The sequence below is a fragment of the Glycine max genome, chromosome 19 (assembly GCF_000004515.6).
Source record: "Glycine max cultivar Williams 82 chromosome 19, Glycine_max_v4.0, whole genome shotgun sequence".
Taxonomy (NCBI): domain Eukaryota; kingdom Viridiplantae; phylum Streptophyta; class Magnoliopsida; order Fabales; family Fabaceae; genus Glycine; species Glycine max.
The window spans coordinates 38,796,187-38,938,734 of NC_038255.2; the positions used below are offsets into that span (position 1 = coordinate 38,796,187).

Below are 142,548 nucleotides of genomic sequence, written 5' to 3' on the forward strand. Positions count from 1 at the left end.
TAAATATGATTATTTATTGTTATAACATATCATGATTAATAAGTTTTATATTTAAATATTTTAAATGAAAATGGTTTCAATATAATTTATTCTGTTTTAATTAGTTTTACTATAAAAATTTTATAATAAATTTTTAAAAATAATATAAAATTATTTATAATAGTTGGTTTATGATTAAATTAAAGCTTAATTGTATTTATGGTCTCCTTTTTTTTATTTTACAAATTTAGTCTCCTAACTTTATCTCATAATCTTTTAGACCTGTAAAACTACCAAAGTCACTAAGCCATTTAATTTTTGGGGTAAATAATATTTTATACATAACTTGACTTCTGTATGAGTTTTTTTTAAGAGACTTCTCTATGAGTTAGTTAGATTTTTTTTTCTCTCAAGCACCACAACTATGTGATTTTTTATTTGCTATTAAATTTTTATTATTTTAATTTTAAAAATAGAAAATAACAAATATTTTAATATTAAAATAAAATACATTATACTTAATGTGATAAAAAAGAATAAAGAGATAAGAAGAAAATCGATGGAAAAAGAGATGAAAGAAAAAATGAGTAAATGTTTATATTTGTTGTGTAAAATAATAATAAAATTTAAGATGATAATTTTATTTATCAGAAATCTTTATTTTAATTATACACATTTATAAATTATACAAAATTATATGTAAATTAATAAAATTTTATGTAAATTATAAAATACATGTAAATTTATCATATGTAAGTTGTAAACTAATGAAAATAAGTAAATTGTACTAATTAACCATTCATGGGTTTCTAACCGTGATCTTATCTTGCTTGTGTAGTCCCTCTTGTAAAATAGCATATTTTTAATATGTTTTATGCATTATTATTTGATAGATAAAATGTTTTGCAACCAAAAAAACTTCATGTAACCAAAAAGATAGATAAAGTGTTTGTAAAATTTATTAAATAAGGTGTAAAATACATTAAATATAAATTGATGCTCACATTATCTAATGGAATTTATAGTACATTATTCAATAATAAAGAATATATGTTAAAAAAGATATATCAAAGAGTTTTGCTTCAATTAAGATGGGTCTAATTAACTGCCGCGTTATTTTTCTTGTACTTTCTTTTAGTATGGTCTTGTTTCAAAAAGTTTAAAATATAACCGTTTGGAAAAAAAAAGTACAGGGCTTTTTTATACGATTTTTTTGAGGCTAGGGCTTTTTTTATATATATACTAAAGGACACGCATTATTGATACAAAGTTTTCTTATAAAGTTGATTTTTCCATATATTTGGAAAATTTATATTATCTGATGCATATGATAAAATGTATAGTGCTAGGAAATTGACAAAGAATAATTTTAAGCCATCTAAGCCAATTAATTGGATAAAGCTAATTGACACCAATCGTAGGACGAAAAGTCGAAAAGCATTCACTCGTTGCCTCCTATATATCCGGCTGTCTTACATCTACATCTACTCTATTCAGGGTAGTGACAAGCAAAGTTTCACACACTTATAATAATATTTAGTTGGAGGTAAAATATACTTTTGTTGACTCAAAATATTAGTTTTTATTTTATTTTATAAAATTTCATATGCTTTTAGTTTTTATTTTTTAATATAAGAAATTAAAATCACGTCACATTGAATATCAGAATTACTAAACGTCTTACTTATTGATTGATTAATGTCAGCGAGTTATTGTAAATTTTTTTTGTTTAAGTTGAATTCTTATGAATAAAAAATATATATAGAGACTAAAAATATATATAAAAATTATAATCAGCATTTTGAAATATTTAAAAAGATTATAAATATATTTTGTATTTTATTTAATATTAATTTTTTAAATTTTTTTAAATTTTGAAATAAGAAAAATAGTGATACTAAATATGATATCGTTATTATAGTGAATATATAATATAAAATGTTTGAATTTTTTTTCACATTTCAATATTTAATAATTGATATTTTTTTCATTTTATTAAAATATTTTTTGTTTTTTTTAAGTTATTAAAATATTTCTAGTTGATTGTCATAAATTAATCCATTTCTTAAAATCATAGAAAAATTAAAAAATAAATTTATAATAATTTATGCATCTTGCTCAATTAACTAGACTCTCGTTCATCTTTACAAATTAAAATGATCATCCATTATAATTATTAAAATAACGTTTTATAATTTTAACAATGATTTGATGCTCATAATATTCAAAATTCACCTATAGAAATGCTATTCAGCTACAGTATAATTTTTTCAGATTCCAAACAAAAAGCAACTATACTAAACTTCTCCATGTATTGGTGTGATGATCTACTCATTGTCAAGATCTCACCTGAATTTTCAACTGCTTGAATTCCAATCATTAAAAATAAAATTTACAAAATAAATTATAAAATAAAATATAAGTTAAATATTTTACACCGTTATATGAATCTGCATCACCGTGTGCAGTTCTTTTTGAACTGAAGGTGATTCTATTCCTTACTTGATTGCATCTTTATGAGTGCATGCAGACTCTATGTTGAAGCATAGCTGGTTCGAATTTCTTATAAGTATCCTCACACAGTATTTTGAAACTTGGACTCCACTACTCAATGCTTGCGTAACTAGTAAGTAGGATATTCTGAAATGTAAGCAAAATGTAAAATGTAAAAAAAAAAATATATTCTTGAGTATATAAGAAAATATTAAAAAAATATGATTTTATATCAAAATAAAATAGAATAATCTTAGTGTTTAATTTTTTAAATTTAAGATTATAATTTTTTTTACAAATATTTATCATGTCTAATGTTAATTGAACAGATTTGGACATTTAATAAATAAATTAAAAAATTAAAAATACTTTGATAAATAAATTCAAAATGTATTTTGAATAAATAATTAATTAAAGAGAGAAAAATAACTTAATTTTATATTAAATTTTAAAAGACATGTTCTAAAAAAATGAAACGCGACTGCATAGAAATGTGACTACACAAAGAAATTATTTTATTTTTAAAATAAAGATATATAATTATTAAACTTGCACGTATATCTTTCCTATAAATAAAACAGTATTCGTTAGAAGAAGAAGAAGAAAAAAAAAAGACTCAAACAGTGGAATGATATTTTGAAGAGACGATTTTATTTTATATTTTAATTTTTTTTCCTATAAATAAAATTGATGAGATGTGAAACTAAAAAATTCTGGCCAAATGTAAACATAAAAAAGCATGAAAAGTTATGGGGTAGACCGTATGAAAAAGAATGCTTCTTTAATGGTAGCAAACGGGATTATGTGGCTTTGGTATCCGTCTCATATGTCCCTACACCCTTAACCCTATCCTATCTTTGTTCACATTATGCAGATTTTTTTATGCTTTAATGCTTTGGCATCTCCACAGAACGCCATTTTGCTATCAATTTGATTTTCGTTAACTCGGATTATGATAATTTTATGAGTTAATGCTATTACTTTTTTTTCTTCCATAGTGAAGTCAATAATAATAATCATAATAATAATAGCAGCCATTGGTACAATGTCTAATTTATAAAGATACTCCACTTATCAATATATTTTGCAAAAATAAATAATAATAATAATAATAATAATAATAATAAGGCTTTACTAATATATATTCTCACTTATTTTTTTAAAAGAAGTACAATCTCAACTCTCACATTATAATTATGATTATTTGTTTAGAAGAAGTATGCTATCTTATAATTGTGATTTTCTTAAATATATTTAAGGCATAGTTTATTAACATTTTTAAAAAAAAGTAGGACTTCTATTTGTTCTCAAATATAACCAAAAAAAACTTATTCACCCTAATTAAAAAAAGTTAGTTAAGAAACAATGTTAAATTGTACAAATTTTAATTAAAAAGTTATTTTTTTTCAACTTATCATTCAATGGACCTGGTATCAAGAATAAAAAAAAGTTATTACAACTAATACCTCAATTAAATTAAATGTATTTTAGAAATAATAACATTAAATAAAAAAAATTAATTGATTTTTTTTATATTTTTGCACCAAGAAAATATTGTTTTTTTTCCTTATATTTTAGATCAGAGAAAGTATATGTTAACAAATTTTGACATATGCTAATATAAATCTATTGACAGCTTAGAATTACTACTTAAAGTAAACTTATAACTTTGAATTTTTTTTAAATACATCCAAAGTGTAACTTGCTAATATACTTCTTTTTATAAATAAGTGAGTGTAAGTTAATAAATCTCATAATAAGAATATAATTTATTGTATAATTTTAATGTTTAGTTACTTGATTTTTTTTTGTCTAAACCATTTATATTCTTAACTAAAGACAATCTTACTTAAGTTGAATAAGGTCATATGTAGGATAAATTTTTTTTCCAAGTATTTAATGTAGTTATATGCTTAGAACTTAAAACATAATAGTTAAGTCAGAAAAACTCTGGATGTGCATCTAAGTGTTTAATGGTCAAATAAATGAAAGTGTCTAACATATTTTTTTAAATATGTTCTTTATTGTTTGATAAAATAAAGATAATTTCAGTAAATAACATAAGAGTCACTCATTAATTATTGTGTTTTATTTACTCTCCATTTGTTAAGATTTCGTGTATTCCACTCAATAATAAATAAGGTTAACCATATTCTTAATCCACTAAACATTGAAAAATTTATTTTTAGTTTGTCTATTTTAAATCGTTGATTTTTAGTCTTATCTCATAAAATGTGTCATCATTAAACCTAGTTTCCAACTCAATCAAGTGAAGTTAACAATAAATTTATAATAAAAAAAATCTACAATAACTATTTTTTTATTAAAAAAAGACCCAATTAGTTATGCTATAAAAATCCATTAAAGTAAATTTTGACAAATGACCCGTACAAACTAATATTTGATTTACTTTTTCAAATTTTATATAATGATGTTTAGACTTGTAAGTCAGACGTAGATCAGAACCTAACCAACAATGATAAAAAGAACAAAATTGAGATGAGAGAAACAAAAAGAATATAAAAATAATAATAATAAAAAAGAATAGTTATTGGTATGTTTCAAAATTAAAGTTGTCAATTCCTTAGATAGTGTTCATAAACTTATCCCATAGATAAATGTTAATAATAAGTAGCATTTAATTCCTCAAACCAATTATAGCTAATATAAAAAAGAGAATAATAAAGTCATTTAATTGTAAATGCAAATATTTTGATATTTTATATTTTAAACCATCATTTTCATTTTCTTTTAATGTGTAAACAAATTCTTGTATGTGTAAGCTCACTTGACAGTAAATAACGGGACTGATATTTTTAAGCATGTTACGTGGAGGAAGTAGCTGAATCGTTCTCAATTAGAAGAATTTTCTTTAGCGTCTTTTATCAACATAGATAGATAGCTAGACAACTTACCAACTATTTGCTTGAAATTTGTTTCCCCTGACTTGGGTTGAGATATTTTGTATGAATGGGGTTAGTTGGGTGATATATTTACTTTAAATTGGGTTTATTTGTCAATATCCTCTTAGTATTAAAAAATTGATATTAAACCAAATATTATATCATGTCATAACTGCTAACTTTACAAGAACATGCATGTAAAACATAGAAACCTTGGATGTAATGGTCTGCATGTGTATATACACATATCAATGTTTCACTTGAGGAATAATGAAATATATGGATAAATGACATCATGTTTAAGGGTAAGTTAATAGCACTCACACAAGAGCAAGTCCACTTTACATAATAATGATAAGAGACTTAAATCTGGATATCAAACCTAGAGGATCGGTTGCGTTTTCAAATAATCAATTTGTTATGAATTAGACAATTTAAGTTTTATCAAATAGAGAAATGTTTGTGATCAATTATCTTTTAACGAAAAAAAGAATTAAAGCACAAGAATTGGTGAAAAAATAATTATTACAAAAAGTCAAGGATTGTGAATTCGCACATTCCTTATTTTTGTCAATTCTAATTCTAATAAATCCCTAATTATTATCAATTATTAGTATTTTCCTAATTCAATTATTAGCCTTTAATCTTAGTCTTATAATGCTCCTTGACCTAAATCAATATGCAATTGATCGTAGAAATATTAATTTAGGTCAAGGGATTGAGTTCTTAAACCAAATGGATGATTACTTAATTAATCTATTGAGAGTTCACACAATCAATTTGACCATACAAGTTACATGAAAACAATTACTTCTCAAATCAATCGATTACAAGCAGATTATCACTAACAATAAATTAATTAATATTTAGAGTGATCACTTCTAAATTTGCACTTAAGAACATAAAATAAATCTAATGATTAAATAACATCAAGAACTTTATGATTTAGAGTGATCAGTTCTAAAACTGCACTTAAGAACATAGAAGAAATCTAATGACTAAATAACATCAAGAATTTTATTAGAATCAGAAATAAAGGATTCAATGGTATGCCTACATCACAGTTCTAGACTAATAGGGATTAGTCGCTCATGATCATGACAAAACTAGAAATTCTAAGAGAAAACATATAAATGACAAAAGAGCATGTACACAAATCGATCCTATTATGATCTCCAACTCTCCTTAGTAGCCAAAAGATATATACCTGCAATGCTCTCCTCCCTTCAAAATTGAATAAAAAGATGAATATCAAATTGAAGTTTTCCTTCAAAACCGTTATTTATAAAGCCTAACTTGAGTGATTGCCAACATAGATGGACCACAACCATGGTCAAAAGTTTGTTGAAATCTGACGCTTAGATTATCATATGTGTGAGAAACAATTTATGAGAGGTTATCATAGGTTGATTGAATTTTGAAATATATATTTTTAGTCAAAAACTAAAGCCAATTGAATTATTTTGAAGGCATAAGATTGTGGCCCAAAGGATAATAACCTAAATCTTTGGATGCATTAATATATCTACCCTTACCCTCACTCAAACACAATAATATACTCATTCTTTCTCCATAACTAATAAACCAAGCTCTTTGCCACTCTCCAACACACTTCTTACTTCATTCTTTCTCCCAAACTCTGAATCTCCATAACTCAACCTTATTTCTTGATCTATGAAGTAGTTGTTCAACTCTGAAGAGGTCGTCTTGATCTCCACATAATTGATGGCATCTTAGTCATGTCATCCATACAACCTCACTCAATTTCTTATTGTTCATCAAAGCTCTCTGCCATTCAGGCATTGAATTTGTTTTGACTACTGTCCAAAAAGCCTCCTTCATACACAATCTATGCTCGAGGTTCTCATCCAAGGCTTGTAAAGTAGGCAACAAGCCTTGAACATGAAGAATACGTCCATATTATTATGTATATAGTATTGTCATAGTTAAAAACTTAAAGCAATAAAATGAAGTTACTTTTTGCTAATATAGGATGAATGTCCACTTCATCTTCTTTATATTGTTCAAGCAATGAATAAAAAATTTAACAAACCAAGCCTTTTTTCAACTTCAACAATGAAAATTCTAAGAATTCATGGGCTTGGTTTGCTACGTTCTTGGTTAAATAATTATTATTATTAGATTTAATTATCCATTTAGTTCATATATTTTTTAAACTTATCCCTTTTAGTTTCATAGTTAATAAGTGGATTTGGACTAAAATGAGATTTGGATCATGAGAAGAATTGAAAAACAAGAATGTAAATTAAAACTAGCAAATAATAAAAGATTAAGGGAAATTCAAAATAGAAAAAACTTTCAAGACTGAGTTTCAGATATGACACTCAATCAATTAATTCCAATACCTATGCGTTTTTACTTGTTATGGTCGAAGGTAAATTAACCAAAGTACCTTTTGTTCCCTTTAGAGAATCAAAGGGGTATTTAATCAAATTGGCCCCTACTTTTGTGGTGACTATATTCAATTAGATTCATTAAGTTTTTTGTCAATTCAATTGTTCCTCAAAGGTTTCAACCTACTTTCATGATTTAGACCTAAGTTTCTTCCTATGAATTGGGTGGTTGGGTTAACCTTTTAATACTACCCCAAATCCCTAAGGTTATGTAAAATGTTTGTCGCAACCAGGACCGCAGTGGGATGGCAAGTATTTAGTTTTAAAATAGAAGAATCACACCATAGTTTAGTAGGAGAAAAATTACGAAAAATCCTTTTTGAAAATAAATTAATTTTTAAAACCAGATTTTTGAGTTTTGGAGCCAATTAGCGTAGGAAAAATGTTAGGAAAGAAAAAAGGTTTTTAACAGGAAAAAATATTATTATTATTATTTTTTGGAAAAGAGAGTTAATATTTTATTACTTCAATTTTTTTTTATATTTATTAGATTTAGGACTTTTGAATTGTGATAGCTCATACTCCTAAAATATTATTAAAGCCGATAACAAGGAGAATAAATCAAGGAACATCGAAAGAATATAACATTCTTTACACCGTAATTACACAATGAAATAAATTACCAAATGGAAGGTTGTCTTTTATCAATAATTCAATGCACAAATACAAGTTGGATCCTTTTTGAGTCAGGAAGATTACAACAAGTTCTTCTCCTCACAATTCCCTTTTCCCTTTGATCTCTTCTTCAGTTAGCACTTCCCATTTTCGTTTGTAGTCAGTGGCCTATGAGGCAGAGCATATGACTCTACATGGCTTGTGAATACACCATGGAAAACATAAGACTGCTGCAAATTAGAAATTTCTTAAGTGAAACTTTCTCTTTTTCTTTCCTTTTTTTTTATAAAATAGTGAGTAATTCGGATAAAATTGGGTGTTGATAATGTTGACCATATTATTTTCCATAGTAGAAAAGAAATCAAATGAGGAGAAAGTTTCACGCAAAGGCAATACGAAATTAATTCATTAAGACATCCATAGGGTTACGCACAATCCTAGAACAAGGGAAAACTACTCAACATAAACATGAATAGATCCCAAAGAAAAACAGAGGTTCAAACAAGTAAAGAATCGTTGAAAAAGGGGAGCAACCATGATTCTATATCATCACAAGTTAAGAAGTTCTTACTAAAAGGAAAATGTACAGGTCTAGTCTAATAAGGGTTCAAACCCAAATGCAAAACAGAACCAAAATATGCAAAACAAAAACTATGGCCGTGTTCATACCCTTGTGATCATGGTTTTTCCCAGAAAACTAATGAAATTTAAATTCTGATATGGGTCGTGATCTTGATCACATTTCCATGATCTTCTTGTAAAGTATAATTAAACCTCCATATTTTAACTATTTTAACCTACACGATTTACATGGATGATACAGTGTTATATACATCCGTCGAGACTGTGATGAAGAATGACAAGTGTTGTCCCATTCCCAAGTGAAGCAGTGTCGGTAAATAATCTCTTACATTCTTATGTAATGTAATCAATCAATCAAAGCAATAACTTAAATTCCTTTCTCTGTTAAAAGACTAGAAAGCTTATCAACAGCCAATTTATATACAAAATTCCAACATGGCTATCCAGCTGGGGTATACATATATATGAGGTGTCTTATCTATATAATTTAACGAATTCGTATAAAAGAATCCATTGTTTGACTCAACAAAATGTGTAGGCTAGCGTGGTGAAGTAAATAAATTTGTATATGATGGTCAAATTTTTTAGTCCGATTGACCAATAGAACAAAACAAAGAGAGAAACCGAAACAAACACGGCATTAAAATATTACACTTTTGGAAAGCACTTATAGGAAACCTAGCCCTGATGACTCTCCCATGTGGCCATGTCCCACCCCCTCTCCATTGGAGCCACGTTTAAGATCTACTTGTCTTACTCTCTGTTTGGACGTTACCAACCTCGTCAACTTCATTAAGTCGTGACATAGATAGAAAACGATGTGTTTTCGCATCCTTCATATATCATCAATTTCATTCTAGCTAGCTGTTTTAACGCGCTTGGCTTGACCTGTTGATGCATGATGTCTTATTCTTAGCACAATAATTTGGAGAAGGTTGATTAATTGATTTCTTATTTGGATTTGGAAATATGCAACGGGACAAGAGAGGGGTTGGTTAATTTCTTAATTGGGTTGAATCAATAATACGATCTAATATTTTTGCTTAACTACGCATCCTTATGTTTGATTGAAACAAATTAAATGTCCACCAGGATTTTGGTTGATTCAGAAGGGGTGAAAGTAATTGAATTGAAATCTTAATTTAATCATTTCTAAGCATAATAATATACATTCTCTTAAAAGAAAGCATAATAATATAGATAAACAATAACTTAAGGAATGGTAGAGTGCCGTAGGTTTTATCTTCAATTCCTTAGTGTAGACTTTTGGCGATAGACAGATTTACCATGTGTTTATTACACGCACGCATTTATGTACATCAATTTTGTTTTCTTGTTTATAAAAGAAACATAAAGGCTTATCGTACAATACATGCTTCTCGCATACATTACATTAGATCGGTATTAAAAGTACAACATCTTTGGCAACATGTTCATAAACTTAGGCATAAGAATCTTATTAATTAAACGTATTAGATTCTGTCAAAAGTACTTATTTTTTCTATGACAATAATAAAACAACCAATTTCCTCATTATTATTATTATTATTTTAATTTAGGCGATGTGTAAGCAATTTCCTCACTCGGAATTTTATGTCCTTATTTGTTAATCTTGAAATCAGAAGTCTTTTTTCTTCTTCAATTAGATGCTTTTTGTAGTGTTCATCCAGTAGAGCTCTACAGAAACTAGTTCAGATAACAATCTTCAGGGTAGGGCCTAACGAATGTGTACAAAAGTTGACTAACTGCTTATATCAAAACTTTCAAAATATATGTAACCAAGGAAAATGATCAAAATATATACAATATTAAATTAGTCATTCAAAATTTAAAAATATTCTTTTAGACTTTATAATATAAAATAATTATCACTTAATTGAAGACCACATCATGTTTTAAAGGACATTAAATTAATAATTTTATTCATGTTTATTTTAAATATTAAATTAATTACCAAATATGTAAAGGACCAATTTAATGTCATGCATATCTTTAAATAATTAATTGAATCATTCTCTCGAAAATTTACTTCTATGATAAATAAATGCTTTTTAAATATTTAATTTCTTTCTTTCACACGCTTTCATAAATTATATATTTGTAGAATTGATTTATGACTGTCATTGTTGAATAAATAGAAATTTCCCTAATGTCAAACACTTTAGAGAGTCAAAGGCATCCCAGCATAACGCCTTGACAATGACACAGCTAGCTCGCAATGTCGCAGAAACTCTACTGACAATAATTATTTTCTGGATGAGTTGATCATCCACCAAAAAATTTAAGAACTTATCTCTTTATCTTTTGTATTATTTATTATTTTTATTGGTTGACAGAAACCAAGTTTTTTTGCCACAACTGGGTATACTTCAGTTTCTCGATAAATATCAAAGATCCATATTGACTAGACACAATATCTGTACCCTAGCTGGTCCAACTTCAAAATGTAACCCAGGTTTGATAGACCAATCTATTCAAAATTATGATATATAACAAATTTAGAAAGGGGTATAATTTAACGGTAGATCGACAAAATTTTCTAATTCCCCCACTTTTGTGTGGTGTTTGTGGTTGGTCCGGGTGAAGAAGAGTCAAAAAAAGTGACAAGATGAAAGGATACAAGTTATTAGAAAAGCTTTCTATTGTTTTGGATAAAAGCCAATTGGGTGAAGATAAAAAGCTTGATGTGAATGATGTCATGTAGTATGCGTTCGAGTGAAGGAAGGGATATGTAACCAAATAAATACAAATAAAGCACAAAAAGCACAACAAAAGGATAGCTAGTATCTTTCATCCTCAAAACCTGGTTTCTTTTCCAGCAAGATATATATATTTTTTAAATGGAATCTTCTTGTCCTCACTTTTTGGGTACAGAATTGAGTAAATCAAACGGGAACAGGATAAATTAGCTAGATAGGTTTTCACCTTTTTGGAACAAAATTAGCCAGACAAGTTAAAATATGGCATAAGTGAACAAGTGTAGTTTTTGAAAGATAAATTGATGTAGAATATATTTTAAGGAAGTAATTTATAAGATTATGCTATAGAAGTTGAGAAATGAAAAGGGTAGTAGGGTTTTTTGTTTTTTTTTTTATATAATGATGACAACGAGGATGAAATCTAAAATTTCATACATATTGATCCAACCTTATCACTAGGTGAATCCTAATAAGTTGGTGTAATAATTTAACTCACGTAACAAAAAAAACACATGATTTAAGGGGAGGGGGAAGGGTGTCAAAACATAGAACGAGTTAGTATCCTCAATGTATTTTGACTTATAACAAATAAAGTACTAAGTTTTTATAAAGATAAAAGAAATCACGATGATAAGAGAAAAGACACTAGATGTCTTTGTACATCTTATTAGACAATGTAAACATGCTTTTAATATTTTATATTGATCTCATCTTTGCTTCTATAGTTTATGGGCATATCATAATCTTGAACAACAGACTTGTAATTTTTGAAGAATGCCTTAGAAGTATCAAAAGAGATATCAACATAAAAGTGATCATGTAATGTCTTAAAGGGCGTGCTAAGCTAGAAGAAAGAGAACATCAATGTATATATTTGAGAAAAAAGATATTTGCTCTCTGCAACAAGACATCCTGTACGAGAAAGGAGAAAGTTATATATTTATCATAGCAAAGTAACTACTTGGTGAAATACATTCAATGTTGTATTTAATGAACCCAACGACCTTGTTCTCTCTCGGAAGATCTCGGACAAAGGAACATAGAAGCAAGAGGAAGACTTGTAAGACAACAGTTATTTCTTGAAAACTACCTATATACAATGGAGATCTTTGCACAAAAAAGAGAGTGAGAAAACACTACTAAGCTTTATAAGAGTTTTAAAGATTTCTTTGTGACTTAGTGAAAACCTCTCTTTATGAAAAAAAATCATGTACTTAAATTGTATATCCATATGATAGGACAATAAGATTGTGAGATTTATTCTTAACCAAAATTCTTAGTGATTTTGGTGGAAGCTTGGATAAGTTTTGATTCAAAGAATACAAAAGGCGCTTTGCTTGAAGAGACAATTGTAAAGACTTCAATAACTTGTATAAGTATTTTTTTTTCCAAATCACTTATATAGTCTGTGTGCTTGAAGTGATTAAAAAAAATACATGTATCATGTAAAGATATAGTAGAATTTGATGGTTTGACATAACCCCAATAGTAAAAATGAACTAATATAAAATTGTTCGTGTTATTTGTATTATTTACCGTCAAATTGTTTAGCAAAAGAGGTACTAGGTTTGTTTCTTGTATAATAATTTTTTTAACCTTCTGGAAAATGTTAAAGAATCCAAGATTATCTCTAAGTACTAATTATTCACATTCTAACAAATAGGTGGTTCTCAGTTGTAAAAATACCTCATCCATTGCTAATATTATAGACAAAATATTCCAAACAGTCATAAATAGACATAGGCCCATAACAAAAAGGTTTATCCCCATTGTCGAATTTTCATTGCAAATGCAATCACCAAACCAGCTCCAGCCTAGCCTTCTATCTTTAGGCAAAGTAAATCATTTCTCCACAAACGGCATACTTAAACTTTTCTAAAGCCTTCACGTAAGAGTCATAATCATTTTTTAAGCAGATGTATGATTTGAGAAAGTACTCCAGTGACAGCAGTGCTTTTATGAAAGCCAACATATAAGTTTGCTCAAAGTAAGTTCTCGTGTAACATATTTTTCAATTTCCATATATAGCAATAACCATACAGGAAATTAAAACCACAAGGCACCTATTAGGAAAGTAAATACATGGGGATAATTATAAGCAGAAGAGAGAGCATTCGTGTAAATAGAAAGAAATGGAAAGCATTCTTTCAATGACATTCTAGTCATAGTGCAAACAAATTCAGTTTCTTTAGAGACTTCCTTAATAGCATGTCACAAAAGAAAGATTAAGGATTAAGTTCAAGACAGTTTTAGGAGACCCGAAGCTCATTAGCCATTACACCCTCGACTACAATAACCATCCTTGTAGTACATTAATTATGTTTGTTAATCATTTGTTACGAGTTTCAAGTGAAGAACTGTTATTAGTGTATAAGATAAGCATGAAGTATCAACTTTATTTTTGCTCTGTTTAAATTACTCACATTACTTTCTAAGTTTTAAGTCCTAAATAACAGCAACCAATGATCATAATATGAAAAATATGTGTTACAGTGTTAGGTTGTCATTCAAGTCATAAGATTGTCTTAAATTATGGCAAGACAAAAGCTGTGATATATATATCTCACTCAAGATCGTAACTGGGTTGTATCAATATCAGATAATTGTTAATTATGACTGACATTCTTGGCATTGAACATGCATTTGTTGCAAATGAAGTCTACAGTCCTTTCCTTCCATGGGGACAATTACACAGATAATTGACAAACAAGTACTTCAAATTCAAGGAGCAAAAATTTCGATCAACAATGAAAAATAGCTACACTTTCTAAAATTCAAACAAACTGGACCATTAATTAGTTAGCTCCATAATGGCAGCAACAATGTCGCCACTGGCCGCCTTGAGAGCTTTAACAGCTTTAGGCCTTGACACACCAGCTTGAGTCATCACCAACTCTATGTCCTTGGGATCTACGCCAGCCTCATCCACTTCCTCATCATCTTGAGCAACAGCAGAAGATTCGGGCTTCAATCCAACATTGCTCAAATTAGGAGCCTTGAATTGCTCTGCCGCCTGAGTTTGTAACTGTGAGCTCAAGTCTTCAATCTTGGCTTCCCCAAATATAATGTAAGTTTCAGATGTTGGACTCTTGAAAACATCTGGTTTTGAGATAACGAACAGGATCTAAACAAACAAAGTCCAAAGTTTCAATTTTTACCAAAGCAAAATAGATCTGACAAATGAAAAAGAGTGGTGAAAAGTGAAAAAGATGAGTCAAATGCTAACATTCTTGCTCTTCTTGACTGTCACTCGGCTGACACCTGTGACAGGTTTCATTCCAAGTTTAAGCATTGCCTTGCGACTCTTCTTTTCACTTCTGGTCTGCTTCGACCTACCAGATGCATCACCTTCTAGTCCTGCAATAGAACACAAATTCCTGAGATTGTAATTGGAACTATCTTTGTAGCTTCAGTTCATGTACAATGAAAATATCAATATTAACTCAGTCAGACAGAACATAGACTTGTTATGATCTCCATGCATGTTCATTTTTATTCTGATACCAGATACAAGATCCACCCAACCTATTTATGGCATTGGCAATATTTATTACAACTCTCGACTCAAGTCTAAATACAGAACAATCCTGAAAAGTATAGACATGACATGGGACACGTGATACAACTCAAAGACACATAGAACAAATTTTAAAAATTGTACAATGTATAAAATTAACATAAAATATAAATTTTAAATCAAATGAGAGAATCAATGTTTTAAAAATGGACATGAGTCATTGTAGATATAATAAAATGCTACAATTTATCAAATTATTGTGATACACTTTATATGTATGGGTGTACAAGTTAAAAAAAATAGTATAAAATAGGTAAACTACAACTTAGTATATTTGCAGTGCCTGAATATTCAATTTGCATCATTAAATCATGTGAATGATCACACAAACCGCATTTGCCGCATTTGTTCACAATTTATTGCGATAGCAACAAACACGACAAAACTGCGACCGTTTTTTAAAACCTTGGTCCCTTGTAAGTTGAGACAAGCCAAATTAATCTTAAAACCATGTACATAATTTTCACATACGATATAATTCCAATCAAACTATCAAAGGAGTGCTATGAAACCTTTGCCAAATGCAAGAATGAAAGTGAGCAAGTCATGAGCACTCTTCAGTTAATCTCATTTACCAACATACCTTCGGCATGGTCATCATCCTCATCATCATCATCATCATCATCCTCTTCCTCATCATCATCATCCTCGACAACAGGTTCACCATCCTAGAAAAAGATATTATTCAAAAGTTCAAAATTCTAGAAAACAGAGCAAATAGCAAATAGTAGGTTGTTAAATATGGACTGGATCAGAACATAATGGGACAGAATGAATTAAAAGTGTTATTTTATTGTTTGGATATTCTATAATAGAATGGAATGGACATTCCATAATTTCCATTCCATTGTTTGGAAAAAAAACGAAATAAGTTATTACTCGATAGTTTCTATATTACCCCACTTTAATATCACTTTCAAAGGATTATGTTTATTTAGCAGGTCAAAATAGGGATTTTTTATTTTACAAGATTTGTTCCAACCCCTACACCCCAAATTGAGAGGGAATACAAATTGGACTAAATGGAATGGGATGAATCAGGTCCCATCCCGATCTACTTTCGGTTTTTTACAAAAGAAACTATTGATCAACTTTCTGATCCACTCTATTTCTCTCCACTCCACCATCTACCATCAATCCAAACACAGGCTAAGGTTATGCAGAAAAACAAAAATAATATTCAGAGACACACCTTCTGCCGTTAGTTGTAATTGTTCTTCTAGAACGACTAAGGTTTTTTTTCTTTCTAAAGACGGAGTTCTTCTACTAAGTTTGATTTGGAAACTAAACTCTTCTTTTTCCTAAAAATTGATGAATCCCCAGAAACCTTTCAATTGATTGCACAGAAAAAGTTCAGCCTTTAACCAATAGAAAACCAAGTAATTTACATTCTCTTCCACATCTCTAGTCACTGATCGAATCTCTAATGAAAAAACAGAGAAAGCAAACTGCATTTACCCACTACTACGAGTCCTTGAGACTCCACAGGCTACAATTCCTAAAACAGTTAAGTGATGAAAAACATTTGCACATAATCAAACTCAATTGGAGTATTTTCGAGTCCAATTCAAAATTAAGAGGAAAAACTCATAAAAGGAAAAGGAGAGAGTTTTTAATGTGGATTACATGGATCTTTTGCTGTTCGAGGTGTTGCGCAAGAAGCTCCTCTTGGGTCTGAGCAGTCATAGTAACTTGGATTTAGGGTCACAAATTGGATTCTGCAGCAGTGGATCTCAACACATCCAACTACCTAAAACCCTAATGATCAGACTTTATATACCTCTCAGTTTTTTTAGATTCTTTTTATGTATTTGGTTTGACCTGATTAAAACCCGTGTTCTTGAAGAAAAAAAAAAACATGACGAGCTCATATTAGAAAAAAATAGTATTGTAATTTGTGTAATGTATATTTTATATAATTAAAGTTCATGATAAATAAATATTTCAACTATAATATAACTAATAATTAAATATTTTTTAATCTAGAAATTATATTTTAAATTTATAATGATATTTATATCAGGATAAAGGTTTAAATATGATTTTCAATCCTTTAAAGATAAAGTCATTTTTATTTTGGCACTTTATTTGTTTACTTTTTTTTGGCCTATAAAATTTAATATCTTTTAATTTAGTTCCGAGAGTTATATTAAGGTAATAGTAATATTTACATTCTAATGATATGTCATGTCAATAAAATGTTTAATAGGATAATTATATGTAATTTTTAATAAATTATATTTTTAAATTCTAATGATGGTGTTTTATAGGATAATTATATGTAATTTTTAAGGTAATTGTTATATCATTTGTTAATGTTATTAGTTGGCAATAGAGACTAAAACAAAAAAATATTAAATTTTATACGGACTAGAAAAATAAAGGATCAAAATCAAAATGATCCTATTTTTTAGAGATCAAAATCTTATTTAAATTTATGATAAAATATTCTTTAATTATTGATAATTTATTTTAAAATATTTTAAAATTTAAGTTAGCATTAAAAATGATAACCTGAAAGAGATAAAAAAAATCGACAAAAAAAATCTAAAAGCACTTTTGTTAAAGAAATACAACTAAAAATATTATTGTTAAAGAATTACAATTAAAAATGTTCTCGAGTCAAAATAATTATTCTAGTTTATAAATAAAGAGGGATTAATCTTTTGGAGCAAGCTTGATGAATTTAATTTATATGCACTCGGATATTAAACTTTTTTACATATGTATATAATAGAATTTTTTTTATAACTACGTCATCTAGTTTATTAATATAATATGATAGTGGTGAAATACTACTATAGATAAAGAGGGATTAATCTTTTGAGGCAAGCTTGATGAATTCAATTTATATGCACTCGAATATTAAACTTTTTTACATATGTATATAATAGATTTTTTTTTATAACTACGCCATCTAGTTTATTAATATAATATGATAGTAGTGAAATACTAATATAGACTTATATTTAAAATAATGTGAACTCAAATTATAAATAAAAACTAGATTATTTTAATAATATCAGAATGGAGGACGAAAAACGTTGAGCTAGAGTTTCGGAGGATGATCCAAACAGTTCGAAGAAGGAAAAATTTAGAGAAAATGAAGTGGTGGTTGATGAAGACATGGCTCCTGTGTTTATGGAGAATGATGCTCCATACAAGGAGAAATTGTTGACGATGCATGAGGAGGAGAAATATGAGTGGGATGGGTATCATGAGGAGGAGTTGTCTATAGAGAAGTGGGAGAAAAATATCATGGAGAAGACTCAAGTGGAGGAGAGCATGTATTTTCCTTAGAAAAAATGTAAATTATATTAAACCCAAAATGATATAACAATAAACGAAATATACACAGCCGTTAGAGAAAATCAAAAGTCTCCCTAATATAATAAGGCCTATATCAAGATGTTAAAACAAATGCAAGAGATGCACATATATTTTCTTTGTCCTGAGATGAGGACAATGTTTTAATCCACGCCAAAAATTGTCTCACTCCCTAATTCTATTTTAATTCAGAGGGTGAAACTTGATTACAACCTTGTTCATTGTAGCAAAACTAACTATCATTTTTTCAGTGAAAAACATACACATCCTAATAGATTGTAGCAAGGACGCAACAAGCCTATAAATTACATAATCAACAGTCAATCCTCAAAATTGATTGTTGAAGTAGATAAAGAAATTCCTTCCTCATACTACCACCAAGCCAAACGAAGAATAACATATATACTTCTGAGCCCAAAATTTAAAAACGATAGTAATAATTAAAAAAAAAAGGCATTTCTCTATAAGGTTGTGTAAAGTGAATAAATTTGTACCCAAGCAAAAGAAATAGTGTTATATGCAGAATGACATTCAGCTTCAACCACTGATGTCTAAAATAACTACCTGAAATTCACAAGACATTGGTCCACTGCAGTAAGGTGAAAGGGGAGCACAAAAATGGAAAAAGGAATCACATAATTAAATCAACAATAAAATACATTTATGAAAAAGGCCCATTATCGCGCACACAGGGGGAAAATTGGTAGATTTGTACTACGACAAGTCCATGTGACCCTAGCTTAGCTCATGCATACAAAACTTTCATTTCTTGCTAGCCACTTTGAAAGTCCATATCATAAAATGGTATATAAACATGAGTCAAAATTATTCCAAATAATGTAAGACTTGACCTTTTGTGATATCCTTAAAACTATAACAAATATTATGAACAAAATATTTCAAACAGTCATAAATAGACATAGGCCCATAACAAAAAGGTTTATCCCCATTGTCGAATTTTCATTGTAAATGCAATCACTAAACCCGCTCCAGCCTAGCCTTCTATCTTTAGCAAAGTAAATCATTTCTATGTAAACGGCATACTTAAACTTTTCTAAAGCCTTCACATAAGAGTCAATCATTTTTTAAGCGGATGTATGATTTGAGAAAGTACTTCAGTAGCAGCAGTGCTTCTATGAAAGCCAACATATAACTTTGCTCAAAGTAAGTTCTCGTTCAACACATTTTTCAATTTCCATATATAGCAATGACCATACAGGAAATTAGAACCACAAGGCACCTATTAGGAAAATAAATACATGGGGATAATTATAAGCAGAAGAGAGAGCATTCGTGAAAACAGAAAGAAATGGAAAGCATTTCTTCAATGAGGTTCTTGCCATAGTGCAAACAAAGTTAGTTTTTTATAAGCTTCTTTAATACTCCCTCCGGATTCATATATAAACAAAAAAATAGTCTCATATATTAAATTTAAATATAAGTAAATCTAATTAATTGTCATATTTAATGTTATCATTCCGAAAACATCCTTTATATACTTTTTATTCTATTTTCAATGACTTTTTTTTTTGTATGATATCAAGTTTTAATGAAGAATAATTTTAAAATAATTTTATTTTTTACTTAAAATTAATAAAATTAAATGATGTCAATTATTTTTTTAATCAATATAAAATTAGTTAATTTTACTTACATATAAGTTTAAGAGGGAATAACATGTCACAAAAGTAAAATTAAGGATTAAGTATCAAGTTAATTTTAAGAGAACAAAAACTCATTAACCATTACACCACCCGACTACACTAACCGTCCTAATAGTATACTCCCTCCATTCCTTTTTAAGGTTGTTTTGTAGGAACCAAGAAAAACAATAAATTTTCTTGATTTTAATAAAATAATCATTATGTTTCCTTTTTTACCCCTTTTTCTACTCACTCCACAATAAATACATGCATAAAATAATTAATATTAGAAAATAAAGAAGAATATAATTGATAAAAGAATAATAAATATTATCTTGAATTTTACAAAACATATATATAGAAACTAAAATTTTCCAAAAATCCAACACAAAAAAAAAGAGGGAGTATTAATGATGTTAATCATTTGTTACGAGTTTCCATGTTAGTGTATAAAATAAGCATGAAGTATCCATTTTATTTTTGCTCAACAGCAACCAATGATCATAATATTAAAAAGATGTGTTACAGTGTTAGGTTGTCATTCAAGTCATAAGATTGTCTTAAATAATGGCAAGACAAATGCAGTGATATATAAATCTCATTCAAGATCGTAACTGGGTTGTATCTATATTAGATAATTGCTAATTATGACTGACATACTTGGCATTGAACATGCATTTGTTGCAAATGAAGTCTACAGTCTTTTCCTTCCATGCCGACAATTACACAGATAATTGACAAACCAGTATTTCAAATTCAAGGAGAACAAAAATTAAGATCAAAGAAAAATGGCTACACATTCTAAAATTCAACCAAACCGGACCATTAATTAGTTAGCTCCATAATGGCCGCAACAATGTCACCACCGGCTGCCTTCAGAGCTTTAACGGCTTTAGGTCTTGAAACACCAGCTTGAGTCATCACCAACTCTATGTCCTTGGGATCTACACCAGCCTCATCCACTTCCTCATCATCTTGAGCAACAGCAGAAGATTCGGGCTTCAATCCATCATTGCTCAAATTAGGAGCCTTGAATTGCTCTGCCGCCTGAGTTTGTAGCTGTGAGCTCAAGTCTTCAATCTTGGCTTCCCCAAATATAATGTACGTGTCAGATGTTGGACTCTTGAAAACGTCTGGTTTTGAGATTACGAACAGGATCTAAACAAACAAAGTCCAAAGTTTCAATTTTTACCAAAGCAAAATAGATCTGACAAATGAAAAAGGGTGGTGAAAAGCGAAAAAGATGAGTCAAATGCTAACATTCTTGCTCTTCTTGACTGTCACTCGACTGACACCTGTGACAGGTTTCATTCCAAGTTTAAGCATTGCCTTGCGACTCTTCTTTTCACTTCTGGTCTGCTTCGACCTACCAGATGCATCACCTTCTAGTCCTGCAATAGAACACAAATTCCTCTGAGATTGTAAATTGGATCTATCTTTGTAGCTTCAGTTCATGTACAAAGAAAATATCAATATTAACTCAGTCAGACAGAACATAGACTTGTTATGATCTCCATGCATGTTCATTTTTATTCTGATACCAGATCCAAGATCCACCCAGCCTATTATGACATTGGCATTATTTATTACAATTCTCGACTCAAGTCTAAATACAGAACAATCCTGAAATGTATAGACATGACATGGGACACGTGATACAACTCAAAGACACAGAACAAATTTTAAAAATTGTACAATGTATAAAATTAACATAAAATATAAATTTTAAATCAAATGAGAGAATCAATGTTTTAAAAATGAACATGAGTCATTGTAGATATAATAAAATGCTACAATTTATCAAATTATTGTGATTCACTTTATATTTATTGGTATATAAGTTTAAAAAATAGTATAAAATAGGTAAACTACAACTTAGTATATTTGCAGTGCCTGAATATTCAATTTGCATCATTAAATCATGAGAATGATTACACAAACCACATTTGTCCACAATTTACTGCGATAACAACAAATGCGATGAAATCACATCACAACTGTGACCAATTTTTAAAACCTTGGTCCCTTGTAAGTCGAGACAAGCCAAATTAATCTAAAAACCATGTACATTCTTTTCCCGTACGATATAATTCCAACCAAACTATTGAAGGAGTGCTACTAAACCTTTGCCAAATGCAAGAATGAAAGTGAGCAAGTCATGAGCACTCTTCAGTTAATCTCATTTACCAACTTACCTTCGTCATGGTCATCATCCTCATCGTCATCATCATCATCCACTTCCTCGTCATCATCATCCTCGACGACAGGTTCATCATCCTACAAAAGATATTATTCAAATGTTCAAAATACTAGAAACAGCAAATAGTAGGTTGTTAGATATGGAGTGGATTGGAAAATAATGGGATGGAATGAATTAAAATGTTATTTTACTGTTAGGATATTCTATAATAGAATGCAATGGAGATTCCATTCCATTGTTAGGAAAAAAGACAGAACGAAATAAGTTATAACTCGATAGTTTCTATATTACCCCAATCACTTTCAAAGGATTACGTTTATTTAGCTGGTCAAAATAGGGATTTTTTATTTTAAAAGATTAGCTACATCCCCTACACCCCAAATTGAGAGAGAATAAAAATTGGACTAAATGGAATGGGATGAATCAGGTCCCATCCCGATCTATTATTAGTTTTTCACAAAAGAAACAATCAATCGACTTTCTCATCCAATCCACCATCTACCATCAATCCAAACACAGGCTAAGGTTATGCTGAAAAACAAAAATAATATTCAGAGACACTTTCTGCTGTTAGTTGTAATTGTTCTTCTAGAACAGTAACTGAGGTTTTTTTTTTCTAAAGACGGAGTTCTTCTACTAAGTTTGATTTGAAAACTAAACTCTTCTTTTTCATAAAAATTGCTGAATCCCCAGAAACCTTTCAATTGATTGCACAGAAAAAAGTTCAGCTTAACCAATAGAAAACCTAGTAATTTACACTCTCTTCCTCATCTCTAGTTACTGATCGAATCCCTAATGAAAAAACAAAGAAGGCAAACTGCATAAAAATTACAAAGCTATCAAAAACCTCAATATTCTCGAATAATAATAAATAAAAAAACACCTTAACAGTAACCCATTACTACTAGTCCTTCAAAGTCCACAGGCTACAAATCCTAAAATAGTTAAGTGATGAAAAACATTTGCACATAATCAAACTCAATTGGAGTGTTTCGAATCCAATTCAAAATTAAGGAAAATAACGCATAAAAGGAAAAGGAGAGAGTTTTTAATGTGGATTACATGGATCTTTTGCTGTTCGAGGTGTTGCGCAAGAAGCTCCTCTTGGGTCTGCGCAGTCATAGTAACTTAGATTTAGTGTCACAAATTGGATTCTGCAGCAGTGGATCTCAACACATCTAACAGCCTAAAACCCTAACAATCAGACTTTATATACCTCAGTTTTTTTTGGATTCTTCATTTTTTATTTGGATTCTTTTTATGCGTTTGGTTTGACCATATTAAAACCCGTTTTCTTGTAAAAAAAAATGACGAGTTCGTATTAGAAAAAACTAGTATTGTAATTTGTGCAATGTTTATTTTATATAATTATAATTTATAATAAATAAATATTTTTAAATGTGTAAATTATAATATAACTAATATTTATACTACTAATCAAATATTTTTAATATACAAATTATATTTTAAATTTATAATAAATAATTCATATTAGAATAAGGGTTTAAATATGATTTTGGAGTACTTCAAAGATAAAGTCATTTTGACTTTGGTCCTTTATTTGGTTTAGTCCAATATTATTTAATATTTTTTAATTTAATTATCACTGTCAAATAACAAGTTAATCGATAACATAATAGCGATGATCACATAATGACTTGTTACATTAGTATAGAGTGTGATATGACAATTGCATGTAATTTTTTAGTAAAATATATTTTTAAATCCTTTATCAATTAATAATCTAACGTAGTCAATTGTTTTTTAATAGATAAGAATTTAAAAACACACGTTAATGTTATTACTTCACTTAGTTGACTAAAACCAATAAGTATGAAATTTTATAGGGACTAAAAAAAATAAAGAACCAAAATCAAAAAAATTTTATTTTTTAAGAATCAAAATCATATTTAAACCTATAATAAAATATTATCTTTATTTATTGATAATTTTTTTCAAATATGTTGATATTCAAATTATAATTAAAAATATAGGAAATGATAAACTGAAAGAGATAAAATATATTTAGAAAAAAAACCTGAAAGCACTTTCGTTAAAGAAAAACAATTAAAAACACTCTTGTTAAAAAATGACAATTAAAAATGTTCTTTGATTCAAAATAATTATTATAGATTATAAATAAAAAGGGATTAATCTTTTGAAGCAATCTCGATAAATTTAATTTATATAATTTATATGAACTTGAATATAAATTTATCAATATAAAAATTATGTATAAAATAAAACTCAGGAAACATCTTTTTATGAAATCAAATAAGATTTTTTTTATCCGTAATCAAATAAAAAAAATTAAATTTAACTTAAGAGAAAGAATATTTTCTACAAAATTTTTATATTTAAACTTATATGTCAATTATATTAATAAAAATAATTCTTATATATAATAATTAATAATATTACCTGTGCATTGACAATTTGTTGTTCATATAATTGAAAGTTATTTTCATAGACAATGCTAATCTTATAGTTAAAATGTAGGTGCACATGACTGAGTTCATATCCAAAATATTTCATCTAAATTCATATCATTATTTGATTAATCATTCCAAAATAATGGTAACGCCCGGGTTCTAATACTAGTATATTTATAATGCGGGCACCATATCACTATTTGGTATATTCCAATATAAGAGGCGCAAACACACCATTCTCAACGGGAACTGCATCCCTTTATAACTTATCTGTTCGCTCGTCGGGTGCATACAAATATGCTCGGGTTTCAGGAATGGAAATTGCTCCCCTGATATCCAAAGCATTAATTCTCCGGGTGTGTCACAGTTATGAACAAATGTGGTGCTTTACATGACAAACCCTAACCACCATCCACCATGCAGGGACCCAAGTTCAAAGAAACAGTCAGAATTCATTTCATTGCAAAAAGAAATTACCCAAGTATCATAATCCATTCATTTCAGGGGGAAAAAAGGATTACTTCAGGATCAACCTACTGCGGGTAAAGCTAATCTAAGTTCTCAGAGGTGAGGTGAGTTCACCAACCACCGCCAGAATTTCCAGACCCCCATCCGTTCCCAGATGCTGCTTTCTTTGTGGCAGATCCCCAGCCAGAGCTTCCTTGTTCACCATCACTTGGACCAGCACCACCACTTGCTTGTTCCCAGCCACCATTGTCACTGTTACTAGCTCCACCTCCACCGCTTCCACCACCACCCCAACCACCAGGAAAAGCTTCTCTTCCAGGAGAATTCTGAACCTTGGCCCCTGGAAAATTGCTTAAACCATCATCAGAATCCTTTGTATTATTAGAACCCCATCTGCCCCCATAACCAGAGTCCTGTCTTTCATTATTGGAGTTGTCTCCTCTATTATTATAAGAACCTCGGCCACGACCACGTCCTCGTCCACCACCATATGGACGAGGCACTCCACTAGGATGTTCGTCCTGATTCCCATTGTTTCTGTATTCACCTCGTCCTGTAGAACAAAAGAAACACGGACATAAATTTTAGATTGAAAAAAAAAATTGTCAGATCTTCCTGGAAAAATGACAGGTGAAAACTAATTGGATAACATGTTAAACACATAATCAATACCGAACACATAATCAATACCGGCATGGCGGAGCGGCCAATCCCACCCTCTATTCTAATATTTTTAATTAAACTTTAAACCAAGTGTTCCTTCATAAACTACGTTAACCATCCGTATTCTTCATAAACTACGTTAACCTGTGGGAGGAGAAGAGGAGGCGGTGGAGGGGGTGTTTGGAGACAGTGTCGATGACAGAAAAGTGGTCGGAGGGGAACAATCCAAGCATGGTGGAAATGGTCTGCTTCGCGGAGTCTCTGGCGGCGGGGGACACACCTTTCGAGATGGCGGAGTTGTCGAGGGGCTCGATGCGGTGGAGGATGGCGACGATCACGGTGAAGCCACGGTCGAAGTTGCACGTGGAGACAGCGTCGTCGGAGAGGCAGGAAGGGATGAAGCCGCCACGGCGGCACGTGAGGGGGAGGAGGACGGAGGGTGGCGGAGGAGGAGGAAAAGGGGAGGGTGCTTCGAAGTAGCGGCGCAAAAAACCGATCCAGAACCCGCGCCGCTCCGTCCTGTGCGGCCGCTCCAGCCGCGACATGAAACCGCTCCGCTACAGAGGTGCCCGTCGCGGATGGGGGCCGCTCCGCTCCACTCCGCCGCTATAGCGGCTGCTATTGACTACATAGGTTAAACAGAAACAAGGAGAAGAGGAAACCAGTCAGCATTTTAACTGTAGAAGACTTGTGATCCCTACAGATACATGAGCATGAAAGTGTGCATACTTAACAAGCAGCAGGTAGCCGGGGCTACCAGATGACATCCGAGGAAAAATAACTAAACTAAATTTATTTAACCCAGCAAAGCTGCAAGAGCATACTGATTAGATAACCAGACAACAATAATTAGCCAGTCCAACACCCAACTAGTTCCAAGAAGAATATATGAAAACTTAATACAGCTGAATTCAAAACCAAATCAATATACCTGTCTTGGAACCAGGAGTAGATGATCGATCCCCCCTATCATAAGAGTGACCTCTCCAGCCACCCTCACTGTTTGAACCACCACCCCAACCACTACCCCCAGATGCCCCAGATGAGCCACCAGTTGCAGGGCTTCGCATTGGTACCATAGCAGACACAGATCTAATCGAAGGGGCTGAATCATGCTGGGGATCATCAATATGCCTCTGAAAATATGCTACAAGCCTATCGATGTCCTCAAACATCTTTTTCCTAAACCTGAATCCTTTTGGGTAAAGCCCAATGTACTCATGGTGTGGATTTGTACTTCTTATGTAAGTTAATATAAATGTGCCAGGATGTTCATGGGAGATGCCAAAACTATAGACTATGCGCATCGGATACTCGGCTTTCTCCATCTTCAAAAGTTCATCAACTTCTGCTTTTGTACCCTTTCGGAATTTGCGATAGTTTAACATTGCCTTTAAGTGAGCCACCAAGGGATCAACATAGCGGTCCATAACCTAAACAACAATCAGTAGGAAAAAGTAAGTCATACAGTCACAAGCAATGCATCCAGAAAATTGGGGAAGACTTACCTCATCTAAGTCCTCAAAAGTGTCCTCTCCAATTTTTAGTGTCTTCCCAATTCGGAGTAAGCTTGTAATGTCCTTGTGTTCCTTCCCACCTTCAACTATATCCTTATGGGCATATACTCCATCATTAATTTTGAGAGTTAAAGTAAGATATGAAGGTCCTCGTGAACTAGGACGGATAATACTTTCTCCAGGATCTTTGTCAGACAAGAACTGTATAAAGATAGAGGCAAAGCTAAGCTAGCACCATATCAATCCTTAAATCTTTGCTAAAGAAAAAATCAAATTAGGATCTTTTTCATTTAATGACTACTTGCTCAGAAGATGGTGTTTTATATATCCAATCCTACCAAAGACCAAGTTCATCACACCAAAAACCCACACAAATTTTAAGAACTAGAACCCCAATGGATTTATTTGAATCTATGATCTCTAAGCACCAAAATCAAGCAAGCAAAATTATTCATTATTTCAGAGAATATCATGGGCTTATTCTTCAAAATAAGAAGCAACCAATGAGAAAAAGAATAAAATAAGGAAATATTACTATGAATCTACCTCAAGTACATAAATCGTTTCAAAGTGATCACATCCAAACCAACTTTCCCAGTACATACAACCAATTTACGTTTAGGAGTCAATCATTGAAAAAAAAAATTCTCACCAATGATTGACTTCTAAATTCCAACTTCAAAGACATGTTGAGATGTGCATACACAGAAAACTAGAACAATTTCACAAGTTTGGAAAATCCAATTATGATTCTAACAGAAGGCCAATAAAATACATAATTTAACATAAAAATATTCAGTTACAAACCTCTATTGCTTCATCTGCAGTTATGTTCTGAAAGCGTGGATGAACAATCATCCTTGGCTTGAAATGCTTTTTTGCAAGCTCCTTTTCTTTCCTAGCTTTGTCTTGATCACTCTGAAAACAGCTTCGGTCTTCATGGTAATAGGGGTCAATATCACGGTTATTCTGTAACCGATTACTTCTCATTTCACTATCCTTACATACAAGGAAGACTTGATACCTATTCTTTTGGATTGACTTAATTTTACAAGTGAGCATGTCACCTTCATGTAGCCTATCAGATAATTCAATTATATCTCTCCAGTCATCTGTATAGTCTTCTTTCAAGAGGATTCCAGTCATTCCAGATTCAAGCCCGCATATTGCTTTCTGGGCTTGCACTCTGCGAACTGTGACTTGGACGATTTTGCCTTCAGCAAGGGTCTCTTCAGTCTCACCTGAAATCATATAGAATTCCTCATCTTGACTTGGTTCTTCATATTGCTTACGCCAATCCTGAAAACCTTGAATCAATTCTCTTTTTATGTCATAGAAAGTTTGTATTTTATTCTGACGTTTTTTCCCAGAAGCATATTGCTCAACATCAAGGTTTTTCAAATAACTAGGTCGGTCTCTCACATGCTCTATGGCCATCTCCAGTGCATCATCATCATCATTTGCATCACCTGTGCCATCTTCTTCATACACATCTTTGGCCAACTCTTGTGCAAGAATATAAGATTCAGGATGAATTCGTGTATCATCCAGCAAATCAATAAATTGGCTGCTGCTAGCAGCTAAACCACTTCGCCGGACACGCAAGAAACCAACCGCATTGACAAACACCTTTTTACCAAGTTTATGTTCAGTCAGAAAGTCCTTCCGAGTAAAAATTGCACCAGCTCTTACAAGGGATCTCTGTAAGGATGCAGCCTTCCGTGGACCAAGCCCAGAAACAAATTGTAACGGAGCAAATAACCATTCATGACTTATTGCTAAATTAATGTCTAAGCCAACCTGATTGGTGACATCTACCATAACCTGCTCGACCATTGCAAATTTATCATCCGGGTTGAGAAAACTCTCCAAAGGGCTCAGTTTCCATGACAGTATTTCCTTTCTAGGTCCACATAATGTTGCAACCATTGCCAATGGGTTCTGGAGATAACGTCCAAGAGCAACAGCTCGCCTCACTATACCTATTAAAGTAAGAAGATAAAATCTTATATATACCGATCAATGCAAAAAAAAAAAAATATATATATATATATATAGGATGAATTATGGGATTCCTTAAAGAGAGGGAGCTGCAAACCTTGTTGAGAAGGAAGTTGTTCAGAGGAAATTCTAGAATTTTCATAAAGACGAGGAAGAGATTCATCCCCATAGACAATGCTGAGCCCATCCATTTCATGCCCAACATCTCTAGGATTTTCCTCCACCATCTTAAAAATGACCTGATAAAAGTAGACCAAATCACAGATAAGACCCACCACATGACAACAACAAAAGCCTTTTCCCACTAGTGGAGAAAAATACATGAATCAAACAACTTATAGGATTCGTATGCAAATAAATAACTATAAACTAGTGACACCATTACTCAGGCAATTTATTACAGCTTAATTGTAATTATCATACATCATCAACTTACCCAGTAGAAGGTAAAGATGACCAATTCGAATAGTGTATTTGGGAAAATATGGGTATATTAAAAACAATCAAATCTACTAAGTGCATATTTGGTATGAGGGAGCAGAATGGGAATCAAAATAGGAATACGAATAAGAATTGATCCTTCCCATTTCCATGTATGGTTAGGTGATTGGAATTAAAAGGGGATAAGAATTCCTACAATTGTGGGGAAAGGTACAACATCATAAAAGTGATGAATCCTCCAATCTATTTCACCAACATACGGGCATAACATAGAAATCAACACACAAACCTCATATATATCTTCCTTCAAACGGGTGCAAGACAAGTTAACTGCTCCTAAAACAACAACATGTGGTTGGTGATCGGTCATAAACTTCAACACCCGTTCCTGGTCATTCTTCTTCCGTTGTTGGTCATTAACATTCTGTGACCTAAAGGTAAGTGACCCAGTGTAAAGCACATCAAGCACTTCACCTGATGAATCTAACATGACAAAAGTTGTTAGTGGCTTTCCAGGGCCCCAACAGCACGCCATAACCCGAGGAGCAGCCTCATCATCTGAGCCAAGATCATTTTCCTTCTGTTGATAAGGTCCCACAGAAACCTTAGTCCATAAGGCTTTCCCGTATTCCATAAGTAACCAATTCTTTGCTTTACTTGCCAAGACACCTCTTGCCTCTTTTTCCATTGATGGTAAAAGGAATCGAAAAATGGCATCATGCAGTATCAATTTCCTCTGATCATTCCACAGTTGAGCAGATCTGCTAACACTGTCACTAATATAATATTCATTGAATTGGTCTATTAACTTATTAAGATACTGCTCAGGCAGTTTAATAATAACTTGAATGAGTTTCTCCTCTTCTGCTTTCTGTATAAGGAGCCATTGCAAATCATCGAACTTAGACAAAGGCTTCTCCCGCAGCCACTTCACCCCAGCAAATTGATGGAAAGAATCTATTGTTGTATTTCCATCAGCAGTAGGACAAGTTGAGACAACTGCATGATCAAGAAAGTGGCTACGTACATATTTCCTAATGCTAGGCTCACAACTTATCTCAACAGCTGCCTGGAACAAAATAACAAACAGGATCAAACAATGGCAGCCTTATAATGAGAACGAACAAAGTTACAGATACATACCATGTGCCTGGCACATTTAAGTACTTCTTCAGGGGTATCATACATAGCACATGTAAAGTTGGAAGCCATCTCTTCTGGTGTTTCCTTTGGATCTTCCAACTCTTGCTACAGGGCATGGAAAACAAAACCTTTAGTATAGGGTCAAAACAAACAGCAGTTCCAAATCTAAGCATGCTTACCAGGTTAACTTCAGTTAGACATAATCCAAGTTGCTCAGGACTACATCCAAACCTGCTTGCAACCTCCCAAAGACCAGCCTTACTGAAAGTGCTATACATAGACTTCCTTTTAGGCCTCTTGTATTGTCCTTCATCAACACCAGCTTCGCCAGGTGGGAAATGCAAGTTGAACTTGGAGTCAACATCATCAATCTCCTTCTCAGATCCTGCTTCCTTCAGCGATCTCATAACTGATTCAAACAATTGACGATTCAAGTTTAGTCTTGTTTCATCATACACACGACGGGACTCTTCTTCAAACCGTTTATTATAGTATGACTGGAGGGCACTCTTCCGCTTCTGAAGAAGCAACCACTTCTTGTCCAAGTCCTGAAGAGCCCAAAGTACCTAAACAATGCACAATGAATCCATTAGCAGATTTTTAACTGCATTATTAATAATAAACATACAAACATAATAGTAACAAATGATTACCAAAATCAATGTTCACAGACCTTGTGCCATTTCAGAGTAGGTGTCTTGTCATTCTTATCCCAATTATCATCACCAGCTTCAGGGTGCTCTAGGTCTTTTAATAGGCTTAAGCAGTCCTCCTTCCGATACATAGCAATAAAAGGAATCTAGAAGACAAAATTTCCACATTAGGAAAATTAAGATAAAACTAACAATATATTCAAAAACTCATGAATAAAATAATACTAACATCTAATTTTTGCACATGATGCAGTTCCAAAAATCTGATAATATCATCCTTGTCGACTGGTAAGTCATCCTCTTCATTATTCTGGGAGTTTGAAATCTTCTTGGGAATCCAAGAGATTGCTCCATCTTTAAGTTGCTTGCAAATCCATTGACTCTCTTCATCTATACTACTTGCATCCAACGGAGGAGCACCAGTACTCTCATCTGATATCTACATAATAATAAAAATAAAAGCAGTTTATCATACAAGAGAGCACTTCAATAATCAGAAAATTTTTATCTATGTCCACAGAGATCTCAGAAGACCTGCATTCTCTCGGGAATATCAAGCTCCCTAATCCGGTCATCCTTCTCTGTCATATATTTCTCAGAAAGAACAATAGGCTCAAATTCATCTTCAAGTCTAGTCTCTCTAAATTCACTCATTTCTAGATTTTTCTGGCGATTCAGAATCAACTCATCTGGATCACCAAATAATTCTTGAGCTTCTTGTAGAGCTGAAGAAGAGACTCCAGGAGCCTGCCTAGTTTTCTTTCTCTTCAGCTTCTTCTGCCTATATAGAATTGCAGTAACAGATCCTTAGATCAAATTAATTGATTCTTAACAATAAAAATTAAAAAACACATTTAAAATACCTCATAGGAGCCCCATTCTCATCAACTTCTTCTTCATCCACAATGAAGTCGGCCATTTCATCATCTTCTCCAATGTCTGCATCCTCTTCCTCTTCTCCTTGCTCCTCCTCTTCAGCAATGTCTTCAAGTGGAGCTCCTGTAATACATGGAAGGCATAGTAAACAAGTGCTTGGCTATTGGTGCATGTATGAGCATAAATTACTTTTGGCATACAAAATGGCATTCCACATGAGACAGTTAACTCTTTCTTACAAAATTGTTCTTCAGAGAATATCTCCAAGCTCAGAATTCATTTATCCAAAAGTGATATATCTATAATTCATTCAGTGTGAAAGTAATTTTCCCACAACAATCAAGTACTGTCAATGTAAAACCAAAAGAATAGACCACCACAACCGGAGCATACCTTCATCATCACCAAATAAACTGCGTTTAAGCTTCTCCTCAGCAGTTCGCCCAACTTTACCACTTCCAACAAACTCCTCCTCATCAGACAGCCCAGAGGGCTCCTCCTCGGTATCCCTCCTGCCTTTTTTCAGCCGCTTGAACTTTTTGCTCTCCTTATGAATTATAAAAAATTATTGTCAATAAATTTGTATATATAGCATGGTATTTATCCACTGAAAGCCAACATTAATAAAAAAAAATTGAAACACATATACAAAAAATTCAAAACCTTCCGACGATGAATATTGATATTATTGTCCTCCAGCAATTCATAATCATCTTCATCAAGGACATACTCCTCCCTAAAATAGTGAGATTAATTTGTCAAATATGAATGTTAACATCGTTGATGTTTAAAATTTCAACCAAGTATAGACAAAAGCAAATAATCAAAAAAATTCAATCCAATGTCGATCTCCCTCCAAAGGGACACAGAATGAACCAAGGGGTACCAGAGAAAAAAGGAAGGGCAGAAGCCAGCCATGCGCATTGTTGAACTTTTAAAAAAAATAAAAGACAGATTTATATGTAATTATGTCATTCAAACAACATGTGAATAGTTTTAAGGAAAAAACCTATCAGCTACTTGATGCAAGAGTGATTATCAAATAAATACACATACACACATACAAATATATCTAAATTAATAAAAAAAAAAATTATATATTACCAATCATTGTGCTTTCTTCTCTAAACATATAAGTTCATCAACTTCAACCACAAACAGAGGTAAAAAAATACATTAGTGATAAAAATTAAACTGACTTTTTCTTCCTCTTTTTCTTCTTCTGTCGCTCATCATCACTTTCTGCTCTCTCTTCTTCTTCATCCTCCTCCTCTTCGTCCTCAATGTCGTCCACTATAAACCCATCGTTTTCATATTCATCCTGCCCTTCTGAAGTGAGGAGGAACAGAAAAAGAGGATCAGCAACAATAATAAGATGGCATAAAGCCCATGAAGGGATAATCCTATGGACATTATTATTGGCTACAGAAAATAAGAAACCATCTTAAATATCACATTCATATAAGCAAAAACAAAATGAAAAACATCAAAAACAAAAAAAGAACAAAATGCTAAACTCTCAAGGTTGAAACCCTAATGTTCTAACAAACCCAACACCGCCACTGAAGAAATTAGCATGCGAATAAAAAAAACTGGAAAATAAAATAAAACAAAAAATAACATTCACGAAGCGCGTAGTTCAGAAATTTCGAACCAATCAAAGCCCATACCCTCTTCTTCGTCCTCTTCTTCGTTGTCTACATCGCGACCCTCTTCCAATTCGTCACCGTCGACGGGTTCCCTCTCTTCCTCGTCGAGTTCGACGTCGTCTGCGCGCATTGAAGTGCCAAATAAACAGAAAATGTGAGAAACTTCGAAGGGGAAAAGACTGCAAAGAGGAATTAGGGAGTTTCTAGGGCTCACCTTCTTCGTCTGAGATTACGCCTTTGGCCATGATTGAGGAGCTACGAAACGCAGCGAATTAGCAAAAACGACAGAGGGAGCGAAAACGAAACGAACGCAGTTGCTGTCGAATGCGAATCAGAAGAAGCGAAGGGAGAGAGTTGAGTTTTGAAGTGAAGGATGGAAGGGGAAACCCAGGTAAGTGTTGCAATTTAAATTTATATTTGTTTATATTTTGTTTATGTTCGTTAATTTAAAAAATAAAAAAATTAGTTAGTAGTATTAAAATAAATTAAAAAATATAGTAAAAATATAGACATAAAATTTTAAAAAGAATAGTAATTGTTATGTTGAAAATATCTTTAAAAATATTTTTAAATAAAAATATATTAAAAATATCTTTAAAAAATATTTATTTAACAGTTATTTTTTGTTTAAGTGATAAAAATTAATATTTTTATTATTTATGACTTGCATCCTAAAAATACTCATAATTTTTAAATATGAATTATTTTTTTATAATAAAAATACATTAAAAATATCTCTAAAGATATTCAATTAGCAATTATTGTTTTGTTTGCTGTCATAGGGGCAACAGTATTAACTAGAACGTTAAGAGGTCATTCAGTTTCAACTTGTATTACTAATGAGATAGACAAAGAAAAAAAATGAAGAAAAATAAAAAAAAATGTAAAATTGGCTAACAACATGGTCATAAAAGAAACAATTGTCCTAACATATCTTCATCATAATTTTTTTCCTTAGTCAAAGTGTAATTGTTTAAGTATTTTATTGATAATATAATGTATTGTTCTTTTATAAATAAGTTGTTAAACAAAAAATCATCTCATTTCTAATAATTAAATCTAATGACATAAACACACTAATTATATTTAGTAATATAATTATATTAAAAATAATTATATTATAAAATTCAGATTTTAAATAAAAATATTCACCTAAAAAATATGTTAAGTAAATTAAATAATAAAATAAAAATAATTATATTTAATAATATCATTCTTTAAAAAAATTAAAAAATTTAATTATAAAATTTAATTTAATAAATAAGTAATTTTAAAAGCAATTAAAAAATTATATAATACAATATTTATATTTTATAATATCTTAAATTAAAAAAAACAAAAAAGAGAGAGAAGGTTGAAGTAGTGTATATTGGGAATTAAATTCCAAAATAGTGTAGATTGGAAAAGAAACAAAAGAAAGAAGGTGTATTTATGAAAAAAAAACCATGTGTTTGTTTAGTGGATTGAAAATTTTATTCTCAAAATTGTAAGTTGAGAATATGATATTTTTCTCTCATAAGAGTTTTGAAAAATTATTTTAAGTATTATTGGAATATTGTTGAAAAAAAAGATTTTGGAGAATAATAATATTATATTTGACTTTATGTTTATTTTCAGATAAGTAGAAAATATATATTTTCCATAAGAACGCGTTAAATTGTTTTTTTTACATGATTATAATTATAATTTCTATTGTAATTATTATTTATTCTAATCACTTTAAATTTCTATTTAATTTTTATATTTTCAAAAAAGTAGAAAAATATTTATTTACATGAGCCACAAATTTTAACAAGAACGTCATTTTTACATTGGAATCGATAAAATAATTTCTTGTTTTATGTTGGTTGAATTGAAAATTAATGTAAAAATGTTTATTTATGTGGCATAAAAGATATGATGGTAGCATTTTTAAATAATTAGATAACCTATTTGAAATTTTTAATAATTGAGGGATCTAATTAAATTTTTTAATAATTAAGGGTGTCAAATGAACTTTAAATTTAATTAAGAAATCAATTGTATAATTAAGCCTTTAAAAAAAACAAAATATGAAATAGTTGGTGGACCAAAAACTTATTTAACCCTAAAATTTGTCAAGAATGATGCAAAAAGAGAAATGATTAAGTGTAAGCAATAGGGGTTTTATGATCAACTATAAACCATTCATAGATTTAGATGCATGTCGTCTTAAGACAAAATATAGAGGATAATTGTTGATAACCATGTAGGGAGATGATAATAATTAATATTTTTCTTTAGTTTGGGTTGTTGTGGAGACAAAAACAACAAAAAAATTTAGATAATTTTATAATCTCTTACTTTAAGATATTGAGAATGTAAGAATAAATAGACGGATATTTATGAATGCGGACTAGGAACCTTTTTCACTAATGTTATTAATAAGGCTTGTTTCTAACATTTGATGAGATTGGAAGGTGTTGAGCATAAATTTTATGCAAGACATTTGTATAGTAATTTCAAGAAGAATTTTGTTGGTGGTACATTGTCAAGGGATTTGCTAAGACTACCTATGTGGAGGCATGGGATGATCAAATGCAACAAATCAAGTAGATTACCATTAAAGTGTATGATTGGTTGAATGCGATTCTATCTCAATCTTGTAAGCACATATTTAGTTTCCATGCAAATGTGATGTTTTGATAAATAACTTATTTGAAACATTTAATAACACAATATTGATATGTAGTCTATATGCAAAAACTCAAATGAAAAGCTAAAATTTGTAAGGTATAATAAGTGTATAACATTGTAGGTTAGTTATTCACACAAAAGTTAATTTTGATTGATGATTTAAGTTTTTGGTAATAATGTAAAAAGCTAATTTGAAGGCAAAAGTAATTGACATGAAACATGATAAAAGTAATTAGAAGAGAAAATTGTTAAGACAACATATATTTGTTCATGCATTATCAAATATTAAAGTCTTAACCATGTGTTTCTCTCACTATACATAAAAATTTAATCGAGTACTTAAATCACTTATACATAAATATTGTATTAAAATATTTTCTTATTTCAAAATGATAAAAATTAATTATATTAAAGAATTAATATTTATGTGACAAAAAATAGTCTCACAAATTGTAACACAAAAAAAAGTAATAAGAAAATAGAAATAACCAAATTCAGTCCCATCAAAGATATAAAATGAATTAACTCAAAGAAGTCAAATACATATTTCTATTAAAATTAACCATGTGTTTCTCTCATTATACATAAGCATTTAATCGAGTATTTAAATCACTTATACATAAATATTGTATTAAAATATTTTCTTATTTCAAAATGGTAAAACTTAATTATATTAAAAAAACTAGTATTTATGTGACAAAAAAATAGTCTAATACTTTGTGCCACAAAAAAAGTAATAATAAAATAGAAGTAACTAAATCCAGTATCGCCAACGATATCAGATGGAATTAACTCAAAGAAGTCAAATACATATTTCTATTCTACAAAATATAGAAATAAAAACAAGGAAGGGAAATAATCAAAACCCTTAAAAGGTGAAGGAACTTATAAGAAAAGTAAATTCATTATTGAATATGGATTTGTTTTTTTAGACTTAAAAATGCTTTTAAAAAAAGTGATTTATTTTTAAGCAACTATAATATAAGCAAAAATTGTTTTATGTTTGGTTACAATTATAAAAAAACATTTTTTTTTAAAAATTAAAAGCGCTTTTTAACTTGTTTGGGTGTACCAATTGTAGAAGTATTTTTTACAAAATTACACAAAAGATCTTATAAGTACTTCTACAGTAACATGTTTGATTAGGAAAAAAATACTTTTTATACATATTAGATAAAACTATAAAAATTTAAACATTTTTTAACCAAAACTATGCGTTCACATTTGTTTAGTTTAAAGTTTAAACTAAAAAGTAAACATATAATATAAGTATAACATTCATATTTGTCTAAAATTTAAATGTTAAAAGAAGTATATTGAGTCATTCATTCAAAACATCCAATGAGGCTTTTGATATATTCAAAATAATAGTTACAATCACAAAACTTTGAGTGATCAACACTCTCAATCATTTCTTTAAATGAAGGTTAAGGAAACCTCATTATGAATTGTCCAACATATGTGCCAGTGAGAGTGTTACTCTGTTTAGCTACCAATAACCTAATTCCCGATATATAAAAAATACATAAGACTCATTTTCCATATTTTTCTTCAAGTGTAGTATATGACTCAATTAAATAGTAATTAAGAGCCTCTTGTACCTTACCTATCTTATTAGGACCAACCTTTATTAATTGCACAAAAACAAAATACACGAATGCATTGTGAGACATAATAACACATCCCACAATGCCCACAACCTAACAAATTGTTTTCAAGCTTAGCCTTAAAACCAAAATACCTAACAATAGGAATAAACACAATTATATTATACTTATATATTATTAAGGTTTTTAAATGTACAATATATGTTTGGTTTTATTTCTTATTTTCTATTTTCAAAATCTCCTAAAAATAGTAATCAATATATGTTATATGTCCTTATACAATAAATAATACATATTGTACAAAGCAAATTAAATTATGTATATAAAAAAAAGTCAATTAAATTATGCAACGAATATAATAAACTTTGGAGCACCATGATAGCATACTTTATTCATGAGAACAATATATATTCATGATACTTGTTGAGCAAAAGTATATTGTGGAATCAAAGTTGTCTAAGTTTATATTGATGATGCCAAAGACTCAAGTCAAAAATCAAGAGTCAAACAAGTTTCAAGAATCAAAGAGTTGTTCAATCAAGAATCAAGATTCAGTGAAATTTCAAGAGAATACTCAAGATATGCAAGAACTTCAAGAACCATTAAGATAAGTATAAAAAGATTTTTTCAAAAGAAAAATTTGAATAACACAATTTTGATCAAGAGAATTTTTCAAAAAGAAAAATCTTTTACCAAAGAGTTTTATTCTCTAGTAATCGATTACCAGTAGTCAACATTATTTTCAAACTGATTTACAAAGGTGTAATCAATGACCATAATCATGTAATCGATTACCAATGTTTTAAAACGTTAAATTTCAAATTTCAAGAGTCACAACTTGTGATAAAACCTTTTCAAATCATTTCAAACTTGTGTAATCGATTACACAATACTTGTAATCAATTACCAGTGTTTCTAAACGTTTTGATTTTCAAATTTAAACATGAAGAGTCACATCTGTTGATGTGTAATCGATTACACTATGATGATAATCGATTACCAGTGACTTATTTTGAAAAATAAATTAACAAAAGTCACAATTCTTAAAGTGACTTATTTCTGAAGATTTTTTCAAAAGTCACAACCTTTAAGTGACTAGTTTTCAAAAGAGTCATAACTTTTAAAGTGACTAGTTTTCAAAAGAGTCACAACTTTTAAAAAGTGACTAGTTTTGAAGAAATTGCCAAGAGTCACAACTTTTAACTTGAGTCATTAAATGACTATAAATATGTGACCATGACACGGATTTCAAAGACAGATTCCTTTCATTCAAAGAGAGAACTTTCTGATTCATTTCTCAACATCTTTCTAAGAGTTTTTGCCTCTTGCCAAAAGATTCAAAGGACTAACCGCCTGAGAATTCTTTTGATTCTTCCTTCTTCCTCTTGCCAAAAGATTCAAAGGACTAACCGCCTGGAAATTCTTTTGATTCTTCCCTTTCCCTTTAAATAAAAGATTTCAAAGGACTAACCGCCTGAGATATCTTTTGTTTCCCCTTACAAAGATTCAAGGGACTAACCGCCTAAGAATTCTTTGTCTTAACACATTGGAGGGTACATCCTTTGTGGTACAAGTAAAGCGTACATCTACTTGGGTTGTAATACTGAGAACAAGAGAGGGTACATCTCTTGTGGATCAGTTCCAGCGAAGGGTACATCTACTTGGTTGTTCAAAGAGAACAAGGAAGGGTACATCCCTTGTGGATCTTTGCTTGTAAAGGATTTTACAAGGTTATTGGAAATCTCAAGAACCGGTGGTTGCTTGGGGACTGGATGTAGGCACGGGTTATTGCCGAACCAATATAAAAACTTGTGTTTGTTTTCTTCTTCCCTACACTATTTACTTTTTCGCTATGTACTTTTTATTTCTGCTTTACTTTTGTCTAAGTTATTATTTCTGTTCTTTACTTTCTCATAACTTAGTAGTAAAGCCTAATTGAATCTAGTAATATTAAGAAGGATAAATTTTTTAATTAATCAAGACAAGTTCATAATTAATTCAACCTTCCCCTTCTTAATTATTTCGAGGCCACTCGATCCAACATATATTTTGTAATTAAGTCACTTAGAAATTATTGGATTCCCCCTCTTTTATCACTTCCTTTTGTGTGAATCATTAGGATTTTGGCATCCTCTGAGTTTTTGTCAAGCAGATGCTCAAACTGATAAATTTATATTGTTTTGGTGGTGTATTTTTTTGTAGAAACACAAAAGAAGACATGGAAGAGAGTTGAAGGCATAGAGACTCTCGCTCAGTACGATATAATCGCTCAACAGGCAGTCCTCGCTTAGCGCAAAGAAGCCACTTTGGGAGTCAGATGTCACATGAAGGCGCGCTTAGCGCGTGGCCACTTACTCATAGCTAAACGTGTAGCCTCACTAAAAGCGTAGAATCACAAAAATAAAAAATTGAGTTACGTTTTAAGTGGGAAAAAGAGAGGGAACATTATTATTCAGTTTCCCATACTGAAGAACACCCTAGGGCACGTCCAAGAGGGGGAACTCATCCATTTTGAAGCAATCTTTCCACCTTCTCTCCATTTCCCTTCATTCTCTTCATCCATCTTCATCTCTTTTTGTAATTATAAGTCTCTCATGACAATGAGAGGCTAAACCATCCATTGTTGGGAGCTTAGCAACCAAAAACTCTTGATGTAATGATTCTTACTATCTATTTAATATTATTTCAGTTTCATTGTCTCTTTTTTATGCTTATTTTCATGCTTGTGACTTGATCATCCATATTCATGCTATGCTTTAGGATTTAGGTATTGGAAAATATTTATCTCTTAAGAACTGGAAAAGAACATCTAAATAGTTCATTTCTAGGGATAGAATTGTGTTATTTAGCCTGTTATATGCATCTTCGTTAATTATACAATTTAACTAGTTTATCTCTTAAGAGATTAGGTAAATTAGGCTCTTTCGTGTGAGAATTTATGGCTAGAGTATACGAGTAGATAGAGGTGATAATTGGGATAATATTGAATAGAGAAAAATCATTAACATTGCATCAAGAGTAGTTTCGATAGGCTAAGTCCCAACATATTCGTAATTCTGCACCGACCGTCGTTTCATCACTCCGAGTGTTTGTTTTTCTCGCCTTGCACATGCTAGATAATTATTTTAATTTTACGTCAATTTACTTTTAATGTCACATGTCACAAATATTTGAATCAATTCATTAATTACTTTAAAATTGAATATACATAACTCTGAGTACAAACAAAGTCCCTATGGGCTTGATACTGGACTTTCATTTTATTTACTACTTGGACAAATTGGTGCACTTGACAATGAGTTAACAATTTATTATGAGCAAACAAAATGAAGAAAAAAGAATGATTTTACCTTGTATTCTACATAGAGAAAAAACAAAATAAGAGAGAAAATAGATGACGAGATGGTTGTATACGGAATCAGTTGGAAAAAAAATTAAGTAGTTAAAATCACCATTTTCAGAAAGTGTGTTTTCAAAAATGATATTTTTTTTTCATTTTCAAAATTGATATTCTTTTGCTAAAAATTTTAAAGAATACAATTTCTAAAATTAAAACCAAACGTAATTTTAGTATAATTTTTTGTTTTCAATGAACATGAAAATAAAAAGTAGGTAAATCAAGCACCCCCTAGACTTTATCAATGCAAGGCTAATTTCAATTACAATAAATAAAGGTAAAACATCATCACAAAACATCACCACAAACTTAATTCAATTTCACAAAAGATCTCAAATGCATTAATTATCAGACTTGAAATAGTACCTTTAATATTGTGACCCTAAAAAATAGTGTAAATACATTTACATAACACGACTTAATTAAATGTAAAAAAAACACAATATACCATTTGTTTTTCTAAGCTGATGTTTTTCATTTTTAAATCTTCATTTGTTGGGCTTACTTTCCCTTTGCCCCTTACTGATTGTTTGTTGTTTCCCTTGAAATTCTCTGCCTACAATGAAAGTTTTAGTATTTTAGTCGAAATAATTCAAAATAGGTTGTTAACATTATAATTATGTTTGTAGAAAATTAACAAGCATGTATTATCATTTCATTTTCGTTTCACCTTAACACAATAAGATCACAACATAACATCTTGCTTGCAAGCATCTCCCTCATTCATCTCTAGTGTTAATTTTTTACCTTCTCAATAGTGGAACTTGTGATTCCAATAGAAAACCTCAACCTAATCTCATCTACCACTTGATTAATTGTTATGTGTGGGTTACACTTTAATTTCTCCACTATTTGCTTTACACCCAAATTGTCTTTCCATTTTTATTGGCAAACATTCTTCCACACTTATACTTAGGATGTATGATTTTAATGGTATAAGTACAACTTTCTTTATCTCGACTACAAATACCCTAAAAATTACACTTCAGTGTACATTCCATTTTAACCTTTTTAGCATCATGCCTTACAAATGTTACTTCCTTCTCATTTAGAATTGAATGTTCCGTTACAACATTGTTAAATTGTTTCGAACTTGAGAACTTAATTTCAAGTATGAATTTAAAATTCTTACACATTGTGTTTCCTAAATTTAGTCACCATAACTTTAACTTCGACATATGAATTTGAGTCATTCTTGTTATCTAACTCTTTACTCAATTAATCATCAACAATTTGATGCTTAATTTTATGTCTCTTGACATAAATATGTTATCCTTCTTTGGTATCAATAAATAAGCTTTCAAATCCTCAACTTCTTCAATTTCAAACGCATCATTATTAGTATCTTCCTCACCATTATTTGAGTCTTCATCCATATCACCTTTCACACTAACCTCCATGTTAGCATTATGTTGGACCTGCACAATACCCCTCAACATCAATATGACTCTCCACAACAACTTTAATCCAGCCTTGAAACCAACATTAGCAATCTCATCTATCTCAGTTGTTGTCCATGTGTTTGAATTACTTGAAATATTTTTTCCTTAACTACCTTCAAATACTCAACATAAATATGTAAGACATTCTCACTTAAAACATCATAAGATGATAGTTTTAGAGCATGCTTATCATCAAATAACTCTAAAAAATTCTTTAAAAAAAAATCCTCTAACTTTTTCCACCATAATTTATAGCCTCCAAATTCGTACCCTGTTAGTTGCTATTCATGAGTTAGTTTTGTATTGTATATTTGCTAGGAAATAACGCTTTACCTCCAATTTATGATTCTTTTTGTAGGAATTGTACATATTTTTATGTTTAGTGTGATTTCATAGAGTAGATACTCTCATTTTGTGAATTAATGTTGAAACAACTTCAGTTTCAGATGATGAGGTGGGAATTGTACATCATTCTCATTATCACTTAAATAACCAAATAGTGTATTCAAGTGATGAGGTGGGAAGCAAAGATTCATCATCATTTGCCAAATATCTATCTCTTTCAACAATGACATCACTAGAAAAACCTTAAACCACTTCCTCCACCTCAAGAACAACCTTAACATCCTTCTTCCCTCACCTTCTATGAAACTTTCAACCACCATAGCCATTTGAAACCCACAATTCGAATCAATAATTTGGAAAAAGAAAGAACAACAATGAATATGATTTTCAAAAGAACCTACTCGCCAAAGAGAAAATGGACTTTGTGCCCTATGCTCAAATTGACACACCAAGTGGGGAGAGAGAAATACTTCACACCGATGCTAATTACAACGACACTAAACATTTACAATGGACCCAAATTAGTTACGGAGCTTTTTGGGATGGCCAAGGGTGGTGTGGTGGTCACCACAGGACCAACGATGGGTTCATGGTGGTGTGGTTATGGCTTCATAGTGGTCACAGATGGGTTCGAAGATTTGGATCTCACACTTATGGTGGTTGGATCTTGGTGTGATAACAATGAACCTTGGTCAGGAGTATTGTTCTTTTTGTGTGTGTTTGTTCTGACTACAGTGGTTGAGATTTCAAAGAAGACAAAGAAGGTTAAGGAAGTAGGTTTGGAAATTTTTGATATTTTTTTTCCCAATGAGTGGACTATTTGAACCCTAAAAAAATGTAAGAATATATAATAATCAACAATTGAACGAATAAGAAAAGTATAAAAAGAAAGTGACACTTAAGTATAAAAATCAATCGAGTGTAATTTTAGGCAAAAAATAATATATTTAAATTTTACAAGGACAAAAATAAATAATTTTTTTTACAAAATGTATATTTTGATAATTTTAGAAGAAAAAATGTTTTTTTAAAATATACACATTTTTTAAAGAAATCCTTATCTATTTTCACGAGCAAAGTACGAGAGAGAAAAAAACGTGGCGCATATTAACTTGGAAGAGTCAAACCTTACCTCACTGCTCCCCAAATGCTTTCTTCCTTGGCACACCTCACTCCTTTTTAATTTCTCCCTCCATTAGTGCTACTCAGTGCGCAATTTTTTATAGTAATAAATAAACGCATTTTCTTTTCTTTTCCTCTTTGCTTCCACTTCAAATTTTCACAATATGTAAAAAAAAAAAAAAAACACAACACAACACCATCTCTCTCCAAAAGACAAAATGACACTAGCTGTCGAATTCCCTGCACAAGTTACTTCATTACTTCACTAATCACTATCCCCTCCACCCCCACTCTTCACCTTCAAACCCTAGAAAACTTCTAAATCTTCCCAACCCCACCCACCCTCTTGAAAAAAGATCCCATCTTCGTGCTCGGTTTCCTAATGGGTGCAACCAATGCGAATGGGTCGTGACCCTCTTCTTCTTTTTATTCTTCTTCTTCTTCTTCTTCTACAATGGGAAAGTCCGAGGAAGAACAGCAGCAACCTCTGCCCCTGTACGAGGATCCGCCGCGGAATGCGGCGTGTCGGTGCCGTTGTTTTCGGATTCGGAAACTTGTCGGCGTCAGATGCGTACTCGTACTGGTTGTGTCGGTGGCAGTGTTTCTCTCCGCGGCGTTTTGGTTGCCCCCTTTTATAAGCCTGGCAGATCGGAGGAACCTACATGGTGGTTCCAGATTCAAAGGTGGGGGTTTTGTGAGTGGCGGCATTGTTAGATCTGTTTCTGTTTTTGGGTTCGGAGGAAATGAGGTTTTGGGTTTTCGCGATTTGGGGGGTGTTTGAGAGGAATGTGGGTGAAATTGATTTAATTTTGAGCGTTGTTTTAGATTTTACCATAGAGCGCATGGAACAATTGACACGGGTAGTTTCAGCTTAATCAGTCATTTCGAGTTCGAGTCAATACTTGGTTTACCATTTTTTAGTAGGATTGCCTATTGAGGACACAAAAAATAAATTTAATTTGAGGTTTAGAATTGATGATTAATGAAGGGTGTGTTCCTTAGGAAATAAATTCGGTTCTTTTGTTAGCTATTTAATTTAATTCAATCAGGGGGGTTAAATGCGTTATTTCGTGTCTTAATTACTGTGGGTTTGTTAATAGGCCAATGGAAGAGATTTAGATATTGTGGGAAATTGAGTTTGTTTGTGGGATCGCGTTTTCTTCGTTTGGGTAGTTACTTTAATTGTATTTATAGCTAATTTAAGTAAGATTTGAGGATTTTTTGAGCTTCTTCAGTTTCTTTTTTTATAATGGTTTTGGCAGTGCATTGGACTCGTTTAGGCTTTATTTATTTACTTTATTTGGTGATTGTGTATTTTGACGGTGTTTATTCACAATTCTGAAAGTAGGGGGTCGAACTTAGGGTTATGTGGTTTTATACTTTTGAAATGTATATAGACGGGGTCATGGTTGTAAATTATATATAACATATAGAGAGATAAGTTCTCTATCTTAGTGATGACTATGAATTAAACAATTTTGCTATGGTGGCTTCTGATGTCAGTTGGATGACTTGGTCTATCCAAGCAATGGCTTGAATGAAGATTCTATGCTTTGCTGTGATTGAGCTATGGATATGACCCAACAAATTTTTATTGATAGTTCATGTTTTCCTTACAAGTCCTGTTTTTAATCTTGAAGTTGTGAAGCTTTTGGTTGATTTAGGAAATCTATTTACAATGGTACTGTGACACCATATGCCCTGCCACTAGATGTCATTTCAAATTCTACCTCATTATGCATCTGTTGTGCTGAACACATTTTTCACCGTAAGAGATTCAAAATGTTCTATTGCCGCAGAAATTTTCTTACTAATGGGGGAAATGATGTAGCAATGTGTGGTGTAACATTGGATCATAAGAAGGGAGTTTTGGAGGCAGGGGCTGAGAAAATAAATCAACAAAAAAAAATAAAGAAATTTGCGAGCAATTTTGTTGTTTGGTTTGGTAATTCGGATAGCTGTGATTGTAAATATATTTCCTTAATATTTTACACTTTGTATTTACCTCAGCATAAGATGATTCTTCACCAATCTCATTATTCAGTTTCTCTTCCTTTCTCTTGCAAAAATTATATTCAGCATTTCCGCACATATTGTCTGCATGCACCAGTTTAACATGCTTTATAAAATTTTCCTCATGCTTACATGCATCTATATGTATCATTTGTGGATAAATTTTGAGACATTGCTAGTGAAGAAGTTTTATTACTTAATCATGCATTGCCACACTAAAGAGTATGCAACAACTACCTAGAAAGTCAAACTCTTTTAATGACAAGCACAATTTATTAACTTTTTTTGCTTAATGATATTGTTTACTTTTGCAGGTCATGACATCGTAGCAAGCTTTATTGTTAATAAATCTGCCTCTTTGCTAGAAGATAACAAATTTCAGCTCACGAATGAAATTTTTGATGAGATAGATGCTCCCTCTAGCAAAGTACCTCTCTCTCAGTAGTTCCTTTCTGTACCTTCTATTAATATTTACATACTAATATCTTTCTCTTTTTTTGTTAAAATTCAGGTAGGCATCTGGTCTCTAGATCCCTTACCTGGGCCAAACAAGACAAGAGTGGTTTTTACAGTTGATCCTGAGGATAAACATACAGAAATGTCTTCAGCTGTCATCAGTTTGATAAGAGCATCATTTACAACCCTGGTTATACGCCCATCAATTCTTCACCTTACTTCTTCATCCTTGTTTGGAGATCCCTACTCTTTTGAAGTGCTGAAATTTAAGGGAGGAATTACTATAATTCCACAACAGACTGCATTTCCTCTTCAGAAAGAGCAAGCAAAATTCAGCTTTAAGTTGAATTTCCCCATTTATCAAATACAATCAAATTTTAAGGAGCTGACTAGTCAACTGAAGTCTGGATTATATCTGACATCCTTTGAGGTTTGTCTATTTTTTTTACTATTTATGGTTATCATTTTATATACCTTCTGGTGTGAGGTCAACTTTCAGTTCTGATTATATGTTATGTGTCAATGGTCACTACCCAGTTCTTGTGTAAGGGTTCTGTTGTAGGATTTGTCTGTTTCAAGTTAGTCATGTTTGGCATTGGACTATGCAAGAAAGAAAATTACATATTGAAAAAATAAGCCAGCTTGTTTGCTTTTGCACTAGTGTGAGTAGTGTCTTTAATTGTGTCGCAGAAAAGTGTCCTAAATGGGAAATTCCCTACATAATATACAATTTATTTTTCTCTTCTAGAAGATTCTTAAATGATGAAAATACTTGTCATAGGATGTTTACTGGGTTTTCAGGTTGGTTGCAGAACTTGTATATCAGCTTATCGAATTCTGAAGGTTCAACTGTTGATGCTCCTACTGTTGTCCAGTCAACCGTTCTACTTGCCGTTGGGATTACTCCATCAAAAGAGCGGCTAAAGCAACTGGCTCAAACCATCATGGGACCTCATAATCTAGGCTTGAATCACACTGAATTTGGTAAGGTTAAGCAGGTCCGACTTTCATCCATCTTGCAACACTCCCTTCATGGCAATGATGGTAGTGGTTCTGCGTGGTCGCCTTCTCCTGCTCCTCTGCCACATCCTCCACACCATCACCACCATCATCAACAACATCATCATCATCATCACCATCACCATGATGTCCATCGTACTCCTGCAACTTCTCCTGTACCCATGTCTATACATGTACCAGTACCTGTCCCAACTCCTACACCCTCACCCACACATGCACCTACACCTACACCTACACCTACACCTACACCCAGGAAGGGTGTGACTCCACCCAAAGTTGGTTCTCCTGCTGCCTCAAAAAGTGCACCTGCACCAGGAAAAAGTTCTCAATCTGAGCCTCCTAATTGTCATTTTAGAAAAAGGTCTACACATAATTCTGGGAAGCATGCTCATCCTCCAATGCCTGCAGTTGCCCCTATTATCAATCCACATCATCCCGTTCCTGTTGCATCACCAAAACTACAGGTTGAACCCCCAACACATGTCTCTCATTCAGTACCTGCTTTGAGTCCTTTACCAAATGTAGCTTTTGCTCATGCTGAGCCCCCTCCTAAGAATGAACCAGCCCCTGAACGTTCTCAAACACATTCTCATGGGCCACCACTGTCTTCATGTAAGTATGCTTAATAACATGGCAATAGTTATATAGTTTAAAGTTTATATTAGTTTTCTAATTTGTTCCCATGTTTGAGCACATCTTTCTTAGTTGGGTCATACATATGTGCAACTCTTCTTTAAACATTTCTCTTATCCAATTTCTACAAGGTTTTGCATGTAGGTTAACCAGCAAGCAGGATAATTGTTTAGTTCTTAGTGCTGCTGGTAACTCATCTTACATGACTTTTATGAAACATTGTTTCTTGTATGCTGATATCCCCCTTTTGCAGCTTCTGCAGGTTGTCTTAGAACTGTTAAATGGGCATCTTTAATGCTTATAGTACTCGTGTTACATGTATAACATAGTACTGGAATTGTATCACTCGGCCAAGACAAAACTAGAGTTCCACTACAAATGTGAGCTACGCAAAAGGCAAGCTGCACATTCATCTGAGTGGATATAAGCTGTGTCATCATGTGTGTAAATAGTTGATTAAAAAGATCCAGACGGTGTATGTATGTGTTTTCAGGTCAAATTCCCCAAGTGGCAGGCCTTGATCACACACATTGCCGCTGTTTGTGATGTAAGATGAAAAAAGAAAATGAAAGAAAGAAAAACAGAAGAAAGTAACAATTTCCTTTTTTGTTTCTCACCATCCCTTGCAATAAAATCATTATGTATGCTTCTCTAAGCCAGCTAAAGGTTATGTTGGCCGAGTTTGAGCAATGTAACACGGTTTTGTTGTTAAGATTCACCCTTCCCATCTCACTCTCTCATTGCACGAGCTAAATTGCTAACTATGACAAAAAAAGCATGTTGTTCCTTCTACAAGGCGGTGGAGATTCACTAGTATTAAATGTAGAAAACAAAAATTGGAATGCATGTGTTTTTTTAGTTAAGGGATGTGGTTGGTTTGTTACTTGTTTTGGGGGGAAGGGGTGCAATTGTTTTAGAAGCTTATGAACATTTTATTGCATCGGTGGCTACTATTTTGTATATGATGATGCCTTTTATAAGTTGCACATGATTCTTGTTCATGAAGAAAAAAAGAAGGCATACAATATTTCTTTATGCTTACGGTTGCAAAGATAAGACACCAAGGCAAAAGATCTTGTCACGTGAATTGCCTTTGACTTTTTGGGACATATGAATGAAGTCGACTTTTCAAAACATCACGGGGCTGATCTCAAAGGGTGTTGTGTACCCCATTCTTATTTGTCTAGATATTACAAATTTCTAAATCCATTCTTATTTGTCTAGAGATTACAAATTTCTAAATATTAGTTAGTGTCTGATAAGAAACTGCGTAGAATATTGAGCGTCCAAAATTTATCATCCCAAACGTTTTTGATTTGTATATTCATAAGTCAAAACCTTATGAATTTTCGGAAAGAAGAATTTGGCATGCAAGTTGTACAAATTTTAACTAGTGATTTCTCACTCATTGACTATTACTTTATACTCTACTCACTGAAATACACGATATACTTTTGAAACAAAGCATTCCAAGTTATTAGAATTGTGTATATATTTTTGGTCGAATGTTTTCTTCTACAATCACATTTTTTTTTTGGTCGGCAAAGTTTGAATTTGAGATTTTATTTAAGAAATTCAACTTAGTTTTATTTGAATCAACTTAATGTTGGTGTTCAATCTTTTATTCTGCTTTTATTTTTTTATAACTAAATTTGTTAAAAACTCTTATCAGATAGAATTTCATTGACTTGTTAATGTTGAAGAGTGGAGTCGAGGTTTAACTAGTATTGAATATCAAGGTATTCTTTAGAGAAGAGATGCTTACCAAATATCATTTTGGATGTTTTCAAGGAGAATCAAATTCACATTCACGGAGAAAGTGAGAAATTTCCTGTAAATCCTAAACTATAAATGCTAATTAACGTTGAAAAAAATACTACTATAAAAGTTTTAAAATTGTTTTTTTGTTAAATAACACCTTTTTATTTTTAAAACAGGCTTGAAAACTTCCATATATTAATATCTATGCCACACTCAAACTTTATTTTTCTTATGATGAATGAATTATAATGATCAAACCCAATAGGAATTGCCTAATGGTGGAATGTTGGAGTAGATGCATACGGATTAAGGTTTAATTCTCATTTTTACCATTGTATAAAAAAAGAAAACTATATTGATCTATTATTTGTGCGAAATTGACAAAAATGCCTTTATTAATTGCATATTTTGACTCGTTACATAAAACTCTATTTATATACCTCTGTACAAAATAAAACTGTACCCAAAACTCTATTTTTATACCTTAGTCTTAGACAAACTCCTCATATTTTACAAATGCATCGCCATTAAGTTCTCTCTATTATAGTAAAAAAATAAAATAATTAAATTACAAAAACTTTACAAAAAATAAGGTGACATAAAAGAATAAATAATAAAATTTATTAAATTTAGATATTTATTCCCAACAAACTTCGTACTTTCACAATAATTTTTTTTTTGGTGAATACTTTCACAACAATTTTAATAACAAAAAAATTAGCTTAGAAATTTATATTTTATACTTTCTCAACAGACTTTATACATTTTTTATCATTTAATTCTTAGAAAATTAATCTTGTTATATTAGTTTCTATTTGTATTATTAGTATGTCATAAAAATTTATGATATAAAGTTTTATTTTATTTTATTTTAGTACAACAATTTTAAAATACTTAAATGAATCTACTTCAAAATAGTTTCACATTGTTTAAGAATCTACAAAAAAAAGTTTATAATCACCTCCTCTCCTAACCTATTTAAGTGTCTTTTAAGGATAAAATTGTGAGACTCATGTCAACACCAAAACGGACAATATCTCGAATGTAATGACCCTAACAACCTAACAAACTTTAGGTCAAAACATTGGTCATATAAGGATGGCCTAAGCTACAAACTTGTATAAACCTTTTCAAGTATTGAAGGTGTGTTGGAGATCTCACATCGGCTATAGATAAGGCAAAAATATCATATATAAGTGTCGTGAAAATCTTACCTTACAAAATGATTTTGTAGGGTTGAATTAAATCCCAACTCACATTTTGAGATGTTCTTAAAGCCTATCCTAGCGATCATTGTTAGGCCTATTGTGCCACTATCATATCACCCTAGATGTCCAGTCATGTCAACTTATGCTTGAGATGTTTAGTTCTCGACATGAGAGGTGTGTGTTGGATATCTCACATCGGACTAGTGATAAAGCCAAAATAATATACATACATGATGTACAAACCTCATTTTATAAGATCGAGTTAGACGCAAACCATATTGACCCTATAAGGAGGGTCTGAACCACAAACTTTTATATACCTTTTTCAAGTATTAAATGCATATAATTTTCTACACAATTCTTCGATCCATCAAAGTTTAATATCTTATTATAATTAAAATTATGAGATTTTTGAGAAGTTAAACATTTTCCATGTTTTTAGTTTCAACATTTATTTGAGATAAAATTAAACACATTTGTAAAGTATCACTTACGACATCAAAATTTAAAACTAATAAATACAAATAAATATATATTAAAACAAACAAATATTTATTTTTATATAATGTGCAATGTGTTAAATTGTCATACAAAGATAACATGATGCATATTTTGATGCATTTAGTAATCAAATGAGCAAATGATCAATTTGATTTCTGAATTATTATTTAAGTGTCATTTTAGTCCACCAAATTAAGTAAAACACAAATAAGTTTCCAATGTTTTTTTAGAATTTTATTTAAGTCTCTAAAATTAATCTCTTTTTTTTTTTTCATTTTGATTCCTAAATTTAAGTTAATATTATCACTAAAGTCCCTAGACTAGGGATCAAAATGAGAAAAAATGATTAATATTAGAAGTTTAAATGAAACTCTAAAAAATTTTAAGAATTTATTTTAATTTTTCTTAATTTTAGAGACTAAAAATAACAGTAAAATACATATCCATGGATTAAATGGACTATTTACTCTAATACATCAAATCAGTAAAAATGATTTTAGAATAAATAATATTAAAGTTCTCGTTATATATATGTGTAAAAATTGAACTTATCCTTAGTGTCATACTTTCCTATAACAAAAATATTAGCCATTAGGTTTATATTGTTAAAAGGTTCCAAACACCTAAATGTTTTTATATCGTTAACATTTTAAAAGTAATTATTATTAAAGTTAATATAAATTATATATGATAATTTATGATTGTGATGTACTCAAAAGAAGAGAGTATAAGAAAACAATTCTGTGTAAAATAAGTAAATAACACATACATAATTTATCTGTTTTTGAGAAAAAAAAGTTTTCATTTTGCACCGTTAATTCCTGAAGTCAATTACACCACGAGAATTGAGGAGCTTCCAGCTACTGAAACTGTGATAGCAACAACGTCATTGCCCCGCACTCATCAGGAAAAAAAAATATCACATTATTATCTCTCTCTCACACACATAAAAACAAACACTACGTATCAAATCCCCGTAGCCAGAAACGTCTCTCTTCTTCTCTTTGTTTTCCCTCTCAAATTGCAGTCTATACTTTTCCATCAAAATATCTGCTTTCGAACCAGACAAACGCCACCCTTACACTCTCCAATACTCTCACATTTTAATTATTTATATATTATATTTTATTCCCTTTTGAAGACTCGCAAGATCATATCTTCTGCTTGAAGCAAAGGTGAGTTGAATTACGCTCTCATTCTCTCTACCCATCCTCGTTTTCACACAAAAGATTTGATTTTTGTTCATCTCATTTCATGTTCTCGAGACTTTCTCTGTGTGGAATTCAGTTAACTTGAATTATGTTCAATGGGAATGCTGTGTTCGATTTGAAATCCAAGACATTAACGTTTTATGAACGAATTGTCAGAAATTGAAGCATTTCATAAGAAATGATTTTATTTTTTATTTTTTATATGCATAAGAAAAGGAATTGTTACTTGTGTTTTCCTCAATCATTTCCTTTTCTTGCTGGTGTGAGTTCCAGAGAATGTGAGCTTAGTGCCTAGAGTTTTGTAACTTTGATGCTGTCTATATATTGTGGATTGGTCTGATCTTTCATCAGCACTGATATTTGCACTTTTTTTGTTATCAATTTTCAGTTTTTGGCTAGAAATTTAGTGTTTTTGCTCTGTCACTATCCTTCTTGGAAGACATGGTGAATCCGGGATTGTTTTCTGCGAATAAGTCTACGAATTCGGTGAAAGTAAGCTTTCGGATACCGTATTTCACCCAATGGGGTCAGAGCTTGCTGGTGTGTGGCTCTGTACCAGTTCTTGGTTCCTGGAATGTGAAGAAGGGTGTGTTGCTCAGCCCCGTTCATCAAGGGGCTGAGCTCATATGGGGTGGAAGTATCACTGTGCCAAAAGGGTTCCAATGCCAGTACAGCTATTATGTTGTAGATGATAACAAAAATGTACTGAGATGGGAGATGGGGAAGAAGCGTGAACTGGTACTCCGTGAAGGGATTCAGAGTGGCCAGGAGATTGAGTTCCGTGATCTTTGGCAGGTGCTGCCTTTCTCTCATTCCACTTTCTTGTGTCTCTCTTTTGAGTAATTCTTTCTACTATTGCTTTTTGTATATTCTCTGAAGATATGGCCTAGTTTTAGTGCCATTCCTGATAAATTTAGATTCATTTTGTTAAATGATGTTACACTGTATAGTAGACCTTTTCAGTGAGTTCTTTACTTGGCAGCTGTAAGAATGAAAGTTATATTCTTAACAAAAATTATTTTTGAGCTCATGAAGATGCTTTTCTTGTTTTCCACTTGGGTTCAGTAGTCTGATATTTCCCAGTTGCCAATATCATAAAATAATTCATAGATCAGCTCTTGTTCCTGATCATTTTGCTCAGAGTCTTGCTAAAATATTTCACTTGGGGAAGTCTCTCAAAGTTGCCTGTGAGGAAATTACTTCTAGAAGTTGAATATAATTCTCATTCATAATATAATTCAATAAAGTTAGAATGAAAGTATTAGTTTTCAAAACTATATTCTGAAGATATTTCCTTATTTTATTGTCAAGTCCAGACTGGCTCAGATGCACTTCCTTTCAGAAGTGCTTTCAAAGATGTCATTTTTCGGCAAAGCTGGGACTTGAGCGATGCAACCGTAGGAGTAAACCACATTAATGTTGAACCGGAAGGTATATTTTTCAAATTAAAATTTTAATCTCTTATTGGGACTTATGGTTTCTGTATGTGTGTAGAGTGTTGGTTTATTATTTTGCTGAAAACTCCATTTTGATTTCTGATGACTAGGAGAAGCTATCTTGGTCCAATTCAAAATTTCCTGCCCAAATATTGAGAAAGACACATCAGTAAGACCTTTTTATCCCAAATGATTAATGTTGTTTATCTGCATGTGCTGTGAATTCATTAAAAGCATGTATATGTGTAGAACGATACATGCATCTATGATTTGTGATTAAAAGGTTTCTGCTTATCTTGAATTAGTGTTATTTCTTGAACTTTTGCAGATATATGTCATTGGCAGCAATACAAAGTTGGGGCAGTGGAAAGTTGAAAATGGACTAAAACTCAGCTATTTTGGTGAATCTGTCTGGAAAGCTGAATGTGTGATGCAAAGGAGTGATTTTCCAATCAAATATCCATTTTGGACTTTTCATCATTAACTATATAATGAAATTATGCTGTTATTAGTTTCATATGTTACTACCAGTACTCTTATCAAGCTTTATATTCGTCCTTAACAGCAATTCCACATATAGATATGGAAAATATGACAGGAGTGGGAACTTTTCTATAGAGAGTGGTCCAAATCGAGAAGTCTATGCTAACTCCCCAAGGAATGAGGCGAAATATATTTTTCTTTCAGATGGCATGATGCGGGTAAGTTGCTGAAATTACATTATCAGTGTATTGTGTTTCTTCTCTTTTTTTGAGTATTACAGTTCTAAGTTGTTGTTGGTTTTCTTTGCTAGGAAATACCTTGGCGTGGTGCTGGTGTAGCAGTCCCCATGTTTTCTGTTAGGTCAGAATCTGATCTGGGTGTTGGGGAGTTTCTTGACCTTAAGTTGCTAGTTGACTGGGCTGTAGCATCTGGTTTCCATTTAGTTCAACTTTTACCAATCAATGATACATCTGTGCATGGGATGTGGTGGGATTCTTATCCATACAGGTATGGCAGCTTCAAAATCATTGTAGACATCAGATAAATATGTAGTAAATCTCTTATTACTTGGCACTATGCAAACATGGTTTTTACTATAAATTAAATAAATTGAAGATATTAGAAACTGATAAAACTTGGTCTTCCAGAAAAGAAATAAGACTACTTAATTCAGAGTTAGCCCAATTTAATACAGTGAAATAACAAGAAAACACCAGAAAAAAAAATCCTGCTCTCAAATGCAAAGTGTACTCCCAAATACTCCTTATTCTCTCAATGACTGCCTTCCCCACTCTTTTTCTCCCTTTTCTATTTATCCCATCTTATGGTAGTAACACTGCATCATTTTCCTCTCCACTCATCACACCTGTTGTCCTCCTCTTGTCTACACTCAGCCCACTCTTCTCTTTCTCCCATTCACCTCAGTTGAGGGCAGCCCATGTTGTTTCTTCCTTCTACAGTTCAACCATAGACTTGGGGTACTAGAACATCAGAAACATAGTGTTATGGATAGCAATCAAGGACTACAGAAAGTAAGGCCCAAAAGGCAAGCCACTATCCCTACTTGAAGGCTACGTGCAGTTGGGTTCCATGCAGCATGCAGATGCAGTCCGTACGTGAAGGAAGCGCACTACTAGGATAGGATCATATCTTCTAGAATAAAGGGATTTTGTTATTAGTGATATTTTTGCTTTTGTGTGCTTTTGCGTAGCACGGTTAGTGGATGTCGGGGTCTTGTCCCATTAGTAGCTATATATATCCGTTGTAAGGGCACTTGCAGGATATGAATGAAATAGCAAAGTTTTCCTTTCTCCCTTTTCCTCGGGAGGCATTGGCACCCTTGAAACCAGCCTATCTTCTCCTTCTTCCTCTTTGTTTCTGGAGGTGCTGACCCTCGAAGTTCAGCAACAAGCCGCTGCACGTAACATTTGGTGCTTTCATTGACCTCCCGTGGCCGCCTTCCATGGCTACCACTCACCATATGAAGCTTCCATGGCTGCCTACCACCACCCACACTACTCGTCGTACGGAGCTTCCATGGCTGCCCTCCACAACTGCAAGACCACCCTCCACTACCCCCCACAACAACCACCACACCACCTTGAGTTTTCGTCTGCCACCGAGGACCGCCTTGGCCAAACTTGATGCTGCTACACGCCGTCTCGACTCCCAACTAGACGCCCTTCTCCTACGACTGCCTCGGAGACCCGGCCACCACTACCCTCCTCAGTTTCCATGCTCTGCACCCATACAACCAAGTCCCGCACCATTACCGCCTCCGCCATTGCCTCTGTCGTTGCCTCCGTCACTCGAGTCAACTCCATCACCCATGCTTACCTCATCCACGACCATGCCACCTCTGCTAGCCTGGCCGCCTCCGCCACCTCCGCCGTTCGCACCCATACAGCCGCAGTCCACAACCTTGCCGCGGCCCACAACCTTGATGGGTCTAGTTTCCATTGTGGTTGTTTCCCTCCTTGCAATCAGCAACCTCCACGTGTCCTCCGACCGCCGCGGGATCACCATTCCTCGAGTCCGCAAGGAGCACTTCAGCCGCTGCGAGGAGCTCGACCACTCCTTCTTCCTCAACTTTTACGCCGCAAAATGGCTCTACTTCCGCAACACCAACCTCCATTCACTCATTCCTTCATCCATTTTAATTTGGGATCCCGGTTCGCATTTTTAAGCCATGGTTTGAAGCCCCAACACCTTGAGGACAAGGTGTTTCTGATGAGGGCGGGAATGTTACAGATAGCAATCAAGGGCTACAGAAAGTAAGGCCCAAAAGGCAAGCCACTATCCCTACTTGAAGGCTATGTGCAGTTGGGTTCCATGCAGCATGCAGATGCAGTCCGTACGTGAAGAAAGCGCACTACTAGGATAGGATCGTATCTTCTAGAATAAAGGGATTTTGCTGTTAGTGATATTTCTGCTTTTGTGTGCTTTTGCGTAGCTCGGTTAGTGGATGTCAGGGCCTTGTCCCCTTAGTAGCTATATAGATCCGTTGTAGGGGCACTTGCAGCATATGAATGAAATAGCAAAGTTTTCCTTTCTCCCTTTTCCTCTGGAGGCACTGGCACCCTCGAAACCAGCCTATCTTCTCCTTCTTCCTCTTTGTTTCTGGAGGTGCTGACCCTCAAAGTTCAGCAACAAGCCGCTGCACGTAACACAGGCAAAAAGGCAAAAAGGAAAAATGAAAAACTTAAGATGTAGGAAATTGAATTTTACAAGATTTGTTTGAAGTTGCTAAAACTCTCATCTTTGATCTCCTTACAACTTTGGGGTGGCATATATTTGATTTCCCAAGTTTGTAATTTCCATTTTGACTTAAAACTATCTCAAACTTTTATTTAGATAAGATACAAACTGCATGCAGCAAATCGAACCAAGTCTCTGACATTAATTTTTTCACACATGATGAAAATAAAATATTTCTTGTGACTAATTATTGTTTCACAACAATTCATAGACTCTGTACCAAAAAAATAAATAAATTCATATACTAATTGTTGAGACTTGAAGTTGTGATCTTGTGTATGCTTGGTTTTCAGTTCACTCTCAGTCTTTGCATTGCATCCATTGTACCTGAGAGTACAGGCACTTTCTAAGAACATACCCGAGGAGATCAAGGTTATGTTTAGAAATTTTATTTTCTTTTGAATAGCATTGGTAGCAGATTCAAAATCCTGATATTTGAAATGCTCTGCTTCTCCTTTAAACAGAAAGAGATTGAAAAGGCAAAACAGCAATTGGATGGGAAGGTAATGCTACCTAATCTTTGTATATATCTTGATACCATAAAAAAAAGGTTCTCTAATTTATAATATGCATGGTTGAAAGGACGTTACGAAGTCTAAATAATTTGCCTTTTAGTCACTCCTAATATTCATGTTGTTCTAAATAAATATCAGTTCTAAGCAAACACCATTATAACCTAATTATGTTTTTATAATAGAAAAGAGGTGTGTTGCTATGGTTGTAAGATTGGTGGTAAATTAATTTCAGTCTTCAATGTAGCACTCCACGCACTTTTCATTTTTTTTTAAGTGACATAGCAGTATAGCACCTTTAGATGGAACCAAGATTGCATATATTTTGGTGTAGCAAAACCAATTTTTTTTTTTAAAATCCAATTGCTGCAATTAGTTGAATAGAATACTGTTTAGATTCGATTCCAGGGTTCAAATAAGAAAAACCAAAAGAACACCCTTTCAACGTGCAAAAAATTATGAGATGTTGCAGCCTTTGTTTTTAACTGTATAAATTTAGTACTTTGGAAACTGAGATACCTGTATTCTTAGTAAACCTCCATTCTAGTCCTTGATATTGTAAGGTTAGTCACTGTAGTTCCTAACTTTACTAAATCCTCACTTTAGTCAGTGACTTTACAAAAGGTCATTCATTGTAGTCCTTTCAACCTTATTTTTCACTGTTGTTTTGCCCCAAATTGGACTAAAGTCAATAACACTTTGTTAAGTAAAGGATTAAAGTGAGAATTTTTTAAAGTCAAGGACTAAAGTGACCGATGCTAATATTTAGGGATTAAAATGAGGGTTACTCATGTTTTATTTTGGTTGTATTTTATACAAATATGTTGTTACTGTCATCATGATTTTTATACACAAACATACTGGTAAATGACAACTTCCTTATGGTTAATTTTATTTGTGTTCCTACAGGATGTTGATTATGAGGCTACAATGGCTACTAAACTCTCAATTGCTAAGAAAGTTTTCGCTCAAGAGAAAGATTTGATACTTAATTCAAGTTCCTTTAAGGAGTTCTTTTCTGAGAATGAGGTCTTACTACTGCAGAGTGTTGCTGTTTAATATGCCGTCAAAAGATATTTTATCTGTCTTATCTTTGTTTCTTGTACATTTTTCCTTTCCTTTATAATAAACTTGCCATGATCAATTATTTCTTACAAAAACAACAAAAAACCAGCCCTTTTTCCTTTTTCTCACTAGGTGGGGTTGGCTACATGGATCAAATAACATCATGATATTATGAATCATATCTATAGAAAAACCATTAATCTCTAAATCTTTTTAATGGGTAGTTTTTTTGGTCTCCCTCTACTTCTAGTGATAGGGCAACCCTGCATCTGACTTGGCTTTATTTTTGATGGTAATAGGGTTGGTTGAAACCTTATGCTGCTTTCTGTTTCCTGCGGGACTTCTTTGAAACATCAGATCGCACTCAATGGGGTTGTTTTGCTCATTACTCAGAGGATAAGGTATATACCTTAGGTTATTTTTATTTATTTTTAAAATAAATGTGGTTAAGTTGAGGTTTTCTATTTCCTATTGTTTACAGCTAGAGAAACTTGTATCCAAGGACAGCCTGCATTATGAGATAATTTGCTTCCACTACTATGTTCAATACCATTTACATTTACAAGTATGTTAAATTGAACACTACTCTCTGTAAGTTCTTCATGGCAGTCAAATCACTAAAACAAATGAATCTTATCGTTTGCTATCTTCTTGTTCTGACAGTTATCAGAAGCTGCAGAATATGCAAGAAAGAAGGGAGTGATACTAAAGGGAGATCTTCCTATTGGAGTTGACAGAAACAGTGTGGATACCTGGGTTTATCCAAATTTGTTTCGAATGAACACTTCTACTGGGGCACCTCCAGATTATTTTGATAAAAATGGCCAGAATTGGGGTTTCCCTACTTATAATTGGGAAGAAATGTCAAAGGACAACTATGGTTGGTGGAGAGCTCGATTGACACAGGTTTTGGTTTTGAATTCTTGATCTTGTCCTTATATGGACAATAGTCCATCCAAAGTTAAATATAGAGGCTGAATCTTTTTTATTTATTTTGTATTTTTTTTTTAAATCCACAACAGATGGCAAAATATTTTACAGCTTACAGGATTGATCACATTTTGGGATTCTTCCGAATTTGGGAACTTCCGGATCATGCTGCGACAGGTCTTGTTGGAAAATTCCGACCATCTATTCCTCTTAGTCAGGTATACTCTTGTTCTTTTAAATTTAAAGGGCACTTGATGCAGTGAAATGCGTCCTGAAATGCTCTAACTAGCAAAATATATTTTTTTTGTACTTTTAGTCAATTTATATTTCATGTCTTATCTGTTGTAGGAAGAACTTGAACGAGAAGGAATATGGGACTTTAATCGCCTAAGTTACCCATATATTAAGCGGGAACTATTACAGGTTAGTAGTCTACCTTTTTAGCTACTACAACTGAATTTTTGCAGTATGTGAAAAAATTAACTCCAGGTTGCTGTCTGGATTTCTATAATATGTGTTGTAGTCTTGTACATGTGTTTGCCAAGGTAAGTTGCAATATATCATGTTCATTCTTGTTACAGGAAAAATTTGGTGATGCTTGGACTTTTGTTGCAACAACTTTTCTAAAGGAAATTGACAAGAACTTCTATGAGGTGATTATCCTTTTCTGTCTAATATTTATTGATTTGTATGGTTATATACTCATATAGCATACATTTAGTTTTAGTCATAAGGGAAGTAGGGAGCAACTTTTCTGAATATAATTAGAAGCACTGTTTTTAGTTGACTATTATCTTAATTTAATTAATAAATATTTGATAACCAACTCCTGTAGGTTTATATAACACACCTTTAGATTTGATCATCATGAATTTATATTAGAACAGAGAAAGAAATAATTTTATTTCTCTTATCCAGTTTGAATAATACATCTACTGATTTATAAACAGAATTAGTCCCAAAGAGGAAACCAAATCTGCTATAATCAAGAAATAAAAGAAAGAAATCAGGAAGCAATAAATAACCTATCATCTATGATCTGATCAAAATTCAGATTTTATTCAAATCTGATTCTGAACAGATTTATTACAAATTAAATCAAGGCATAAGTTAGGAAATAATGGATACAAAATGAAGGACAAACTTCAACAATTTTCGTGAATGAACTCTGCTTGGTTAAGTCTTCATTAAGACGGATGGTTTTATTGAGATGGAACCTAATTCCAAACTAAAACCATGAAGAGAAATGTTAGGAACACACTTTTTGTTACATTGTTTTGAACACACTCTCTTTTATTAGTTGAATTACTTATTTGGTTCCTATATCTGAATCAACTTTTTGTTTTAGTCCCTATATTTAAAAACTCAATGTTTAGTCCCTAGAGCATTTTTTTTAGTGTTTAAGTACTTATGTCTCCTTTTGTGGCAGTTTTACACCATCAAAAAACTAACAACAAGAATTAAAATATAAAAATTACTCGTATAGGGACTAAAATGTAGAGTTTTTTTAGGTACAGGGACTAAAACAAAAAGTTGATGTAGGTATAAGGACCAAATGATTAATTAAACCCATTTAATATTGTTAGGAAAAGGACAAGGATCCTATCAAGTGGGGTTTGGGAATGGTAGATGTATGAAACCATAGCCTTACAAGCAGAGTGGTTGTTTCCAGGATTTGAACCTGTGACTTCTAGGCCACAAGACAGCATTCAATTATTTTCAGAAAAAATTTCAAAATTTTAGTTGAAAAGAAAAGAATAATAAGATGGGAGGAAAAAAAAGAGGTAGAAGGAGGTGAGGGTGGAAGTTAATGGTTGGGTGAATTTCAAAATAACTTCCATTGTTATGGAAAAGTACGATATCCATCCGCATCATGGGATTAAAATGTAAGCAAAACATTTTCTTGGGATTAAAAAATGTCCATTTTTTTCATAGCATGTATGAAGCATATATTCCCATGTTCACTTTCCTTGGAAGAAACACGACAAACCTAGAAACAAATACACCCTAAGTGGATAAAACCAGAAATTAGGCATTTTTTAGTTAATTGTATGTCTGAGTGTTGACGTGTTAAATTTCTGTTAACTCTGTTGTAATCATTATATATATTCAGTCTGTGTGTTGAAGTGTCTTGCTCAATAATATATTTATTTTCAATAAATGGTTTTAGTTCAAGGAGGATTGCAACACAGAGAAAAAAATTGCTTCCAAACTGAAAACTTGTGCAGAAAGTTCTCTCTTGTTGGAGAGTGTAGACAAATTGCAGCGTAATCTCTTTGATCTTTCACAGGTAGCTTTATCGAATTTTCTTCCTTGTTCATATTGCTCTTCTCTCCCCCCCTCTTTTCCTGTGTTGATATTTACTCTGAAAGTTAACACTAATTAATCTTGGATTTAATTTTGATTTACTAACTGAGTTTTACTCTATTAGGTAAACCATATGGTTCCATTTTTGTAAAGATAATATTCCACTGAAAGTGAAAACCTTAGTTACTGCAATGATGTGGCACTTTCTTATTAATTATTGGCATAAAAAGTTTTACAATGATGATGAATTAATTTTACACTCTTCAATCTTAAAATTGGCTTTCCTTTAAATATATTTTGAATCTTTTTGTCTTGTGTTGTGTCCTCTTGGTATTGCAAGTCCGACATTATGTTATATGCTATTATTGGCTTGCAGAATATAGTTCTAATCCGAGATCCAGAGGATCCAAGAAAATTTTATCCTCGTTTCAACCTTGAAGATACCATAAGTTTCCAGGATTTGGATGATCATAGGTACCGTACCTATCTCAGTGTGTGCGTACTGTCCATTGAGGATGGTTCCTGCAATTATACCCACTTTTACACATAATTTTATGCTGAAAACTGTTCTGCATACAGTACAAAAATTCTTTCGACATTCTGAATTTTGACTTCCTTGAGATATGTTCTCATTCTCACTAGTTTTCCATATATAATACAGCAAGAATGTTCTCAAACGATTATACCATGACTACTATTTCTGTCGTCAAGAGAATCTTTGGAGGCAAAATGCATTGAAGACCCTGCCTGTACTTCTAAATTCATCAGACATGCTGGCCTGTGGGGAAGATTTGGGTCTCATTCCATCTTGTGTCCATCCTGTATGCCCATTATGTTTTCCTTAAGCTCTCCTAATCTAGAAAATCTATCTCTATTTCACTTGCAGACACACAAGCACACACACACACACACATACTCACATTCTGACTTATCCTAAAGATATTAAAAGAATTAGATTTTTATTTTTATCTTAATTTGGGTACATTGTTAGGATTTGACTATAAATTTGTTAATGTAGGTTATGCAAGAACTGGGATTAGTTGGGTTGCGCATTCAGCGCATGCCCAATGAACCTGATCTGGAATTTGGTATTCCTTCTAAGTACAGCTACATGACGGTAAGGTTTCTATGTTCTATTGCTTCTCCTCCTTTTCCTTATTTTATTTAGGTGCCGTTGGTTGAACTAATGGAAACATATTGACTTTTTATATTTTTATTGAGGCTTCACGGTTCCATATAGAAAAATAGAAAAAAAAAAAAAAACTTCCATAGGTTGGCAGGATGATGAATCCTCTAAAAAGAAATCTTATTGTCTAAAGTGTTTCGAAACCTATCAGAATATATGAAGAATATCTAATAATATCTAGACTGTATCTTGGAATAATTTAGAATGTTAGATTATCTCTTAGGATTAGTTTCTATAAATAGTTCGAGTGCTTTGTGTTTTGCATCATTTATATCAAATCAATATACATTTCAGAATACTTTCTATTCTATCCTTTTTCCTCTCTCAATAGCTACAACCCGAACTCAAACTTTTATCTGATTGTGTTATATCCTTGCCACATTTAAATGTCTTTTGGTTTTATGACTCAATGAACAAAAAGTTTCTGGTTTTGGTGGTGCCTATAGTTGTGGTTCCGAGGAAATGTAATTAGATTTTTAGGGTTTCCTTGTTATAATATGCTAAATCTGAGTCCATCTTCATTGAGAACTAATGTAAGTTTTTCTATTTGGAGCTCTTTTGTTTGATTGGTTAACTTGAGGCAATGTGCAGGTATGTGCCCCTTCATGTCATGACTGTTCCACCTTGCGTGCTTGGTGGGAAGAAGATGAAGAAAGAAGACTCCGGTTTTTCAAGAATGTGATGGAGTCCGATGGGTTGCCGCCCGATCAATGTGTTCCAGAAGTTGCACATTTTGTTATAAGGCAGCATTTTGAAGCCCCATCAATGTGGGCAATCTTCCCTCTTCAGGTATTCTGACTGACATGTTATTTTAACAGGGTGAAATAAACTTATTGTGGTTTTCCATTTTAATTTCCCAAGACAGCCCTTTCAGCTTGCACTAGTTGGTTTATGGTTGTCGGGGACAACTTCATTTTAGTTATTTCTCTGTACATGGAACTCATGCTCCTAATGTGGCGGACCTCGAATGCAGGACTTGCTAGCATTAAAAGAAGAATATACAACACGCCCTGCAACAGAGGAGACAATCAATGACCCTACGAATCCGAAGCACTATTGGAGATTCCGTGAGTCTTAAGCTTAGTCTCAGTTAACTCCGCTAGATAATCTGTTACTATTGAACCACCTTATGGAAAATTATGATCCAAGTGTGCTTTTGACTGTTGTCAGGTGTGCATGTGACTTTGGAATCATTGATCAAGGATAATGACCTCCAAACCACCATCAAAGATCTCGTCAGTTGGAGTGGAAGATCACTCCCTAAGGAAGACGACTCAGAAATAGAAGCGAGCCCAGTGTCGGTGTTGTCAGCAGCAGAAGCTCTTTCTGAGAAGCAGAAGTTTGCCAGTACCACGGAAAAGCCTGTTCTTGTCAAATAAAAATTGTAGCTGATGTTATTCATGCTAGTCCTTCAAATCATATTATATCCTATAACCTGCTAAGATGAAGATAACAATAAGGATCATCCGTGCTCTGTTCCATCTGTTTGCATTATGTTTCTTAATGAAGTCTACAAATAAATCTTGATGCATGTATTGTTTATGTCCTGCCCATAAGTTGTAGCTTTTATAATAATAGTAATAGTAATTATAAGAGGTACTCCGTACTCATAATGCAAGTGTAAATAAAACAATATTGTGCAACATTTAAGTCAGGCTTTCTGCTTGATACTCACTGGCCTGCTACAAATGTCTTGGAATTGAGAAAAATATTTACTTAGATTAAATTAACAACTGTTAGTTTATCACGCAATGTAAAGATCTATATGATTAATAGATATTTAATTTAATTCAGTATAAAGTGATTATGTAATTGTTGTTGGCTAGTTTAGTGTATCTAACTAGTATAGATGCCCATTCTCTATTGAATGCGATTCTCATGCTCACTACCTAGCCTAGTGCGATCAAACAACTATTGGCGTTGGTTGCGTAAGGATTATATTGGATCATTATTATACGTTGAGTTTAAAAGTTTTTCAATTGACAAAAGATCAGAAATCATAATATCAGTAACAAACTTATTTTATATAATAATTCATGATTGATCGAATAACAATACATATACTATTTTCTCTTGGATCATTGGAACGTGGAAGTTAGCTATCCCCCCCCCCCCCCCCCCCCATTGAGTTTGAATTGAAAAATTGAATCCTAGTTTACTTAAAAAATAACGCTAATCATAAATTTCTTTTACTTAAAATAAAGAAAAGCTTTTGGAAGAACAAATTTGAATATCAATAGGGTCTTGAGAAGTTCTTTTTTTAATTTTGCTTTTCAGAAAAGGTAAGTTTTTCTTTTTTGATAGAATAGGTGGTGAGCTTTTCAGAATAGGTAAGTTATTAAGCCATGTATAGTATAATAGTAATGCTTTTTATGTTTCTCGTATTTCTTTTGTTCGGAATCTATTAATTTGTTACTTCATTAGCAAAAAGAGTCATAATAATAAGTAAATAAAATGAATAGTCACTCCAACATATACATATATTATTTTTTTAGCGGCATTTCTGGTCTATATGGAAATTGTCGTCATAAGGGATTGAGTTTGAATCCTACATTACATAAACAAAATATTATTCTTTTTTTTAAATAACCACATATATTATTCTTATTCTGTTATAATTATAATTTTTCATTCTTTATCTAACTTTTATTTATATAATTTTTACTTGTCTGAAAATTAGACAATTCCAATTTCGCACAAACAAATGTTCATGTTAGTCCTAATATCATTCTGAGGCTGTTTTAGAACAACAAATCGAGCAAAAACTAGGAGAAACAAACCTGCGGTACCGAGCGAGAACCTTCTAACGGCCATAAATAACGGTTACAGTTTTAAGGTTGTTAGTTGTTAGTTATTAGTTAGTTAATACTAAAATAATAACATTAGTATTTGTGTCCGAAAAAGATGCCAAGTGTGGAACCAAAAATAGTAACGTTGGAGAAGGGAAAAAAAGAGAACATTGTTAAAAAGAGGAAAAGGTGGAAAATGGTGAAAGAAGGGGTTTGTGCTTTGAGGCTGGGGATATTAACGTTGGGAGTGGGAGTGGGAGTGGTGTGGAGTTTTATTCCGATATTACTCCGGCGACGGTTTGATTATCTCGCGCGCTCCCGTTGCTTCTCGTTTCCCTGAATACCTTCAGTGTTCAGGGTATATACATAAAGCCTTCTCTTTCTACAATCATTTTAAATTTGCTTAGCATTTGAAATATAAGTCATGTCATTCGATTATTTTCTGTGCGACTGTGTCTCGAACAGAATTGTCTTTGAGAAGTGCAAACTTGTGGAAACCATGAAAAAAAAAATTCATACAATAATTTTCCATATACTTTCTACAACATTGTGTTTTCTTTCTGTCTCTCTTTCAATTATATTCGTTATCTTATCTCACACTTTGTTGTCTTTACATACTAATTATACAAATATGATTTTTGTTTGAAAATCGGTGCATTGCCATGCACGTCATTTGGAAATTATTAAGGGATGCCTTTTAGATCTTGTGATGATTGTTAGATGTGATTGTTGACAGTTTGTGTTTCAAGATTTTGTTTTGTATGCTTAGATATGTGGAGAAAGAAAACCTAATATATACAACATATTGTGAAGTATGGTTTGAAAATTTGTGAACTCATGTGCTTATGAGCGAGGGATGAATTTGGTTTTTCTGTATTTCATTTATATGACATATGAGATATACAGTTGTACATTTTCATTTGAACATTCTTGTTTACATTTTTCTGCTTGGGAAATTTGCAGGTTATTAGGGATTCAAGAAAAAAAAAATGTGCAGAGTTAGCCTGTTTTTCTACTAATTTGGTATCCAGAGTTTAAGCGATGAGTCCCAGCATTTGAAAATATACCCCATTGAAGCCAATACACAGTAAGAAATTTGCCTACATTTTCCCCATTGCTTAATTTAGTTTGTTGTTGATGTTTGTATGATAAAAAGGGACAGATTTTCTAGTATATTTAAAGAATAATGCAATTGTTCGAGCGGGTTGTCATCAATTGAAGCATAGATCGATCATTCTGTGCCGATGCTTTACTATTTTAAAAGCAATGGAAATCGTAGAGACAAGATCATGAGAAAATTTTCATTGTATGGTCATGTTTTCTAGTTCTATCTATCAATGCTCGTCCAAGTTTTTATCTTACTGTAGCCATCTCTAAAATATTGAAAGAATTGTTTGCACTTAATCCGCGGGACAATCATTAGTGAACCAGAATGGTTCATGGACCAAACTTGCATTGCGTGCAAGAATTTTGTTTGCCTTACGCATAAGATTGTTTAGTTTAAGAGTTTACTTTTGATACACATTGTGGGTTAATGTAAAGATTTTTATACAGTTGAACAATTAAAAACCATCTTAAATATGATGTTTAAAGTAACAATTTGTTATCATATATAATAATTGATGATAATATAACAATTTTATACTAAAAGTACATTCAAATTAAACTCCTCGTTTATTATTAAGGTTATTAAGGTATGTATAAAAAAATGTTTTATTCTCTTATACTTTTGTTCAAACTTAATTTTAATCTTTGAAGTTTTAAATCAATTATTTTGGTCTATATACTTTTAAAAGTAGGTGAATTTAATTCTTGTGTACTTCAAGGAATTAAACATGGAATAAATTTGCTTATTTTTTAAAATATAAAGAAATTAATAATTTTAAAACTATAAGGAATAAAATCAAATTTGTTTGAAAGTACATGTAAAAAAATATATTTTTACCATTTAAGATATTACACATGAAAATGAAATTTGAATGTAGTAATACACATGATTGTTGTTTAGAATAATCTTGTTTTGCTTCAATTTCAATTTCAATTTCCTTACCAGGAGGAAATAGGTTTAACTTTCTATACTAAAGTTGTGATGAATTTACCTGCAGAAGCCATCGCCTTGAGAAAACCACTTTGAGGTGATTTGGTGGAATGCGCTGCTGCCATTATCTGAATGAGATTGTTAAAAAATGGTTGTGAGCATTGACCAACATCATGGATTTAAGCCATTTAGCCGAACACAGAGGTGCAAGCTCCAATCCTATGGTCACCTTGATCCTAACATCATTGAACTTAGCCAAACTGGTGGTGCTCTTTCTTCTTCTTCAAACTCCTTTGGATTAGCATTTCAAGCGGAAAACATTCACCGCAGTTTCTCCACTCCATGCCTCCCCCTAACTACAATGCTAGGAGGGGAAGACTTCACGTCTTCTTCTCATCCAAGGGTTGAGATTGTTGGTGGAAGTGAAGCTCCTCCAGTGCATGCTCTAGTTGTTGAGGTTGCCATAGCCATGGCCTCAGGTGTTCATCCTATACCCCTCCCAAGTGGCCTAGGTGGTGCCTATGTTTTCCCCAACCAAAACGGTAACAACATTGCTGTAGCAAAGCCAGTGGATGAAGAGCCTTTAGCCTTGAACAACCCAAAGGGCTTAGGGGGTCAAATGCTGGGCCAACCCGGCCTAAAGAAATCGATTCGAATCGGTGAAACCGGTATCCGAGAGTTAGCTGCTTATCTTCTTGACCATGGAGGCCTTGCTGGTGTGCCTCCTACTGCTTTAGTCAAATTCTCTCATGCTGCGTTCTTTGGTGCAACGGCCACTATTTCTCACATGCCTAAAATTGCGTCACTCCAACGCTTCGTTGGTCATGATTTTGATGCAGGAGAATTGGGCCCTTCTTTCTTCCAAGTTTCTTCAGTCCACCAAATTGGGATCCTAGACATTAGGATTATGAACCTTGATAGAAATGCTGGGAATATGCTTGTGATGAAACATGACCACAACAATAGTGGCTATGTTGATGGAGTTGCTGACCTTGTTCCCATTGACCATGGTTTTTGCCTACCTGAGTGGCTGGATGATCCATATTTTGAGTGGCTGCACTGGCCACAAGCCTCTATTCCTTTCTCTGACTATGTACTTGAATACATTTCCAAACTTGATCCCTTTAGAGATGCAGAGATTTTGAGAACCAACCTTCCTTCGCTGAGGGAGTCCTCGATTCGCGTTCTTATCGCTTGCACCATTTTCTTGAAGCAAGCTGCTGCTGCAGGCCTTTGTCTTGCTCAAATAGGCCAAATGATGACTAGGGAATTTTGTGATGGTGAAGAGTCACCAAGTGAATTAGAAAATATTTGCTTGAAGGTCAAGACTACTAGCGTCCCTCGGGGTTCCGACGATAACGTGAATAACCGCAAAGATGAAACTGAAGAATGTGATGAAGTTGGTGGCATTATTTCCTTGGCCGACCTCAACCAAGGTGAATGGGAAGCGTTTTTGGAGGGTTTTAGTGAGCTTTTGCATGGATTTTTTGAGGGTAAGAGGTGCAAAAGCAAAAGTTGGAACTTAAATGGAAGTTACTGAACTTCAGGAAGATAGGTAACCAAAGCAAGAGATGAATCATTCTCGCTTGTAACTGTACATTAACGCCAAGATATATATTCTTAGTGTAGTTTGTATATATATATATGAGAAGGATGGAATAGCGATTGGTTAATTAGGTGGTAATGCCATCCATTCCATTCTGCAACTTTGTTTTTCTTTTTCCTTGGAACCTTTTACCCTTCTTTGTCAAAATAGAGTTGTATCCTATTTTAGTATTTTTTTTTTTTTGAATTTTGGGGATTCAAATTGTAATGGGATGCATTGTTTATAGTAATTCTTCCTAATATTATGTTGCTTATGTGTTGCGCACTTCACTTTTATAAGTGCATGCATTATACTATATAAGTCCGCAACTTTCACATGTTGAAACTGGAAAATATTTACTCAGGATGCATATATCCTTGAGAAAGAGAGACATGAAAAGAAGAGGGAAAATAATAAATGTCATACCTGAAATTTTAAGAAAAAAAGGAATGCAGGTATAAAAGTAGCTAGAAGTGCGAAAAAAAAAATAGTTTGAAATTTTGTGTAAGTACGTTACGGTCCAAAATGACAAAAATTGTATGGCCTGCCCACAAAAGATACATGATTACAGGTTAATTAAGAGATTATTTTCTTTTCTTTTGTCCCTTTTGCTTTATTCATTCAAGGGAGTTCACAAACTATACAATTTACAAAACACATAAGTGAGAATTTTTTCCTTCCACTAAAAATGGAGTTTAATTCAGGAGCTTTTGCAAACAAACTATACATATAAAAGTATACACATGAGGAAAAAAAGGTGATTGAAAAAAAAAGTTGATTAAAGATGATCAGTCAACAGGTTTTTCAATATAAAAATCAATTATCAATAAAATTTGTAAATACTTTACATCAATAACATGTTCATAATCTTTAAAAAAAAATACACTAAAGGCCATGCCTACACGAAAATCACATGGTTTATTATTTCTGTTAAAGAACTTTTCCCAGTTTAAAACTTAATAAGGACCAGTGAATTGATTCATCTTCGTGGTAGGAATGTATGTATTTCTACACATGCCTGAGTAAAAAAGAAACAGACACATAACAACTACGTGTCTAAATAATCTTTGATATATTGACGCGTTTAAAAATATGCCTAACGGCAAAACATATCCTATGGAAGTAGTAACAAGGATGCGAGTCTAGATATCGTACCCAAAGCACTAATTCACGATTACCAATTTTGAAAAATTCTTATGTTGTTTAAACCTAAAGTTTGAAAGTTGTGTTTATGAAAGATGCAAAAATTAAGTTTGCAAAGAACATTAACTGCTACAGAATAAATTCTCAGAAAGCAAAGTCTAGGACTATGATTTCAAGTACACTTTAAATTCCCCAATTCTATTTTATGTGAACCCTAATTTAAACTTCAATTACTAATTTTGCCTATGACTCCTGTTGTTGTCATCGTTGCATCTGTGGTCACTTCCTTCTATTTTTTTCTTCTTCTTTTGCTCATGGTAGGAGATGTTGTAGACGAAGGCGACATTGTTGTTGTGGAGGGTGTTGAGGTCACCGAAGTAGTTATTGGAAGAGGGGTCGACGATGTAGTCGAAATTGTGAAAGGTGTTGTACTACTCGTCGACGAGGAAGAGTTCGATGGTGGCGTAGCTATGGGGGCCTAGAGCTAGTCATAGGAGGGGTTGAGGCTTACTAAGTGTTGGGTTGAGTCGATGGTGAAGAATCTCATTGCAAAAATTGAAATTTGATTTGCTCTTCTTAGTTTTAGTGCTCTGTCCACCTAGGAGTTTTAATTGATTCTTTAAATCTCATGATACTTTTTTTGGTTATTGGGTGATGACCATCATCATAGCTATAAAAGAACCATTCCCCTATACCCAAGCTGCTAAAATTGATGTGTATTGGGACCTTTCTTTTGCTAGATTTGGTGTTGGTCCTGAACCCATTGGAGGGGTTTTATCTAGGAGTAGTTGTACTTCTTGGAGATTTAGAGAAAAAAGGTTTTCAAGTAGTCCAATGCCATTCCGTTACCCTCGCAATGAGTATTTCCTTAGTTCCTTAAATTGTGATTTCATATGTAGTTACATAAACACAAAGATAAAAGTAGTGCCACAAGGCATTTTTCTTAATGCAACAAAGAGTAGTCCAAGGGAAAGAAAAGAAAGATTAGATCTCAGCAGGCACACGTTTGTATAAATGTGAGGGGAGCCTAGGAGAAACCACAGCTTGTATTGGAGTCCTCATGTATGTGACTAGCCCTGGATTCTCTCCCATGTCAATTTCCTCAGGCTTCATTCCTTCAGGTGGGGTCCAACAGAAATGGTGCAAGAGGTGGCCCAACATGGATGCTGCCAAGTTGATACCAAGTTGGGCACCCGGGCATACTCGTCGACCCGACCCGAATGGAAGTAGCCTAAAGTCATGGCCCTTCATGTCTACATCCTCCTCAAGGAACCTTTCGGGTCGGAACTCCAATGGATCCTTCCACACGGCCGGGTCGCGGGCCACCGCCCACACATTCACATGCACATTGGACCCTTTGGGAATGTCATAGCCTCCAACTTTGACATTGGCATTGGCACGGTGTGGGAGCATTAGTGGGGTTGGTGGGTGAAGCCTCATTGCTTCTTTGGTCACACATTGTAGGTAAGGGAGATTTGAGAAGTCTGCTTCAGTCATCACCCTTTCAAGCCCAATTACCCTGTCTAGCTCCTCTTGGACCTTTTGTTGCACCCTTGGGTTTCTTATCAACTCAGCCATGGCCCACTCAACTGAAATTGCAGTTGTGTCCATCCCTGCTGTGATCATATCCTATCAAATCAAGAAAAAAAAAAATTACATACATCAATTATAATTTTGAAACACCAAACAGTCGCTAAAGTTTTAACAAAGCAAACATGAAAAATGTAGTTAGCACTACTGGTAGGTGTTTGGATTCATGTTAGATCATTCAAAATGATGTTAAAATATGACTTAATGTACTTTTTTTTTAAAATATTTATTTATTATTATATATAGTCTCACATTGAAAATTTGATCTTGAATTGAATCAAATTTAATAGTGTGTTTTGGTAGCGAAGATAAAAGAAATAAAAATAAAAAAGATGTCTCAGCATGATTTTCCACCACACCATAGAGAGTAATCTTGAGACTACCGTGGTTTTTTTCAACATGATCTACCACATCTACAAATACACACTAAATAATTTTTGATTCGGACAATATTAAGATTCAAAATGAAAACATTCAAACATAAATAACTGCAAAGATGAATGTTCATCCAAACACATTGTTTAATAAAACATACCCAAAGGAGACCAATGATGGTGTCTTCACTAAGGTCATATTTGTCTTGCAATGTGAGGAGGGCATCAACAAAATGTTGCTTGGCACCACCAGATTTCTTGCGTGCTTCAGTGTGCTCTGCCATGATGGCTCTGGTGAGTCGGTCGCGGCGGGCTCCATGCTTGGCAAAAGCTCCTTCTTCCAGTGGGAACATCCAGCGAAGCCAAGGGATGTGTTCTGCCATGGCTAGAGATGCTCCTAGCTTTAACCCATTTTCCACAATGGCCTTGAATTCTACTCCTTGCTCATCCATCACACCTTCTGAGTTCACAAATCTTTTCCCAAATGCCAACCTGGTTATGTTGTTGAATGCCACAACCCCCAAGTGCTTCCTCAACAATATTCCTTTCCCCAAATTTTCTGGTCAAATATTGCACAAATACACATTTGGTAAATTAAAATGCACCTCAAATTTCATGATTTTTTTTAAAGAATAGGCAAGTTATATTTAAATATAATATTTTTTCATGAATATATTGAACTTAGGATTACAACGTACAATGATAGTTAGGGAGAACAAATTTACTTAAAAATGCTACAATTTCAAATCAACCATTTCACATACCTAAAAAATGGAGTTCTCTGACATTACACAAGTAAAAATGAAGATAAACAACTCTATGTCCCTATCACACATGATTGATATAATTCCAGTTACGTATTTTAAAATGATTGGTTGTAATTATAAATTTCATGATCACATATGATGGAGTTATTTAATCTCATTTTTACTTGCAATAATTAAACAATCCAAAAAAAAAATTATTAAAGAAATTAATTTTATTTAATTTTGTGAAACTTTACTTTGACAAAGTTTCAGAATAATTATTCTTTCCGTGTCACAAAAGTACCGAAAAATTAGGTATACTAACTTAACGCCGAAGGTGGGAAGAAACACCTAATGTAAGTAGTTGCCCTGTTTAGGGGAGAAAAGACTTCAAAGTTGCTTGAACATGTAATAAACAAGTCGGCATCATATTCCACAATGCAACCAACCGTACCGAACCATTAATAATTAGGCAAAGCTTTCAAAACAAATTTTAAAAAATGGAAAATTTGTTGAATTTCAAATTTAAAGCATGCTATAAGTCTCAGTTTAACCAAAACATTTTATTCAACTTATTTGATTTTATCAAACTAACTGAGCAATATTCTTTATTTCTACTCAATTAGTTTTCATCAGTAGTTAAAACCAACTGAGTAATGTGCGGCGCAAACTATTATATATGGACCTAAATTCCTAAGGAAGACACCTTTTCTTTGCATACAAAATAGGTTAACAATACCAACCACAAGTTATCATAACGCCATAAGACGCCGGAAGCCTCAACCCATCAGCAATGTCTGACTTTTTGGTTATTTACTATCCATCACATAATTAGTTGCTTGTTGTTACTAACATCCTAACAAATTCATATGAATAGAGTGCAAATTTGTGTCCAAAAATGATATCTATATATTTTAAGAAAGAAGAAAATAAATATATTTAAAATTCAAGTAAAAGCATTAAGAATTTTGCTTTTCAATTTTCACTTGCATCATTCGATTATGGTCTATTACCTTTTCTTTCCTTATACTTTTGTTTTACCTCAGCCAAAAGATTATGATTACAAATAGCTCATTTCAGGGACTTAATAAGTGCTCAATTTCGAATAAATAGACAAAACGAAAACCATGTGATAAGTCAAAGCCCAAATGTCTCGTGTGATAAAGTTGGGAAAATAGTTGTTCATCTATATTTGACTATGCTCATAATGAAGTAGATATAGGATTCACATTAAAAGATTAAATAAATTAAAATTATAACTATAATATTTACATGTCATTCTATTTATTTTGCTTTTAGAACTAAAATAACTTGTAACGCATACTTTTTATCCTTATTTTTAATTAAAAGTATCAATATAACGTAAAAATATCAATGTGTATGATAAAATCCAAATTAAAATAAATGAAAATCTATTTTTAAAAGAAACACAACGTTTTCATAAAATAATAATAAAAAAAGAACGTTAAGCAGTGCTAGTGCACAAATAACTTATTTTAAAAATACAAGAACAAAAACAAAATGAAAATAAAAAGTATTCCGACAATTGGTCCCTACGTGGGGCACCACGCACAAGGGCCTTTTGGCACTAAAAAAAAGGCATAGGTTAACAAAAGAGATTAAAATAACTTAATTTCCTTCTTTCCTCCAATAAAAAAAATAACACGCAATTAAAAAAAGTATACTCCATTTTAAAATGTAGTGTTTTTTTTAGAGGAATCAAATGCATATAAGGTAGGAAAACTTACAAAGTTAATAGCTTTTTTTGACTTACTTGGAGTCTCGAAACTAATATAAAATTTAATTTAATTTCACTCCACCAACTATTTGTATTTTTTTTTATCTTTTTTTGACAGAAACTCTTTGTGTTTATAATGTTTTCAATTTTTAGCTTTTAATATTTGTTCTTTAAACGTTACTCCTTTAGAAAGACAGAAAGCAAAACATACGACGGAGACACGATTCCTAGCCAAATATAATTAGAAACCTCCGAAGAAGTTAATAGCTCGCACGAGTCATGCCACTCGTGAAGAAATAGAAAAGCAAATCAAAAGTATTTCCAAAAAGTTTTTTCCTATCAATACAAGGTATCTTAACTCAATACGGAAAAGAAAATTGAAAAGTACTCCCCAAAAAAGATAGGAAAGTGATTCTTCGGTGAATTCGGTATATCTTCTATAGAATCAGAAATTAACTTCTGAGATTTAATGAGAGAGGTAATATTTCTTAATAGATATTTTCCAAGAAATTAAATCATCATGCTTTTTTTCTTTTTTCTACAATACTCTAACCCATTTCTTATTTAATGGATTCAAACTCATTCTACTCGAATCAATTAATCCTATTAAGCCATTTTGGCATAGAAGGGAAAATAAACTTGAGGTTCTCTTTTCTTTAATTTCTAATTTATTATTCAACCAATAACATTATTATAATATAAAAATTCCATTAAAACAACAGTAACGTATATCATAAGCGAAATTAACAAATACTTGTGATATCTGAATAAGACAGAAAGAAAATATAATATAAAGGGAGATATAAAGCTGGTTGGATAAAGAAATAAGGAAGGAAGAAAAAAGAAGAAGAAGAAGAAGAAATCATGGTTTGAATTCAAAGATAAAAGAAAAAACGTACCAGTGCTGGTGCAGTGATTGTAAACGGAGTCAACCATGGAGGTGACCTCGTCCTCCCTAATGGGCCTCAGGGCCTCGAGGCGCTTCGGCGAGAAAAGCTCGAGCGTGCAAACCTTCCTCACCTTCACGTAGTGCGGCCCATAATCGGCCCAAATTAGATCCTTCCCGTCGCGGCTGAACTTCGCCGCCGACCGGCTCCGGTGGCGGTCCGCCAGCAGCTGATCGTGCTCCTTCAGCACCTCCTTCGCCAGCTCCGAGTTCGAAACGATGACGTTTAGGGTCGAACCGAACCAAACCGATATTATGGGGCCGTAAGACTGCGCCCACTCCGCGAAGCACCGGAAGCGGACGGGTTTTATGTCGTAGAGGTTACCGACTACCGGCCAGGGCCGTGGACCCGGAGGGAGCTTGAATCTTAATCGCTGGTATAGGGTGTAACCGAGCCAGAGGGTGACCAGTGAGATGGGAATTATCAGAAGCAGCGCCATTTTGTTGGGTGAATGATGAGATGTTTTGTGGAGCCTGTGTGGTGGTTCCTGGAAGAGTTGGAGGCAGGTTGAATTGATATATATATATATATTAGAGAAAGAGAGAGATGGAGTTGGTGAAAATTGGATGTATGTGTGTAGTGAAACGTTTCGTTTAATACATGCTAAGCATGCATTGAATTTTTAATTTAAGGTTTTCTTTGGGTTTATTATTCTTACTTTTATTTTATTGGAAGCATGTTTCTGATACTAAGGTGTTAGATTTTGTAGATTTTTATTTTAATTTAATATATTTAATTTCTGTGGCTACCAGTAATGTATTTGAGGTTACCATTTACCAACCGTGTAGAGCATGATAAGGCGATGGAATAAGGCATGGGAAATTAAATTGTATAATAATGAGGTGAGCGGAACAGTCCTATTCGTTTCTGACTTTAGGACGAAACTGAGATATTATGTTTATTATTGATTATTATTAATTATATCTATAAAGTTTGGCTTTTTTATTTATTTATAAAAATGATATATTTTGTTGTTAAAGTTATTAAAATAGTATATTTTACTAAATGAATCACTTACAGGTAAAAGTTAACTTTCTAAAAGTTCATTTTGATTTTGTTAAATCGATTTGTAACAGGGTTTCTTTCAATGACAAAATACTTGTCGCAATTTTAAAATTGTAAAAAAAGAGTGTAAAAGTCGTTAGAAATTAATTTCATAAAACCAAAATCGTCTTAACTTATATCCTGTAGGCATTATTTTTAAAAAATATCCCGTTATGGTAATTTTAAAAGCAAAATATATTATTTTTAAAAAATGTCACAAAATTTCTTGTTAGTGTAGGTTGTGTACTCGACTAATCGAGCAAAGCTTAAATATTTGTTGAATGATATTTTAAAGAATTTCTATTAACATTTTAATTATTGTATAGGTAAATAATAATTAAATTTACTAATACGGTCATAACCATCCAAATCTAATGGAATGATGTGACAATAGAGTTAGTTTGATGAAGTATTAAGACTATTTAGACTTAATAGTTAATAAATATATAGTAGCCTCATGGCAAAAATATCAAATAAGATTTTTTTTACAAATTATTTATTTAAATGGATTTGTTTTGAAATTATTTATTTTGTGGATTTATTTTTTTTACAATAATGCGTCTCTCGGAGGGACGCGTTCCCCGTAACGTTGACACGTGACATGACTTGAGATGCGTCCTGCTTATAGACGCGATTGGTAGCACTGTTGCGCGTTGGGTCGCGTTGGGACCCAGGCACGTCCAGCTGACCCGTGGTCCCTCTAAGCCACTCCTTCCCTGGAAAAATAATAAGATATGTCATTATTAATTTTTTTTTCTATACGAAAATTAAATTATATATGTAAGTCAGGCCACGTGTCAATGTTATGAAAAACATGTCCTTCGAAAAGACGCATTGTAGTAAAAAAACAGACTCATGAAATAAATAATTTTAAAACAAATCTATTTAAATAAATAATTTATAAAAGAAACCCATTTAGTATTTTTGTCATTGACCAAATTATGATGAAGGGTCGCGTGGCGTTAGGGTGAGCATCAAGTGACGCGGAATGGGTAAACATTGATTGCAACATGGGGACAATTCTTTTTTGGATATGATGGTTGGTGAAGTGAGTGACTTTAACCATTGGAGCAGGTTTTGTGGGTAAGAATCATTGTTGAAGAATCAAGGGTTGGTGATGATGCTGACCCCTTACAACTATGCAGCCCACAGACACTTGCAAGCGAAAATTTTCAAATTGGAGTGGAATTGCTTGTTAAATTTGAGTTAAAAAATTGGTATGAAGGACCATAGACATGCTGAAGTTGCTGCTTTTTGCATCAATGGATTAGGAGAAGAGAATACCAAATGATGACACCTGAACGCACACTTTTTTTTTTTTTTTTTTTATCGATGATGATATATATTAATTATATACCTTCTACTTTGGTTACGCGATTTACTTGCCAATCATTTTATATTATGCAAGCCAATTTATATTTTATAATTTTTTTTAAGATGATACGCCTTATTGTGCGGCTGTGACAACTTTTAAATTAATATTCTTCAACCTCCTGTGTTAAAATTAAAGTATTTCATTTAATAAAGTTTTGTAGTTTCGTTAAAAAAATAGTTTTGTAATTATAAGGAAGTTTAAATTATCAATTATGTCTTTAATCTAACTAAAAATAAAATGTGAACGTGCTCATCAAATAGTAATAATAAAGAGTATTTAATGCGAGACATAAATAAATATATAACAAAAAGTAAAAATAATAATAAGAAAATATAATTAATTATTTCGAGACTAAAAAACTGCTTTTAATAGATTTAATTTTCGGCATCTTTCCCTTCTATGGCAGTATTGAATTGTTGATACTATTTAAGTTTAACTGCATTTTTTAATTTTTACTCCTAGTTTTTTTTTTTTGGAATTTTATCTCCAATAGATCAATTTGGCATACTTTTCTGTAGCCTTTTAGAAACCTATAAATTTTACCTTCCGTTATTTGAGCTAATGTGATAGGCTAAGATACTTGCACTTTTTATTCTCAATTTATTTTTTATTTTTTGCTTAACTTTATCTCCATTTTTTTGTATTTTATTTTTGTCAAATTTTATCTCTAACGTTTTACTATTTAGAATTTTTACCCCAACTTTTGCGGAGAATTAATGGATAAATGAAAAAGGGTAAAATTTGCAAACTTTTTAAAAATTAAGGGTAAAATACATTTAATTAATTTGTTAAGTAGAAAATTCGCTAAAAAGTAAAAAACTACAATTAAATATTTTTAAAATAATATAGGAAATTAGCTTTTTCTAGATTTGGTTCGTGGGTTAGTCAGCATTTCTACCACATATTATAAATATTGTCTAACATAGGAAAGCCATGATGATAGCTTTTGCTTATTTTGTAAATGGGTGTAGGATACCCTTGTACCTAAATCAATATATGTTTGCCATTTTTTTTAAAAATTCTTTCTAAAATGAAACAAAAAATATCAAGTCTTATTAATAATTAGATTAGAGTATATTTGGTTTGTCATTCCTTTTCATGTGGCGTGCATTCCAAGACAGATCAATCGATCGAACAAATAAGCAACAAGGTTGATGATGTGTGGCCAACTTAGGTATTGTACAAAGAAGCGACAAGACTTAGAAATGAATACAAATAACAAACATCTTATTGTACATGAGAACCACTTAGATGAGGTTTATTACATTAACTAGATTTAAAACCCTGCAGTGTCTGAGTTTGTTTAAATTACATATTTTAAAATTTGTATTTAGTACTTTTTAAAAGTATATATATGTTGAAAAATAAAATTAGAGTAAATTGTACGAATTTTCCTTGAGTTTTAATGAAATTACACCCGACATTTCCATGTTTTAAAACATTACATTTACCTTTATCTATAAACGACGTTAATTAACGGTAATATTTCAGCTTACATAGACGGGAGAAAAATCCTTTTTGTGTAAGATACCCATCCTGCTCATGTGATTTAACTCCGTAGTTGTCATTTGTGGGACTTTTACTAAAAGGGTAATTTTTTTTTCATTTGAGATTAATTTTAAATTATTATAAAAAATAGAGACTTTGAGTTAGAAGTAATAAAATCAGTTATGATTTTTTTTTATATTTTTTGCATTCAAGTCGTAAAGGTTGTAAGGACTTTAGTTTAATTTTTTTTTTATTTATGACTTCAATTTTGCATGTTTTTTTTAACTTAGGACTTTAAAGTGGTAAGTTGTTTTTTTAAGGATTTTTTATTTCTTTGTATTTTTCTATTTCAATTTTTTTTAAAATTGAAAATAAATTTTAGTTATTTAATTATTAAATAAATATTTTTAATTTTACTTATTATTAGTTTTATTTAATATCTTATATATAATTTTTATATGATTTTATTTAATATGTTACATATTTTTATAATATTTTTTTATTTAAAATATTTTATATAATTTTTGAATAATTATTTATTTAATATATTTTGTATATTTAAAATTTAGATAATTTTTTTAATAATGTTATTTCATAAATTATAAGTTAATATTCGTAACATAATATTTTAATATATTTTTTTAAAATTTTAGTTTTCTAAAACTTAAGTAATTAAAATAAAATAAATATTCAAAAACATATATTAAATATCATTAGGTTAGTTTTTTATTTTATTTATAAAACAAATAAAATTTAATAGCATTATTAAAAAATTATCTAAATTTTAAGTATACAAAATATATTAAATAAAACAATATTAAAAAATATATAACATACAAAATAAATTCATATAAAAAATATATAGAAGATATTAAATAAAACTAATAACAAGTAAAATTAAGTGCCATAGATTGAATAAAACAATATTAAAAAATATATAACATACAAAATAAATTCATATAAAAAATATATAGAAGATATTAAATAAAACTAATTCACAGGTGAGATTAGCATCCTTGGTTACAATCCTCTTTTTCTTCAAGTTCTCCATAGATTGAATTCTATTAAGTGCCACCTTCCAAACAAAGCCCTTCACCTTTGAGGGAATCGGGAGTTTCCAAATTTGTGCATAGAACTTAGCATCCACTAAGTTCCCCTTCAAATTAAGCTCCTCATATACCTTCCATACCACATAAGAACCATCTCCATTCAATGACCACCCTCAATATCAATCCACATTTGGTGCACCATAGATTGTTCCTATTGGAACCAAGGCATCCTCCATAATAGCTCCCAATGCCACTCTTCCCCGCGCCATGCACCCATCTCTGCTATGGAGTTGAACTTTTGTTCCGAATTAAGGAAAGCACAATTATGCTTGGTACTAAGATTCTCCTCACCAAGCCACTTTGCTTTCCAAAAGCTCACCTCCCTAGCTACCATCTCCCACCTTTCACTCAATATATTTTGGAAACCACCTAAGCTCATTCTTAAACATCTCACAACAAGATAAATTATCTCTCCACCATTGAGACCCTTTCATAAGGTACTTTTATGGTTTTATTTCACGCTAAATTCAACTTATAGGTCAAGTGTAACCCAATCATGTTGTAGTAATTGAAATATTGTTCAGGTCGTCTCCTAAAAGAATAAATGAGGATTTCATGTAATTATTTAACTAAGAACTAAATTTTTGTATTTTTGTTTTGTGATTGTCACAAAATAAATAACATAAAATAAATTACAATAAAAATTAAATGATAATAAAATAATTAAGTAAAGATAAAATACTAGACTTGGATTGTGACGTCAATCTTGATGAATGAATGTCTAGGTTTGGACTTGGAATTCACTTGATTCACTATAACTTCACAATTCTCTACTCATCTCTCTTGCTCATTCCTAATTCACTAATGTATTCTATCCCAACTTTCGCATGATCGTAGATTCTAAACTACGTACTCAATACCCAATCCCTTGGACATACCAATATAAGCAATCAACATTAATGGTCGAGAATTAGTGAGACCTAACCAAGATTATTCTATCTCTAGAGATAATTCTAATTAAGTACTTGATTCATGTTCGAGTTTCAACAAGACTTGTCAAAGCGCAAGTCAATTCCTGAATTCATCTATAAGATGACCAATCAAATAAAAACATTAAGTACGGAAACAAATAAAGAACTCAAAATGAAGTATTGAATTGATAGAATTAAAGCAAAACAAGGTATATCCTTTCCTCTCCTAGGTGAAAGGTATTGCACTTACAACAATAATACAATGAAACTTAGAGTGTCTAATGGAATAATGGATGCGTCTAGTAGGTGGAAGTTTAAAATTTCTAAGAATTGTTCGGGACTTCTACACTCTTACAATGAATGTCTAGTCTCTTATTTATATAATTGTAGCTATATTTAATTAAAGAGATAATCATAAGAAATTACAAACAAACAATATATCTAATTAATTGAAGTAATTATCTTCTTCTTCAATTGATTTATTCTTGAAAAATATCTTGCTCTTGATTTTCTTAACTTTTATCTTCAATTTTTGCAATTTCTCATTCCAGAACTTTCTGTTGATTTTCGGTTGTTGGAGCTCTTGTCAGAATGACCTATTTTTGTTGAAAAACTATCAAAAATTCATTAAAAATAACTCAAACATAAAATTCTTCCTAAGACAAAGTCAAAAATGAATTTAAAGCTAATTTGATTCAAAAGATGGCCTAAAGTTAACTAAAATGCCAAATAAACGTCACAAAATACATATGAAAATCCGATAAATTTGACGTTTATCAGGTACCCCCCCTACAAGATAATCCAAGCTCAATATATTATATTTATTGAACACCTCTACATTTTTTATGCCTAACCCTCCACTTTCCATACGGGAACAAACAACGTCCCATTTTACACAAGACACTTTCCTCTCGTCCTTTCTTGCTCCCCAAAGGTTTTGATTCAAGTTTGAAGTCTTGTAGATTAGCCCTTTGGTTTTGGTTCATGATTTTACAATGCCAAACAAGTTTTAATAGATGTGGCATATGTATTGTATGTTTTTAGACTGGGCATGATGCTTGATATAATTGTAGTTTTTCTTATATCCATGCTTAGTATGATTCAAACATATTAGACAAGTGGATTGACCTCTAAGTTCCTTAGAAGCATAAGTTCAACATTGTGTAGTCGATTACAAGGTTTTGTAATTCATTACAAAGTGTTAGAACAAGCAACAACACCATCTTCTACTTGAAATTTAGTTAGAAGCACCAAATTAATTGATTACCAGTTTTGTAATCGATTATATGTGACAATTTCATAAGAAGGAAGGCTATGTAGCTTAAGATAACTAATTACCATTTATTGTAATCGATTAAATGCGTCTGAAAACTTAAGGAGTCCTCTATGTGGTTGAAATAATCGATTGCCATATTGATAATCAATTATTCCAAAAAGCATAGAAGCATGAGAAGCTCTATGTTTGAAATGAGATAATGATCATTTCCTGTAATCAATTACCATAGTTTTGGTAATGCAAAACAAGTGAGATTTTAATGAATTAATCAATTACCTAGTTTGATAATTTATTAAATTAGTTTTGTTAGTAAAATTATAAATACCTTCACTTGTTCTTTTCATTAGTGACTCTTGATACATTTTTATCTTTGAGAAAATATTTCAAGAGAGTCAACTAAGGGGTTTTCACTGCATTTCTTTTGGAGATTCAATCTAATCAGTATTCATTCATTGTTCATCATGATTTGATCATTTTTTAAAAAAGAGCTTGAAGATGTTTGTCTACACATAAAGGTGTATTCAATCCAATTTTAATTTCTTTTTTGTTTCTGATCTTGGTTAGGATTACCAAGGGTTTGTGTGAGTTGATAGGGTTTCAATTCTTGTTCTTTCTCTTGTATGGCTCAAGGGAAGAGTAGAATTAAGAAATTGCATATGCATAGTACTTGATTATTTGTTAGTGGAAGTTCTAAGGGGCTTATAACAACTACATGTTGGTCCTTTTGAGGACTGAACCAACATAAATTTTGTGTGTGATTCTCTTTTTCTCTAACCCTTAGTCTTGTATTTCAATTTTGGTAATGGAATTGAATTTAAAGGGCCATAAAACTCCATTTTTCATATGATATTGATTTCATTATTTTCTTAGTTATGATAATCTTTTTGTGACAAACTTTTGAAAAAACTTTGATTAATCAAAAGGGATTGTTTTAATTGAATTAAGAAATTAAGTAGTAAAGTTTTCGAAAGAATTTATTCAACTTGCCATTCTAGATTCCCAGCTAACCCAACAAAAGGAAGTTCCTTTGAATACTATCAATCATACTAACAACCTTTCTAGGAATTTTCAAGAAGGAAATAAAGTATAGAGATAAGGAAGAAAGTATCAACTTAATCAAGCAAATTCTCCTACCAAAAGATAGGAATCTCCTCTTCCAAGATGACAACTTCCTCCTCATTTTATCAATAATTGGTTTCCAAGTAGAGGTTTTTCTTGCATCCGCTTCTATTGGTAACCCTAAATACACAAAAGGAATAGTCATAGTTTTGCAATGTTGCAAAGCTATTGACTTTCCTATGATCCACATTGATACCTACCAAGCTACTCTTGTAGAAGTTTACCTTATGCCCAAATGCCATCTCAAAGCATCTAAGGATTGCTTTCGCAATGATGGTGTCTCTAACCTCATCTTTAAAGAAAAAAATGGTGTCATCGATGAATTGCAAGAGAGAGATCTTTAAGTTGCCATTCCCAATCTCCATACCGGAAAGCATCCTTTTTGCCTCAACCTCCCTACGTAATCCACCCAACATTTCCTTCACTACCAATAAGAGAAAGAGAGCCAAGGGATCCCCTTGATGTAGTCCTCTTTGAGTAACGGACTCCTTGGTCGGGCTACCGTTCACAAGCACGAATATGGAGGATGTTTGTAGGCAACTCCACATCCATTGTATCTATTTGCCACAAAAGCACAACCTATATAACATATTTGCCAAGAAATTTAACCTAAATGAGACAATGTCTTTTCTTCTCTTTTGCTTCATGAACAACTTCATTCACAACCAACACCCCATCCAAAATATTCCTTTGCCTTATCATCAATAATACCACCCAAGACCTTCTTGATCCTATTAGCCAATGACTTTGCAAGAATTTTATACAAGCACCCAATGAGGGATATAGGTCTATACTCCCCTAAGCCTTGGGGATTCTCCTTCTTAGGGATAAGAGTGAGAAAAGAGGCATTACTATCTCTAAGAGTGATAACTACAATCCAATTTTTTTTATGAAGTTAAATTTGAATTCATCCGAGCTCAAAATCTTGACCCCCTCACAATCCCAAACTGCACATTTAATTTCCTCTTCCCTAAAATCTTGTACATGCATGACATTATCCTCTTCCTTGATGGTCTTGATTGAATGTTACACCATCCAACAACACTTGCATCTCCTTATCCTCCTTGAATTTGCTATGAAAGAACTCCTTGATCTTTTTCTTAACAATGGAAGGATCATCACACCACACCCTTCTCACCTCCAGGCCTTTGAAAATGTTGCTTCTTTTCTTTCAATTGACCATGACACGAAAAACCTTTGTATTGACATCACCTTCCTTAAGCCACTTGATTCTAGACTTTTGACACATAATAGACTCTTGAATTCTTGTTGTCCTCCAAAATTTCTCAATAAGCTCTTTTCTCTCGTGCAACCTCTAAAGAAAGGCCCTCAATTTCATCCTAAGTGTCCAACTTGTTAATATTGGACACCAATTCTTCCACACAGTCCTTAGACTCCCCAAACTCCTCCTTACTTTATTTTTTGATCTCAAGCTTAAGCAACTTAAGCTTTTACTTAAACACAAAAGCACCCCAACCATGAACATCAATGGCCTCATACTTTGCTTTCTCAAACTCCCAAAACCCGATTCCTTGATCCAATAATTGAAGATCTTGAAGGGTCTCGATCCCCAATCAAGATGATTGTATTTTAATATAATATGGCAATGGTCAGATATTGATCATTCAAGCACATACTGGGTAACATTTGGCCATTTTTGTAGCCATAACATAGACACTAATATCCTATCAATACAACTCATAGAACTACCACAGGCTCTCACCCATGTGAACAGGGTATGTCTAACAACTCCATATTATCAACAAAATTATTGAATTCCCCCATCTCCCTAACACTTTGTTGGCTCCTACTCAATCTTTCCAATCTTTCATCACTCCTCCAGATAGCATTAAAGTTTCCAAGTACGCACCAAAACCCATCACCAATGCTTCTTTTTAGATTCACTAGTTGTTCCCAAAGAGTTTTTTTTATCAACTAATGCACACGATAAGTATACATTAACAATGTTAAGAACATCTGGATCTCCTAGCCAATGGTCTTGCAAAAAAAAAAAAAGAACCCATTCCCCCGCCCTTCAATCCAATAACTAAAAATCCTTCTCCCCCGCACATCCACACACTACTTCCTCCTTGATTTATAGTTGAAACGTGTTTCCAAACCACACCAGAATCCCCCCATATAGCACCACATACTTTATCAAGATTAACTTCCATCTTTGACTCTTGAATGCAAATCATGTCCAGTTCTTCTCTTGCAATAACCTCCCTAATCTCCTTCCACTTCGCCCTACCCCATAACCCTCTCACATTGTATGTTAGAAGCTTCATGGACAACTTCTAGTACCTCTCTTTGCCTCACTGCACTTTTTTGAACCAATCTTTTTATTGTCCCTTCCTTAAAAAAAGATTACCTCCTCAACAAATTCCTCCTTGCTACCCTTGAAGACTGCACCTATCTTATTTTTCGTGTTCGAGATTTTGTTGGCCTCATCCTCCCCAAGTCACTCCATAAAACGAGATCCTAGCCAATCACCCTCTACCGTGCCATCGAAAGAAGGTGCGGAGTTGTCACCATCCTTATCTTTGTTGTAGTAGCATGTACCTCCCTCTACTGTAGGTGCTTCCTTAACCACACTCACACAAAGGTTCTCCCTTCGACACTAAATCTTTGGTGAGACACCACCGGCATTAGTGCCAACTCCTGAGGTTCGTATTAACATCCTTGCGTAATCCACCTTCTCCAATGAGCTAATCTTCTCTGCCATATTGATGAATGTCCCTGTAGTGCTCACAAAAGCCAAAAACCCTTCATCGTTCCAAAAGATCAGCGGTGCCTATAGATACAAACCCATGCCAGTTTGTTATTGGCAACAAGGTATGGCTTCCAGAGTGAGAATGACTCGAACCACTGACCTAGCCAATCCTTGTTCTCCATAATTGCATGCACGTCCTCCTCTCCATTCTTAGGGATGAGGGTCAAATTATCCCGCACAGGTCTGATGCAGAAGAAGTTAAACTGATTTAGAAAGAAAACTTATTGGATGTTCAACACAAACACCTCCTTGACTAGGTAGCCCATGACACACCTTTTCAACCATTCTTCATTTGTACTGCGAATCCTAATTACTACCCTTCCCTCAACCCCGCTGCCTTGTCTCTGACCATTTTTCTCTTCTACACCTGGTTTGGGGCTTTTGTTGCTTGGGCATAATAACAACCTTCTCTCCTAAAAGCAGGTTCGAAATTTGTTTTGTTGTGTTCTACCTTTTTGTGTCCTGCATAATAAGCTTGATTCACACTCCTCCAAACACCATTTGTACCAAATCTTGGTCAGTTAACATATAGCCTTTTGTCCCATATACAAATATTGTTCAAAACATGCTCTAGTTTCCCTTCATTTTCCACTTCCATGAAACAGACAAAACCAAACTGTTGAACACTCTTGCTTCTTCTTTTAGGGATGAAGACATCAACCACCTTGCCCTCTTCTAGAAGATGCCCCATAAATCGCTCACAATTATGTTCTCAGGGAAATGCGTAAAATAAATGATTTCTCACACCCATCTCTCACAATTGTTTTCTTTGATACTATACTACTGATTTGGTGCCTTCGGTATTATATAAAAAATTTCATTGATCCAAAAAGAAATTGATTCGGGATCTAATTTTATGGTTTTCTTATAAATAAATAAATATGTTATCTATGTGTTGCTAAAAATATTGGTGTTCCATTTGAGTTACATATCCTTGAAGCATAGGATTGGGTTGACTGTGACTTCTTTGGCATATGTTATTCCCTATCAATAGCTTGCAAAAATGCAAATCCTTGCTTACGCTGAAGATGGTGGATTTCATATGTTTACTGCTGGAGTTTCTGGAATTGTGGCTGTCTTTATTATTGTTACGTTTTAGATCCATATTTGAGTCTTCAACTAGTTTTTATGTTAATTTGCTAATGTATATAGGATTGTTATATTTTGTATTTTTTCTTAGTTTTGTGTTGTTTGTTGTTGGGGCTAGACCTCTGCTAGTAATTAACAAAAAATAACAATTTTTACAGTAATTTTCCAAAGGTGATAAGGAGATTTTCCAAGTTCAAGTGAGAGAGAAGTGACACAATAGTGCCACATATGGTGGAGACTAAAATTGCGGGAAAAAAAATAAAGAACAAAATTACGGATAAGAAATTAAAAAGGGACTAAATTTCCAATTTAGATTTTAAATAATAAATATATTAAGAAGCATTAAATTAAAGATCATATATATTAAGGAATAAAATAAAAATAAAAAACAAATGTTAATGACTGAATTACAAGAATTTTGGTGCACAACGAAGATCATAAATTTAAATTAAAGATATTGTAGAAACTATCTAAATTCTTCACCATTCAACCGATCCTAATAGGTAGAGAAACAAGCTTTGCTAACAAGTTATACTCGAAGATTATTTAAGTTAATTAATTATATTTTTTTAACGAAAAGTAAGAAAAGAAACAATTTCAACCATTGACTTAGAATCGATAAGTTTAGTTAGAAAAAACCTCAGTAATTAAATTAATTTGATTTATAATATGAAATGTTTTTGTTAAAAAAGTTAATTAGTATTATAATTTATACACATACGGAATTTAAGTGTATATATCATAAGGTTTTTTTTTAGTAGTTTCAAATAAAATTAAAATTTAAAACTTTATCGTACTAATTCATGAAAAAATTACAATTAAAATTCCGCATAAATTGTTAAAATAAAAATATAATCATAAATGAAAAAATAACACCAAAATTAGTCATAATATTTAATCTAGGTTAAGTAATTTATACCTTGGTTGGTGGCTTAATAAAGTTAGAGCCAGAGCTAGAAGGACCCACACGAGGGGTGGGTTGGTGAGATAACGAAATCTTGGAAGTTGGAACAGGATGAATGGAAGGCAAACGGGGCAAAGTGAACACTACAGATAAATGAACGCGCTTTACAAAAGCTTATGAATATTGCATTATTAGAGAAATAGTATACTCCCGGGGTCCATTTCAGATTATATCATGTTTAAGATTTTGTTATAAATATTAAAGAAAATAATTAATTTATTGAATTTTAAAAAATATTAGATAATTTTTATTATATTATTTATTTCTTTAATTAATGATTCATTTATTCTTTCTGCATACTATTCTCATTAAGTATTGATTAAAGATAATCTTAAAAAATACTTAATACAACATTAATTTTATAAGAAAACATATATTTTAGAATATTTTTTTTCTAAAACAGTCATATAATTTGAAATAAAGAGTATAAGAAATATATTTTCAGTTAGGTGAAAAAAACTACAAGAAAGAAAAGACTCAAAAGGGCATTGTACGTAACAATTATCATCAGAGGATGTCCCTGGAAATATTAAAAATAACTAGGTTAATTTAAATATGTTTTAAATTCATGCGTATATGGTTCTATCTGATTTTATTCATTGCAATTTTTATTTAAGATTCCCTATGAAAAATATTAATCAAAATATAATAATTAGATTTTTTTAGGTTGTAATTCAATTAATTAATATATTTATTATTTTATATAAATAAGATTATCATATATACTTTAATTTTATAATTCAAATATGTTTTTAAAATGCATCAAGTTTAATTTCTGTTGTGCATTGATGCAAAATCATAACATAAATTAATTTATATTGTGTATTTGATACAAAGGAAATTTGTTTCATTGAAGAATATTTTTTTTTTATGAGAAGTGCTAGTGACACACTCCTTCAAACACACCTTCTTTTATTGATTAAAGTTTGTTGAAAAATACAAAATTAGGAGAGATGATTATTAATTATTTATGTGAGACCCACAAATTTTACTTCCTTCGTCTCATCACTACTGGAAAAAACATTTTATACGACACCGAAATGAAAACGGTTCCTCAAGAACCGTCTTAGTATATAAGACGGTGACAATTTTGTATATACAGACGATTTTATAAAAATCGTCTTAGAAAACTGTCATTCTAAAACAGTTTTGTAAAAATCGTCTTAGAATGTTTTGTTTTTTTTAATATTTAATGTCCAACTCCCTTTATTCTCTTGTGCTCTGTATTCTCACTCTTCGACTTCCCTCTAGGGTTCCCAAGCCGTTGCGAGAGGGACCAAGGCCACCTCTTCGTGAACGCCTCTATGAAACTTGTGATGTGAAATGAATGACCATAAGAATATATGAAATTGAAATAGCATGTGGCTAGGAATAGAAATTATTATTTTTATTTTAAAAAAAGACATTTTGAGATGGTTTTTTGAAAAATCGTTTTAGAAAGTATATATGCTAAAACGATTTTTGGGGAAATCGTCTTAGAATTCTAATTTTTTTAGATTTTTTTTAGAAAAACATTCTCAGACAGTTATTTGAAAAACCATATTAGAAAGTTTACATTTTAAGATAGTTTTTGGAAAAATCGTCTTAGAATTCTCAATTATTTTTAATTTTTTTTTAAAAATACAGTCTAAGATGATTTTTACGTAAAAACCATCTTAGAGTTCTCAATTTTTTTTAAATACATTCTAAGTCGATTTTAAGTCAAAATCATCTTAGAAAAGTTATCATTCTAAGATGGTTTTGACTTAAAATCGTCTTAAAATAATATCCTTCTAAGACGATTGTTTGCCTGAAAACCGTCTTAGAATGATAACTTTTTTAAGACGATTTTTTAGGAACCGTCGTGAAAAGTTAAGTCTTTTCACGATGTTGACTTTAAAGATGATTCAAAATCACCGTTGAATGTGCCAAAAACCGTCGTTAAATATTCTTTTTCTAGTAATGCATTATAAATGTTGTCCTAGGTTGTTTAATACAAATCAAAAAAAACTAATATATAAATGAAAAAGAATAAAATTTTTAAAAAATTAACATTATCATCATTAATTTATTTTTTGTTTTTGTAGCCCATATCATTAATATTATATGCAATATACGTAAAAAAAATAATTAATATTACATTGAAAAACTAAAATGATAATTATTTTGGAATAATTTTCTTCTTCTTGCGCAATGATTATTATAGGAGAGAGAAAATGTCATTTTTAATAAATTTCAATTAATAAGAGAGTATGTATTTGAAAGAGAGTGTAGAACGGTGAAAGAGTGTGTTCTATTCATTTATCATTATTAATTTCTAATGTGTATATGATACAAAGAAAGTTAGTTTTCCTATGGAGTATTTTTTTCATAAAAACATTAAAAAAATTCAAATGATGCGAAGAGAAAAAAATTTCAGATAGCAACCCCCATCAGCTTCTTTTTCTTCTTCTTTTTTTAAAAAAAACTTTTCATAAGTCATGAGGAATCACATAAAGAAACTTGACATCACACTTTAACCCAAAACCTTAAGGCTTAGGTTTATGGGTCTTCTCCTCACTTATATGGTGCTCAACTTTTCTACTTCTACTCAATGTGAGACTTCACCTCATACTTGTACTCCAACAAAATATATATATATATATATATATATATATATATATATATATATATATATCGTCAGCTAGTATAGAGGTATATTTAGAAATCAAAATTAATAGATATTTTGGAATGCAAAATGTTATACAGTAGATAGGTATCTCTACTTTGAAAGTTACTTTGGAATGCAAATTCACCTTCTAAACTAGTTCATCCTTGAAAGCATTGTGCTGAAGATGTTAGCTTCATGTCTATTGTATTCCTTTTGCTTACATTTTAGCTCTTTGCACTCAAGTTTAATGTCTCTGATAATAAGCCAAGAGAAGAAACAATTATTTATTTTTCGAAGAGAAAATAAATCTTGTCAATAAAAATATGTTAACCAATGCTTGTGAAGAGCAATAGTTGAATAAGGTATAGCTTAAAAATGCAATGGATGGTGCTTGGTACGTACCTGTTATTTGGATCAATAATCAAAGCTCTTTTAATGTCAGTCTCGGCTTTCACCAAGTCTGATGTTTTCAAGTATGCTTGACATCTTCTATAAAGAGCCTTTATAGTAAAGGGTCTTGTTGTAGGACCTCAGTATTTATGTAAGATAGAATTAATCTGAAGCACTTAACCTTATGTCAATTATTGCAAATACATTATTTTAGTAGCACTTATTTATTGTGGAGAAAACTTCTCCTTTTCACATTCCTTTTTTTGCATGTACATGTTAAATGTATTATTTGCATTGAACATTATCAATTGTTTTGATACTTAACAGGGTGAGACAACAATATGAAAGAATATTCACACTCTATTTCACTTATCTCCTAAATTACCCAAGATTTTAAAATAGGATAAGCCGTTATTGGTTTCCCTTCTTTGGAACTTTTGATTGAGAGACATTTTATTATCATTATTAATTTACCCCCATTTAATTTGTGGATTCCACATTTCCACAACATAAATGTATATTTATGCAAGATAGAATTAATTTGAAGCATTCAATATGATGTCAATTATTGCAAAGTCAATGTCTTCTGATGTATTCATGCGCGTATAATTTAGTATGAGTAGCATTAATTTATTGTAGAAAAAATTTGTCCTTTTTGCTCACTTCTCCTAAGTTGTGCATGTTGAAGGTATTATTTGTATTGAACATAATCAATTTTTTTTATGCTTAATCAGGTGACATAGGAATTTGAAAGAATGTTCACTCTCTATTTCATCTTTCTCATAATTATTATAACCAAAGAGCATGCATAACCTCATGGAATGTTTTGTTGACCCATCAAGGGCCTGAGAGACAACGATGTATATTTATGCAATATAGGATTAATCTAAAGCATTCAACATGTTGTCAATTATTGCAAAGAAAATGTCTTTTGATGCATTCACGCATATAATTTAGTACGAGTACAATCAATTTATTGTAGAAAAAATTTGCCCTTCTTGCTCACTTCTTCTGAATTATGCATGTTGAAGGTATTGTTTGTATTGAACATAATCAAGTTTTGATGCTTAATTAGGGTTAGATAGAAATTTCAAAGAATGTTCACTTTTTATTTCATCTATCTCATTACAATTATAACATGAGAGCATGCATAACCTCATGCAATGTTTTGTTGTACCATCAGGGGAATGAGAGACATGAATGTGTATTTATGCAAGATAAGATTAATCTGAAGCATTCAACATGTTGTCAATTATTGTAAAAACAATGTTTTCTAATGCATTCATTCGTATAATTTAGTATGACTAGCACCAATTTATTGTAGAGAAAACATGTCCTTTTGGCTCATTTTTTCTGAGTTGTGCATGTTGAAGGTATTATTTGTATTGAACATAATCAAGTTTTGATGCTTAATCAGGGTTAGATAAGAATTTGAAAGAATGTTCACTCTTTATTTCATCTATCTCAAAACAATTATAACTCGAGAACATGCATAACCTGATGCAATGTTTTCTTTTCTATTGTCCATAGTACTCAAAATCAGGATCAACCATGACCATTCTTCATGAAGCACGAATCGATCATTCACGAACTCATCAAATCATAATATGTAAACATGCATGATTACAAACAAATGAAGCTTGAGACATGTAAAATACACTATCATCAAGGACTTATTGATGTGATGTGCTCAAGATATAACATACTCTTCCCAAAATCAATTTGGGATAACAAAACTAACAAGCTCTTTTGTGAGAAACAGAGAAAACTCATATAGAGAAAGAGCAAAGGATCTATCTATGGCTCTCTAAACCTTCTTCAATATAAATGCTAATAGTAATTTATCATAATTAATTGCTAATTAATATGATTAAACATGTAATAATTTCAATTAAAATAACATCAATGTCATTAAAACAAAATAATTTCATGATAAAAACTTGAAAATATATCATTCTTATATTACTTTCTAAATAATTTTATAAAGTAATTATTATGAGATTTAACCTTTTGAAATATTTAATCAAATATACAACAATCTCCCACATATTTCAAAAGGTTAAAGAAGAAAAGATAAGAAATTTTTGGGTTATCTTTCTCTTGGATATAATGCGTTAGACCTAGTGTAGCAAGCTATTGAACTAGACTTGGACCAATAAGATTTAACACAACGTGGTGGATGTAGTAAGTTATTGAACCCAAAACACTTTATGTGTATTAACATTTTATCACTCACATCACACCCCCACAATCCTTGCTGTCATTGCTAGCTATTTTGTGCCACTAGGCCATGCGTACGCTCGATATTCATAAGTGCTTTAGAGACTTTACTAGAATCTCATACAAGTGGTCTCACTTGACACTCATATAGGTGATTTCATCAAGTGTATGCTGCAAATCATACACCACCCGTAAAGGCTACAAAAATCATTAAAAGCTTTATAAGTTGTTAAGTTTTCTCACAACCACATAAAGTTTAATGACTATAAACCTTGACCTCTCATTAATACAATGTCTAGCACTTTCTCACACCATAAGAAAGGTCTAAAAATTGAAATTGATTAAATCAATTTTATTGTTAGTAGAACTAACAAATGACTTGTTTTTCTCATTGAACATTCTCCAAGGGATCTCTAAATCACAAAGGTTAGGTTATCATCATTGCTTGTTTTCAAATGGCTTAATAAAGTCTCATTCCCCTCAATGTTTTATATAATAATTTCTTCCCTAGGGGTTTAAGGCTGTTGATCAGCTGAATCCATTAATAACTTCACATATATGATCAAAATATTTCAATCTCTTAAGCAATTGCTTCACATACTCTTGTTGTTGCCTTTTGGCAATCACAACATATAGAATATGCACTTTTCCGTAAGGGAATATGCTTGCTAAGGCATTTTCTTAGCCAACCAATCTCATACATTACAGAGACAAAACTCAGTCCACATAGTAAATCAAATTATACATGTCTACTTGATTGAATTCCAAGTGACAAAATTTCTAAAGATAAAATAAATTTGCTCATAAATTTATTCTCATCTCAATCAAAGATTCAATTAGCATCATTGTATCCTTAATATAATGGAAAATCCACTACGATATAATTAAAATATGTACCTTAACCAAGTGTAGTGATATAAACCTCTAGTGGATTTTGTCTCATATGTATCAAAGATTCATTTAACATCATTGTATATTCTAATACAATGAAAAATCCATGGTGTTCAATATCATAAATTATGATACTTAGTATATAGTATTATACAAATTTTGTAATACGAAAAACTCACACTTGACCCTACAACCAAGTAAAATTAATTACTCACAATATTACCATTACAAGAAAAATTGTTATTTTCCAGAGAATGTATCCCGTCAAAAATGATTACATTATCAACGAAATTTATTGACGGACCATAGTTCGTGGGAAAATATATAATTTCTGATGGATTAGGTTTTTGTCGGAAATTAAAATTATACCAAAAATAAAAGATCCCAACCCTAACGAGGGACTTAGTGAATTCACATTTGGTGATTTTTGAAATCCTTCACGCCTATTGTCACACCGTCACGCACGAGCTCCACCACTGTCACGCTGTCATATAACGAGCTCCATCACTGTCACACCATTCTCGGATGAGTTTCCCAAGCCTCTGTCGCACTTCACAGCGCCGCCATTCAGCAGTGACTGTCGTTGCACTCACCACCGCATGACTGATTTCATTGCATCTTGTAACAATCTTTGTCAAAGCGAGAAGCAGAGGAACAACTGAATGAGGTGAGATGCAGATCTTTTGAGGAAACATCTGCTTTCTAATTTCTCTGAAGATTTCATTATATGCCATGATTTTATGTTGGGGCTTAAGAAAATTGAAGAGATTTTTGCTCAAGAATGGAAAGTTGTTGATGATTTGTTAGGCATAGCCAAGGTATTATGAACTTTCAACAAATGAAATCCTTCTTTGGTTGTGTTTGTGTTTTTTGTAAACATACATATCAATGTTCACAATTTGGTTGGCATGTGAAATTTAATTTATTTTTTTCAAGAAACTCAATTTATATCATCTAGCTGATAATTATAAATGTTACAAACTCTCAGGGCAATACGTGTAATTAAATAGGAAACACCAACTCTCTGACTTGTTGGAGCTCTTAATGTAGGCAAATCTTCTTTGGTCCATGTATTCTCTACTGGCAAGCCTGAGGTATAAACCAAATGTTTGAATAATTTCTTTGTTAAAATCCATCTTTCATACACTGCTCTTATTTTAGGCTCTTTATATGGGTTTGAATTGATTTTTTTTATTTTACTAAGTATCCGATCCAAGTCTATGATAAATTATACATCTCTTTCAATTTCCTTCTTATGGGTATGTCAATTCTGCCCAAAAGATTTAAGATGCATATGGTGATATCAATCAGTACACAATCACTTTGGTTAAAATTGCTACTGAAGGATAAATATTTTTTATTTTGTTACTTGGTTGATATGTGGCATTTCCAATGGTTCTATGGTGGTGGTTCATAAATGTTCAAGTGAATTATGTCACAATTTTAGTGCTTTTTCCTTTTTTTCTTTTTGAACATCCCTTCTCTTTGTTCTTGAAAGAATGGTTTTTACTAGACTATGAGTAAGTGCTTTTTAATTGTATATATAATTTCCTTAGTTTCCTTATGTCCTAATTTCCACAATTAACATATATACAATTAAAAGGAACCTAACTAATCATATGTACAATGAACCTAGATACTAAACTAAGCTAGATGAAATATTCACATGTTTTGCTTTAGGCTTCAACAAAACTTTTTAGATGTCGAATATTTAAAGATTCATCCATCTACTCTTTTTCTCACCCTTTCTCATTTCCTTTCTACCTAATATTTCAGATTTCTAACTATCCCTTCACAACAAGAGGAATTCTTATGGGTCATATTATTTTAAACTTTTAGAAGTTTTAGGTTAGCAATTTTTTGACTGGTATTGATTATTTGCTTTATAACATTTTTTCCCATTCTGAAATGCATATCACACAATTGTAATTAACATTTATTTTGTTTTTCTCAATTTTTAAGTAGTATTTATTAATCTCATTTGGTAATTGTATGTAATTTTTTTAGTTTTAATTATCTATTTTCCTTGGTATTTTAAGTACGTTATTTGTGAGGTTCCCCATTAAATTTTAGATTCTAGATTGATAGTTGATCCAAAAAATGAAAATGAAATAAAGGTGTAACATGCTTCGGTGGGTAATAAGATGCTAAGTGTTCTTACTATTTGTTATTTTGGTTGTCTTATCATTTATGCAAAGAGCTTGGTAGATTTGTTGAAAATAACTCCTTTAAAGTGAGGGGTTCATTATGAGACAAAAATGTAAAGGTCATCAACTGCTGCTGAGATTGTCATAAATATATGATTTTGCATAACAAATTATGAAATTGTTAACTCCATTGAATTCCAATTTAAAGTGCAAAAGGTGAAGTATTACAAGTTGAAATAATTAGCATTTGAGACATCTTATACTGTGTAAATATTGTTACTAATTAGAGTAACATACTTATTATTATATGAATGCCTTGCATTTAGACACAATACATATACTTTCAGAGCACAAAAACACCAAAACATTTTTTAGAGCATTGTGTGGGAGAGATCTATGGGAAAGGGATTGCCCAAAATATTTTCCATGTAGTAGTGTGGAGAGCTTGGATCCACCACCACAAATTGCATGTCTTCTAGTGCCTCTTTCTTTGATTGATAAACCAGTTGTTAATTTGCTTATGATCTAGCCCTGTTAATGCATAAAATAACATTTCTGACGGATATTTTCGTTGAAAATTTCTAATGGACAGACAAAATCCGTCGATTAAAATTTTCTACGACCAATTTTTCAACGGATATTGGTCCGTAAAAAATCCGTTGAAAATTATGAATTACCGATGAATTTTTAAGGTTTCTGATGGATTTTGCCCATCGAAAATATACTTTTTTTGTAGTGTATTAACAGTTTACAGAGTATCCAATGTCTCATGTCACAAAAGATATTTACTTTAAAAAAATCACATTCTCAAATATTTCATGTAAATATTTTTCTTACAATCCAATCATTTTATTGTCAATGTAAAATCAATCAACAATCCCGTATAACCCCCCACATTAATCATTCCTAGCTAATTAGAACACATAAAGGGTTCACTCATCATCTAAAAAATTTTCAATAACTTCTCTAAAATATTTAAAAACCACAAAAATAAATTATGAAAGTACGGGGGATTTAATTCTTAATACTGCATCTAACACTACCGCATTATGCTTTTAAAACACACTAGTACTTTCAGAAGATAGTGTGTTCATAATTTTTAATCTCATCACTTGAAAGAAAAATCATTTTATAATAGTGTAACCAATCAATATTTATTCTACCAATTGAATTTGGCAACCAATTAGGAAAATTCACATAATAGTATCAATTGAAGTTTTATTATTAGAACCAAATAGCCTGTAATCAACATCACTAGTACTAATCGATATAACAAAATCACAATGTAACACAATTCAAGTTACATTAACAAGTGAAATTCAGTCTCTTCAAAAATAAATTGAAATTAAAACACATGATTTCATGTCAAAAGTGAATATTAATATAAATAAATATATAACAATTAAAAGTAACAATTGAATGATAATTGTAAATAATTAAATAACAAAAAATTTCAAATATAATATTCAAAATGAATGAGTTGATATAACAGTCAATTGTAATTTTAATTAAATACACATTCAATTTTGAATTAATTGACATATTCATGTGTAAAGAAAAAAAAATTGTTGTGATGGTAACAGCTTGCGCAAACAATAAAAAACAAATTAACCAATAATACGAACAATTAAAACTCAACTCACAATTAATTTACCCAAATAAAATTGAAAACAAAATCAAGACACACTACATTTATGTAAATAAATGTTCCCATTAATATTAACATTATATCAAGTTAAAAAAATTCATATTTTTTCGCTATAACAAGCTAACATTAGTGAGTGGGCTATTCAATAAAACAATTAAAACTGGTTGCAAATGAAACATTATGAAATATCCATTTTTTTTCCATAGTAATAACACAATTGAAATATAAATAATCAATCAATTGCCTGTGTAGCAATTTACTACCTCCTCCGCTCCTTGTAGCATTTTTCTCAACACTTAAAGTATTGCCTCAATATATATCAAACTTTTAGAAGTATTCTAATCACCAATAACCCATGTGAACGGTGAACCTATTTTCTCCTTCACAATTAGAGTGGAAACTTAGTGTAGTTGCCCTTTCACTCAACAAAGGAGTGGTAGACGACGTGTGAGGTACAACGAGAATATCAACATTCATCCCACATTTTGCAATTTCTCTACGCGCTACGCTGTCGTGAATGATTGATTGTAATTATTATGAGATTTAACCTTTTGAAATATTTAATCTAATATATAACGTTTCATCGAGGGACAGTGAGACAAGAATGTGGATTTATGCAAGATAAAATTAATCTGAAGCATTCAACATGTTATCAATTATTGCAAAGACAATGTCTTTTGATGCATTTATGCAGTAACACCAATTTATTGTAAAGAAAACTTATTTTTTGCTCTCTTTTCTGAATTGTGCATGTTGAAGATATTATTTGTATTGAACATAATCAATTGTTTTGATGCTAGGAGTTTGAAAGAATGTCCACACTTTATGTTATATATCTAATAACAATTATAACTTTGTAGCATGCATAACCTCATGCGACGTTTTCTTTCTTGCATGTCTCATCAGGGGAAGGAGAAACATGGAGATAGAAAAAAAAAATACTCAAATTAGGACAAGAGAGTATGAGTACCTTTGTGCACAATGCTTCAATGTACTCCCCCAATTTTAGTTTACCGGCAGCATTGTTCAAATTACAGGATAAACGTAAAGTATTATCACGATGCTTCTCATCTTCACTAAATGAGTGATCAAATTCTATGTATTTTACAGCCTACAATATCAATGAAGAACTTTATTCTGTTATGTACCTAATTAAGTGGCATTGAGAAAGAGATCCTTCTTTAAAAATACTCTAATTAAGTATAATGAATAACTTGCAAGTTGTAGTAACAAATAACTTAACCTTTTCATATTTCTTGGATGCGCGCCTGAAATTTTCAACCTTGAACAGCAGATTTCCATCATGCTTCTTCCTCTCACAAACTTCTATTTTCTCTTGTGTGTCCATTTTCCAAAATGGTTCTTCCTTTTCACAACAAACATTAATTTGAGAATAGTATAACACCGCATGAATACTGCTGTTGGTTTGTTGGAAATGAAATGAAACAAAGTAATAGAGTCACACACAAATTGCAATCAGTAGCTGTTTGTTGGAAATTTGAAAATAGAAAAATAATCTTGAATCATTATATCTTGATTGTTAAGGTTGAGAAAATTGATTGAAGGAAAGGGAAAAGCCTTATGTTGACGTTTTGAATTGATTGATACCTTGACCTATTGTATTCTTTGGAAAACTCCACACATATTTCCCTTTTCATATTAATGAAACTAATATTTACAAATTGCAATACATAGGATAGGAGCAACTAACCTTAACAAAATCAACCAATTCAACTTCATAATAAAGGACTTTATTATTGGTTTGTGTTTCCCCGTGAATTATTATAGTCGCTCAAATATTCAGCATCCACGGTCACAAGAGCTTGTTCTCCTTTCTTCGTTGTCATTATTGCTCTTTCTAGACCCTCGGGTACCGGTTCTGAAAATGCATAGAACAAAGCAGTACAAAGATTAAAATTAAAGCAGAAGAAAAAAAATAGAGAACACAAAGAAATTGTAACTGATATTAAATATGCATGCTCCATGATCATGAACAACAACAACATTATACCTTCCTGAGTTGTCAACTCAAAAGGTTCTTCCTCTGATCCTTTGCTTTCAATAACCGTACCATCTTCCCCTTTACACAAATATATCACTGCAGGAAGTGAAAACATTTATTAACAACCTTAGGATGCATTTGATTTTATGTTTAGTTAACATTTTTTTGTTTATAATTTGCCAAAATGCCACCATTATATCCAAGATCATGTTCTTGGGAATTGAGATAAAAGTTACCTTTCACTTGGGATCCCTCGTTAGGATGATCAAACCCCTCACCCGCTTTCTTAATTTTTTTAAGTATCTTCTTATCTCCCGTGACATCAGTAACAATTTTCAATGATACCAACTCAAGCTTGATGCAAGTTAAATTAGAATCTGCTGGAAGAACACCGTCTAGCTCAGTGATTTTATTTGAATTTTGACCGAGCCCGTCTGCAAGTTATGTCCTGATATTACAACATGGTTCGAATTGTGGCAATACATGCATGTTTCATGTGAAATAAAATGTGACTTCGATTAACTTACAACAGAATCTCAGACAGTTCTGCCACCTCGCCCTTCAAACATTCCATAGCAGGACATAGATAGCCTGTTCCAAACACTAATCTTTAAACATTCCATAGATGGATTAGTTTCTTATGATTATTTTAAGGATAAATTTTAAATACAATATCTTCTGTGTTCTTAGTGTTGCTCTTCTGTCAAAATTTAATTTTCACCTCAATATACTGACATTTAGTCATTTAATGAAAACTTTTATTATGCAAATTGTCATGGTGAAACTCTTAGTTTTGATGGGAGAATAACACTAAAAATACTTAAAGAAATTCATCCTATTTTAAACACCTAAGAAAATTTCTCAGAACTTATATATAATACCAGTCACAACTGACTATAGTAGTAGGCGCTGAAAGTATGCTCAACTCTCACTAACGTACCATCACTTACATTAAACTCGACTCCCTGATCAGACTTGGAGACAAGCATCCCATTCTCTAGTCTGGCTTCATATTTCACTGTAAACAAATAATTTATGTACAAGGTTAGCTATCTATTTCTATGTGACCAGGGTTGGTTATAAGATAGCATGCATTGATTATTTGATTACAAAAGTTCACTTTAATAAGATTATTTGATAATATAAGAACTGTTATAAAAATAACTTAGAAGTAGAGAAGACAGAGAGAAGAGATGAATGAGGAGTTCTTAGTTCTTACTATATTTCTACAAATGAGGTACTATTTATAGGTACAAAGCTGGTTTCCAATGATTTAATGTATTAAAGTGAAACTCAAATAGTAAAAAACTATCAGGGAATATTGAGTTATTGACAATTATATTACTATTAAATATGGACAATTACCTAGCACCTCATCAGCTTCTCTGGGAGTAGCCCATCCTTCTCCCTCCCGTATGATCTTTTTCTTGATGCCTCCATGGCGAGTCAAATCCCTTATGGTACTCCAAGACACCATTTCAATGTCAAAATGAGAGTAGCATTAGGAGGAATCAATGGAGGGGACCCTTCTTCCCCATATGCCAAGTTAGGTGGTATTTTGAAGATTGCACTCTCCCCTTTCTTCATGGTGGCAACTCCTTCATCCCAACCTTTGATAACTTCACCCGGTAGCACATGACAAAAAATACTTGGCCTAAGACATTGCCTAGTCTCTACTCATGGATTGAACAGTAATAATAGCCATACCAATTTCATTTCATTAACCACATTGTGTATTCAAGTAACTCAACTACTCATACTAGCTAGTTTATATAATTTAATGACTTTATTTTTTCCTTAGCAGTTCATACAAATGAAGTGCTTACATTGGCCTAATTTGAAACGAAACCGGGACCCTTTATCATAACTCGATTCAAGAGCTGCTCCGTTTTCAACTTGTCCTCTGAAATGAACTGAAAGGTTGAAACAAAAGAAGCAAAGATTAGGTGTGAAAAAAGAGAAGAAACTATAACTGAAGTATATGAAAGATTTGGAGAGTGTTTTATTGCTTTCTAGTTTCTAACCTTCCACTTCATCTCCAGAGAATGGACTTTGCCAAGTGACTCCTTTTCTGAGAATCCGTTTTGTGAGACCTTCATTTCCAATTTCCTTCACAGGGAATTCGGAGTCTTCAGCACCTTTCAGTTCATTTTCCAGAGACTGGCTTAGCTGAGAGAGTGCCATTGACATCACAGAAAGAGAGAAAAAAAAAAAGAAAAGAGAAGAGCTTCAAGTTTCTAAAACAGGATAAGCCGTTATTGGTTTCCCTCCTTTGGAGCTTTCGGTTTAGTGACATTTCTTCATTATTAATTTACCACCATTTTAGTTTGTGGATTCCACACTTTTCCACAACGTAAATGTTTATTTCAAGTTATTTTTATATAATCAAAATTTACAATTATAATTATGCTTAAATACGTAGATTATATTTTAAATTTATAATAAATAATTTAAATTATGATACAAGGTCATTTTTAATTATTGATAAATTTTTAAATAAATTGTTGGAATTAAAGTTATAGATACATAGAGTAGATTAAAAAAATATTCAGTTAAGAATATCAAATGTAAAATAAATTAGAAGAAAAAGATAATTTAAAATGATTGAAAGACAGATTTTTTGAATAATTGTGGCACTAACATATGAAATGAACTTCCAAAAGATAAAATAATTTGAAGGATGAAGGATAACTTTGCTGATTTTGCTTAAACAGGATTATCTCTAATAAAAGATACATCTAGTTTAGAAAAAGAAAAAGAAAATATTAAAATTTAATTAAAAGATTGAAGATGGTGAGAATCTTATTTTCGTTTTGTATTTTAATTTATGATAAAAAAATTATATATATATATATATATATATATATATTATAATTTATCATTAAATTTCTTTATGCCTACAAGTTTGGTTCTCTTTTTATTTTTAAAAAATTATTCTATGTAAGTTTTGTAAATGGCAAGATTAAATAGATATGATTGAAGCAGGCCGAATAAGTCCTAAAAATGGAGCCCGACAACAATAAGGCAAAATTACATTTTTGGTCTCTCAGTTTATCTTCAATTTTAAATTTGGTCATCCAATAATTTAATTTACAAATTTGGCCCCCTAATTTTATAAATCCCTGTAAAATTGATCCTGTAAGCCCGATTTGGATGTTGACCGTTAACCTCAGACGTTGACTGTCACGTGTCAATGCCACGTGTGACTGCCACATGTCAATGCCACTTGTCAACGTCTAAGTGGTTCCCTGTAAATGTTTCATTTTTTGTAGGTAAAATTGTAGTTTTGTTCCCCTAGTTTTACTCCAATTTCGATTTTGGTTAATTCGCACATTTGGTCCCCCAGTTTTATAAATCCCTTTATAAATTCAGCCAAATTTCATTACTGGAGAAATTGTATTTCAAATTTCAAACAAAAATACCATTGTCATACATAGGCCACTTAAGCAGTCATATACACATAATACCGCATGGGGGTGCAAAAAAAGAAAAAAAAAGGAGGTTATTACAGAGCCTGTTAAAGTAAGAGATATGAAAATTTCAGATTCAGGTTGAGATTCATGCGCCACTTTCCCAAGTTGAACAACCCCAGAAGTGGGAGAGAGACAAAAAGTGATTTTTTCTCTGGATTCCAAGTGAGTGAAAAACTTGTAATGAAAAAGAAGTGCGAGATTTATCAAGACCTATCATGTCTCTAGCAGTAATGGCTAAACCATTCAAAAGATCAATTTTGCAGGAACAATTTATAAAGGGATTTATAAAATTGGGGGACTAAATGTGTGAATTAAACTATAGGGGGACCAAAATTGAAATTGGAGTAAAACTAGGGGACCAAAAGTGTAATTTTACCTAAAAAAATGAAGCTTTTACAGGGAACCACTCAGACGTTGATACGTGGCAGTCAACGTCTGAGGTTAACGGTCAACGTTCAAATCGGGCTTTCAGGACCAATTTTGCAGGAATTTATAAAACTGGGGAACCAAATTTGTGAATTAAATTATAGAGGAACCAAATCCGTAATTGGAGATAAAGTGAGGAACCAATTTTATAATTTTGCTAATAAATAATTGAGCTTTACCTCATTTTCATAAGTTCACCGCCATATTTGGATAGAAATACTCATTGTAGAAATACATTTTCATTCTGTATCTCAATAATATTTATTGAAATATACAATGGAAATGTATTTCCATTGTATATTATAAAGTCACACCCATCAATAACATAATAAAAATATTTTTGTTGTGTATTTGAACAAAATTGGCTGAGATAAACAATGAAATGTGTTTCTGCTGTGTATCTGGACAAATCTTATTCAAATGCATAATGAAAATTCGTTGTCATTGTGCATGTGGGCAAAATTTTGTCAACATATACAACAAAAATGAATTTTTGTCAAGGGTATTTTTGGTTTCTTAAAAGAATTGTCAGTGAACTTAGCAGAAAGTAGTTAAAAATAGCACTGCGTTAAATTACCTTGCGTTCGCTTCAATCTGAGCTTATTCAATTTGGACCACAAATCAAAAGATGGACTCAAATTTCCTAACAGCCTAAATAGTAATGAACTACAATACTTCGTCTTTTTGCCCATTGAAAAGGAATAAAAATATTTTACTTCCTTCTATGCTATGAGAAACGTTAGTAATGTACTTTTAATATGTATTAATATATTTTTATTATTAGATCACATTTATCTAAATCATTAAATAATAAACTGAAATTTATTAAATAAGAGTGAAACACATCTTCTAACAAAATATCAAACTATACTTCGTCATTCTATTTACACGTGTAAATATAATATAACAGACACGTACATATAAATATATATGATTGTGATTCAAAGTTATTTACAAGTTATGTTAAAGTAAATTAAATATCTCCCCCTCTCAATTTCTAGCCACATGAATCAATGTTAGAGGATGACCTCAAAAATAGAAAACAGATCACGTCAAAAGCAAAGATACATTTATCTAAGGATGACCGTTTCTTCAGGGGACGCCAGTGACATTTATAGGGTCATGTCCCACGATTAAATTATTAGAGTTCAACAGTATTACGAGTATAAAATATATTTTTGTTGTTTGTACTTTTGATTAAATTTTATTTTAGTTTCTATAGTTTTAAATCAATTAATTTAATTTATAAATTTTAAAAAGTAGGTAAATTTAACCATCACACCGAGGAAAGAAATAAAAACTAAAATATAGAGATTAAACTTGATCTATATATTTTAAAAAATAGGTAAATTTTAGTTCTTATTTGATCCCTTGACGTGAGAAATAAGTTTACCTATTAAAATCGAATTTGAAAGAAAGTACTAGAAATAAAAATACATTTTACCATTATTATTGTACACAACAATCAGTCCTGACTATTATTCATATAACTACTTTGGGTTCAATATGTAATGACTATGGATAGTGATGTTTTAGTGCTTCAATATCGATATATAATAACTAGAAGATACAAATGATTTCAATATAATGTTAGCGTGAGTTAACTCTATGTAAATATTAGCGTTGGTGTAAACCCTTCTTGTGTTGGCTATATATAACACTGATGAATAACTGATATTAATTTAGCGTCAACTTTTGCCTTGTAGCAGATACCTAAAACTTTAATTTGTTGTAGTATTACTTCAGTCAACTTTATCATAAATTGTGAGTATGAGAGTGATAGTGTTAGTGAATAATGAAGATGAGATATTCCATTTTCAACATTTTTATGCCATAAAGCATTATTTGCCAAATTAAAATTTGTGACATAAAATGAGTCATGTAAACCAATACCATACAAAAAATAATTGTGTATCATAAAATGTCACTCATTGCTATCTTGCAGGCTCCAAATGATTTATATTTTATTGATCTCTCTCCAAATCTTCGATAATTTATTGCGAGCAATCGAATCTAAGATGACATTCTACCTAGCATGATTATAAAAGTCAAGTTAATTGTGTGAGGATTGATGACAACAACAATATATCCATTAGAGAGAAAATAGTAAATAAATGGTGAAGGGGGGAATGGTATAGTAAATGCTTATACTGTTCTGAGTTTCGTTAGTGTCTCCTGGCTAGGGTTCTCTTGTCTCTACGCAACAGAGTGCTTTACAAAAGATTGAGTACCAAGGGCCAGATATTAAACTATGAATATGTGGAAAATAGATGTTGCATAATCATTTTCTAAGGTAGTGACTTTCATTCAACTGATTAAATATGTTCCAATATTGTATATCTATGCTGTAGTCGATGATCCTTCAACAAGGGTAAATAACTTTCCTATCCATTAATACATATAACACTCACGAATATTATTTTTTTGCATGGATTAAAAATCATATGTGTTAGTCGTCCAAAAGAATTTTACATTTACATACCGTGAGTTAACTCGATTGTTTTCTCACATTCAAAAACAACACCACTACATCAATAATTCAATGAGTTAACTCTCAAGAATATGTTATTTAGGGCAATCAAAAAGGATTCTAACAAGTCTTGTAATATATATGTCGAAAATTTGATGGATAATTTCATTTATTGTTTGCACAAAGATTTCATTTCTTGAATAAGATAACTATTTTACATTTGGGGGTAAAAAGATAATAACATTTCCCAATCTTGTTAGTGTACGGTGTACCCAAAACATTATATAACTATTTTTTTTAGTTATATAGTGCTTCTGATGTATGATTAATTAGGTTATCCATTGAACGAGCGTGTCGTGCACTATAAAATATAAACAGTGGTTTAACATGTCCCCCCACTACGCCAAACAAGATGGTCTTGCACTACTAATTATTTGATGGATGATTGTTGGTGATATCAGCTTAAGCAGGTGTAGCTAGCTTCCGTAAATGATTGATTTGAATCAGTGTTTCATATGTGGCGTAGAAAAATGATAAATTATATAAATTAGTTTTTTTCTTCTCAATAATATTAAAAAACAATAATAAAATATTATGCTCTGAAACAAATCCGAATAATAACATAACAATATTTAGAATTTCTTTTACATATGAATTTTGATATTAAATTAATTTATTTACGGATCATGTCCTGATAGATTCTAATTAACACATTATTATACTTTTTGCGTCTCTAATTATAAGACATAGTTGATTAATGGCTTATTAAAAAATTATTTAATTTAATTGTTAACATTAAATGTATTATAATTTTTAAAATTTGTTTAATTTTATTGAAAACCTATTTATATTCTTTAATCTCCATAGGAGAAAGAAACATATAATTCAAAATTTTTAATAAAAAAATAATTAATATACAAAAATAAAATAAAATGAATTCTTATAATAAGAAACTAAAAAAATTATTGGCTATATATTGTAATTAAGGATGAAGGAAGTATTATATTCAATGGATTTTTTTTTTCGAAAATCTTGAAAGCAGAGTAACCCATCAGAAAAAAAAAAGAAAAAAGAAAAGAAGAAGTACCACTCCTTATTCTTCTCTCTCTATATATTAGGATTTAGGACTAAAGTGGATATACAATCATGTTGCAATACGTAGTGGACGTTGCATCAGATGTCTAATGCTAATTGGCCACGACATATCTCTCAAATAATTCAAGTATTTATTTTCATATGTTTTTTATATTGATATTGATGTAAAAGTGTATTCAGCCTCAAGTTGTTAGACGCTGATGCAATTCTAGTAATCATGTATAAACGAATAATGTGTCCATCACATTATGTTGAGCGATTGTTGCTTCTCTGTCTCATCAGATTAATCCCATTTAACTCTTCAATCTCAAGTCCACTAATAAGGTAACCAATCCTATAATCAACTCAATTTTTTTAAAGAAAAAGGTCATTCAAACAACCTATTTATTCTTGAGTTGATACACTTAATATACCAAAATAGTATGATTCCTTTGTCGTACCACCTTATTGTTGATCAATTTTTAAGGATTCAATACTCATTAATAGATGTAATTTGAAAACATTTTAGGGAGATAAAATTAGATCATTGGCTCCTTTTATAGTGATCGTTTTTTTTTCTTTTTTCAATATCTTTCTTAAATCACTAGCAAAGAATAGGTTCGAAAGTTTTATCATCGATGCATCTTATGAAGCCAGTTGTAGTCTTAATTTGAAGCTTTCAAGATACGTTAGAGTTATATATATATATATATATATATATATATATATATATATATATATATATATATATATATATATATATATATATATATAAACTCTTATTTCTTTTCTTCTTATCTGCTCTGAGAGTTTACTTGTTGGCGTTGCTTAAAAAATTCAGATTCTTTTTTCTCTTATTCTAAGATTTTAATTAGACGTCTTTATTTTATTTTTTTTCCTAGTGGGTGCTAGCATATAGCTGCATGATACAAAGTCATATCCCAAAATTAATTACTTTTCAGGGAGGACGACTCTCTGTCATACTCTTTCTGTTGTAGATCAGAACAAAATTGTTGTGAATCTAATACCAACAAAACAATGCTGCCTAATCATCCACTAATCTACATTTCTTAGTTAAAGTTTCAAACCAGGTAATTAATCCAACTAAGCTAACCTCAGAAAAACTTGTTTGGTCACCTCAAATTTGCATTTTGCAAATTGTCATTTTCCTTAGGTTAAAATATGTTCGTGCTTCGTGATATATTGAGTTTTATATTTGCTCTATGATAAATTTTTCTTACGTTTTTATTCCACGATATTTAAAATTTTTTGTCATAGATTTTTACTGGCGTGGATGTATTTGTCAAGTTAACATGCCATCATGTTCCGTATGTTGTCACTTGTGATCAAATAATCAATTTACATGAGCAAATGCAAAATTCCTTGAAATTATGGAAAACAAATGTAAAACACTAACCCATCCATCTAGCACATGTGGCAACATAGGTGACAGCTCACATATTAACTTAACAACCATGTTAGCATCATATTGATAGAAACTAACGACAGGAACCTATGATAAAAAAATTCAAATTTTAAAAAGTAAAACTGAAATTTTTTTTTATCAAGAAGCAAATATAAAACTTGAATATATATTACGGAACACAAATATATTTTAACTTTTTTTCTTGTGCTTTTTAAGGAGCCCCATGTTTGAAGCTTTAGATTAAATAGAGGTCTAACTCTAAACATTGATATTAAGAAAACTTTTTTAAATATACTACAAATATTTTTTATCAAAGACAATTTACTTGAGACGGATATAATTACTGTGAGTAGTAAAACTCTTCCTTTAATCTTTAATGCAATTGTATATTTAGAAGTAAAATTTGAAATTATTGATTAGTTCGGAAGAATTCCATGCACCCGTTTATCAGTGTGTTTGTGCTCAGTGATACTGAAAAACTTTATTAATTATGCTTAAACTAGTTGGATGTTTGAGACCATCTACAATACCAAAGAAGAAATATACTGCTAATCTTCCATGGGAATCGAAGTTAGGGCAAAACGTGGCGTTGGTTGGTGTGATTGTATCTAACATATTATCCTCCAAATTGGCCACTTAATTGACACATGACGGAGACAGAACCATGGATTTGCATTTTTAAAGGAGTTTTAAGAATCAGAATTTTGGTGCAAGCATTTTACGGAAGTGTAAATTTGCATCTCTCAATGGACTCCTACTTAATCCCATGGTTGCATCACGTGGAATCCGTGACGTAATTATTCCTCCCTAGATATTCAGTGAGTGAAGGGTATGTTGCATCACATTGACATTGGATGCTTATTCATAGATAGAAGAGAATGAGAATCTGTCCTTGTAAAGAAGAGTGACATATTTTTACACTGAAATTCAGGGTGTAATCTCTTCACTACACATACCTAACAGAATAAAATATTTCAGCTCTTATTATTCATCAGTGTCACATGAACCTTAATCTAACCTTCCCTAAGTCCAAATTAAATAAATCATCCATTGGCTACAGTAAACCCCATTGAAATTAGAACATTCTTCTTGGTTCTAATTAAGTTGATTATTTCTTGTAAAAGTCTATGTCAATTTAGAAACTGCAAACTTTTTTTATTTTGAATAAATGGTTGACTAATAATCGATATAGTGTGAACTCTCAGCTAGAGATCTTGTAACCTAATGGGAAAAGAACACTGTGTTATGAAAAAAATAAGCAAAAGAAATAGAAATTCTCTTCCTTAAAAAAAAAGAAGAAATTCTTTATTCCTACTCTATGCACGATTAGCGTAATAGAATCTTATACAATAAATGTACTGTCACGTCATTTAATGAAACTCGATAATTCATAAATAACCAAATTCATTGAATTAATGATATCTGTTAGGTGATAAATTAATAATATAAGGGTAAGTCTGTTTTAAAGTTGGCTAAATTTGATTCTCGTATAACTAAATTTAAATAGTTAAATATAATCAAGATATGTGCACAGATTAGTCTTAATAATAAATTTAATTATATAACGTGTGTAACAGTGACAAGAATTGATTGCCAGTAGTTGCAAAATGAACATTAAATTTTTTATACTAATAATATATTCAAATTAAATTCTTAAAAAAATATTTAGAATTTTATGTTTTTGTTTTAACATTATTAAATTAAATAATTCTTACATGTTAGTTAAGGAAATTTTAATATATTTCATTAAGTATTGTTAATTACTTAAAAATAAATATTGAACAATTTTTATATTTATAATATAATAAATATTTTATTTTCGTTAAATACTTTCTACCTCTACTCTGTTTTTTTTATAGGCTCTACCACTATTCTGTATGTTTTGTTAATCTTGGGGAAATTAACTAGGATTTCAAACTTAACTGAGACAAATCCCTTTTGTTCATGTAGCATAAATTTGCATACAATTGTAACATGTTATATTGATATAGATATTGCTTTCTTTCAAACATTCGCATGTAATCTTCAGGTTGCGGTGTCCTTACTTTACTTTGTCATTCTTTTAATATTCTGCCAACCATGTATCAGGGAACTCGTGTCTTATAGGATTAGAAAAGTTTTAGCTCCAATAAATCAAGATGGTAAAGAAGCAGCATCTAATGCTAAAATTATAGAAAACTTTCATGTACGATTAGATCGTTAATACCTGCAATTAGATGTAAGCAATTCTCCCCAAGACATCACAACATTCTCTGAATTATTCACTTTGGAGAGAGAGAGAGAGAAAAAACATTTCTGCAATGTCAATTTTCCTTTCACCAAAGTGTGCAAAATTTAAGTTACATTATGGACAAGTAAGGTCCACACATAAGCTCCTATTCAAAATACAAAAAAGAGAGAAAAAAAAAATAATCTAAAGTTAATTTTCCGAAGAAAGTTGGTGAGTACACAAAACACAACCCCTTTCAATTTCTCTGTTCTCAATTAACGACCCATTTTTGCATTGCAGCCTCTATTATTATTCATCCCTTTCTAATCTGTACCACTTTAAGCTTTTGGAGCACTAATGACTACCCTTAACTCTCTCGAGGCTTCACCCTTTTGCATCTCAATGTCGTTGTTTGTTTCAGCATCTTCTACCACAGTCTCCAACCTCCCATTTTCTGAACAACACTTCATCACCTCCATGGTTGTCTCTGCCTCTTTCTCTTTGTTCTCCTTGTGTTTGCCCCATAGAACGGAGTAAAGTCCCATTACTATGAGAATAGCACCAACGACCCTGAAAGCACATGTAGATAAATCAACATCAATAATCGGATTACTCGTTGTTCACCACTGTTTCAAAGTTGAGCCTCTTGAAATTGCGAACTTTCAACTTTTATGTAAATTAAAACACAAACTTTTAGTTTATGATAGAAGAGAGTGACTCTGTTATCAAAACTTATAAGCTGTGAGACGAAACCGCGGGAAAGCGAAGTTTCTTTCTTTGTGCCTAAAAACTTATAAGATGTGAATGAATATGAGGACTTAGTACTCACCCTCCGAGATATATTTTTTCTGCAAGGATGAAAGCACCCATGATGGCTACGATAATCATCATCAAAGGGCTGAAAGCAGTTACGAAAACAGGACCTTTTTTCTGCATGACAATCCCTTGAACATAGTAGGTGATACCTGATGATATTATTCCCTGTGCACCAAAGTTTATGTCCATTTAGACTCTCCTCATATGGTTCAACATAAAATAGATAGATAGAGCAGAAAAAATTATCATATGATCCGAGACTACCACATAATCCTGATTCTTGACCAATTTTTATGTGACATGTACCCGAGTTTTTTAATTTAAGATAAATAGTTAATAAAACACCATTACGTGTCACGTAACAGTTAATTGAGATCAGATGATGTTAGACCATATAATAATTTATGAGATAGATGGATAGACAAATAGAGGCTTACAGCATAGGCTGCAGCAAGAAGGTTCATGTCCCAGCCAATGGTCCAAACAGAGGGTTTGTGCTCCATGACAAAGGTAACTGCAATTGACTGCAGTGTACCCAAGGCACACACAAGTGCTGTGAGGGAGAGCTGAGCAGGGTATTTCCTTAATGTCACTGCCTGCATTAATCATAAATAATGTACACAAGTCACTCTCATGAATAAGAATCAAAGTAGTAGTAGTTGTAGGTGAGGTACTCTTTCCACACTGTTTGAATTAAACACTTAATTACTTGCCTGAAGGATGAAGAAAGAAGCCCATGAAAGGGTGGCTAGTATTAGAAGAATAGAGCCCTTAAACCAATCCTTTTCACCAGAATCAGTGGTGTTTTCAGGTACATAGTTTCTGGGGTGATGCATGTACTTAGACCCCAAGAAACTGATTACTTGCCCTTTATACAATGTCATCAACATGGCCCCAGCAACTGTTACAATAGTTCCAATCACCTTTGCTTGGCATCTTACTTTTCTCATGTCCAACTTCTCCATCCTAATCCAGCCCAAGCATAGAGTAAAACCATGTTATCTCAAAGCAATAAAAAAAAAAACAAAATAGTACTAATACTAACAAATTAAAAGAATTAAGATCAAGATTAGCCGATTGTTTATTTAAATATACCTAAAAATAGCAGCCATCACAAATGTCATTGCAGGAAGAATGTTGCTAATCGCACATGAGTAGGTCGGGGAAGTAAATTTCAGCCCGGCATAGTATAAGTTCTGATCAATCACAGGCCTATAAGAACAGAACAGAAAAAAGAAGAAAAGAACAAATTTTAGAACATGTTTTCAGGTTGCATCGATCATAATGAACACTTTCTAGAGCAAGAAAATTACTAACCCAAGTAGACCCAACACAAATATTTGCATGAACATGAGAAATGTCATCTTGGGCCTCACTTTCCTGCCAATGACAAACAGAAGAAGAGAAGGTTAATCAGAAAATGATTCAGAACAATGAAACAATGGTTTTCACTTTTCTTCTCCCATTTTTTTTTCCTATGTGAATGAGTGATAGGTACCTCTCTAGAACAATAGCAAAAGGAGCAATAGCTGCAGTAGCAAAGGCGTGTCTATAAACCACAAGCACATAGTGGCTCATCCCACGGTTGAGGGAAACCTTAGTGATTATGTTCATACCCGCAAATCCGAATTGCAGAGAAACCATGGCTATGTAAGGCTTGCACCTCTGAAAGAAACTCCCACAATACCCATCTCCTTCCATTTTTTTTCTTCTTTGATGTGTACGCAAGGTAAAAGGACGGTACTCTGAACTAGGAATAGAGTTTGTGTACAGAGGAAGAACACTTGTGGTTGTTTGTGTCTCCTAAGTGAAAAACGTTACCCCCACTATGGTATTTATAGCTTACAAGAGTTAATGTTGGAAAACGACACTTTAGATCACGTACGATTCCTTCTTGAGGCGGGTTTTTACGTTATCCTAAAAGATTTATCTGTAGTATGAGACACAGGTCCCCCAGAACATATACATGCCAATGCAAGATAACTAGCGGCCTATTATCTCAAGCATGGGGACAACCACGTGTAACACTCTGGTTTTTGGTAGACAAATATATCAATATTTACTAAATATGTATTTTAGATTTTTATAATTAATTAAATTAATAATTATTTTGAGATGTGTTTTGAGTTAAAATAGGATTTTTAATAATTATTCACATGAACCAGAGATTAGCAAAATAGAGAATAAATAGAATTTTTATTTTAGAATTTAAATAAATAATGAGAAGTGAGTTTTATTAATTAAAATAGTGATTTTGAAGTAAATAAAATAAATATGTGCTTTTAGAAAATAGATAAAGGCTTTTAGAAAATAATAGGCTCAGAGTACTCAGATATATAAATAGTCATTTTTAATATCAGAGTAGTTTATCTACGTCCTCTCCTCTTTCTTCCTCTCTTTATTCTTCTTTCTCTTTCAAAATTCTCTTTTTTTCTCGCATACACTCAAACTTGTTCCAATAAAATTACAATCTCAGACTTATAAACCGTTGGATCATCTTGACATTTAGACACCAACTTTGGAACTATTTTTTTTACATTCCAACCGTTGGGATTTGTGAAATATTGTCTGTAGAGAGAGATATGACCCTTGCTCAGAGACAATGAATTTGAAGCTCTAATCCCTTCTCCTTTTCTCTAATGCATGAAAACCCTAGCAGAGCGACTAGAGGAAAAGCTTAAAGAATCTTAGGAAACCGCTAGAGACTTTATTGTTGTCGGACTACACACATTAGTCCGCTTACATGTAAGGAATGAGTTAGTCACACTTGAGGATTAGAATGAACATGTGTAGGGATCCCTAAATGATCAATTTTTGGTTATTTTTGGTTGTTTTATGAAATCCAATTATATTCTCATGCTTTTAATCGCAAATTGACTGTGTTTGATGGACCATTGATATCCCGATGCGCAATTATTGTGAAATTGATGTGTTCTATTTTCTTGTTTCGTGCTTTAAAAATTTATCTATGATCATAATGTGTCTTTCTCTTGTTTTTCTACCTATAAATTGTAGGTTTGATTGCTTTATTATCATGAATTGAGTGCGCTTTCAGTATATTTGTGTCATGAGATATCTATTTGATTTTAATATATTATTGTTCATTAATTGTTGACAACCTCCATATTTTGCTTATTGATGATGATCGGAAAGATTTTTATATAATATTCCATAATACCACGCGAATGTGTAGGGTTGTGATTTGCTCTTGAATCAATTGGATAATCACAAATCTATATAAAGAATAGGATTGTTTGAAATGTTCTTTGTCATGCTCTGGTCTCATAAGCTTCTTATGTGTTAATGATTATATATGTATATGAACTGTTAAAACAAATTAGGAATTAATAGTTCAAATAATAAATTAAATTGAAGAAAATTACTATACCAAGATTCAACGATAAATACTTTTAATGCATTATTAGTTTAATTAATTATTAAATCTTTTTAATTGAAAATAATATAGTTCAATTTAATATATATATATATATATATATATATATATATATATATATATATATGTTTTGTGTCATGTAAATATTAATTTTGTGTAATGTGTATATGATTCATGAGGTGTGATAACATGTTGCTTTGGGATTATAACTTTGTGATTGAGATTATGTGTATGTGATAAATTGGGTATGTGTTGAATTGTAAGATATATGTGTATTGAGATATTATATGCATTGAGTTGTGAGCTATGAACTATACAATTACACAACTGTAAGACCCTTTGAGGACGATGAGTTAATACGTGGTGAGTTTTATGATGGACTCCACTGTAGGAACCCAACGAGTTTAATCATTTTGAGACGTGACGAGTTAAAAATTACAATAATATATAGGCTTCAGTGAGCCATATATGATTTTAAATGCTTGCATTAACAAGATGATAAATTATACGACTATAATATGTGAATATTACTACTGTATGTCGTGTATATGATTCATGAGGCATGATAACATGTTATGTAGGAATCATGAGATTATGATTGAGATTATGTGTAAGTGGAAAATTGAGTATGTGTTAAATTGTGATATACATGTGTATTGAGAAGTTGTGTGCATTGAGTTGTGAGCTATGAACCATACAATCACATGATCATGGGTCTTTTAAGGGCGACAAGTTTATGCGCGACGAGTATTATGATGGAATCCACTATGGGAACCCAACGAGTTTAATCACTTTGAAGCGTGACAAGTTAAAAATTATTTTAAGAACAATTGAGGAGTCGTGTGATTTGTCTAGTTTATAGATAAAGTCTGCATGTTAAAATATTTTATGGGTTGGACCTAAATCAAGAGGGAGAGGCCCTGATGGATTCTTTAGAGTTTAGGCCTTGGAGGTAAATACACTTGGTTTTAGTGTTCCTCTAAATCTATGTTGATCCTATATGGTTGGAGCACTCTCACAAAAGGGAGTGACCTTGACTGGTCTTCCTATGATTTCACTTAGTGAGAGTGATCTAACTTACCAATGAGTAGTCTATCTTGTCATGTACTCCTAGGCGTCTGACAAGATTTTTCACTAACATGGTACCATATTGCATATAGGATTGAGTCTTAGTGTATCTATTACATAACGCTTGTGTAATGATCATTATGACTTGTTACATGATGGTGAATAATGAATTGTGTAAGTGTGAGATGTGTTGAACTTGAGATGTGTTGCTTTGAACACGTGATTAATGTGAAGGTGTGAAATGTGATTTTGTGATTAAATCCTTGGGATAAGTGATGTTACGCAATGAGTGGTAAAATGATGCAACTTGTGTTAAGTTGAGTTTGTTATATATATATATATATATTCTTTCGTTTATCTCTACCTGTTTAGGAATGTGATAACTCACTCCTTATGTGTTGTTTGTGTTTGGATCCTGTGATGATCTCAAACTTTGTGTTTGTGAGAGTAGATGGTTAGGTGGATGATTTTAAAGAACCTCATGCTAGAGGACACTAGGACACAACGCTCTAATAGGATGTGGCATTAGGACATGAGTTTCTATATTATTTACATAATGTTTTAAACATATTAATTTATGCTATTACACTGCATAACTTGTTTCCTTTTGTAAAAATTGGATGACCTTGTTTTGGGCTGGAGATGTTTTCATATCCTTATTTGATAAGTTTTTAATTTGATGATTAATGTGGATGTGAATCTTTTACCCACGTGAACTCTTTTATTTTTATTGAATAAAATCTCTTTAATTAATTTCGCATTTTTATGCATGATATTATATAAATATGTATGTCAGGGTAGAGGATCTCACATTTAGTGGTATTAGAGCAGGTCAAACCTTTCGGCCAGTGTGTTATGTGCTTACCATATTCTGGTGGGTGCTTTGTGTGATTTCTTGTGATTATTCTATTGTTTATGTTTGAATTATTGCTTGTTTTTCCTTTTCGCATGATTGCATGAGACTAATTGATGCTTGTTTTTCCTTTTCGCTATACCATAATTCCACTATTGAGTCATGAGCTATGAGACTGACTATCTCTATAATTCGTGAAATATGGTAGGACATATGGCAAGTCGTTAGGTGATGCAGGTAGTCTTGATATTGATTGATAATGTCTTAATGAACCTTTATCTTCCTACGTGTATGTTGTTAATAAGCTTATCTCTCTCTTGATGTGTGGATTAGTGTTGTGGAGACCTTTTGAAGTGTATATATGCCTTGGATAAGTGTGTGTCTCTTGATGTGTAAATGCATGAATGCTTAACTCCTTTCTTTTGTGTTTAGTCATGAATGTGGTTGTTGAAGCTTGTGATTCATTAATACACCATTAATGACTGTTTGATTCTTATTTCTTGTAAGTACATAAGTACATTATATGCTTGTGGTAGGAACCTATAAGTCTATGTATGCTTGTTGTATGGTTTTTTGCAATTCCTTGCTCATAGCAATGCTAATGCCTTATAGTTTGATGACTCGTATCAAGATATATTTCATAAGGAATACTATTTTGACCGTACCTTCCGATTCTGGTACGAACCATTTCTTTGTGTTGCATATTGAAGTCAAGTGATTTGATTTTACTTGTAAGTCTTAGCATAATTCATTCCTTATGTGTCTGTGCTAAACAATTTGCTTTCTGATGATTCTGTCACAATCAAGAAATTATCAACATCTTCATATGTGTGTACAATATAGTCATGTTTTCATCTCTAAAATTCATTTGAATATTTGTTGTTGATTTCAGATGGGTGATCCTCCTTGACTTGAATTATTGCCTCCAATTAATCAAGTGCTAGTCTTATTATAGGCTGATTATCTTCCTATCACGCCTCGTTATACTGCTTGGTAAACAGATCATGTCATTGTTCTATCACTAGTAGAGAGAGACTTTTGCCTTTGTCAATCACATTAAGGTGTTTCGGGAGGAAATAACCGAGTATGCATGATCCTTGTTACCCGTAGACGGAAGTCAAGCTTAGTAAGTCCTGTACCTGTGTTCCTTGAGGATATGCTTAGTTTACCGCCTAAGTATGAGATTGAGAATCTAATAGGTCTAGTAACCATAAAAAACTGTAATAGTAGAGATGTTTGGTGTAGAATTGTTGAGCATATAGAGTAGTTGGAAAAGTTGTGAGGACTAGTTAGAAGGTTTAGTGTGAAACCTTAAGAAGAGTGTAAGGTGGGCGTTGTTTGCTAAGCATAAAGGGATTCGAGAGTGAGTGTTCTTGCGTAAGGTAGGTAACCTAAGGAATTAGTGATGATAGTCGTATAATTAGTGAGATAGATCTTAGTTCTCCTTACCAACTCCAAAGATTATATTTTGTCATGTCGTCGTCAAGCACCTCAAACTTCCAATTAAACTTTTGCATTGAATTGTATCCACCATTTTTTTCTCACTTTCCTTTGTTAGCATCAACTTCTCTTGAACTAATGTGGAAATTGGTTTTGAATTTCTTTAGAATATTGTCTACATACTTCTTCTGGGAGATATAAATCCCATCATCCTGTTGAATGACCTCAATGCCAAGAAAATAAGACATTAATCCTAAATTTGTCATCTCAAAATAACTTATCATAGCCTCCTTGAATTTTGCAATAATCCTTAAATTGTTGCCAGTGGAGATTAGATCATCAACATAAAGACATACAATGAGAATATCTCCAGGATCAACAAATTTAGATGTATAACATGTGCTCCTAAGGAAATATCTCGAAACCATGTTTCACAAAATAAGAATCAATTTTTTTATACCACACTCTTAGCACTTGCTTCAACCCATACAAATTTTTCTTTAATCTATAGACCTTATCTTCTTTTCCTCTGACCACATATCCTACAAGCTGCTCAACATATGCTTCTTCTTCCAGAATTTCATTTAGAAATGCAGATTTAACATCCATTTGGTATATCTTTCAATTATTTTGAGCCGAAAAAGAAATAATTATGTGAATAGTGTCTAATATTGCAACAGGAGAAAATACTTCAAAGTAATCAATACTTGGGTTTTGCTTATATCCTTTTGCAACAAACCTTGTTTTGAACCGATTAATTTCTCTGTTGGGATTGTACTTTGTCTTGTACTTACACTTCACTCCAATAGGCCTTTTATCTGCAGATAAATTTGTTAGCTCCCATGTATCATTCTTTTCTAATGCATGAATTTCATCATCCATGGCTTTTCTCCAATTCTCATCACTTAAGGCTTCTTCAAATGCCAATGGCTCATAATCAACAAATAAAGCAAAATTGATCATCTCCTCATCAGATGGCTCATTATCATCTCTTGGTAGTTAAGGGTTTCCCTACGGCTTCCTAGATGTTTATGGTTCATCAAGTGTTGGATCTGGTTATCTTTCATTTTCTTCATAGTTGTTAGTAATCATTATTGTTGTTTCTATCTTGGTTGAAATTTTCTCGGCCTTTACCTCTGAAATCTCCTCTTCTTCCATTGTTGAAGTTATCTTGACTCATTTTGACAAATTTTCAAGACAAAGAGGAAATGAGAATATAATTTGATTGATATTCAATTGACTACTACATAATTGAGTAGGTACAATATACATTTATATACAAATGGAGCTATAAGTTAGGAAACACATTAGTCTAAAAATAGTATAATATATAGGGCTCTAAATATCAAAATATATTCTACAACTCCCCTAATCTGAGGAGATTACAACGAGATCTATGGGCAAAAAGTCCCAACACTTTAGCCTATATATACAACAAGATTTCATCAAGTAAATGAAATTAGACAAATCTACATATACATAAAAAGGATTCATATACCATTAAGCTAACAAACAAGGATCCTTATTAGATTTAGGGTCCGTCTAGAAAAATAGCTTAATTAAGATCTTTTTAATAGGTTCTTATTATATTAGCTAGAATTTATGTTATAAGTGTTTAAAATTTCATGACTTATTTGAATTTGGATATAACATAATTAAACGCTTACACAATCTTTAAATGTTTCGATGTATAACTACATAAACACTCATAAGATCTCGTTGTCTCATTTTAAAAAATAATAAATAAATAAATCATAATTAAAAATTAAAAACTTACTAAATAATTAATATACTAACTAACCAACTATATATATATATATATATATATATATATATATATATATATATATATATACATATATATATATATATACACACACATATATCACAAAAATATTAAAAAAAATTAAGTAGCAAATTTAAAAAAATTGACACAAAATAAACACCATACACCTATCAATAGTTTTAAAATTAAAACCTCTTCAATTTTTTTAAAGTTCAATATTTAATAAACAAAACCCACGATTAAAATATATTTGGGTATCTAATTAGGTAAACACCTCAATTTAGAAGAGTTAAATCTCATATAAATTATCAAAGAAAAGGGAGGATGGATGAAACAAAAATAAGGGGAGAACTGGGAAAGAGAGTGGAAAGTATTTATATTGTGTTTTTTTTTTATCATGTAATTAACGAGAGTTAAAAGACAAAAGACAAGTTGGAGGAGAATGAAGTGCTTAAACTGGTTGTACTTGAAGATTTCGGTGTGAACAAATACTATATCCAATGTAATCTATTGTCTATTACTCTTTTGTTATTTTCTGATGACATCAAGTACACCAAACTTAGCATGCATGTCGTAAAAGATAGCTAGGACCTCATTACATGATCTTGTTAAAGATTTAGAATACCTTACTTGATATGCTGCATTGTTTCTTTGACAAGACACCAAATAGGCATACAAATCAGCCATTTTGGTTATTCATTAAAGAAAGCAACTTGAGCAATACTTATCAGGAAGAATTTCACCTATTAATCCATAGAATATTCGGCTAATTAATTTCTGATATACATGAGAAATGCGTTTTCGTGGAAACGCAAAAGTTTAGTCCTATCTTTCTCTGATAACATATTATTGGCTCTGTGAATCTCAGAATTCAGAAACTTCAATATGTGGTGTCTCTTCCCACCACCTTTTTTGTTTCCCTTATTTAACCCCTTTTAATTTCTTTTAACATTATTTTCTTCATGATCAGAAGATAAATATTGACGCAATTGATCCTATATATTTATGCATGTCTGCTGATCAATCTGCAAAGAATTACGAAGGTGTATTTGTTTCGTGGTTTTTTTTTTCTGTTTTGATATGATTAATAATTATAAAATATTATTTATTTTATTGTTTTTAAAAGAGTTATACAAATAACGGTGAAAATTATGTATTATTATATTTTTACGGTTTTATGTTAAATTTTTAAGGAAGAAAAAAATAAATTTAATTAAAATAGTATTTTATAATTATTAATCAAATCTACAAACCAAGCACATCTTAATTAAAGAGATGGTTCAATTCATAATGAAGTTTGACTTGCAATGAGAAAATCACATCAAAGCCAAGAAAAATACACTCATAAGAGAAAATTAGCTTAACTTACATGCTACAATCAGAATAGTTTCAATATGATTAAATTTTGTATGATCAAAACAAAAAATAATATAGAAAAAATTTCATAATAAGTCATGCATGCTCCAACTTCGGTTTGGTGTAATTTTTTTTCCAAACTGACAAGTTAGGACTCATTTTTAAATTATTAATCATTTTAGAGTAAATCGTAATAAGTGTTATAACTTTTTTTTTAGCTGAAGTCATAAACTTTTTTACGATTTTAGTTTTTTTTTCATTTACAACTTTCAATTCGTAAATGTTTTTTTCCCCCAAATGTGTTTTATACGTCAACTTTTTTCAAAAAAAATTATAAATATTTTTTTAAGTTAGTTTTTAAAAAAAATTGTAAATTATTTTTTTAATTTAATTATTTAATAAATAATTTTTTTAACTTTTTTTAGTTTTATTTAATATTTTGTATATATTTTTTATATGATTTTATTTAATATTTTATATATTTTTTGAATATTATTTTATTTAATATATTTTTTAGTATTCTTTTATTTAATATATTTTTTAACTAATGTTAATTAAGGAAATTGATTTATTTTGTAAATGAAAAAAATAGTGAAAAATATTTAAATTTAAAAAGACTAAAGAGAAAAATAAAAAGACAACATAATACATTAATATAAGTTAACTAAAATTTAAATGAAAATATTAAAATTTTTTGTTACTAATATTAACTTATAATTTATTAAATAATATTAATTTTATTTTATAAATGAATTTAATATTAACAATAAATAATAATTTTGTAAAAAATTTATTGTCAAAATAAAAACAACATAATATATTAATATAAATTAATAATAGTAACGACTAATATTATTTTTATTTTTTATATTTTTCTTTAATTTGTATTGTTTTTCATTATTTGATTTAAATATTTCGTATTATTTTTTCATTTAAAAACAAATCAAATTCCATAACATTAGTAAAAGAAATATATAAAATATTAAATATAAAAAATATTTTAAACAAAATAATATTCAAAAAATATATAAAATATTAAATAAAACTTAAAAAAAACATTTATTTATTAAATAATTAAATAAAAAATATTTACATTTTTAAAAAATTAACTTAAAAAAATATTTACAATTTTTTTTAAATAATTTAACATAAAAAATAAAACATTGACAAAAAAAAAAAACATTAACCACTTCAGAATCATAAATGTAAAAAAAAATATTTACGACTTTAAAGTTATAAATGTAAAAAAAAAATTACAACTTTAAATCATAAAATTGTCGTAAAAAAGTTTATCACTTTAATTAAAAATAAATCTTAAGAAATGTTACGATTTCAAATACAAAAATTTTAACACTTATTTTCAATTATTTCAAAATAGATAATAATTCAAAAACACCTTAATTGTTAAATTTGGAAAAAAAATTACAACCAAACTAACGGTATTAATGCCTCCAACTTCCAAGGGAATCTTGTTCCCTTTTCACCACATAAAAGAAGGAAATCAATATTATTTTCTCGATCTACTTTTTTCCCCTTCTTTCTTATTTTTTAAAGGAAATCTTTGCTTTTAATCATAATTCCTCTGCAAGTACTTAAAGTTTCATGTTTTAGGTGTAAAAAAGAAAATATGAAACTTTAAGTACTTAAAGCTTCATATGATTTTGCATTGGCATGCTAGCTAATATATTGTACTTAATAAATAATAATAATAATAATAATAATAAAGCGTATGTTACACTTTATTCCGGAAATGTTCATACAATTCAACTACACCAAATTTTATAACTTGCAACCACACATTTCATATGCACCGTACTAACAAAAAAAATCTAATTACTTCTGCAACAGACTATCTGTCTCATTATTTAAATTTTTTTCTAATAGATAGGTTTCCATATATAGATTGCCATGCATGATTCATGCATTTTAGATGAAGAAAAAAGATAATATATATGCTGGGTGTCTCAAAATCTTTGTCACTTAAATTGATGTTTATTAAAGTGTCTAAAGGAGGCTAGCAAGGGAAAATATTGAAGAGTCTGCAACCTAGTGCAATTGTGTTAAAAAGTCATGAAAACTTCACAAAAGGCGTAATAAAAAATGGGTCTTGAAAATAAACGCTTATATCATACACACACAGACAGAAGGACTAATTACCTACAAAAATGTATGCTTAAAAATGTATCAAATAATTTATTAGTTTTAGAGGAGGACCGCACAGGGCATGTTATTATTGGTCTATGATCTTGAGCAGAATTTCCACACAATGGTTTGAAAGTGCACTGATTTGAGTGGTCACTACTATTTGTCTCAGCAGAGTGCAGTATCCATCTCAAATAAAGAAGAACACAGCACGCACTTCCTAAGTGATACGCATTCAAAAGTAGGGTGTTGATAGGACTGGCCAGCCATGGGGTGTCGTTCCTTTGCTGGAAAGTGCACCAATTTTATGGCGAACCTCTTAGGATAGGCTTATTCATCAAATATCCATATTCATAAATTAAAATATTATTTAAACTTGGATACAAATATTATAAGAAAATCCTTAAACATCTTCAATTTTAAAGAAATATCATTATAATAATACCCTTACTTCACTAAATGAATAAAGATAAAGTTGAACCGGAAAAAAAATCAACAATTTAATTTTCTGAAAATGGCAAATAAATTAAGACAAGTCCAAAGTTCTAAAATAACAATTATTCATGGCAAAAAGTTAGCATTGTCATCAAACACAATATGTATATTATACTTTATACTTTATTTGCGGATTCAAGTGTGGAATTTTGAACACTTGCAAACTTCGTGGTAACCAAGTGCATGTCGGCTTACGTATTACGTTTCATATTTTCCAAATGACTGTACTACATACAGTAAAATCTATATATAGTTAATCTATACTTTTCAATATCTTTGAGTGCGCGCGTGATAGCTTGATTCAAAATTAAAACAAAATGAATAAAAAAAAGTGCTGGAATAGAAGAGGGAATTAATGAATTATACAACTAATTATATAGACCTAGCTCCTAATGATCACAGTGAAAAGCATGCTTTAAAGTTAATTTGCATTGAGTAAAATCGTTGGTTACCAACAGACTTTGGTTGACGGGTTTTGATGTCTGTGTGCGTACTACACTTCTTTAAGTAAATAAGTAATTCATAGCCAAAAATTTATGTAACTTGAAATTTATCTTAGTAATTTAACTAAGAATACTGCTTAATAGTACGAGAGAAATTAAGTTCTGAAAGGTTTTGAGTCAATTAGTTATTTTGACAAAACACTGAAATCAAAATATATGAGAGAAAAGAAACAAATATTTCCAAAGGATGACACGTATTATTCATGCAATTGTAAATAGTTTTGTGTTGTTTAATTACCATTTTCCTTTAAATAATGATCATATATGACTAATTGAACTACAAAATATTTGTGTGACGAAATGAACCACTGAATGCAGAACATGCATATATATTTCTCTTTCCTTTTCGATCTCATAAATTTAGATTTTAACATATTTGAATATGCATGAGCTTACCATAGACAAATATCATATATGTATTCCAATTTGAAAACAATACATAGTTGTTATATATTCACCAGATTTTCTTTGTCCTTTGCTCACAAATCATTGATAACACGTATTCTCCGATGTATTTATTTGCTTATGTCACGCCTCTTGCTTTATCGTGGCCCATCATTAACATCAACAAAAGTTTGAGACATATTGTAATATATAAAATGAAAACCAAAGACCAGAATATCCCCAAGAGGACGTGCAATGTTTTAGACCACATATCAACAAATCGTCCTCATGCTAGGGATTCATCAATTCTATGAACCCATAGCCAGCAATTATAGTTCACAATAGCCACCATGAACAGTGCACATAACATAACACACTTTGGGGGCGGATATGAACTTGTAAAATGTCTTAAATGCCCTTACTCGATCACATCAGCAGAGCAACTACTAGAGCGGTCCCCAAGTGGCTGGGAATAGCTGTTTGAGCAAAAGTGGCGCATCACAAAAGCGAAATGGGGATCTAATCAGTAATCACATATAACAATCATCACGACGTTTTTGTCTCCTAAATGTGACATGCATGTAACATATATAGCTAGGTCCAATGACATAATTTAGTGACCAACTGGAACGGTCTGGTTTGAGGACAACCTTAGGAATTTTTTCTTTTCTCTTTCTATTTTTTACAATCTTATAGATATTAAGTTTCAATCAATTTTATGGATAATTAATTTTCATTTAGAAAATCTAGAGATCACTACCAACAATGTATTTTTCATTTATAAAATTTCAATTCGAAACTTTACTTAAGATATTTAAATCCAGTCCGGTTCAAACTATACATAAGGCTTGCTTTTCTCTTTAACCTTTCTTTAAGTTTATGAAATGAATTAAAAGTTTAAAACATGTACTAGGAAGGAAAAAGAAAAGGTAGAAGAAGAGACAAGAGGCGTTAGGTGCCCTTCACTTACTATTCGTGAAGTGAAAGAGCAAGTGGGGGTGTTTAAGCATGGAGCTGTAACGGGTCCTCTCAAGTAGCAAATGTTGGAGCCGAGTGAAGCAGTGAGGAGCCAATGAAGATCTGTTACACCAAGTTGTTTGGTGTTTTTCTGTTTTCACTTTCCATTTTGATTGCTCTTTTTTCTCGCCCGAGTCGTCATAGACTTTTCAACAGTAGCTAGGGTGTGCAAGATTCCACTAGCAAAGGGTAGGGCTCTCTCATCAACATGGTTTTGATAATGGGGCTTGTGATGGGGTCGAGGTTCTCAAAAGCCACCTGAATTTATTCGTGTCTAGGGTTGGTACTTTTGTTTTTGCCAATTTGTTTCCTCAGTTTCGTCGGTTTCTCAGGTGGAGTTGGATTAGGTTGGAAAAATTTCACGCATGGCGCTGATGAATTGCTAGCAAGGAGAGCACTAGCACACAAACGGACACACGCTAGCTTCTCATCTATCTTTTTTATTTGTTACATGTATGGGAGTGATCAAGACAAAGCCTAATCCTAAAGTATATTACTAATTGCATTTTATCTTAGGGTTCTCTAACTCATTCAAGTAAATATGATACCAAAAAACTTCATAATAAATTATTAATGTAATGCTCTATGTACTTAAAAATGGTTTCATAGGTATAATTTTCTTAATTATGCCAATTGTTTACTATATGGGCTTTATCCCATTTTTATTAATTTGGATTAACTTAGGCATACAACTTTTCATTTTTTTTTTCTGACTAGACAACCTTTCATTTTATGGTGATTTAAATCTATTATTTTCTATTACATTTTCTTCATTTTTTTGGCTTTCTCACTTAATTGTTAAAGAAATCAAAGCAGAAACAACTTTAGGACCTAATATTAATGTACTGTGATTTTTATCAGTATATTTTTTAAATTGGGTTTGCTGTTACAATCATAAGTATGCAGCAAAACATGCATGGAAAAACGACAATATGGAGACGCTGTTTAACTTACTTTTTAATTATTTCACTTACCATTTTTTTCAAATGAACTGCTTCTAGACAAATGCATTAAAACAAGATGTCAAAAGTTTAACATTGATAGATTTGTTAATGTCCAGTATCATATCCAAATATTAACAAATTTTTGTATCGACTGTTGTAAGAACATTAATTAAAGAATTAAATATTAAAGGAATAATATAACGATGAAATATTTAATATATTAAAATTGAAATGGTTATTTATTACTTTTAAAACAAAACTAGTGTGTACCCTTCAAATATGCATTAGTATTTGTATTCATGTGGTATGCAATATAAATTATAATTTAAATTTAATATTTTAATTATGATTTATTTATCAGCAATGCTATTTCCAAAGAACCACAATGCAATAAGTAGTTTCTAGCTATTATTCTAGAAACAGTCATTAACTGCTAAATTTAACACAAGCAAGAAGAAAATTAAACAATTGTATACTGGCAACTTTAAGATTTTTATTAAAGATTTATCTACGCTTTGACGTCATATACTCTAAGACTATCTCAATTATATATAAATTAGCATAATATACATTTGCATCTTTGCCTGTCACCGGCCATCGAGTTATAGTTACATACGTTTTGAAAAGTTTAAAGTATATATCAAGTAATATATAGCGCAGTATAAAAAATGTGAGGACACAGTTGTTGCTACATGTGTCTGAGGCACAGTGTCCTAATTGTGCACTCAAACTCTAATTGAAGCAAAAAGAAAAGAAGAGAAAATAACCATAAATAAATAAACCTTCGTCAGTCAAGCTGAACTTTTGACTCATTTTGATCGTTGATTTGACTCAATGCGCAATCGCAAGGAGAAGACACCGTTCTTTTTCATTATCTTTTGTGAAAAATCTTTATGATGAAAAAAACATAAAGGACTTCCACTAAAAAGTATATAATACTAACAAATCATGCACACAAGTTTGTATCTTTCAAAACCAATTAACCAAAACAAAAAGCCTCTCACTACTTTTTATCCCACATTGTTTTGTACTCTACCCTAGCCTTTCATTGTGTTAAAGGCAAAGGAAAATGCCCTTAGATGAATCAAACAAAAAACCTCCGAGTTGTCAATCCTTTGTAGTAAGACTACTCCTTTTTTACTTTGAGCATTTATCTATCTTTCAAGTTGCTAAGAAACATATCCATTTCAGCAATAAAGAGGGTCTATTATTGAATCCCACTTAAGTACTCTTCACCAAAAGTTCCTGGTCAAAAATCATTCTCACACAAAATGATATGTTACAGATCGAGTCCTTACAATCAATCATTCAACCAATCAAAGATGCATCTTTATGATCTTTCTTTGTCTAATTTAATACGAATCATGCACCGCCTTCACATAATTTATAGAAGCTCTATAATGCTTCTGCTTTATTAATTGCTTTGAAAGCTAAGTTTTCTATTCATTGAGTATACTAATCAAAGTACGTGCAATCTCATGCATGTAGCCCCCCCCCCCCCCAATAGATCGAAGAAGTTTGTTCAAGGCCATTGAAGAAGGAATTGTCGTTATGGAAGGTGAGTGTTGAAGAATATATATATCAGCCAATAGAGCTGCTGCTGATGTTATATAAGGGATCTAAAAGCAATACAACTAGGGTCCTTTGTGCCATTGACTCTAAATTGTTGAGAATAGACTTTGTGCAAATAACTTATGATACATAAACTCACTTTAGGGAGATATTGAATCGAATGGAATACAATATATGAAATTTTATTCAATTCAATAATTTGTTTAAAAGTGATTTAAATTGGATTTGATTATTCAATTATTTTTTGTTTCTAAAGGTGAAGTTGATATTAAATAAATCTAAAGGTATACAATAATCTAAGATTAATTTTTTTAAGTGCTAACTATCACATCTAAATTACAAATATTAGTAAAATTAATAATAATTAAATTTCTTTAAAAAACTAATACTAAAATAAAACAACATGACATAATTAAGAGAATATTTTAAAAAAAAGATAACAGTTTCATATATTTTAATTTTATAAGCATGAATTTTATGGTAATTTCATAAATGAAATTATACATATGCGTACTTGAGTTTAATTGAATGAGTTTATCAAATTTATTTGAAATGTTGTCCAATCTAATAAAAAGTTCAGTTTTTATAATTTTTAATTTGTTCAATATTCTGTTTATTTGGTACAGTTATAGAAATTTGTATTAAATTGAATCACTTACGAATATCTCTAACTTATTCTATTTCAAAATATATTTGTTGTTTAAAATAATAATGCAAGGATTAAGAAATTCTCAAAAAATATTAAATGGTTTTAATTATACGAAAATTTAACTATATATAGTGGAATGAGTTCACTATATTAAAATACTCAAAATATATTAACAACTTATTAGTGTCTTTTATTTGTAAAATATTAACTGATATAATAACAATAAAAAATTAATATATATATCTTCTTGATTTTTATTGTTATTCATTGGATATTTGGAAGTAATATAAAGTACATGAAAATTAACCGTAGAAGATAAGAATATCTCTTTCTCCTTTCCTTTTATGTGTGTTCACTACTCGAATGCGTTTACTTTAAAGAAAGGTTTGATGATGAATTAATTTCAAGTGCAAAGCTTTCTCATTATATATAACAGGATATTCAAAAGTATTCCCTGTTCATGGTCAAATATTCTACCTTTTTTTTTCTTTGGAAAATAATTGATAACTAGTTAGGACAGGACCTATGTTTTGATATATTCCACGTAGAAAAAAAGTTCTCGTCGAATTTTGTCCCGTTTCCATGCCTCATTTAGTGGTACAGTTATGAAGTTTTATATATTCGGGTCATGCACACTAATACTGTCATACATTAAAATCTAAGTGGATGTGTATTTGAGAAATTTTTTGAAAGCTTGGTATTGCTGAAATGAGAAAAAAAATGTAAAACTAATTTATCTTCTGATTCTTCTCCCACGAGCGCTAGCTAATTGGTACGTGAATCTTGAATTAATAAAGATTGAGTGAGTCAATTTAGGAAAATAAATAACAAAAATCATTAAAAATTACATAAAAGTCCGGAATAACTCAAATTTATTAAGTATCATCATAAATACTATTAGAAATGTATAAGAATGCAAATACTATAAATAAATAAAAAGGATGAAGTGAGATATTAAGGTCTTTTTTAGAGAGAGGATGAGGCTTTGACAATGGAAATCTTATTGGTGGTCTCACTCTTGACATTATTTTTGGTTTATTTTTTATGTTATATCCATATATTACTTGACAAACTCAGATTGATATTAGCTTGTGTAACACAGGCACCCAAGAGAGTTTACTTGAAAATGACTACATTTTGTAAATTTTGAAGAAAAATTTGACACTGATTGAAGAACCACAACCATGTCTAATCTCAACCATGGTCATGGATGTCACTAACAACCATGAGAAATGACCATGGCCACTAGGAGAAAAGTAAAGTTTTGAAGAACAACACCAAATTTTCGATCAAACTGTGCTTATGGTCAGTCAAAATCAGAACCAAGCAATATCCACGATAACGGATAGTGAACCATGATCGTGGATGTGTCAGTATTGCATGGTACTTATCCAGTTGTTATAAATAGTGAGTTTTAGGCCCTATATATGTTATTATATTTTGTTCGATCTTTTGTGCATTTTGGAGTTTTTGAAAAGAGAAAAGGTTCATGATAGAGTATTTAGCTAAAGAGGACCGTGGAGATCACAGTTGGGACGAATTTTTGGTCTCTTTCTATTTTATCATGTTTACATTCTTTATTGTGTTTTCTAGTTTTGTCATAATCACGAGGGACTAGTTCCTCTAGTCCAACATTGTGATGTAGTTATATCCTTGAATTCCTTTTTAATTTTAATGGAATTCTTAATGTTATTCTGTTAGTTAAGTTTATTTTCTATTCTTATTACTATTTTAGAATTAATCATTCTAAACATTAATTGACTACCTGTCAATGATCATTCACGTGTAATTAATTAACTTGAGAAATATTTGTTTTCATATGACTTGTATGAATAATTATTGATCATCCTTTATTTGAGAACTTAATCCTTTGCACTAATTTGGTAGTTCTTTGATCAATTGGGTATTGAATTAGAACAAAGAGCATTATTAGACCACATGACCAAAGGCTAATAATTGAGTTAAGGGATAATGGTAATTGAAAATTAATTTGGGTTTCATTAGAATTAGAATTAAAAAAAATGGAATATTTATAAAATCACAATCCTAGACTGTTTTTCATAATTGTTTTCTCACCTATTTTTCTGCTCTAATTTTTTTTTTCCAATAGGATAATTGAACACAACTCCTTAAATTGATAAAACTCAAATTCTTTAGTTATTGCTAAATGGATTATTTAGGAGCACACTTGGTCTTCCCCGTAGATCCGAACTTAGGACAACTTAACTACTACTTAGGGTGTAGGTGTGGTTATTTTTATGCATTAAGTTTTTGACGTCATTACTAGAGACTAGTTGTGTAGTTCCTAGGCATTGATTTCAATTCCTTTAAAATTTTAATTCTTCAATTTTAGTACCTAAAAAACTTAATTTTTAGTAGTTAGTTCTTAATTAATTTGTTTTGTGTTAAGTTAGTAGTTTTTAGAAAAAAAATTTCTTATTCACATTTATATCACTAATACCATCATAGTATAACATTCAAACATCAACCCAATGCACTTGGATTCACTCGTAATACCTTGAGCATGACTAACTTGTAATTCACTACTATAAAAATGTTGATTTCCAATATTCATCACTGGAATTAGTTTCTGAAAAACATATGGGTCATTTGTGCAAGACATATTACTTTTGCGACCAAAATGATCAGTGGCAACATATTTAATCACTAACTAGATCGCTACATGATTTAAATTTTAAAATGTATTTTCAGAAAGTAGTGACTCATTTTGGGTTCATCTTCTTATTTAAATAATGATGTACGGACTATATTTTGGTTGCTGATGTAAATAATGATGTAGGGACTAGCCCGAATATGTTTCAATCGTTGAACAACAACACTTGTTTGTTGTATAGAGACTAAACTAATTTCGGTCATTATTTAAGTCTAATCAAATTTTTGACATTGTCATGGAAAAGGGTTTCAGTCGCTATTTTGATGTTAATATATCCATTATTCCTAATATTTAATTTTTAATATTAATTATATTTTAAATATTTAGTATACAATTAAAAATATAAATAATATTAACATATAATCATAAAATACTTTAGGATGTTATTTTTATAAAAAAAAAATACGTAATATAAAAATATCTTACAACATAGTTTATTTTATAAAAAAAATAGAGGCACTTTACATGTTTATTTTTGGCATGTTAATAGTGTTTAAAAAATGCTATTTAAACCACTTTGAGGACCAAAAGGTGGCACATTTTCAAATTAGAAAGACCAAAATATAGGATAAAATATTTGAGAAACTAAATTTGAACCTTAAAAATTTTATAGTTGGTAAAATCATATTTTATCATATAATATCAAATTTAAGATATCAATATTAATAATATTATAGGATCGAGTGTAAAATTAGGAATGTGGCTAACATATATAAAATTTTATTGATGTGGGTTGTGACAATGTATCAGGGTGTTACACACTATATTACAAATAATAAATAGGAATAAGAATACAACATTAGAAATATAATATGAAGTGTTATGTTGGTGTTTGATTAAGCCTAATAAGATCAAAGTGAAACATTGATAATTGATCAGTATCTAATAAAGGTCAAAGTTTATTGTTTAAGACCTATAATAAGATTCAAGTGTAACAATAATGATTGACTAAGACCAATAAGACTCAATTGGAACACTAATGATTAACCAAGACTCAATGAAACTCAAGTGCAATATTGATTATTGACTAAGGCCTAATAAAAACTCAAGTGTAATATTAATGATTGATCAAGATCCAATGAAACTCAAGTGCAATATTAATGATTGACTAAAGCTTAATAAAGGCTTAAGTGTAATACTGATGATTGAGCAAAATTCAATAAGGTCTAACTATAACACTAATAGTTAATTAAGGCCCAATAAGCACATTGTAACATTAATGATTGTTCAAGGCCTAATAAAGCTCACTTGTAATAATAATTGGTGAATGCCCAAAAAGACCAAGGCTCAATAAAGTTTAAGTACAACACTAATGATTGATTAAGATCCAACAAGGTCAATGTGTAAAATTGATGATTGACTAAGGTCCAATAAGACGAAAGTATAACACTAGTGATTGATCAATGCTCAATAAAATTCAACTATACATACTTAGGATTAACTAAGGCCTAATAAGAACCTACTAATCATCAACTCAATGATCAAAATATTTCTTATAAATTTAATAAATATATTTAATTCTATGACTAATTTTGCAACCGACAATATCTAGTCATCGATTTGGTCACATTAATTGGAGCAGCCAACTCTTCAATGACGAAGACAATGTTGTTTCCAACTGAAAATATCAGTGGCTAAACAACCACCGAAGAAAAAATTGGTCGCTATTAGTTAAGCGACTTGAGTTTTTCCATCTGATTCCTCTCGATTGCCGTTTCGGTTGCTGATCATATTAGCAAAAGAATTCCTGCATATAGCGACTCATTTTTGGTGACTAATCCATGATTTTCTAATAGTGATTCACTTAAATGAAAGTCTACTTCGGCCAAAAAATATTAGCGATAAAATTAATAGTATTTTTTATTAGGAGTACTAATTGATTACTTACGCTTAAATTTGTGCCCAAAAATTCTAAGGTGCCACAAATTGAATACATTTATTTTATGCTCGCTTTTACTAAGTGAGCTTTAAGTTTGGATGGACAAGAATTTTAATTCTAAAGCAGATGAATTAAATATTCTAAAAAAATACTAAATTAAGATAATAAATCAATTAAGGACTAGAAATTATAATTTAAATTTTCAAGGACAAAAAACAAAGAATGAAAATTTTACAGAAACTAAAAATGCTGACAAATTAATGGAAAACTAAAAATTGTAAAAAAAAATAATGTACAAAACATTACACAGAATTTGAAAATTTTATCGGATTAAAAAAATTAATTAATCATAATATCTATTTTGACAAATATCCTTGAACTCAATAAGTTTCTATACGACTTGCAACTATAATGCATCATCAATTTGTAATTGTGTTTCTCCTAAAGGCAATAATTAGCTCTTCCAAATTCGTCAATTATTTTTGTACTGCTAGATGTATATAGTACTGACATTGTCTTCTTCGATCACTAAATAAGAAAAAATTTCTTATCTTTAAGAGTTGTATGAATTGTTGCACCATTTGTGAGACATATAATCTTATAATTGATGCTCGTGTCCATAGGCCGAACTATGTTATTTTGAGAGGGTGCAGATTTGAAAAAAAGACACGAGTATATATTTAATATTGTTATTTTTTTTTTACACTTCTATTTTGTTTTTAATTTAAACTTTTGTTCCTCAATTTTTCTTCAACTTTTTTTTTTAATTGAACCTATTACTCCAATTTTTCAATCCATGTCAAATTTTATTTTTTATTGACTAGTTGTGTTTCCTTTTTAGCTCACTAAGTACTTTTAAGCTTTATTGAACTACACATTTTATTTTATCTCATGTCACAACCACAACCAACTATAGCTACAATGCAAAAGCTTTTAAATTTACCAACCACCTCACAATCACAATTACATCCATGGCAACCACATTTTTCCACAATATTCCATAATGTCAAGAATTGCAACAAAACTACAATCGTAATTTAAAACCTAATGATAATAATGATTATATTTATAAAAGTAAATTGTCTGCACTGATTTCCAATCCTAGATCCACCACTACTCCTGTCAACTAAGGAAACATTATCTTTTCGTTGAAAAAAGTAGTAGGAATTATTGATAATTAATATGAGGAAACAAATTAATAACTATGCTTAGAACATGACATGCTTTATAAATAAGATTAATGTCCATAATAAATAACCAAATAATTTTAATACCATAAAATATAAAAACTTTGATGTCCTAGTGTAAGAAGGAAAGAAAACATCAAGTTCAATGTAAGAATTTTATTATTGGATTATCCCATTATCAATTAGGAGATTATTTTTTCCATCTATGGCTAGTTTAATATAAAAAAAAAAAAAAAAAACTCATCAACATCCGAATGAGATTCTTCATACACAAAACTTTTCTCTGTATTTTTCTCTTTATTTTTTAGATATTCTTCATAAATGTAACAAGATGCTTTAGTATATAGCAGATATGTAACCAACGGCATCTGCCACCACAATTTTAGTATATGTTTCTAGTTTTTTTGCCCATCTTGGATTTTATATTTTCTTTAACTTTCTCAATTTATTTATCTACTTTAGATGAAATTGAGTATTATTGTAATTATTATCACTATCCCACAATTACTATATCGAAGTTATGACCATAGATAAGGTCGTAATCAAGATGACATGACCTCAAGATTGCTCATAAGTTTATCATCATATGTTTTTATGTTATACTAATAATTTGGCATGAAAAAAATATAAATAATAATTAAAAGACAAAACTATAAAGAGAGAATATATAGAGGTGAAACTCATGGAAGACAGAAAATAATTATGTTTTATTTTATTTGGTTCACATAATAAACAATATTTATACAAATAAATAAAAAATAACAAAAGAAATTGTGAAACTCTAATTATATAAACATTTATAATATCATCTTTAAATTAAGGTCTTATTAAATAAAATTAATCACGTCATATTTTTATTAAGAGGAATTAAATCAAATGTACTGAAAAATACTAGTTAGTAGCTAGATGTCTATAAAATAATGATATTAATTCGTACTGGTAATAACTACTAAAAATCATAGAATAATACAATAGGTTTGACTACGTTTATGCCACATGTGGGAATTAGAAGACTTTAGATGTAAGATTTAGTTTTTGTTGTGATAAAAGTGTCGTTACGTAATTACTTTTGATGATACACATTTCTATTTCCATTTATAAAAGACGGTTTCTTTACTTTTTAATAGGATAAGAAAGAATATGAAGCAATGCGTATACACAACACTTGTTATATTATTACACGAATGAAATAGATAATGACACAACATGTTAATCTTTAGCAAAGAGAGTAACAGTTGAGTGTCTGTGATTATACAACTAGCTAGCTTATTTTGTTGAACCTAACTGGGGCCATTGTCATTTGGGGATGGAAGGTATATAGTGCTGTTTTGAAATCAGAAGATAACGCGTAATTAATGTAGAAGAAAAGTGAGATGAGAAGGGGAGAATTGACGAGGCTATTGAGTGCAAGTGCATCTAAATGTATGTGATATATGATAGGATACAGATCGTTTTCATGCAAAGCATAAGCATTTATTACGCAAATAATAATAACATCGATAGGGATATTTGCATGCAAGCATGCAATAATTGAAATTAAAAAAGGTTATGTTCATTCAAACATGTGCCTTATATATATTAACAAGTTTCGTGTTGAAAGGGGATACCCAGAGAACCATTTGAGATGAAAAACGCAAACAGTAGTGTGTTTGTACTTGATATCAGTGATGACGTCTCGGGGGATAAATTGAACTTCGAGCAAAGATATAGGAAGTTACATAAAGGAGTATACGCATATTTTAAAAAAAAAAATATCCAGATATTTTCAGTTCATCTGTATAACTAGGTTCAACATTAATTTCATTCATTTATTATTGTTTGTTTAGTCGAATCCTATACATTAATGGACACCAGTGGTAGAATATATAATTGTTATAGCTATATAGGATAATAATAAAATATATACGATTTTATGGTAGGGATATTTCAATACGTTTCATTTGAATTTTTTACAACCATCCTTATGAATACACGTTTATATGTATAGTCTTAATCTTAAATCATTATCTAACTTTTTACATAACATGATAGTAAGGTTAATGAATACCAATTAAAAACGTGTACACCATCAAGTAGTAAGCGCACTGCTTGTTTTTAGATATAGGTTTTCTTTGGATAAATTTTTCTGTAGGAATTTATAGAAGAAGAAAATAAAAGATAAAAAATAAATAAATTTCTTATATAATCTAAAATTAATTTATGTATAAGCTAATTTGTAAAATTAGCTATTTAGTTTTTTTCGAAAAAATTATTTTCATTTATACATATAAGTTAATTCTAACTTATTAGAGAAATTTATTTTATTTTTCTTTCTATCTTTCTTCTCTTAAAAATGTTTATAGAGAAATTTATATAAATAAAGTCATAATTTATTGAATTTCTATAAGATAAATTTGAAACAAAACAAGAAATTTAGAAAGACACGAGTGTTATAATGAATCATGAATGCTACATTGAAAATAACTTAAAATAACCTTATTAGGAATAAAATAAGAAACACAAAAGAAATTATGTAGAAGAAAATAATTGATTTCTAATATGAACAAGATGTGGGTTAAATTTATGAAGAAAAAAACTATCACATTGGTATTTTAAAATGTAATTTGTATTATATGATTAGCAATGTATATTGAGTTCCAATACGAACAAAACGTGTGCTAAATTTGTATTTACCTTTTTTATTTAATAAAAAGTCATATACGTTCATTATTATTATTATTATTATTATTAAAACAAATCTTACAATCAAATTAAATATAAATTCTATTTATAAAATATTATAATTATTGAAACAAAATCAACCATCAGATTTTGATGTGAAATTTGAATTTTGGTCGGTACCAATTGGTCTCAGTCCCTTTTTCTCTTTTGTACAGATCAAGATAGAGTTATTTAAAAACAAGACTCTTTTCTTATACATGGTGGATGATGCTTCTTAACAGTTGATGCTTGTGGCTAATATGCAAAGTAGTTGATTTTTTAGTGGTGCTATTTTTTTCATAGATATCTTTCTTCAAGGCAATTTCAAGACACTAGCTAAAAATATATAAATGTCTCTTTAAGCAGAAATTCAAATCTTAATTTGTCAGGTCAGAGAGATAAGTTTTTTTTTCACTTCACTAAAAAAAAGCTTTTTTTTACTGGATCCATAATTTTAGTGGTGCTATTTAGTACGAATTTATGTACAAGTTTTTAAATAAAAATGCATTGTAAAATGCTGCATTTTCAAATAATTTAAAATTAAAAAAAATATATAAAATGAGATTAATAGAAAATGGGATTCGTGTAATTTTGACTAAAATCTTTCGTAACTATTAGCCTACTTTAAAATGCGTTTCAACACTTTAATTATGAGACTTTCAGTAACGGAATAGTGTGCATACAACCGCACACACAAGATAATAAGAGAAGTAATTGGGTGTATTACATATAATTTTTTTTAAAAAAAAAATTACTTGATTTTTATATGTTCACATATATAAATAAGAGAAATAAATAAGGATTAGTGTAGTGATATAAAATTCGATATGTTGTGTTCATATATGTGAGAGAATAATATTTATTTAGTAGAAAAAAATTATGTTTGATTTCTTCACAGTGATTATGATTAGTTTCTGATTTTAGTGGGTTGGGTCACGACAGATACCATTAGGTGACTCGCATAACTTTTTTAATTCATTTTTAATATATATATATATATATATATATATATATATATATATATATATATATATATATATATATATATATATATATATATATTAGGGTGTAAGTAATAGGGGTGAAATTATATAAATGGTGTTATTTAAGTGTAACATAAAAATAAGTGATTTAAGAGTTATTTATTTTTTCTACTTTTTAACAAAATATTTTATTCTTTTATAGTATTTTTTGAAGAGATATTATATTTTATTTTTTTAGAAAAAATATTTGAGTAATATATATTTTTCTTTCTAAACGTTAATATGTTATTATTATTTTAAATGTTAAAATAATTAGTTTATAGTCAAATGACTTTATTAGCATTTCATATATATTAATATAAGAATTTAAATATTATTTATTAATCTTTGTCCATGGATCAAACTTACAAACACTTTATAAGAGACTGATAAGTTAAATTTTGAAACATATCTATAATATTTTATCTTCTAATTATCATTATTTTATATTCTTTTTGGCTTTATTGTCTCGTCTTTGTTCTTCTTGTTATTGTTTGAGAGATTTCAACGAATTTTTTGGTCACGAGTGCAAGAGTTCAAATACATGTACTATGTAATTCTTAGAAAAATATATTATATATCAAGTTGCATCAAAGATAAGTTGAATTTTACCGGTAAAGTTGTAACCTTTGTTATGACAACATTTTCCTTCTATTTACCAACTATCTGGAAGTAAATTATTTTCAACGTTGTTAGCTACTATTGTCGTAAAAAATAATTTAGTTAGTAGCATAATTTATTAATTCCAAGTTAATGGTTTTTTAACATAATAAGATTTTTCGTAATAAAAATGTTTAACATAAATACTATTTTTTATTATAAATTCATTAAGATTCTTGATGGCACATGAAATTGGTGATTGTAATTTGTAATTTTGGGTTTTTAAAAAATGTTTAATTTATCTATTATGAAAATATATTTTCTATTATAGTTCTTAGATAATTTAGAAAAAATATATAATTATGATTATTTTGTATGAATTTTGATATGTGCTAGTTAATATATTTATTATATGAATTTTAATTTTTATATTTGGCCCCGTCATTAGATCATGGATTTGTCTCTGGTTGGTGAACATCTTGTGATATCTGAAACTTTGACGATGAAAAAGAAAAGAGAGGAACAAATTCATTGTGCAAGTACAATATTAATCATGCATAAATTGTTAATATTAAAGTTATTTAAGATCGAATCATTTAAAAAAATCTAAACACAAGTAAGATGGTTATATGTAATTATTTA

The 142,548-nt window shown here is 31.2% G+C and overlaps 8 protein-coding genes and 1 pseudogene across 12 annotated transcripts; 3 read left to right on the forward strand and 6 right to left on the reverse strand.

The window, feature by feature from the left end:
• Positions 1-14,285: 14,285 nt before the first annotated feature.
• On the reverse strand, positions 14,286-17,104 carry LOC100791446 (nascent polypeptide-associated complex subunit alpha-like protein 1). Its single transcript, XM_003554048.5, has 4 exons — positions 16,889-17,104; positions 15,846-15,930; positions 14,912-15,042; positions 14,286-14,809 (listed from the first exon to the last, which is right to left on the reverse strand). The coding sequence occupies exons 1-4, from the start codon at positions 16,946-16,948 to the stop codon at positions 14,477-14,479; spliced, it is 609 nt and encodes a 202-aa protein (XP_003554096.1). The 5' UTR covers positions 16,949-17,104; the 3' UTR covers positions 14,286-14,476.
• A 3,805-nt stretch (positions 17,105-20,909) lies between these two features.
• Positions 20,910-23,744, reverse strand: LOC100791967 (nascent polypeptide-associated complex subunit alpha-like protein 1). The gene is made up of 4 exons (XM_006604245.4): positions 23,495-23,744; positions 22,428-22,509; positions 21,493-21,623; positions 20,910-21,390 (listed from the first exon to the last, which is right to left on the reverse strand). The coding sequence occupies exons 1-4, from the start codon at positions 23,552-23,554 to the stop codon at positions 21,058-21,060; spliced, it is 606 nt and encodes a 201-aa protein (XP_006604308.1). The 5' UTR covers positions 23,555-23,744; the 3' UTR covers positions 20,910-21,057.
• Positions 23,745-25,103: 1,359 nt separating this feature from the next.
• LOC100809136 (transcription elongation factor SPT6 homolog) lies at positions 25,104-45,265 on the reverse strand. Of its 5 annotated transcripts, XR_001386546.3 has the most exons (18): positions 34,490-34,665; positions 34,297-34,395; positions 33,826-33,955; positions 33,290-33,362; positions 33,020-33,173; positions 32,614-32,749; positions 32,285-32,531; positions 31,980-32,189; positions 31,771-31,896; positions 31,277-31,663; positions 31,098-31,202; positions 30,244-31,023; positions 29,611-29,752; positions 28,320-29,494; positions 27,504-27,713; positions 26,927-27,428; positions 26,725-26,805; positions 26,479-26,620 (listed from the first exon to the last, which is right to left on the reverse strand). XR_001386546.3 is itself a non-coding variant. In XM_006604246.4 (17 exons), exons 1-17 carry the CDS (start codon positions 34,518-34,520, stop codon positions 25,443-25,445), a joined length of 4,950 nt encoding a protein of 1,649 aa, XP_006604309.1. In that variant the 5' UTR covers positions 34,521-34,694; the 3' UTR covers positions 25,104-25,442. The 5 variants fall into 5 exon arrangements, 4 of the variants coding, with proteins under 4 accessions (XP_006604309.1, XP_040868447.1, XP_040868446.1 ...); XM_006604246.4 differs by lacking the exons at positions 26,479-26,620; positions 26,725-26,805 and adding an exon at positions 25,104-25,885 and having other exon boundaries at positions 34,490-34,694; XM_041012511.1 differs by lacking the exon at positions 26,725-26,805 and having other exon boundaries at positions 26,478-26,620.
• Positions 44,899-49,677, forward strand: LOC100792490 (uncharacterized). The gene is made up of 5 exons (XM_003554050.5): positions 44,899-45,526; positions 47,171-47,283; positions 47,368-47,742; positions 48,125-48,944; positions 49,219-49,677. The coding sequence occupies exons 1-5, from the start codon at positions 45,298-45,300 to the stop codon at positions 49,287-49,289; spliced, it is 1,608 nt and encodes a 535-aa protein (XP_003554098.1). The 5' UTR covers positions 44,899-45,297; the 3' UTR covers positions 49,290-49,677.
• Positions 49,678-53,296: 3,619 nt separating this feature from the next.
• Positions 53,297-65,992, forward strand: LOC100793021 (4-alpha-glucanotransferase DPE2). The gene is made up of 23 exons (XM_003554051.5): positions 53,297-53,610; positions 54,035-54,441; positions 54,963-55,077; positions 55,193-55,251; positions 55,411-55,538; positions 55,657-55,783; positions 55,876-56,072; positions 58,616-58,694; positions 58,787-58,825; positions 59,744-59,863; positions 60,199-60,300; positions 60,381-60,464; positions 60,563-60,805; positions 60,922-61,047; positions 61,178-61,252; positions 61,411-61,482; positions 63,000-63,119; positions 63,513-63,610; positions 63,798-63,957; positions 64,155-64,253; positions 64,914-65,111; positions 65,296-65,389; positions 65,493-65,992. Exons 2-23 carry the CDS (start codon positions 54,088-54,090, stop codon positions 65,699-65,701), a joined length of 2,898 nt encoding a protein of 965 aa, XP_003554099.1. The 5' UTR covers positions 53,297-53,610; positions 54,035-54,087; the 3' UTR covers positions 65,702-65,992.
• A 1,042-nt stretch (positions 65,993-67,034) lies between these two features.
• Positions 67,035-71,093, forward strand: LOC100809677 (phosphatidylinositol 4-kinase gamma 8). Its single transcript, XM_006604248.4, has 3 exons — positions 67,035-67,469; positions 68,075-68,198; positions 69,217-71,093. Exon 3 carries the CDS (start codon positions 69,298-69,300, stop codon positions 70,687-70,689), a length of 1,392 nt encoding a protein of 463 aa, XP_006604311.1. The 5' UTR covers positions 67,035-67,469; positions 68,075-68,198; positions 69,217-69,297; the 3' UTR covers positions 70,690-71,093.
• A 1,631-nt stretch (positions 71,094-72,724) lies between these two features.
• CYP98A2 (cytochrome P450 98A2) lies at positions 72,725-77,748 on the reverse strand. The gene is given in 3 exon segments (NM_001248634.1): positions 72,725-73,506; positions 74,003-74,400; positions 77,225-77,748. Coding segments are annotated over 3 exon segments (1,530 nt in total). The 5' UTR covers positions 77,712-77,748; the 3' UTR covers positions 72,725-72,861.
• Positions 77,749-100,356: 22,608 nt separating this feature from the next.
• LOC100810737 (70 kDa peptidyl-prolyl isomerase-like) lies at positions 100,357-104,605 on the reverse strand (annotated as a pseudogene).
• An 8,903-nt stretch (positions 104,606-113,508) lies between these two features.
• On the reverse strand, positions 113,509-116,058 carry LOC100793545 (WAT1-related protein At5g07050). Its single transcript, XM_006604249.4, has 7 exons — positions 115,740-116,058; positions 115,559-115,621; positions 115,337-115,453; positions 114,955-115,207; positions 114,679-114,837; positions 114,255-114,406; positions 113,509-113,995 (listed from the first exon to the last, which is right to left on the reverse strand). The coding sequence occupies exons 1-7, from the start codon at positions 115,940-115,942 to the stop codon at positions 113,764-113,766; spliced, it is 1,179 nt and encodes a 392-aa protein (XP_006604312.1). The 5' UTR covers positions 115,943-116,058; the 3' UTR covers positions 113,509-113,763.
• Positions 116,059-142,548: the final 26,490 nt, after the last annotated feature.

Excerpts from the sequence above, each read along its gene's own strand:
- LOC100792490 (XM_003554050.5), top strand. The coding sequence starts at position 45,298 with ATGGGAAAGTCCGAGGAAGAACAGCAGCAACCTCTGCCCCTGTACGAG. Across the intron at positions 47,743-48,124 it reads TATATCTGACATCCTTTGAG|AACTTGTATATCAGCTTATC; the intron begins GTTTGTCTATTT and ends GGTTGGTTGCAG. Across the intron at positions 48,945-49,218 it reads TGGGCCACCACTGTCTTCAT|CTTCTGCAGGTTGTCTTAGA; the intron begins GTAAGTATGCTT and ends CCCCTTTTGCAG.
- LOC100793021 (XM_003554051.5), top strand. The coding sequence starts at position 54,088 with ATGGTGAATCCGGGATTGTTTTCTGCGAATAAGTCTACGAATTCGGTG. Across the intron at positions 54,442-54,962 it reads AGTTCCGTGATCTTTGGCAG|ACTGGCTCAGATGCACTTCC; the intron begins GTGCTGCCTTTC and ends TGTCAAGTCCAG. Across the intron at positions 65,390-65,492 it reads GAAGCACTATTGGAGATTCC|GTGTGCATGTGACTTTGGAA; the intron begins GTGAGTCTTAAG and ends GACTGTTGTCAG.
- LOC100809677 (XM_006604248.4), top strand. The coding sequence starts at position 69,298 with ATGGTTGTGAGCATTGACCAACATCATGGATTTAAGCCATTTAGCCGA.
- LOC100791446 (XM_003554048.5), bottom strand. The coding sequence starts at position 16,948 with ATGACTGCTCAGACCCAAGAGGAGCTTCTTGCGCAACACCTCGAACAG. Across the intron at positions 15,043-15,845 it reads GGATGATGACCATGCCGAAG|GACTAGAAGGTGATGCATCT; the intron begins GTATGTTGGTAA and ends GTTCTATTGCAG. Across the intron at positions 14,810-14,911 it reads CAGTCAAGAAGAGCAAGAAT|ATCCTGTTCGTTATCTCAAA; the intron begins GTTAGCATTTGA and ends TTGTTTGTTTAG.
- LOC100793545 (XM_006604249.4), bottom strand. The coding sequence starts at position 115,942 with ATGGAAGGAGATGGGTATTGTGGGAGTTTCTTTCAGAGGTGCAAGCCT. Across the intron at positions 115,208-115,336 it reads GTGATGGCTGCTATTTTTAG|GATGGAGAAGTTGGACATGA; the intron begins GTATATTTAAAT and ends GGGCTGGATTAG. Across the intron at positions 114,407-114,678 it reads TTCTTGCTGCAGCCTATGCT|GGAATAATATCATCAGGTAT; the intron begins GTAAGCCTCTAT and ends TTTGGTGCACAG.
- LOC100809136 (XM_006604246.4), bottom strand. The coding sequence starts at position 34,520 with ATGGCCAAAGGCGTAATCTCAGACGAAGAAG. Across the intron at positions 34,396-34,489 it reads CGTAATCTCAGACGAAGAAG|ACGACGTCGAACTCGACGAG; the intron begins GTGAGCCCTAGA and ends CAATGCGCGCAG. Across the intron at positions 32,532-32,613 it reads GAGAATGGGGCTCCTATGAG|GCAGAAGAAGCTGAAGAGAA; the intron begins GTATTTTAAATG and ends AATTCTATATAG.
- LOC100791967 (XM_006604245.4), bottom strand. The coding sequence starts at position 23,554 with ATGACTGCGCAGACCCAAGAGGAGCTTCTTGCGCAACACCTCGAACAG. Across the intron at positions 22,510-23,494 it reads TCGAACAGCAAAAGATCCAT|GATGATGAACCTGTCGTCGA; the intron begins GTAATCCACATT and ends TATCTTTTGTAG. Across the intron at positions 21,624-22,427 it reads GGATGATGACCATGACGAAG|GACTAGAAGGTGATGCATCT; the intron begins GTAAGTTGGTAA and ends GTTCTATTGCAG.